At 39.7% G+C, this 144,179-nt stretch overlaps 3 protein-coding genes across 12 annotated transcripts; 2 read left to right on the top strand and 1 right to left on the bottom strand.

Annotated features, from left to right (window-relative positions):
* Window positions 1-48,080: 48,080 nt before the first annotated feature.
* LOC148042225 (mitochondrial inner membrane protease ATP23 homolog) lies at window positions 48,081-70,249 on the bottom strand. The gene is made up of 6 exons (XM_087703137.1): window positions 69,946-70,249; window positions 68,312-68,357; window positions 68,148-68,229; window positions 55,152-55,289; window positions 50,351-50,434; window positions 48,081-48,663 (listed from the first exon to the last, which is right to left on the bottom strand). The coding sequence occupies exons 1-6, from the start codon at window positions 70,136-70,138 to the stop codon at window positions 48,460-48,462; spliced, it is 747 nt and encodes a 248-aa protein (XP_087559263.1). The 5' UTR covers window positions 70,139-70,249; the 3' UTR covers window positions 48,081-48,459.
* A 33-nt stretch (window positions 70,250-70,282) lies between these two features.
* Window positions 70,283-112,303, top strand: LOC106543408 (RNA polymerase II-associated protein 3-like). Of its 10 annotated transcripts, none has more exons than XM_087703135.1 (17): window positions 70,283-70,303; window positions 71,598-71,750; window positions 78,592-78,729; window positions 79,679-79,792; window positions 81,771-81,898; window positions 84,219-84,340; window positions 86,268-86,338; window positions 86,426-86,557; window positions 87,035-87,162; window positions 88,325-88,446; window positions 90,411-90,481; window positions 90,615-90,731; window positions 92,258-92,481; window positions 92,979-93,177; window positions 104,916-105,013; window positions 111,294-111,394; window positions 111,937-112,303. In XM_087703135.1, exons 2-17 carry the CDS (start codon window positions 71,598-71,600, stop codon window positions 112,020-112,022), a joined length of 2,004 nt encoding a protein of 667 aa, XP_087559261.1. In that variant the 5' UTR covers window positions 70,283-70,303; the 3' UTR covers window positions 112,023-112,303. The 10 variants fall into 10 exon arrangements, with proteins under 10 accessions (XP_087559261.1, XP_087559257.1, XP_087559255.1 ...); XM_087703131.1 differs by having other exon boundaries at window positions 71,565-71,750; XM_087703129.1 differs by lacking the exon at window positions 70,283-70,303 and adding an exon at window positions 70,316-70,627.
* Window positions 112,304-136,802: 24,499 nt separating this feature from the next.
* LOC148042224 (uncharacterized) lies at window positions 136,803-137,514 on the top strand. The gene is given in 2 exon segments (XM_087703123.1): window positions 136,803-137,060; window positions 137,062-137,514. Coding segments are annotated over 2 exon segments (711 nt in total).
* Window positions 137,515-144,179: the final 6,665 nt, after the last annotated feature.

Genomic DNA, 144,179 nt, shown 5'->3' with positions numbered 1-144,179 from the left:
CTAATATATGTATGTTTTTCGAATCTGAGCTTTGGTTCAAAAGTAACACGTTCTGGTTGAATTGAGTTTTTCTGCAAATTCTAAGATATACTTTGGTGTAACTCCCCAGGGAAACATCAGATCACAAAATGGGTTGGTTTTTTAGCATTCCCGACTCAGGACACTACTAATATACGTATGTTTTTCGAATCTGAGCTTTGGTTCAAAAGTAACACGTTCTGGTTGAATTGAGTTTTTCTGCAAATTCTAAGATATACTTGGGTGTAACTCCCCAGGGAAACATCAGATCACAAAATGGGTTGGTTTTTTAGCATTCCCGACTCAGGACACTACTAATATACGTTTGTTTTTCGAATCTGAGCTTTGGTTCAAAAGTAACACGTTCTGGTTGAATTGAGTTTTTCTGCAAATTCTAAGATATACTTGGGTGTAACTCCCCTGGGAAACATCAGATCACAAATTGGGTTGGTTTTTTAGCATTCCCGACTCAGGACACTACTAATATACGTTTGTTTTTCGAATCTCAGCTTTGGTTCAAAAGTAACACGTTCTGGTTGAATTGAGTTTTTCTGCAAATTCTAAGATATACTTTGGTGTAACTCCCCAGGGAAACATCAGATCACAAAATGGGTTGGTTTTTTAGCATTCCCGACACAGGACACTACTAATATACGTTTGTTTTTCGAATCTGAGCTTTGGTTCAAAAGTAACACGTTCTGGTTGAATTGAGTTTTTCTGCAAATTCTAAGATATACTTGGGTGTAACTCCCCAGGGAAACCTCAGATCACAAAATGGGTTGGTTTTTTAGCATTCCCGACTCAGGACACTACTAATATACGTTTGTCTTTCGAATCTGAGCTTTGGTTCAAAAGTAACACGTTCTGGTTCAATTGAGTTTTTCTGCAAATTCTAAGGTATACTTGGGTGTAACTCCCCAGGGAAACCTCAGATCACAAAATGGGTTGGTTTTTTAGCATTCCCGACTCAGGACACTACTAATATACGTTTGTCTTTCGAATCTGAGCTTTGGTTCAAAAGTAACACGTTCTGGTTGAATTGAGTTTTTCTGCAAATTCTAAGGTATACTTGGGTGTAACTCCCCAGGGAAACATCAGATCACAAAATGGGTTGGTTTTTTAGCATTCCCGACTCAGGACACTACTAATATACGTTTGTTTTTCGAATCTGAGCTTTGGTTCAAAAGTAACACGTTCTGGTTGAATTGAGTTTTTCTGCAAATTCTAAGGTATACTTGGGTGTAACTCCCCAGGGAAACATCAGATCACAAAATGGAGTGGTTTTTTAGCATTCCCGACTCAGGACACTACTAATATGTGTTTGTTTTTCGAATCTGAGCTTTGGTTCAAAAGTAACACGTTCTGGTTGAATTGAGTTTTTCTGCAAATTCTAAGATATACTTGGGTGTAACTCCCCAGGGAAACCTCAGATCACAAAATGGGTTGGTTTTTTAGCATTCCCGACTCAGGACACTACTAATATACGTTTGTTTTTCGAATCTGAGCTTTGGTTCAAAAGTAACACGTTCTGGTTCAATTGAGTTTTTCTGCAAATTCTAAGATATACTTGGGTGTAACTCCCCAGGGAAACATCAGATCACAAAATGGGTTGGTTTTTTAGCATTCCCGACTCAGGACACTACTAATATACGTTTGTTTTTCGAATCTGAGCTTTGGTTCAAAAGTAACACGTTCTGGTTGAATTGAGTTTTTCTGCAAATTCTAAGGTATACTTGGGTGTAACTCCCCAGGGAAACATCAGATCACAAAATGGGTTGGTTTTTTAGCATTCCCGACTCAGGACACTACTAATATACGTTTGTTTTTCGAATCTGAGCTTTGGTTCAAAAGTAACACGTTCTGGTTGAATTGAGTTTTTCTGCAAATTCTAAGGTATACTTGGGTGTAACTCCCCAGGGAAACATCAGATCACAAAATGGAGTGGTTTTTTAGCATTCCCGACTCAGGACACTACTAATATGTGTTTGTTTTTCGAATCTGAGCTTTGGTTCAAAAGTAACACGTTGTGGTTGAATTGAGTTTTTCTGCAAATTCTAAGATATACTTGGGTGTAACTCCCCAGGGAAACATCAGATCACAAAATGGGTTGGTTTTTTAGCATTCCCGACTCAGGACACTACTAATATACGTTTGTTTTTCGAATCTGAGCTTTGGTTCAAAAGTAACACGTTCTGGTTCAATTGAGTTTTTCTGCAAATTCTAAGATATACTTGGGTGTAACTCCCCAGGGAAACATCAGATCACAAAATGGGTTGGTTTTTTAGCATTCCCGACTCAGGACACTACTAATATACGTTTGTTTTTCGAATCTGAGCTTTGGTTCAAAAGTAACACGTTCTGGTTCAATTGAGTTTTTCTGCAAATTCTAAGGTATACTTGGGTGTAACTCCCCAGGGAAACATCAGATCACAAAATGCGTTGGTTTTTTAGCATTCCCGACTCAGGACACTACTAATATGTGTTTGTTTTTCGAATCTGAGCTTTGGTTCAAAAGTAACACGTTCTGGTTGAATTGAGTTTTTCTGCAAATTCTAAGATTATACTTGGGTGTAACTCCCCAGGGAAACATCAGATCACAAAATGGGTTGGTTTTTTAGCATTCCCGACTCAGGACACTAATAATATACGTTTGTTTTTCGAATCTGAGCTTTGGTTCAAAAGTAACACGTTCTGGTTGAATTGAGTTTTTCTGCAAATTCTAAGATATACTTGGGTGTAACTCCCCAGGGAAACCTCAGATCACAAAATGGGTTGGTTTTTTAGCATTCCCGACTCAGGACACTACTAATATACGTTTGTTTTTCGAATCTGAGCTTTGGTTCAAAAGTAACACGTTCTGGTTCAATTGAGTTTTTCTGCAAATTCTAAGATATACTTGGGTGTAACTCCCCAGGGAAACATCAGATCACAAAATGGGTTGGTTTTTTAGCATTCCCGACTCAGGACACTACTAATATACGTTTGTTTTTCGAATCTGAGCTTTGGTTCAAAAGTAACACGTTCTGGTTGAATTGAGTTTTTCTGCAAATTCTAAGGTATACTTGGGTGTAACTCCCCAGGGAAACATCAGATCACAAAATGGGTTGGTTTTTTAGCATTCCCGACTCAGGACACTACTAATATACGTTTGTTTTTCGAATCTGAGCTTTGGTTCAAAAGTAACACGTTCTGGTTGAATTGAGTTTTTCTGCAAATTCTAAGGTATACTTGGGTGTAACTCCCCAGGGAAACATCAGATCACAAAATGGAGTGGTTTTTTAGCATTCCCGACTCAGGACACTACTAATATGTGTTTGTTTTTCGAATCTGAGCTTTGGTTCAAAAGTAACACGTTCTGGTTGAATTGAGTTTTTCTGCAAATTCTAAGATATACTTTGGTGTAACTCCCCAGGGAAACATCAGATCACAAAATGGGTTGGTTTTTTAGCATTCCCGACTCAGGACACTACTAATATACGTTTGTTTTTCGAATCTGAGCTTTGGTTCAAAAGTAACACGTTCTGGTTGAATTGAGTTTTTCTGCAAATTCTAAGATATACTTGGGTGTAACTCCCCAGGGAAACATCAGATCACAAAATGGGTTGGTTTTTTAGCATTCCCGACTCAGGACACTACTAATATACGTTTGTTTTTCGAATCTGAGCTTTGGTTCAAAAGTAACACGTTCTGGTTCAATTGAGTTTTTCTGCAAATTCTAAGATATACTTGGGTGTAACTCCCCAGGGAAACATCAGATCACAAAATGGGTTGGTTTTTTAGCATTCCCGACTCAGGACACTACTAATATACGTTTGTTTTTCGAATCTGAGCTTTGGTTCAAAAGTAACACGTTCTGGTTCAATTGAGTTTTTCTGCAAATTCTAAGGTATACTTGGGTGTAACTCCCCAGGGAAACATCAGATCACAAAATGCGTTGGTTTTTTAGCATTCCCGACTCAGGACACTACTAATATGTGTTTGTTTTTCGAATCTGAGCTTTGGTTCAAAAATAACACGTTCTGGTTGAATTGAGTTTTTCTGCAAATTCTAAGATTATACTTGGGTGTAACTCCCCAGGGAAACATCAGATCACAAAATGGGTTGGTTTTTTAGCATTCCCGACTCAGGACACTACTAATATACGTTTGTTTTTCGAATCTGAGCTTTGGTTCAAAAGTAACACGTTCTGGTTGAATTGAGTTTTTCTGCAAATTCTAAGGTATACTTGGGTGTAACTCCCCAGGGAAACATCAGATCACAAAATGGAGTGGTTTTTTAGCATTCCCGACTCAGGACACTACTAATATGTGTTTGTTTTTCGAATCTGAGCTTTGGTTCAAAAGTAACACGTTCTGGTTGAATTGAGTTTTTCTGCAAATTCTAAGATATACTTGGGTGTAACTCCCCAGGGAAACATCAGATCACAAAATGGGTTGGTTTTTTAGCATTCCCGACTCAGGACACTACTAATATACGTTTGTTTTTCGAATCTGAGCTTTGGTTCAAAAGTAACACGTTCTGGTTGAATTGAGTTTTTCTGCAAATTCTAAGATATACTTGGGTGTAACTCCCCTGGGAAACATCAGATCACAAATTGGGTTGGTTTTTTAGCATTCCCGACTCAGGACACTACTAATATACGTTTGTTTTTCGAATCTGAGCTTTGGTTCAAAAGTAACACGTTCTGGTTGAATTGAGTTTTTCTGCAAATTCTAAGATATACTTGGGTGTAACTCCCCAGGGAAACATCAGATCACAAAATGGGTTGGTTTTTTAGCATTCCCGACTCAGGACACTACTAATATACGTTTGTTTTTCGAATCTGAGCTTTGGTTCAAAAGTAACACGTTCTGGTTGAATTGAGTTTTTCTGCAAATTCTAAGATATACTTGGGTGTAACTCCCCAGGGAAACATCAGATCACAAAATGGGTTGGTTTTTTAGCATTCCCGACTCAGGACACTACTAATATATGTATGTTTTTCGAATCTGAGCTTTGGTTCAAAAGTAACACGTTCTGGTTGAATTGAGTTTTTCTGCAAATTCTAAGATATACTTTGGTGTAACTCCCCAGGGAAACATCAGATCACAAAATGGGTTGGTTTTTTAGCATTCCCGACTCAGGACACTACTAATATACGTATGTTTTTCGAATCTGAGCTTTGGTTCAAAAGTAACACGTTCTGGTTGAATTGAGTTTTTCTGCAAATTCTAAGATATACTTGGGTGTAACTCCCCAGGGAAACATCAGATCACAAAATGGGTTGGTTTTTTAGCATTCCCGACTCAGGACACTACTAATATACGTTTGTTTTTCGAATCTGAGCTTTGGTTCAAAAGTAACACGTTCTGGTTGAATTGAGTTTTTCTGCAAATTCTAAGATATACTTGGGTGTAACTCCCCTGGGAAACATCAGATCACAAATTGGGTTGGTTTTTTAGCATTCCCGACTCAGGACACTACTAATATACGTTTGTTTTTCGAATCTCAGCTTTGGTTCAAAAGTAACACGTTCTGGTTGAATTGAGTTTTTCTGCAAATTCTAAGATATACTTTGGTGTAACTCCCCAGGGAAACATCAGATCACAAAATGGGTTGGTTTTTTAGCATTCCCGACACAGGACACTACTAATATACGTTTGTTTTTCGAATCTGAGCTTTGGTTCAAAAGTAACACGTTCTGGTTGAATTGAGTTTTTCTGCAAATTCTAAGATATACTTGGGTGTAACTCCCCAGGGAAACCTCAGATCACAAAATGGGTTGGTTTTTTAGCATTCCCGACTCAGGACACTACTAATATACGTTTGTCTTTCGAATCTGAGCTTTGGTTCAAAAGTAACACGTTCTGGTTCAATTGAGTTTTTCTGCAAATTCTAAGGTATACTTGGGTGTAACTCCCCAGGGAAACCTCAGATCACAAAATGGGTTGGTTTTTTAGCATTCCCGACTCAGGACACTACTAATATACGTTTGTCTTTCGAATCTGAGCTTTGGTTCAAAAGTAACACGTTCTGGTTGAATTGAGTTTTTCTGCAAATTCTAAGGTATACTTGGGTGTAACTCCCCAGGGAAACATCAGATCACAAAATGGGTTGGTTTTTTAGCATTCCCGACTCAGGACACTACTAATATACGTTTGTTTTTCGAATCTGAGCTTTGGTTCAAAAGTAACACGTTCTGGTTGAATTGAGTTTTTCTGCAAATTCTAAGGTATACTTGGGTGTAACTCCCCAGGGAAACATCAGATCACAAAATGGAGTGGTTTTTTAGCATTCCCGACTCAGGACACTACTAATATGTGTTTGTTTTTCGAATCTGAGCTTTGGTTCAAAAGTAACACGTTCTGGTTGAATTGAGTTTTTCTGCAAATTCTAAGATATACTTGGGTGTAACTCCCCAGGGAAACCTCAGATCACAAAATGGGTTGGTTTTTTAGCATTCCCGACTCAGGACACTACTAATATACGTTTGTTTTTCGAATCTGAGCTTTGGTTCAAAAGTAACACGTTCTGGTTCAATTGAGTTTTTCTGCAAATTCTAAGATATACTTGGGTGTAACTCCCCAGGGAAACATCAGATCACAAAATGGGTTGGTTTTTTAGCATTCCCGACTCAGGACACTACTAATATACGTTTGTTTTTCGAATCTGAGCTTTGGTTCAAAAGTAACACGTTCTGGTTGAATTGAGTTTTTCTGCAAATTCTAAGGTATACTTGGGTGTAACTCCCCAGGGAAACATCAGATCACAAAATGGGTTGGTTTTTTAGCATTCCCGACTCAGGACACTACTAATATACGTTTGTTTTTCGAATCTGAGCTTTGGTTCAAAAGTAACACGTTCTGGTTGAATTGAGTTTTTCTGCAAATTCTAAGGTATACTTGGGTGTAACTCCCCAGGGAAACATCAGATCACAAAATGGAGTGGTTTTTTAGCATTCCCGACTCAGGACACTACTAATATGTGTTTGTTTTTCGAATCTGAGCTTTGGTTCAAAAGTAACACGTTGTGGTTGAATTGAGTTTTTCTGCAAATTCTAAGATATACTTGGGTGTAACTCCCCAGGGAAACATCAGATCACAAAATGGGTTGGTTTTTTAGCATTCCCGACTCAGGACACTACTAATATACGTTTGTTTTTCGAATCTGAGCTTTGGTTCAAAAGTAACACGTTCTGGTTCAATTGAGTTTTTCTGCAAATTCTAAGATATACTTGGGTGTAACTCCCCAGGGAAACATCAGATCACAAAATGGGTTGGTTTTTTAGCATTCCCGACTCAGGACACTACTAATATACGTTTGTTTTTCGAATCTGAGCTTTGGTTCAAAAGTAACACGTTCTGGTTCAATTGAGTTTTTCTGCAAATTCTAAGGTATACTTGGGTGTAACTCCCCAGGGAAACATCAGATCACAAAATGCGTTGGTTTTTTAGCATTCCCGACTCAGGACACTACTAATATGTGTTTGTTTTTCGAATCTGAGCTTTGGTTCAAAAGTAACACGTTCTGGTTGAATTGAGTTTTTCTGCAAATTCTAAGATTATACTTGGGTGTAACTCCCCAGGGAAACATCAGATCACAAAATGGGTTGGTTTTTTAGCATTCCCGACTCAGGACACTAATAATATACGTTTGTTTTTCGAATCTGAGCTTTGGTTCAAAAGTAACACGTTCTGGTTGAATTGAGTTTTTCTGCAAATTCTAAGATATACTTGGGTGTAACTCCCCAGGGAAACCTCAGATCACAAAATGGGTTGGTTTTTTAGCATTCCCGACTCAGGACACTACTAATATACGTTTGTTTTTCGAATCTGAGCTTTGGTTCAAAAGTAACACGTTCTGGTTCAATTGAGTTTTTCTGCAAATTCTAAGATATACTTGGGTGTAACTCCCCAGGGAAACATCAGATCACAAAATGGGTTGGTTTTTTAGCATTCCCGACTCAGGACACTACTAATATACGTTTGTTTTTCGAATCTGAGCTTTGGTTCAAAAGTAACACGTTCTGGTTGAATTGAGTTTTTCTGCAAATTCTAAGGTATACTTGGGTGTAACTCCCCAGGGAAACATCAGATCACAAAATGGGTTGGTTTTTTAGCATTCCCGACTCAGGACACTACTAATATACGTTTGTTTTTCGAATCTGAGCTTTGGTTCAAAAGTAACACGTTCTGGTTGAATTGAGTTTTTCTGCAAATTCTAAGGTATACTTGGGTGTAACTCCCCAGGGAAACATCAGATCACAAAATGGAGTGGTTTTTTAGCATTCCCGACTCAGGACACTACTAATATGTGTTTGTTTTTCGAATCTGAGCTTTGGTTCAAAAGTAACACGTTCTGGTTGAATTGAGTTTTTCTGCAAATTCTAAGATATACTTTGGTGTAACTCCCCAGGGAAACATCAGATCACAAAATGGGTTGGTTTTTTAGCATTCCCGACTCAGGACACTACTAATATACGTTTGTTTTTCGAATCTGAGCTTTGGTTCAAAAGTAACACGTTCTGGTTGAATTGAGTTTTTCTGCAAATTCTAAGATATACTTGGGTGTAACTCCCCAGGGAAACATCAGATCACAAAATGGGTTGGTTTTTTAGCATTCCCGACTCAGGACACTACTAATATACGTTTGTTTTTCGAATCTGAGCTTTGGTTCAAAAGTAACACGTTCTGGTTCAATTGAGTTTTTCTGCAAATTCTAAGATATACTTGGGTGTAACTCCCCAGGGAAACATCAGATCACAAAATGGGTTGGTTTTTTAGCATTCCCGACTCAGGACACTACTAATATACGTTTGTTTTTCGAATCTGAGCTTTGGTTCAAAAGTAACACGTTCTGGTTCAATTGAGTTTTTCTGCAAATTCTAAGGTATACTTGGGTGTAACTCCCCAGGGAAACATCAGATCACAAAATGCGTTGGTTTTTTAGCATTCCCGACTCAGGACACTACTAATATGTGTTTGTTTTTCGAATCTGAGCTTTGGTTCAAAAATAACACGTTCTGGTTGAATTGAGTTTTTCTGCAAATTCTAAGATTATACTTGGGTGTAACTCCCCAGGGAAACATCAGATCACAAAATGGGTTGGTTTTTTAGCATTCCCGACTCAGGACACTACTAATATACGTTTGTTTTTCGAATCTGAGCTTTGGTTCAAAAGTAACACGTTCTGGTTGAATTGAGTTTTTTCTGCAAATTCTAAGGTATACTTGGGTGTAACTCCCCAGGGAAACATCAGATCACAAAATGGAGTGGTTTTTTAGCATTCCCGACTCAGGACACTACTAATATGTGTTTGTTTTTCGAATCTGAGCTTTGGTTCAAAAGTAACACGTTCTGGTTGAATTGAGTTTTTCTGCAAATTCTAAGATATACTTGGGTGTAACTCCCCAGGGAAACATCAGATCACAAAATGGGTTGGTTTTTTAGCATTCCCGACTCAGGACACTACTAATATACGTTTGTTTTTCGAATCTGAGCTTTGGTTCAAAAGTAACACGTTCTGGTTGAATTGAGTTTTTCTGCAAATTCTAAGATATACTTGGGTGTAACTCCCCTGGGAAACATCAGATCACAAATTGGGTTGGTTTTTTAGCATTCCCGACTCAGGACACTACTAATATACGTTTGTTTTTCGAATCTGAGCTTTGGTTCAAAAGTAACACGTTCTGGTTGAATTGAGTTTTTCTGCAAATTCTAAGATATACTTGGGTGTAACTCCCCAGGGAAACATCAGATCACAAAATGGGTTGGTTTTTTAGCATTCCCGACTCAGGACACTACTAATATACGTTTGTTTTTCGAATCTGAGCTTTGGTTCAAAAGTAACACGTTCTGGTTGAATTGAGTTTTTCTGCAAATTCTAAGATATACTTGGGTGTAACTCCCCAGGGAAACATCAGATCACAAAATGGGTTGGTTTTTTAGCATTCCCGACTCAGGACACTACTAATATATGTATGTTTTTCGAATCTGAGCTTTGGTTCAAAAGTAACACGTTCTGGTTGAATTGAGTTTTTCTGCAAATTCTAAGATATACTTGGTGTAACTCCCCAGGGAAACATCAGATCACAAAATGGGTTGGTTTTTTAGCATTCCCGACTCAGGACACTACTAATATACGTATGTTTTTCGAATCTGAGCTTTGGTTCAAAAGTAACACGTTCTGGTTGAATTGAGTTTTTCTGCAAATTCTAAGATATACTTGGGTGTAACTCCCCAGGGAAACATCAGATCACAAATTGGGTTGGTTTTTTAGCATTCCCGACTCAGGACACTACTAATATACGTTTGTTTTTCGAATCTGAGCTTTGGTTCAAAAGTAACACGTTCTGGTTGAATTGAGTTTTTCTGCAAATTCTAAGATATACTTGGGTGTAACTCCCCAGGGAAACATCAGATCACAAAATGGGTTGGTTTTTTAGCATTCCCGACTCAGGACACTACTAATATACGTTTGTTTTTCGAATCTGAGCTTTGGTTCAAAAGTAACACGTTCTGGTTGAATTGAGTTTTTCTGCAAATTCTAAGATATACTTTGGTGTAACTCCCCAGGGAAACATCAGATCACAAAATGGGTTGGTTTTTTAGCATTCCCGACTCAGGACACTACTAATATATGTATGTTTTTCGAATCTGAGCTTTGGTTCAAAAGTAACACGTTCTGGTTGAATTGAGTTTTTCTGCAAATTCTAAGATATACTTTGGTGTAACTCCCCAGTGAAACATCAGATCACAAAATGGGTTGGTTTTTTAGCATTCCCGACTCAGGACACTACTAATATACGTATGTTTTTGGAATCTGAGCTTTGGTTCAAAAGTAACACGTTCTGGTTGAATTGAGTTTTTCTGCAAATTCTAAGATATACTTGGGTGTAACTCCCCAGGGAAACATCAGATCACAAAATGGGTTGGTTTTTTAGCATTCCCGACTCAGGACACTACTAATATACGTTTGTTTTTCGAATCTGAGCTTTGGTTCAAAAGTAACACGTTCTGGTTGAATTGAGTTTTTCTGCAAATTCTAAGATATACTTGGGTGTAACTCCCCTGGGAAACATCAGATCACAAATTGGGTTGGTTTTTTAGCATTCCCGACTCAGGACACTACTAATATACGTTTGTTTTTCGAATCTCAGCTTTGGTTCAAAAGTAACACGTTCTGGTTGAATTGAGTTTTTCTGCAAATTCTAAGATATACTTTGGTGTAACTCCCCAGGGAAACATCAGATCACAAAATGGGTTGGTTTTTTAGCATTCCCGACACAGGACACTACTAATATACGTTTGTTTTTCGAATCTGAGCTTTGGTTCAAAAGTAACACGTTCTGGTTGAATTGAGTTTTTCTGCAAATTCTAAGATATACTTGGGTGTAACTCCCCAGGGAAACCTCAGATCACAAAATGGGTTGGTTTTTTAGCATTCCCGACTCAGGACACTACTAATATACGTTTGTCTTTCGAATCTGAGCTTTGGTTCAAAAGTAACACGTTCTGGTTCAATTGAGTTTTTCTGCAAATTCTAAGATATACTTGGGTGTAACTCCCCAGGGAAACATCAGATCACAAAATGGGTTGGTTTTTTAGCATTCCCGACTCAGGACACTACTAATATACGTTTGTTTTTCGAATCTGAGCTTTGGTTCAAAAGTAACACGTTCTGGTTGAATTGAGTTTTTCTGCAAATTCTAAGGTATACTTGGGTGTAACTCCCCAGGGAAACATCAGATCACAAAATGGGTTGGTTTTTTAGCATTCCCGACTCAGGACACTACTAATATACGTTTGTTTTTCGAATCTGAGCTTTGGTTCAAAAGTAACACGTTCTGGTTGAATTGAGTTTTTCTGCAAATTCTAAGGTATACTTGGGTGTAACTCCCCAGGGAAACATCAGATCACAAAATGGAGTGGTTTTTTAGCATTCCCGACTCAGGACACTACTAATATGTGTTTGTTTTTCGAATCTGAGCTTTGGTTCAAAAGTAACACGTTCTGGTTGAATTGAGTTTTTCTGCAAATTCTAAGATATACTTGGGTGTAACTCCCCAGGGAAACCTCAGATCACAAAATGGGTTGGTTTTTTAGCATTCCCGACTCAGGACACTACTAATATACGTTTGTTTTTCGAATCTGAGCTTTGGTTCAAAAGTAACACGTTCTGGTTCAATTGAGTTTTTCTGCAAATTCTAAGATATACTTGGGTGTAACTCCCCAGGGAAACATCAGATCACAAAATGGGTTGGTTTTTTAGCATTCCCGACTCAGGACACTACTAATATACGTTTGTTTTTCGAATCTGAGCTTTGGTTCAAAAGTAACACGTTCTGGTTGAATTGAGTTTTTCTGCAAATTCTAAGGTATACTTGGGTGTAACTCCCCAGGGAAACATCAGATCACAAAATGGGTTGGTTTTTTAGCATTCCCGACTCAGGACACTACTAATATACGTTTGTTTTTCGAATCTGAGCTTTGGTTCAAAAGTAACACGTTCTGGTTGAATTGAGTTTTTCTGCAAATTCTAAGGTATACTTGGGTGTAACTCCCCAGGGAAACATCAGATCACAAAATGGAGTGGTTTTTTAGCATTCCCGACTCAGGACACTACTAATATGTGTTTGTTTTTCGAATCTGAGCTTTGGTTCAAAAGTAACACGTTGTGGTTGAATTGAGTTTTTCTGCAAATTCTAAGATATACTTGGGTGTAACTCCCCAGGGAAACATCAGATCACAAAATGGGTTGGTTTTTTAGCATTCCCGACTCAGGACACTACTAATATACGTTTGTTTTTCGAATCTGAGCTTTGGTTCAAAAGTAACACGTTCTGGTTCAATTGAGTTTTTCTGCAAATTCTAAGATATACTTGGGTGTAACTCCCCAGGGAAACATCAGATCACAAAATGGGTTGGTTTTTTAGCATTCCCGACTCAGGACACTACTAATATACGTTTGTTTTTCGAATCTGAGCTTTGGTTCAAAAGTAACACGTTCTGGTTCAATTGAGTTTTTCTGCAAATTCTAAGGTATACTTGGGTGTAACTCCCCAGGGAAACATCAGATCACAAAATGCGTTGGTTTTTTAGCATTCCCGACTCAGGACACTACTAATATGTGTTTGTTTTTCGAATCTGAGCTTTGGTTCAAAAGTAACACGTTCTGGTTGAATTGAGTTTTTCTGCAAATTCTAAGATTATACTTGGGTGTAACTCCCCAGGGAAACATCAGATCACAAAATGGGTTGGTTTTTTAGCATTCCCGACTCAGGACACTAATAATATACGTTTGTTTTTCGAATCTGAGCTTTGGTTCAAAAGTAACACGTTCTGGTTGAATTGAGTTTTTCTGCAAATTCTAAGGTATACTTGGGTGTAACTCCCCAGGGAAACATCAGATCACAAAATGGAGTGGTTTTTTAGCATTCCCGACTCAGGACACTACTAATATACGTATGTTTTTCGAATCTGAGCTTTGGTTCAAAAGTAACACGTTCTGGTTGAATTGAGTTTTTCTGCAAATTCTAAGATATACTTGGGTGTAACTCCCCAGGGAAACATCAGATCACAAAATGGGTTGGTTTTTTAGCATTCCCGACTCAGGACACTACTAATATACGTTTGTTTTTCGAATCTGAGCTTTGGTTCAAAAGTAACACGTTCTGGTTGAATTGAGTTTTTCTGCAAATTCTAAGATATACTTGGGTGTAACTCCCCTGGGAAACATCAGATCACAAATTGGGTTGGTTTTTTAGCATTCCCGACTCAGGACACTACTAATATACGTTTGTTTTTCGAATCTCAGCTTTGGTTCAAAAGTAACACGTTCTGGTTGAATTGAGTTTTTCTGCAAATTCTAAGATATACTTTGGTGTAACTCCCCAGGGAAACATCAGATCACAAAATGGGTTGGTTTTTTAGCATTCCCGACACAGGACACTACTAATATACGTTTGTTTTTCGAATCTGAGCTTTGGTTCAAAAGTAACACGTTCTGGTTGAATTGAGTTTTTCTGCAAATTCTAAGATATACTTGGGTGTAACTCCCCAGGGAAACCTCAGATCACAAAATGGGTTGGTTTTTTAGCATTCCCGACTCAGGACACTACTAATATACGTTTGTTTTTCGAATCTGAGCTTTGGTTCAAAAGTAACACGTTCTGGTTCAATTGAGTTTTTCTGCAAATTCTAAGATATACTTGGGTGTAACTCCCCAGGGAAACATCAGATCACAAAATGGGTTGGTTTTTTAGCATTCCCGACTCAGGACACTACTAATATACGTTTGTTTTTCGAATCTGAGCTTTGGTTCAAAAGTAACACGTTCTGGTTGAATTGAGTTTTTCTGCAAATTCTAAGGTATACTTGGGTGTAACTCCCCAGGGAAACATCAGATCACAAAATGGGTTGGTTTTTTAGCATTCCCGACTCAGGACACTACTAATATACGTTTGTTTTTCGAATCTGAGCTTTGGTTCAAAAGTAACACGTTCTGGTTGAATTGAGTTTTTCTGCAAATTCTAAGGTATACTTGGGTGTAACTCCCCAGGGAAACATCAGATCACAAAATGGAGTGGTTTTTTAGCATTCCCGACTCAGGACACTACTAATATGTGTTTGTTTTTCGAATCTGAGCTTTGGTTCAAAAGTAACACGTTCTGGTTGAATTGAGTTTTTCTGCAAATTCTAAGATATACTTGGGTGTAACTCCCCAGGGAAACCTCAGATCACAAAATGGGTTGGTTTTTTAGCATTCCCGACTCAGGACACTACTAATATACGTTTGTTTTTCGAATCTGAGCTTTGGTTCAAAAGTAACACGTTCTGGTTCAATTGAGTTTTTCTGCAAATTCTAAGATATACTTGGGTGTAACTCCCCAGGGAAACATCAGATCACAAAATGGGTTGGTTTTTTAGCATTCCCGACTCAGGACACTACTAATATACGTTTGTTTTTCGAATCTGAGCTTTGGTTCAAAAGTAACACGTTCTGGTTGAATTGAGTTTTTCTGCAAATTCTAAGGTATACTTGGGTGTAACTCCCCAGGGAAACATCAGATCACAAAATGGGTTGGTTTTTTAGCATTCCCGACTCAGGACACTACTAATATACGTTTGTTTTTCGAATCTGAGCTTTGGTTCAAAAGTAACACGTTCTGGTTGAATTGAGTTTTTCTGCAAATTCTAAGGTATACTTGGGTGTAACTCCCCAGGGAAACATCAGATCACAAAATGGAGTGGTTTTTTAGCATTCCCGACTCAGGACACTACTAATATGTGTTTGTTTTTCGAATCTGAGCTTTGGTTCAAAAGTAACACGTTGTGGTTGAATTGAGTTTTTCTGCAAATTCTAAGATATACTTGGGTGTAACTCCCCAGGGAAACATCAGATCACAAAATGGGTTGGTTTTTTAGCATTCCCGACTCAGGACACTACTAATATACGTTTGTTTTTCGAATCTGAGCTTTGGTTCAAAAGTAACACGTTCTGGTTCAATTGAGTTTTTCTGCAAATTCTAAGATATACTTGGGTGTAACTCCCCAGGGAAACATCAGATCACAAAATGGGTTGGTTTTTTAGCATTCCCGACTCAGGACACTACTAATATACGTTTGTTTTTCGAATCTGAGCTTTGGTTCAAAAGTAACACGTTCTGGTTCAATTGAGTTTTTCTGCAAATTCTAAGGTATACTTGGGTGTAACTCCCCAGGGAAACATCAGATCACAAAATGCGTTGGTTTTTTAGCATTCCCGACTCAGGACACTACTAATATGTGTTTGTTTTTCGAATCTGAGCTTTGGTTCAAAAGTAACACGTTCTGGTTGAATTGAGTTTTTCTGCAAATTCTAAGATTATACTTGGGTGTAACTCCCCAGGGAAACATCAGATCACAAAATGGGTTGGTTTTTTAGCATTCCCGACTCAGGACACTAATAATATACGTTTGTTTTTCGAATCTGAGCTTTGGTTCAAAAGTAACACGTTCTGGTTGAATTGAGTTTTTCTGCAAATTCTAAGGTATACTTGGGTGTAACTCCCCAGGGAAACATCAGATCACAAAATGGAGTGGTTTTTTAGCATTCCCGACTCAGGACACTACTAATATGTGTTTGTTTTTCGAATCTGAGCTTTGGTTCAAAAGTAACACGTTCTGGTTGAATTGAGTTTTTCTGCAAATTCTAAGATATACTTGGGTGTAACTCCCCAGGGAAACATCAGATCACAAAATGGGTTGGTTTTTTAGCATTCCCGACTCAGGACACTACTAATATACGTTTGTTTTTCGAATCTGAGCTTTGGTTCAAAAGTAACACGTTCTGGTTGAATTGAGTTTTTCTGCAAATTCTAAGATATACTTGGGTGTAACTCCCCTGGGAAACATCAGATCACAAATTGGGTTGGTTTTTTAGCATTCCCGACTCAGGACACTACTAATATACGTTTGTTTTTCGAATCTGAGCTTTGGTTCAAAAGTAACACGTTCTGGTTGAATTGAGTTTTTCTGCAAATTCTAAGATATACTTGGGTGTAACTCCCCAGGGAAACATCAGATCCCAAAATGGAGTGGTTTTTTAGCATTCCCGACTCAGGACACTACTAATATACGTTTGTTTTTCGAATCTGAGCTTTGGTTCAAAAGTAACACGTTCTGGTTCAATTGAGTTTTTCTGCAAATTCTAAGATATACTTGGGTGTAACTCCCCAGGGAAACATCAGATCACAAAATGGGTTGGTTTTTTAGCATTCCCGACTCAGGACACTACTAATATACGTTTGTTTTTCGAATCTGAGCTTTGGTTCAAAAGTAACACGTTCTGGTTCAATTGAGTTTTTCTGCAAATTCTAAGGTATACTTGGGTGTAACTCCCCAGGGAAACATCAGATCACAAAATGGGTTGGTTTTTTAGCATTCCCGACTCAGGACACTACTAATATGTGTTTGTTTTTCGAATCTGAGCTTTGGTTCAAAAGTAACACGTTCTGGTTGAATTGAGTTTTTCTACAAATTCTAAGATATACTTGGGTGTAACTCCCCAGGGAAACATCAGATCACAAAATGGGTTGGTTTTTTAGCATTCCCGACTCAGGACACTACTAATATACGTATGTTTTTCGAATCTGAGCTTTGGTTCAAAAGTAACACGTTCTGGTTGAATTGAGTTTTTCTGCAAATTCTAAGATATACTTGGGTGTAACTCCCCAGGGAAACATCAGATCACAAAATGGGTTGGTTTTTTAGCATTCCCGACTCAGGACACTACTAATATACGTTTGTTTTTCGAATCTGAGCTTTGGTTCAAAAGTAACACGTTCTGGTTGAATTGAGTTTTTCTGCAAATTCTAAGATATACTTGGGTGTAACTCCCCAGGGAAACATCAGATCACAAATTGGGTTGGTTTTTTAGCATTCCCGACTCAGGACACTACTAATATACGTTTGTTTTTCGAATCTGAGCTTTGGTTCAAAAGTAACACGTTCTGGTTGAATTGAGTTTTTCTGCAAATTCTAAGATATACTTTGGTGTAACTCCCCAGGGAAACATCAGATCACAAAATGGGTTGGTTTTTTAGCATTCCCGACACAGGACACTACTAATATACGTTTGTTTTTCGAATCTGAGCTTTGGTTCAAAAGTAACACGTTCTGGTTGAATTGAGTTTTTCTGCAAATTCTAAGATATACTTTGGTGTAACTCCCCAGGGAAACATCAGATCACAAAATGGGTTGGTTTTTTAGCATTCCCGACTCAGGACACTACTAATATACGTATGTTTTTCGAATCTGAGCTTTGGTTCAAAAGTAACACGTTCTGGTTGAATTGAGTTTTTCTGCAAATTCTAAGATATACTTTGGTGTAACTCCCCAGGGAAACATCAGATCACAAAATGGGTTCGTTTTTTAGCATTCCCGACTCAGGACACTACTAATATACGTATGTTTTTCGAATCTGAGCTTTGGTTCAAAAGTAACACGTTCTGGTTGAATTGAGTTTTTCTGCAAATTCTAAGGTATACTTGGGTGTAACTCCCCAGGGAAACATCAGATCACAAAATGGAGTGGTTTTTTAGCATTCCCGACTCAGGACACTACTAATATGTGTTTGTTTTTCGAATCTGAGCTTTGGTTCAAAAGTAACACGTTCTGGTTGAATTGAGTTTTTCTGCAAATTCTAAGATATACTTGGGTGTAACTCCCCAGGGAAACATCAGATCACAAAATGGGTTGGTTTTTTAGCATTCCCGACTCAGGACACTACTAATATACGTTTGTTTTTCGAATCTGAGCTTTGGTTCAAAAGTAACACGTTCTGGTTGAATTGAGTTTTTCTGCAAATTCTAAGATATACTTTGGTGTAACTCCCCTGGGAAACATCAGATCACAAATTGGGTTGGTTTTTTAGCATTCCCGACTCAGGACACTACTAATATACGTTTGTTTTTCGAATCTGAGCTTTGGTTCAAAAGTAACACGTTCTGGTTGAATTGAGTTTTTCTGCAAATTCTAAGATATACTTGGGTGTAACTCCCCAGGGAAACATCAGATCACAAAATGGGTTGGTTTTTTAGCATTCCCGACTCAGGACACTACTAATATACGTTTGTTTTTCGAATCTGAGCTTTGGTTCAAAAGTAACACGTTCTGGTTCAATTGAGTTTTTCTGCAAATTCTAAGGTATACTTGGGTGTAACTCCCCAGGGAAACATCAGATCACAAAATGGGTTGGTTTTTTAGCATTCCCGACTCAGGACACTACTAATATGTGTTTGTTTTTCGAATCTGAGCTTTGGTTCAAAAGTAACACGTTCTGGTTGAATTGAGTTTTTCTGCAAATTCTAAGATATACTTGGGTGTAACTCCCCAGGGAAACATCAGATCACAAAATGGGTTGGTTTTTTAGCATTCCCGACTCAGGACACTACTAATATACGTTTGTTTTTCGAATCTGAGCTTTGGTTCAAAAGTAACACGTTCTGGTTGAATTGAGTTTTTCTGCAAATTCTAAGATATACTTTGGTGTAACTCCCCAGGGAAACATCAGATCACAAAATGGGTTGGTTTTTTAGCATTCCTGACTCAGGACACTACTAATATACGTTTGTTTTTCGAATCTGAGCTTTGGTTCAAAAGTAACACGTTCTGGTTGAATTGAGTTTTTCTGCAAATTCTAAGATATACTTGGGTGTAACTCCCCAGGGAAACATCAGATCACAAAATGGGTTGGTTTTTTAGCATTCCCGACTCAGGACACTACTAATATACGTTTGTTTTTCGAATCTGAGCTTTGGTTCAAAAGTAACACGTTCTGGTGCAATTGAGTTTTTCTGCAAATTCTAAGATATACTTGGGTGTAACTCCCCAGGGAAACATCAGATCACAAAATGGGTTGGTTTTTTAGCATTCCCGACTCAGGACACTACTAATATACGTTTGTTTTTCGAATCTGAGCTTTGGTTCAAAAGTAACACGTTCTGGTTCAATTGAGTTTTTCTGCAAATTCTAAGGTATACTTGGGTGTAACTCCCCAGGGAAACATCAGATCACAAAATGGGTTGGTTTTTTAGCATTCCCGACTCAGGACACTACTAATATGTGTTTGTTTTTCGAATCTGAGCTTTGGTTCAAAAGTAACACGTTCTGGTTGAATTGAGTTTTTCTGCAAATTCTAAGATTATACTTGGGTGTAACTCCCCAGGGAAACATCAGATCACAAAATGGGTTGGTTTTTTAGCATTCCCGACTCAGGACACTAATAATATACGTTTGTTTTTCGAATCTGAGCTTTGGTTCAAAAGTAACACGTTCTGGTTGAATTGAGTTTTTCTGCAAATTCTAAGGTATACTTGGGTGTAACTCCCCAGGGAAACATCAGATCACAAAATGGAGTGGTTTTTTAGCATTCCCGACTCAGGACACTACTAATATGTGTTTGTTTTTCGAATCTGAGCTCTGGTTCAAAAGTAACACGTTCTGGTTGAATTGAGTTTTTCTGCAAATTCTAAGATATACTTGGGTGTAACTCCCCAGGGAAACATCAGATCACAAAATGGGTTGGTTTTTTAGCATTCCCGACTCAGGACACTACTAATATACGTTTGTTTTTCGAATCTGAGCTTTGGTTCAAAAGTAACACGTTCTGGTTGAATTGAGTTTTTCTGCAAATTCTAAGATATACTTGGGTGTAACTCCCCTGGGAAACATCAGATCACAAATTGGGTTGGTTTTTTAGCATTCCCGACTCAGGACACTACTAATATACGTTTGTTTTTCGAATCTGAGCTTTGGTTCAAAAGTAACACGTTCTGGTTGAATTGAGTTTTTCTGCAAATTCTAAGATATACTTGGGTGTAACTCCCCAGGGAAACATCAGATCACAAAATGGGTTGGTTTTTTAGCATTCCCGACTCAGGACACTACTAATATACGTTTGTTTTTCGAATCTGAGCTTTGGTTCAAAAGTAACACGTTCTGGTTGAATTGAGTTTTTCTGCAAATTCTAAGATATACTTGGGTGTAACTCCCCAGGGAAACATCAGATCACAAAATGGGTTGGTTTTTTAGCATTCCCGACACAGGACACTACTAATATACGTTTGTTTTTCGAATCTGAGCTTTGGTTCAAAAGTAACACGTTCTGGTTGAATTGAGTTTTTCTGCAAATTCTAAGATATACTTGGGTGTAACTCCCCAGGGAAACATCAGATCACAAAATGGGTTGGTTTTTTAGCATTCCCGACACAGGACACTACTAATATACGTTTGTTTTTCGAATCTGAGCTTTGGTTCAAAAGTAACACGTTCTGGTTGAATTGAGTTTTTCTGCAAATTCTAAGATATACTTGGGTGTAACTCCCCAGGGAAACCTCAGATCACAAAATGGGTTGGTTTTTTAGCATTCCCGACTCAGGACACTACTAATATACGTTTGTTTTTCGAATCTGAGCTTTGGTTCAAAAGTAACACATTCTGGTTGAATTGAGTTTTTCTGCAAATTCTAAGATATACTTGGGTGTAACTCCCCAGGGAAACATCAGATCACAAAATGGGTTGGTTTTTTAGCATTCCCGACTCAGGACACTACTAATATACGTTTGTTTTTCGAATCTGAGCTTTGGTTCAAAAGTAACACGTTCTGGTTGAATTGAGTTTTTCTGCAAATTCTAAGATATACTTTGGTGTAACTCCCCAGGGAAACATCAGATCACAAAATGGGTTGGTTTTTTAGCATTCCCGACTCAGGACACTACTAATATATGTATGTTTTTCGAATCTGAGCTTTGGTTCAAAAGTAACACGTTCTGGTTGAATTGAGTTTTTCTGCAAATTCTAAGATATACTTTGGTGTAACTCCCCAGGGAAACATCAGATCACAAAATGGGTTGGTTTTTTAGCATTCCCGACTCAGGACACTACTAATATACGTTTGTTTTTCGAATCTGAGCTTTGGTTCAAAAGTAACACGTTCTGGTTCAATTGAGTTTTTCTGCAAATTCTAAGATATACTTGGGTGTAACTCCCCAGGGAAACATCAGATCACAAAATGGGTTGGTTTTTTAGCATTCCCGACTCAGGACACTACTAATATACGTTTGTTTTTCGAATCTGAGCTTTGGTTCAAAAGTAACACGTTCTGGTTGAATTGAGTTTTTCTGCAAATTCTAAGGTATACTTGGGTGTAACTCCCCAGGGAAACATCAGATCACAAAATGGGTTGGTTTTTTAGCATTCCCGACTCAGGACACTACTAATATACGTTTGTTTTTCGAATCTGAGCTTTGGTTCAAAAGTAACACGTTCTGGTTGAATTGAGTTTTTCTGCAAATTCTAAGGTATACTTGGGTGTAACTCCCCAGGGAAACATCAGATCACAAAATGGAGTGGTTTTTTAGCATTCCCGACTCAGGACACTACTAATATGTGTTTGTTTTTCGAATCTGAGCTTTGGTTCAAAAGTAACACGTTGTGGTTGAATTGAGTTTTTCTGCAAATTCTAAGATATACTTGGGTGTAACTCCCCAGGGAAACATCAGATCACAAAATGGGTTGGTTTTTTAGCATTCCCGACTCAGGACACTACTAATATACGTTTGTTTTTCGAATCTGAGCTTTGGTTCAAAAGTAACACGTTCTGGTTCAATTGAGTTTTTCTGCAAATTCTAAGATATACTTGGGTGTAACTCCCCAGGGAAACATCAGATCACAAAATGGGTTGGTTTTTTAGCATTCCCGACTCAGGACACTACTAATATACGTTTGTTTTTCGAATCTGAGCTTTGGTTCAAAAGTAACACGTTCTGGTTCAATTGAGTTTTTCTGCAAATTCTAAGGTATACTTGGGTGTAACTCCCCAGGGAAACATCAGATCACAAAATGCGTTGGTTTTTTAGCATTCCCGACTCAGGACACTACTAATATGTGTTTGTTTTTCGAATCTGAGCTTTGGTTCAAAAGTAACACGTTCTGGTTGAATTGAGTTTTTCTGCAAATTCTAAGATTATACTTGGGTGTAACTCCCCAGGGAAACATCAGATCACAAAATGGGTTGGTTTTTTAGCATTCCCGACTCAGGACACTAATAATATACGTTTGTTTTTCGAATCTGAGCTTTGGTTCAAAAGTAACACGTTCTGGTTGAATTGAGTTTTTCTGCAAATTCTAAGGTATACTTGGGTGTAACTCCCCAGGGAAACATCAGATCACAAAATGGAGTGGTTTTTTAGCATTCCCGACTCAGGACACTACTAATATACGTATGTTTTTCGAATCTGAGCTTTGGTTCAAAAGTAACACGTTCTGGTTGAATTGAGTTTTTCTGCAAATTCTAAGATATACTTGGGTGTAACTCCCCAGGGAAACATCAGATCACAAAATGGGTTGGTTTTTTAGCATTCCCGACTCAGGACACTACTAATATACGTTTGTTTTTCGAATCTGAGCTTTGGTTCAAAAGTAACACGTTCTGGTTGAATTGAGTTTTTCTGCAAATTCTAAGATATACTTGGGTGTAACTCCCCTGGGAAACATCAGATCACAAATTGGGTTGGTTTTTTAGCATTCCCGACTCAGGACACTACTAATATACGTTTGTTTTTCGAATCTCAGCTTTGGTTCAAAAGTAACACGTTCTGGTTGAATTGAGTTTTTCTGCAAATTCTAAGATATACTTTGGTGTAACTCCCCAGGGAAACATCAGATCAGAAAATGGGTTGGTTTTTTAGCATTCCCGACACAGGACACTACTAATATACGTTTGTTTTTCGAATCTGAGCTTTGGTTCAAAAGTAACACGTTCTGGTTGAATTGAGTTTTTCTGCAAATTCTAAGATATACTTGGGTGTAACTCCCCAGGGAAACCTCAGATCACAAAATGGGTTGGTTTTTTAGCATTCCCGACTCAGGACACTACTAATATACGTTTGTTTTTCGAATCTGAGCTTTGGTTCAAAAGTAACACGTTCTGGTTGAATTGAGTTTTTCTGCAAATTCTAAGATATACTTGGGTGTAACTCCCCAGGGAAACATCAGATCACAAAATGGGTTGGTTTTTTAGCATTCCCGACTCAGGACACTACTAATATACGTTTGTTTTTCGAATCTGAGCTTTGGTTCAAAAGTAACACGTTCTGGTTGAATTGAGTTTTTCTGCAAATTCTAAGGTATACTTGGGTGTAACTCCCCAGGGAAACATCAGATCACAAAATGGGTTGGTTTTTTAGCATTCCCGACTCAGGACACTACTAATATACGTTTGTTTTTCGAATCTGAGCTTTGGTTCAAAAGTAACACGTTCTGGTTGAATTGAGTTTTTCTGCAAATTCTAAGGTATACTTGGGTGTAACTCCCCAGGGAAACATCAGATCACAAAATGGAGTGGTTTTTTAGCATTCCCGACTCAGGACACTACTAATATGTGTTTGTTTTTCGAATCTGAGCTTTGGTTCAAAAGTAACACGTTCTGGTTGAATTGAGTTTTTCTGCAAATTCTAAGATATACTTGGGTGTAACTCCCCAGGGAAACCTCAGATCACAAAATGGGTTGGTTTTTTAGCATTCCCGACTCAGGACACTACTAATATACGTTTGTTTTTCGAATCTGAGCTTTGGTTCAAAAGTAACACGTTCTGGTTCAATTGAGTTTTTCTGCAAATTCTAAGATATACTTGGGTGTAACTCCCCAGGGAAACATCAGATCACAAAATGGGTTGGTTTTTTAGCATTCCCGACTCAGGACACTACTAATATACGTTTGTTTTTCGAATCTGAGCTTTGGTTCAAAAGTAACACGTTCTGGTTGAATTGAGTTTTTCTGCAAATTCTAAGGTATACTTGGGTGTAACTCCCCAGGGAAACATCAGATCACAAAATGGGTTGGTTTTTTAGCATTCCCGACTCAGGACACTACTAATATACGTTTGTTTTTCGAATCTGAGCTTTGGTTCAAAAGTAACACGTTCTGGTTGAATTGAGTTTTTCTGCAAATTCTAAGGTATACTTGGGTGTAACTCCCCAGGGAAACATCAGATCACAAAATGGAGTGGTTTTTTAGCATTCCCGACTCAGGACACTACTAATATGTGTTTGTTTTTCGAATCTGAGCTTTGGTTCAAAAGTAACACGTTGTGGTTGAATTGAGTTTTTCTGCAAATTCTAAGATATACTTGGGTGTAACTCCCCAGGGAAACATCAGATCACAAAATGGGTTGGTTTTTTAGCATTCCCGACTCAGGACACTACTAATATACGTTTGTTTTTCGAATCTGAGCTTTGGTTCAAAAGTAACACGTTCTGGTTGAATTGAGTTTTTCTGCAAATTCTAAGATATACTTGGGTGTAACTCCCCAGGGAAACATCAGATCACAAAATGGGTTGGTTTTTTAGCATTCCCGACTCAGGACACTACTAATATACGTTTGTTTTTCGAATCTGAGCTTTGGTTCAAAAGTAACACGTTCTGGTTCAATTGAGTTTTTCTGCAAATTCTAAGGTATACTTGGGTGTAACTCCCCAGGGAAACATCAGATCACAAAATGCGTTGGTTTTTTAGCATTCCCGACTCAGGACACTACTAATATGTGTTTGTTTTTCGAATCTGAGCTTTGGTTCAAAAGTAACACGTTCTGGTTGAATTGAGTTTTTCTGCAAATTCTAAGATTATACTTGGGTGTAACTCCCCAGGGAAACATCAGATCACAAAATGGGTTGGTTTTTTAGCATTCCCGACTCAGGACACTAATAATATACGTTTGTTTTTCGAATCTGAGCTTTGGTTCAAAAGTAACACGTTCTGGTTGAATTGAGTTTTTCTGCAAATTCTAAGGTATACTTGGGTGTAACTCCCCAGGGAAACATCAGATCACAAAATGGAGTGGTTTTTTAGCATTCCCGACTCAGGACACTACTAATATGTGTTTGTTTTTCGAATCTGAGCTTTGGTTCAAAAGTAACACGTTCTGGTTGAATTGAGTTTTTCTGCAAATTCTAAGATATACTTGGGTGTAACTCCCCAGGGAAACATCAGATCACAAAATGGGTTGGTTTTTTAGCATTCCCGACTCAGGACACTACTAATATACGTTTGTTTTTCGAATCTGAGCTTTGGTTCAAAAGTAACACGTTCTGGTTGAATTGAGTTTTTCTGCAAATTCTAAGATATACTTGGGTGTAACTCCCCTGGGAAACATCAGATCACAAATTGGGTTGGTTTTTTAGCATTCCCGACTCAGGACACTACTAATATACGTTTGTTTTTCGAATCTGAGCTTTGGTTCAAAAGTAACACGTTCTGGTTGAATTGAGTTTTTCTGCAAATTCTAAGATATACTTGGGTGTAACTCCCCAGGGAAACATCAGATCCCAAAATGGAGTGGTTTTTTAGCATTCCCGACTCAGGACACTACTAATATACGTTTGTTTTTCGAATCTGAGCTTTGGTTCAAAAGTAACACGTTCTGGTTCAATTGAGTTTTTCTGCAAATTCTAAGATATACTTGGGTGTAACTCCCCAGGGAAACATCAGATCACAAAATGGGTTGGTTTTTTAGCATTCCCGACTCAGGACACTACTAATATACGTTTGTTTTTCGAATCTGAGCTTTGGTTCAAAAGTAACACGTTCTGGTTCAATTGAGTTTTTCTGCAAATTCTAAGGTATACTTGGGTGTAACTCCCCAGGGAAACATCAGATCACAAAATGGGTTGGTTTTTTAGCATTCCCGACTCAGGACACTACTAATATGTGTTTGTTTTTCGAATCTGAGCTTTGGTTCAAAAGTAACACGTTCTGGTTGAATTGAGTTTTTCTACAAATTCTAAGATATACTTGGGTGTAACTCCCCAGGGAAACATCAGATCACAAAATGGGTTGGTTTTTTAGCATTCCCGACTCAGGACACTACTAATATACGTATGTTTTTCGAATCTGAGCTTTGGTTCAAAAGTAACACGTTCTGGTTGAATTGAGTTTTTCTGCAAATTCTAAGATATACTTGGGTGTAACTCCCCAGGGAAACATCAGATCACAAAATGGGTTGGTTTTTTAGCATTCCCGACTCAGGACACTACTAATATACGTTTGTTTTTCGAATCTGAGCTTTGGTTCAAAAGTAACACGTTCTGGTTGAATTGAGTTTTTCTGCAAATTCTAAGATATACTTGGGTGTAACTCCCCAGGGAAACATCAGATCACAAATTGGGTTGGTTTTTTAGCATTCCCGACTCAGGACACTACTAATATACGTTTGTTTTTCGAATCTGAGCTTTGGTTCAAAAGTAACACGTTCTGGTTGAATTGAGTTTTTCTGCAAATTCTAAGATATACTTGGGTGTAACTCCCCAGGGAAACATCAGATCACAAAATGGGTTGGTTTTTTAGCATTCCCGACTCAGGACACTACTAATATACGTTTGTTTTTCGAATCTGAGCTTTGGTTCAAAAGTAACACGTTCTGGTTGAATTGAGTTTTTCTGCAAATTCTAAGATATACTTTGGTGTAACTCCCCAGGGAAACATCAGATCACAAAATGGGTTGGTTTTTTAGCATTCCTGACTCAGGACACTACTAATATACGTTTGTTTTTCGAATCTGAGCTTTGGTTCAAAAGTAACACGTTCTGGTTGAATTGAGTTTTTCTGCAAATTCTAAGATATACTTGGGTGTAACTCCCCAGGGAAACATCAGATCACAAAATGGGTTGGTTTTTTAGCATTCCCGACTCAGGACACTACTAATATACGTTTGTTTTTCGAATCTGAGCTTTGGTTCAAAAGTAACACGTTCTGGTGCAATTGAGTTTTTCTGCAAATTCTAAGATATACTTGGGTGTAACTCCCCAGGGAAACATCAGATCACAAAATGGGTTGGTTTTTTAGCATTCCCGACTCAGGACACTACTAATATATGTTTGTTTTTCGAATCTGAGCTTTGGTTCAAAAGTAACACGTTCTGGTTCAATTGAGTTTTTCTGCAAATTCTAAGGTATACTTGGGTGTAACTCCCCAGGGAAACATCAGATCACAAAATGGGTTGGTTTTTTAGCATTCCCGACTCAGGACACTACTAATATGTGTTTGTTTTTCGAATCTGAGCTTTGGTTCAAAAGTAACACGTTCTGGTTGAATTGAGTTTTTCTGCAAATTCTAAGATTATACTTGGGTGTAACTCCCCAGGGAAACATCAGATCACAAAATGGGTTGGTTTTTTAGCATTCCCGACTCAGGACACTAATAATATACGTTTGTTTTTCGAATCTGAGCTTTGGTTCAAAAGTAACACGTTCTGGTTGAATTGAGTTTTTCTGCAAATTCTAAGGTATACTTGGGTGTAACTCCCCAGGGAAACATCAGATCACAAAATGGAGTGGTTTTTTAGCATTCCCGACTCAGGACACTACTAATATGTGTTTGTTTTTCGAATCTGAGCTCTGGTTCAAAAGTAACACGTTCTGGTTGAATTGAGTTTTTCTGCAAATTCTAAGATATACTTGGGTGTAACTCCCCAGGGAAACATCAGATCACAAAATGGGTTGGTTTTTTAGCATTCCCGACTCAGGACACTACTAATATACGTTTGTTTTTCGAATCTGAGCTTTGGTTCAAAAGTAACACGTTCTGGTTGAATTGAGTTTTTCTGCAAATTCTAAGATATACTTGGGTGTAACTCCCCTGGGAAACATCAGATCACAAATTGGGTTGGTTTTTTAGCATTCCCGACTCAGGACACTACTAATATACGTTTGTTTTTCGAATCTGAGCTTTGGTTCAAAAGTAACACGTTCTGGTTGAATTGAGTTTTTCTGCAAATTCTAAGATATACTTGGGTGTAACTCCCCAGGGAAACATCAGATCACAAAATGGGTTGGTTTTTTAGCATTCCCGACTCAGGACACTACTAATATACGTTTGTTTTTCGAATCTGAGCTTTGGTTCAAAAGTAACACGTTCTGGTTGAATTGAGTTTTTCTGCAAATTCTAAGATATACTTGGGTGTAACTCCCCAGGGAAACATCAGATCACAAAATGGGTTGGTTTTTTAGCATTCCCGACACAGGACACTACTAATATACGTTTGTTTTTCGAATCTGAGCTTTGGTTCAAAAGTAACACGTTCTGGTTGAATTGAGTTTTTCTGCAAATTCTAAGATATACTTGGGTGTAACTCCCCAGGGAAACATCAGATCACAAAATGGGTTGGTTTTTTAGCATTCCCGACACAGGACACTACTAATATACGTTTGTTTTTCGAATCTGAGCTTTGGTTCAAAAGTAACACGTTCTGGTTGAATTGAGTTTTTCTGCAAATTCTAAGATATACTTGGGTGTAACTCCCCAGGGAAACCTCAGATCACAAAATGGGTTGGTTTTTTAGCATTCCCGACTCAGGACACTACTAATATACGTTTGTTTTTCGAATCTGAGCTTTGGTTCAAAAGTAACACATTCTGGTTGAATTGAGTTTTTCTGCAAATTCTAAGATATACTTGGGTGTAACTCCCCAGGGAAACATCAGATCACAAAATGGGTTGGTTTTTTAGCATTCCCGACTCAGGACACTACTAATATACGTTTGTTTTTCGAATCTGAGCTTTGGTTCAAAAGTAACACGTTCTGGTTGAATTGAGTTTTTCTGCAAATTCTAAGATATACTTTGGTGTAACTCCCCAGGGAAACATCAGATCACAAAATGGGTTGGTTTTTTAGCATTCCCGACTCAGGACACTACTAATATATGTATGTTTTTCGAATCTGAGCTTTGGTTCAAAAGTAACACGTTCTGGTTGAATTGAGTTTTTCTGCAAATTCTAAGATATACTTTGGTGTAACTCCCCAGGGAAACATCAGATCACAAAATGGGTTGGTTTTTTAGCATTCCCGACTCAGGACACTACTAATATACGTATGTTTTTCGAATCTGAGCTTTGGTTCAAAAGTAACACGTTCTGGTTGAATTGAGTTTTTCTGCAAATTCTAAGATATACTTGGGTGTAACTCCCCAGGGAAACATCAGATCACAAAATGGGTTGGTTTTTTAGCATTCCCGACTCAGGACACTACTAATATACGTTTGTTTTTCGAATCTGAGCTTTGGTTCAAAAGTAACACGTTCTGGTTGAATTGAGTTTTTCTGCAAATTCTAAGATATACTTGGGTGTAACTCCCCTGGGAAACATCAGATCACAAATTGGGTTGGTTTTTTAGCATTCCCGACTCAGGACACTACTAATATACGTTTGTTTTTCGAATCTGAGCTTTGGTTCAAAAGTAACACGTTCTGGTTGAATTTAGTTTTTCTGCAAATTCTAAGATATACTTGGGTGTAACTCCCCAGGGAAACATCAGATCACAAAATGGGTTGGTTTTTTAGCATTCCCGACACAGGACACTACTAATATACGTTTGTTTTTCGAATCTGAGCTTTGGTTCAAAAGTAACACGTTCTGGTTGAATTGAGTTTTTCTGCAAATTCTAAGATATACTTGGGTGTAACTCCCCAGGGAAACCTCAGATCACAAAATGGGTTGGTTTTTTAGCATTCCCGACTCAGGACACTACTAATATACGTTTGTTTTTCGAATCTGAGCTTTGGTTCAAAAGTAACACGTTCTGGTTGAATTGAGTTTTTCTGCAAATTCTAAGATATACTTGGGTGTAACTCCCCAGGGAAACATCAGATCACAAAATGGGTTGGTTTTTTAGCATTCCCGACTCAGGACACTACTAATATACGTTTGTTTTTCGAATCTGAGCTTTGGTTCAAAAGTAACACGTTCTGGTTGAATTGAGTTTTTCTGCAAATTCTAAGATATACTTTGGTGTAACTCCCCAGGGAAACCTCAGATCACAAAATGGGTTGGTTTTTTAGCATTCCCGACTCAGGACACTACTAATATACGTTTGTTTTTCGAATCTGAGCTTTGGTTCAAAAGTAACACATTCTGGTTGAATTGAGTTTTTCTGCAAATTCTAAGATATACTTGGGTGTAACTCCCCAGGGAAACATCAGATCACAAATTGGGTTGGTTTTTTAGCATTCCCGACTCAGGACACTACTAATATATGTTTGTTTTTCGAATCTGAGCTTTGGTTCAAAAGTAACACGTTCTGGTTGAATTGAGTTTTTCTGCAAATTCTAAGATATACTTGGGTGTAACTCCCCAGGGAAACATCAGATCACAAAATGGGTTGGTTTTTTAGCATTCCCGACTCAGGACACTACTAATATACGTTTGTTTTTCGAATCTGAGCTTTGGTTCAAAAGTAACACGTTCTGGTTGAATTGAGTTTTTCTGCAAATTCTAAGATATACTTTGGTGTAACTCCCCAGGGAAACATCAGATCACAAAATGGGTTGGTTTTTTAGCATTCCCGACTCAGGACACTACTAATATATGTATGTTTTTCGAATCTGAGCTTTGGTTCAAAAGTAACACGTTCTGGTTGAATTGAGTTTTTCTGCAAATTCTAAGATATACTTGGGTGTAACTCCCCAGGGAAACATCAGATCACAAAATGGGTTGGTTTTTTAGCATTCCCGACTCAGGACACTACTAATATACGTTTGTTTTTCGAATCTGAGCTTTGGTTCAAAAGTAACACGTTCTGGTTGAATTGAGTTTTTCTGCAAATTCTAAGATATACTTGGGTGTAACTCCCCTGGGAAACATCAGATCACAAATTGGGTTGGTTTTTTAGCATTCCCGACTCAGGACACTACTAATATACGTTTGTTTTTCGAATCTCAGCTTTGGTTCAAAAGTAACACGTTCTGGTTGAATTGAGTTTTTCTGCAAATTCTAAGATATACTTTGGTGTAACTCCCCAGGGAAACATCAGATCACAAAATGGGTTGGTTTTTTAGCATTCCCGACACAGGACACTACTAATATACGTTTGTTTTTCGAATCTGAGCTTTGGTTCAAAAGTAACACGTTCTGGTTGAATTGAGTTTTTCTGCAAATTCTAAGATATACTTGGGTGTAACTCCCCAGGGAAACCTCAGATCACAAAATGGGTTGGTTTTTTAGCATTCCCGACTCAGGACACTACTAATATACGTTTGTTTTTCGAATCTGAGCTTTGGTTCAAAAGTAACACGTTCTGGTTCAATTGAGTTTTTCTGCAAATTCTAAGATATACTTGGTTGTAACTCCCCAGGGAAACATCAGATCACAAAATGGGTTGGTTTTTTAGCATTCCCGACTCAGGACACTACTAATATACGTTTGTTTTTCGAATCTGAGCTTTGGTTCAAAAGTAACACGTTCTGGTTGAATTGAGTTTTTCTGCAAATTCTAAGGTATACTTGGGTGTAACTCCCCAGGGAAACATCAGATCACAAAATGGGTTGGTTTTTTAGCATTCCCGACTCAGGACACTACTAATATACGTTTGTTTTTCGAATCTGAGCTTTGGTTCAAAAGTAACACGTTCTGGTTGAATTGAGTTTTTCTGCAAATTCTAAGGTATACTTGGGTGTAACTCCCCAGGGAAACATCAGATCACAAAATGGAGTGGTTTTTTAGCATTCCCGACTCAGGACACTACTAATATGTGTTTGTTTTTCGAATCTGAGCTTTGGTTCAAAAGTAACACGTTCTGGTTGAATTGAGTTTTTCTACAAATTCTAAGATATACTTTGGTGTAACTCCCCAGGGAAACATCAGATCACAAAATGGGTTGGTTTTTTAGCATTCCCGACTCAGGACACTACTAATATACGTTTGTTTTTCGAATCTGAGCTTTGGTTCAAAAGTAACACGTTCTGGTTGAATTGAGTTTTTCTGCAAATTCTAAGATATACTTGGGTGTAACCCCAGGGAAACATCAGATCACAAAATGGGTTGGTTTTTTAGCATTCCCGACTCAGGACACTACTAATATACGTTTGTTTTTCGAATCTGAGCTTTGGTTCAAAAGTAACACGTTCTGGTTCAATTGAGTTTTTCTGCAAATTCTAAGATATACTTGGGTGTAACTCCCCAGGGAAACATCAGATCACAAAATGGGTTGGTTTTTTAGCATTCCCGACTCAGGACACTACTAATATACGTTTGTTTTTCGAATCTGAGCTTTGGTTCAAAAGTAACACGTTCTGGTTCAATTGAGTTTTTCTGCAAATTCTAAGGTATACTTGGGTGTAACTCCCCAGGGAAACATCAGATCACAAAATGCGTTGGTTTTTTAGCATTCCTGACTCAGGACACTACTAATATGTGTTTGTTTTTCGAATCTGAGCTTTGGTTCAAAAGTAACACGTTCTGGTTGAATTGAGTTTTTCTGCAAATTCTAAGATTATACTTGGGTGTAACTCCCCAGGGAAACATCAGATCACAAAATGGGTTGGTTTTTTAGCATTCCCGACTCAGGACACTACTAATATACGTTTGTTTTTCGAATCTGAGCTTTGGTTCAAAAGTAACACGTTCTGGTTCAATTGAGTTTTTCTGCAAATTCTAAGGTATACTTGGGTGTAACTCCCCAGGGAAACATCAGATCACAAAATGCGTTGGTTTTTTAGCATTCCTGACTCAGGACACTACTAATATGTGTTTGTTTTTCGAATCTGAGCTTTGGTTCAAAAGTAACACGTTCTGGTTGAATTGAGTTTTTCTGCAAATTCTAAGATTATACTTGGGTGTAACTCCCCAGGGAAACATCAGATCACAAAATGGGTTGGTTTTTTAGCATTCCCGACTCAGGACACTACTAATATACGTTTGTTTTTCGAATCTGAGCTTTGGTTCAAAAGTAACACGTTCTGGTTGAATTGAGTTTTTCTGCAAATTCTAAGGTATACTTGGGTGTAACTCCCCAGGGAAACATCAGATCACAAAATGGAGTGGTTTTTTAGCATTCCCGACTCAGGACACTACTAATATGTGTTTGTTTTTCGAATCTGAGCTTTGGTTCAAAAGTAACACGTTCTGGTTGAATTGAGTTTTTCTGCAAATTCTAAGATATACTTGGGTGTAACTCCCCAGGGAAACATCAGATCACAAAATGGGTTGGTTTTTTAGCATTCCCGACTCAGGACACTACTAATATGTGTTTGTTTTTCGAATCTGAGCTTTGGTTCAAAAGTAACACGTTCTGGTTGAATTGAGTTTTTCTGCAAATTCTAAGATATACTTGGGTGTAACTCCCCAGGGAAACATCAGATCACAAAATGGGTTGGTTTTTTAGCATTCCCGACTCAGGACACTACTAATATACGTTTGTTTTTCGAATCTGAGCTTTGGTTCAAAAGTAACACGTTCTGGTTGAATTGAGTTTTTCTGCAAATTCTAAGATATACTTGGGTGTAACTCCCCTGGGAACCATCAGATCACAAATTGGGTTGGTTTTTTAGCATTCCCGACTCAGGACACTACTAATATACGTTTGTTTTTCGAATCTGAGCTTTGGTTCAAAAGTAACACGTTCTGGTTGAATTGAGTTTTTCTGCAAATTCTAAGATATACTTGGGTGTAACTCCCCAGGGAAACATCAGATCACAAAATGGGTTGGTTTTTTAGCATTCCCGACTCAGGACACTACTAATATACGTTTGTTTTTCGAATCTGAGCTTTGGTTCAAAAGTAACACGTTCTGGTTCAATTGAGTTTTTCTGCAAATTCTAAGATATACTTGGGTGTAACTCCCCAGGGAAACATCAGATCACAAAATGGGTTGGTTTTTTAGCATTCCCGACTCAGGACACTACTAATATACGTTTGTTTTTCGAATCTGAGCTTTGGTTCAAAAGTAACACGTTCTGGTTCAATTGAGTTTTTCTGCAAATTCTAAGGTATACTTGGGTGTAACTCCCCAGGGAAACATCAGATCACAAAATGGGTTGGTTTTTTAGCATTCCCGACTCAGGACACTACTAATATGTGTTTGTTTTTCGAATCTGAGCTTTGGTTCAAAAGTAACACGTTCTGGTTGAATTGAGTTTTTCTACAAATTCTAAGATATACTTGGGTGTAACTCCCCAGGGAAACATCAGATCACAAAATGGGTTGGTTTTTTAGCATTCCCGACTCAGGACACTACTAATATACGTTTGTTTTTCGAATCTGAGCTTTGGTTCAAAAGTAACACGTTCTGGTTGAATTGACTTTTTCTGCAAATTCTAAGATATACTTGGGTGTAACTCCCCTGGGAAACATCAGATCACAAATTGGGTTGGTTTTTTAGCATTCCCGACTCAGGACACTACTAATATACGTTTGTTTTTGGAATCTGAGCTTTGGTTCAAAAGTAACACGTTCTGGTTGAATTGAGTTTTTCTGCAAATTCTAAGATATACTTGGGTGTAACTCCCCTGGGAAACATCAGATCACAAAATGGGTTGGTTTTTTAGCATTCCCGACTCAGGACACTACGAATATGTGTTTGTTTTTCGAATCTGAGCTTTGGTTCAAAAGTAACACGTTCTGGTTCAATTGAGTTTTTCTGCAAATTCTAAGATATACTTGGGTGTAACTCCCCAGGGAAACATCAGATCCCAAAATGGAGTGGTTTTTTAGCATTCCCGACTCAGGACACTACTAATATGTGTTTGTTTTTCGAATCTGAGCTTTGGTTCAAAAGTAACACGTTCTGGTTGAATTGAGTTTTTCTGCAAATTCTAAGATATACTTGGGTGTAACTCCCCTGGGAAACATCAGATCACAAAATGGGTTGGTTTTTTAGCATTCCCGACTCAGGACACTACTAATATGTGTTTGTTTTTCGAATCTGAGCTTTGGTTCAAAAGTAACACGTTCTGGTTCAATTGAGTTTTTCTGCAAATTCTAAGGTATACTTGGTTGTAACTCCCCAGGGAAACATCAGATCACAAAATGGGTTGGTTTTTTAGCATTCCCGACTCAGGACACTACTAATATGTGTTTGTTTTTCGAATCTGAGCTTTGGTTCAAAAGTAACACGTTCTGGTTGAATTGAGTTTTTCTGCAAATTCTAAGATATACTTGGGTGTAACTCCCCAGGGAAACATCAGATCACAAAATGGAGTGGTTTTTTTAGCATTCCCGACTCAGGACACTACTAATATACGTTTGTTTTTCGAATCTGAGCTTTGGTTCAAAAGTAACACGTTCTGGTTGAATTGAGCTTTTCTGCAAATTCTAAGATATACTTGGGTGTAACTCCCCAGGGAAACATCAGATCACAAAATGGGTTGGTTTTTTAGCATTCCCGACTCAGGACACTACTAATATACGTATGTTTTTCGAATCTGAGCTTTGGTTCAAAAGTAACACGTTCTGGTTGAATTGAGTTTTTCTGCAAATTCTAAGATATACTTGGGTGTAACTCCCCAGGGAAACATCAGATCACAAAATGGGTTGGTTTTTTAGCATTCCCGACACAGGACACTACTAATATACGTTTGTTTTTCGAATCTGAGCTTTGGTTCAAAAGTAACACGTTCTGGTTGAATTGAGTTTTTCTGCAAATTCTAAGATATACTTGGGTGTAACTCCCCAGGGAAACATCAGATCACAAAATGGGTTGGTTTTTTAGCATTCCCGACACAGGACACTACTAATATACGTTTGTTTTTCGAATCTGAGCTTTGGTTCAAAAGTAACACGTTCTGGTTGAATTGAGTTTTTCTGCAAATTCTAAGATATACTTGGGTGTAACTCCCCAGGGAAACACCCTAACCCTAACCCTAACCCTAACCCTAACCCTAACCCAAACCGTAATGTGAACCTGAACCTTGACCCCGATCCTGACCCTGGACCTTGATCCGGACATTGACTTGGACCAGGACCAGGACCAGGAACTTAACCATTACCTGAACCATGACCTTAAACCTATCCCTATCCCTATCCCTATCCCTAACCCTAACCCTAACCCTAACCCAAACCCAAACCCTAACCCTAACCCTAACCCTACCCCTACCCCTACCCCTACCCCTACCCCAATCCCTATCCCTAAAACAAACCCTAACCCTAACCCTAACCCTGACACTAACCCTACGCCTAACCCTAACCCTAACCCTACGCCTACGCCTAACCCTAACCCTAACCCTACCCCTAACCCTACCCCTACCCCTACCCCTAACCCTACGCCTAACGCTAAGCCTAAGCCTAAGCCTAAGCCTAAGCCTCAGCCTAAGCCTAAGCCTAAGCCTCAGCCTAAGCCTAAGCCTCAGCCTAACCCTAACCCTAACCCTAACCCTAACCCTAACCCTAACCCTAACCCTAACCCTAACCCTATCCCGGACCAGGACCAGGACCAGGACCAGGAACTTAACCCTTACCTGAACCTATCCCTATCCCTATCCCTATCCCTATCCCTATCCCTATCCCTATCCCTATCCCTAACCCTTTCCCTAACCCTAACCGTAACCCTAACCCTAAACCTAACCCTACCCTAACCCGAACTTGACCTTGACTCAAACCCGGACAAGGATCCTGTCCCCAACGCTAGGCCCGGACCGGACCCTGACACGGTCCAGGACCAGGACCCTGATACCAACCCGAACCATGAACCTAATCCTAACCCTAACCTGAACCCAAACCCTGACCCCGATCCTGATCCCGGAACTCGACCCGGACCCTGACGTGGACCAGGACTTGGACCAGGACCAGGACCCTGACCCTTACCTGAACCATGACCCTAACCCTAACCCTAACCCTAACCCTAACCCTAACCCTAACCCTAACCTGAACCCTAACCCTTCCCCTTCCCCTAACCTTAATCCAAACACTAACCCGAACCCTAACCGTAACCCGCATCCTAACCCTAACCCTATCCTAACCCGAACTGGACCCTCACATGGACCCGGACAAGGTCCCTGACCCCGACGCTGGACCCTGACCTAGACCCTGTTGCGGACCAGGACCATGAAGGGGACCCTGACCTTAACCCTAACCTGAACAGGAAACTGAACTTGACCCCTAACCTGAACCCGCAGATGCACATGAACCCTAATCTTAACCCTAACCCCAACCCTAACCCCAACCTTAACCATAAACTGCACCCTAGCCCTAACCCTAACTCTAACCCTAACCTTAACCTAACCCGAACTTGACCATGACTGAGACCCGGACAAGGATTGTGACCCTGATGATGGGGCCTGAATTGGACCCGGACAGGGTACAGATCCGGAACCCTGATACTAACCCTCAACCTAACCCTAACCCAAAAATGAAACTGAATCTTAACCCTAACATGAACCCACACATGCACACGGATCCTACCCCTACCCCTACCCCTACCCCTACCCCTACCCCTACCCCTACCCCTAACCCTACCCTAACCCTAACCCTAACCCAAACCATAATGTGAACCTGAACCTTGACCCCGATCCTGACCCTGGACCTTGATCCGGACCTTGACGTGGACCAGGACCAGGACCAGGAACTTAACCATTACCTGAACCATGACCTTAAACCTATCCCTATCCCTATCCCTATCCCTATCCCTATCCCTATCCCTATCCCTATCCCTATCCCTATCCCTATCCCTATCCCTATCCCTATCCCTATCCCTATCCCTAACCCAAACCCTAACCCCTAACCCTAACCATGACCCTAACCCAATCCCTATCCCTAACACAAACCCTAACCCTAACCCTAACCCTGACACTAACCCTAACCCTAACCCTAACCCTAACGCTAAGCCTAAGCCTAAGCCTAAGCCTAAGCCTAAGCCTAAACCTAAGCGTAACCCTAAGCCTAAGCCTACGCCTAAGCCTAAACCTAAACCTAACCCTAACCCTAACCCTAACCCGAACCTTAACGTTAATCCTAAACCTAACCTGAACCTGAACCCTGACCCCAATCCTGACCCCGGACCTTTACCTGGACCCTGATGTGGACCAGGGCCGGGAACCTAACCCTAACCTGAACCATGGCCCTAACCTTATCCCTATCCCTAACCCTAAACTTAACCCTAAGCATATCCTTAACCCTAACACTAACCCTTACCCTAACCTGAACCCTAACCATAACTGTAACCCTTACCCTAACCTTAACTTAAACCTAAACCTAAACCTAATCCTAACCCATACCCTAACCCTAAACCATCCCTAACCCAAACTTGACCCTGACTTGGACCCAGACAAGGACCCTGACCCCGATGCTGGACCCCAATCTGGACCCTGACATGTACCTGGACCACCACCAGAATCCTGACCCTAACTGGAACCATGAACCCTAACCCTAACCCTAACCCTAACCCTAACCCTAACCCTAACCCTAAACTGAACATGAACCTGAATCTGAACCCTAACCTGAACCCGCAAATGGAAATGGACCCTAATCCTAACCCTAAACCTAATCCTAATCCTAACCATAACACGAACCCTGACCCCAATATTGACCCCAGACCCTGGGTCCTGACCAAGACTCTGATGTGGACTAAGGCCGGGAACCTAACCCTAACCTGAACCATGACCCTATCCCTATCCCTATCCCTATCCCTATCCCTATCCCTATCCCTATCCCTATCCCTATCCCTATCCCTATCCCTAACCTTAACTATAACCCTAACCCTAACCTTAATCCAAATGGTAACCCTAACCCTATCCTAACCTGAACTTGACCCTCACACAGACCCGGACAAGGTCCCTGTCCCCGATGCTGGACCCCGACCTGGACCCTGTTGCGGACCAGGACTATGACCATGACTGGGACCCTGACCCTAACCCTAACCCTAACCTGAACAGGAACCTGAACTTGAATCCTAAACTGAACTGCACCCAAACACGGACCCTACCCTTAACCCTAACCCAACCCCTACCCCTACCCCTACCCCTAACCCCAACCCCAACCCCAACCCCAACCCTAACCCTAACCCTAACCCTAACCCTGAACGGACCCGGTCCAATCCGGAACCCTGATACTAACCCTAACCCTAACCTGAACATGAACCTGAATCTTAACTCTAACATGAACCCACACACGAACCCTAACACTAACCCTAACCTTAATGTTAATCCTAAACCTAACCTGAACCTGAACCCTGACCCCAATCCTGACCCTGGACCCGGCCCCGACCCTGATGTGGACCAGGGCCGGGAACCTAAGTCTAACCTGAACCATGACCCTACCTTATCCCTATCCCCAACCTTATCCCTAACCCTATCCCTAACCCTATCCCTATCCCTAACCCTAACCTTAACCCTAACCCTAACCCTATCCTTAACCCTAACCCTAACCCTAAGCCTTACACTAACCTAAAGCTAAAGCTAAAGCTAAAGCTAAAGCTAAAGCTAAAGCTAAAGCTAAACCTAAACCTAAACCCAAACCTAATCTTAACCCATACCCTAACCCTAACCCTTCCCTAACCCAAACTTGACCCTGACTTGGACCCGGACAAGGACCCTGACCCCAACACTGGACCCCAACCCGGACCCTGACATGGACCAGGACCACAACCGGGACCCTGACCCTAACCCAAACCACAACCCTAACCCTAACATGAAGATGAACCTGAATCTGAAGCCTAACCTGAACCCGCAAACAGACACGGACACACACACAAACCCTAACCCTAACCCTAGCATGAACCCTGACTCCGATATTGACCCCGGACTCTGACCAGGACCCGGACCCGGATGTGGATCAGGACTGGGACATGGACCCTAACCTGAACCATGACCCTAACCCTAACTCGAACCCGAAACCTAACCCGAACCTGAACCTGAACCCTGACCCTGATCCTGACCCCTGAAACTGACCTGAACCACGACCCTAACCCTAACCCTAACCCGAACATGAACCTGAATCTGAATCCTAACTTGAACCCGCACACGCACATGCACCCGAACCCTAACCCTTACCCTAACCTGACGCGGACCAGGACCATGATGGGGACCCTGACCCTAACTGGAACCACGACCCTAACCCTAACCCTAACCCTAACCCGAACATGAACCTGAATCTGAACCCTAACCTGAACCCGCACAAACACACGCATATGCGCACACCCTAACACTAACCCTAACCCTACCCTAAACTAGAACCCTGACCCTGATATTGACCCCGGACCCCGACCCGGAACCGGACCTTGACGTGGACCAGGACTGGGACACGGACCCTAACTTGAATCATGACCCTAACCGTAACCCTAACCTGAACCTGAACCCTGACCCCGATACTTACTCCAGACAGTGACCCAGATACTGACCCGGACCAGGACCAGGACCCTGACCCGAACCATGACCCTAATCATATCCCGAACATGAACTTGAATCTGAACCTTAACTTGAACCCCCACACGCAACTGAACCTTAACCCTAACCGTAACCATAACGTGAACCTGAACCCTGATCCCTATCCTGACCCCGGACCCCGATCCGGACCCTGACATGGACCAGGACCGGGAACCTAACCGAAACCAAAACCATGACCCTATCCCTATCCCTATCCCTATCCCTAACCCTAAACCTAACCCGCACCCTAACCCTAAACCTAACCCGCACCCTAACCCTAACCCGCACCGTAACCCGAACCGTAACCCGAACCCAAACCCGAACCCGAACCCTAACCCTAACCCTAACCCTAACCCTAACCCTAACCCTAACCCTAACCCTAACCCTAACCCTAACCCTAACCCTAACCCTAACCCTAACCCTAACCCTAACCCTAACCCTAACCCTAACCCTAACCTAACCCAAACTTGACCCTGACATGGATTCGGACAAGGACCCTGACCCCAATGCTGGACCCCGACCTGGACCCTGTTGCTGACCAGGACCACGACTGGGACCCTGAGCCTAACCCTAACCCTAACCCTAACCCTAGCCCTAGGCCTAACCCTACACCTACCCCTACCCCTACCACTAACCCCGACCCTAACCCTAACCCTACCCTAACCCAAACTTGACCCTGACATGGATTCGGACAAGGACCCTGACCCCAATGTGGACCCCGACCTGGACCCTGTTGCTGACCAGGACCACGACTGGGACCCTGAGCCTAACCCTAACCCTAACCCTAACTCTAACCCTAACCCTAACCCTAACCCTAGCCCTAGGCCTAACACAAACAGGAACCTGAACTTGAACCCTAACCTGAACCCGCACACGCACATGCACACGCACCCTAACCCTAACCCTAACCCTAACCCGCACCCGCACCCTACCCCTACCCCTACCCCTACCCCTACCCCTACCCCTACCACTAACTCCGACCTTAACCCTAACCCTAACCCTAACCCGCACCCTAACCCTAACCCTAACCCTGAATGGACCCGGTCCAATCCGGAACCCTGATACTAACCCTAACCCGAACATGAACCTGAATCTTAACTCTAACATGAACCCACACATGAACCCTAACCCTAACCCTAACCCTAACCTTAATGTTAATCCTAAGCCTAACCTGAACCCGAACCCTGACCCCAATCCTGATCCCGGACCCTGACCCGGACCCTGATGTGGACCAGGGCCGGGAACCTAAGTCTAACCTGAACCATGACTCTAAACTTATCCCTATCCCTAACCCTATCCCTAACCCTATCCCTATCCCTAACCCTAACCTTAACCCTAACCCTAACCCTATCCTTAACCCTAACCCTAAGCTTTACCCTAACCTGAACCCTAACCCTAACCCTTACACTAACCCTAACCTACACTAACCCTAACCCTTACACTAACCTAAAGCTAAAGCTAAAGCCACCACCACCACCAACCCAGACCCTCTCAACCCCAAAATGGCCCCTAATTTATGCAAATGACTAAAAGATCAAACCCTCAACCTTCAGAATACGAAGCACTTGTCTTCCCGAATGCACCACCCAGCCCCTCCTTAGTGGTTCACTCAATAATGGCACTAAAAGGAAGAACCAGAACCCCGTAATGTGGAAACATACAAATTTTAAGGTCTGTTGTTCCTTCTTTTGCCACGAGACAGTGATGTTGTGTCTAATCTCACCTGCAATAGCCAAACTGCTCTGGAATTGTCCAAATCGATAAACCTCTTCAGTTCCATTATGGCTTTTGGATTTTCTTGCTCTATTGGCAGAAATAGTACAGATGTGTTACGTATTGTATTTCTTGCACTTTTTAAATATCAAGCTTTTGGGGGCTTTGGAGACCAACGTTTTTTGCACCCCAAATTGAAAAACCCATCAGGGGACTCGATTGGGTGGGGGGACGGGGGGGGGGTTCATCCTGTTCTTAAAAATCAAGCTTTTTGCACCCAGAAGAGAGGAGGAAAAGTCATGATCCTGCGGTCAGAAAAATGGGTGCTTTAGAGGCAAATATTTTTGGAGCCCAAAAAATTATTCCCTATGTAGGATTGCGCTCCTTATCAGCTGTTTTGATCGTGGCACCTAAGGCAACAACCGGAATCATATAATGCTAATTTATGCAAATGAATCCTCCATACAGCTAAAGATGAAGTAATAAAAATAACGCTTCCTTGCTCTTGTTGAAAGATAAAATTTGTAAAGGCTGCTGTTCCTTCTTTCGCCACGAGAGGCACTGTTGTCTGTAAACTCACCTAGAATAGGCAAACTGCTCTGGAATTCTCCAAACCAAAAAAGTTCTTCTGTTGCATTGTGCCTTTTGCATTTTCTGGTTCTACGTGTGAAACTCGAAAAAGTTTCAGGAGCTGTAAGCCGTAATCATCACAATTATGACACATCACGGCTTGAACTGTCTTGCCTTGGGCGTAATGAGTCTATCTCATATATTAGTTTCACTTTTAAGTTGTATTACTAAAATAAATGAACTTTTGCATGATATTCTAATTTTTCGAGTTTCACCTGTACTAGCAGAAATCGTGTGGATGTGTTGCATACTGTATTTCTTGCTCTTTTTAAAAATCAAGCTTTTTGCACCCAGAGGAGGAAAACTCCTCACCCCACGGTCACAAAAAGGGATGCTTTGGAAGTGCTATTATGTGGAATTTAGCATCCACTTGAATAAACTCCCAATCTACAGTTTTAGGTTTAAAAGCACAAGAGATATACTATTAAACTTTTCAATGATTCATGCTGGCAGTCTTGAAAAACTATGATTTTTTTTTGGCAGTTAGGTATAGGTATGGATACATTCTCCATAAATAAATTAAAAACTATTGTCACTGACTACTGGAAGTGATTGAATGTCCATCTTTAATACTGGAAAAAATAATTTGAAAAAATGGATATTTCACTTAAAATTCTGACTAATCATAGTAGAAATCAATCATTTAAGTTACTTACATATTTAAGAACCCTTGCTGAATCATTCAATCAATATATTTATTGAAGATCATGCTGTTCTGCCCCAAAGATTTAAATGGAAAACTAAATGTTTATCTTGAAAAATCTGAAAGAAGTTTTCTTAGAAAAGGTTTACACTTGTTCTTCAATGATTAACTTCACAAGCTGACAATGTGATGTCAAACAGCCATTGTAATTATCTTTTAACAAATTGAAAACAGGTAAGATGCTTCCACAAAATTGAAGATTCTGCTATCAAAACGATGAAAATAGGATCATGCTATTGCATTGTCAGACATGTGTATACAAAATGCAGAGTTTGTGACACACTGGGATGATGCTACTTTTGTCATTCATCCTTTATCACTTCACCTCCACCTCCACCTCCATCCCCACAAATGTTTCTGCAAGAGGGTCTGAGAAAGATATATACCCATTACATTGGAGTTTATTCTAATATTGAACTCAGTTGATGTCAACATTCAGTCTCCATATCTTTCTTCAAGGGAGATCTTTTACGTTCCTATCCTAAATATCCTCATTATAAATGCATCAGGAGAACCAGAGCCTGCCAAATATATTCTACTTATAATCTCTGATCATTATTATGAGGAAGTAAATATTTCATTTTTGAACTCTCTAGTGCTGAACAATGCAGCAGAATTGTTTAATTTCTAATCTGTTTTAACATTAGTTATATAAATTGGATTAAAATGTAGATTTAAATAAAATGGAAATGCATGCTGAAATAATTCAAGGTTTGCTTTTCACTGTAGTTTAATTTTGGTGATACTCTAGCTTCCTCTGCTGTGCTGATAACTATCCCCAAATGCAAGGGCAAGGATTACCAATCTGGTTCTCCCACTCCCGTCCCCTCCCTTCAGTAAAATCATTAGCAAATAGCACATTCATATTATAGAGAAAAACAGTGGTTTCTAAGAATTATAAATAGTACAGAAACTGTTTATTATCTCCCTGTATTTTAAGATTACAGTACATGCTGACTGCTTGTCATTTCTGCAACTATACAAACAACATTATTCTTTGTTTAAAGTCTTTGCACCTTTCACAGATGATCATTGGTGGAAGCATATATTCTCAAAAAAGATAAGCAGTGTCAGGACTGCTTAATGTTGGAATGACAGACCACCAACACCCTTCCCCCGATCTATAAACTAGATTGGGAATCTGAGCAAAGTGTTATGGAAGACTATGTCAGACCAATTCCATAGTATTACCCAGAAACTATGTGGATATTCCAATATAGTATAGATATTTTCCGACAAGTAGATTGCTGATTTGATACTCAGGAGCAGCTTTTGAACACATGCTAAGTCAACCTCAACCTATCATTAGGCAGACACCTCAGATGTTTTTTTTTGGTGGAGGGGAGATAACATCCCCAACTGTTTCCTGCACCTCCTGACACATTTTTCCCCATTTAATTAGTCTTTATGTTTTTCCTCAGAGCTAGCCTCCTATGGTCAGATATGATTAGGAAATTACCCTATTCCCCAGACATAACATTCAGCTCTTAAAGCCAGTCAATTTTTTGAATAGAGCCATTTTTTTTTACTTCAGGCAATATGTTTTAGGGCATTTTGACAATGTAGGTTGCAAATAAAGGAAAGCTGATGTATCTGACAGCACCAGACTAGAGGTATAGACTTGTCTAGGTATCTTGGGAACTTTTGTGTATAGGAATATTTCTACTGCAAACCACAGCAGCTAAATGGCCTCAAAATATCTAGGGGAGAAAATCAAGGTACAGTTTTTTTTAAGGCTGCATTTAAAATCATAAATCTTTGCAACATGTTGCAACAAGGTGACAGTGAACAAGTTTATGTGCATGATTTTTTGATGCCTTCTGAAAATGCTGCCACACTGGAAAGTGTTAAAGAGGAAACTGGAAAATAACTAAAGGTCATAGGCATATTAACAGGCATGATTACGCTATTGCTAAGCTAAGATGTTTTATATCAAGAGGGATCTGTGAAGAATTTAGTGCACAATTTTCTTCATAGGTGCATAAAATATTTTCTACCACTTTACTTCTAATATTGAGTCATTTACAGTCAGGAACTATGACGTAGTGGGTCACTGATAAAATTACTGCTTGAAATGAAGATTTAAAAAACCTTGATGACATGAAGAGTGAGAGCGAGGGTTAGTTGTCTATGGATTAGATAATTATGGATAGAATTGCAGAATGCTCCACAATGTGCAGGCATATGGATTGTGATATAAAATATTTGCAATTTTCCCCAACCAGATCCCTGGTTACTCCATCAGTCTCATCAGATGTGACAAAAACCTACCACAGATGCCCCTACCAGCCCTTTTGACCTTTAGGAAGGGGCTAAAGAGATGAGCCTGTCAACTCTGAAGCAAACCTGGCTGAAGCCATCTTGTGCTGCCTCATAGTTGCCACGAAGCCAGAAAGGGGGAAGGGGTGGGAGGAGTAGATGGCCAGGCTCCAGTCAAAACAAAATGCTTTCTTGTGGGAACCAAGATCATCAAAACAGATGGAAGTTGAAAGTGGAGAAGAGTCTTCCTTCCATCTTCGATGGACAATGTGACCGTGACACTTGGGAGGGGGGAGTTTGATCCTTTTAATTAGGTGAAAACTGCAGAAATTGTCAGAGTTGGTTTTCACAGGCTGTGCTGATATGATGTATCTAATAAACATATCCTTTGAGGAATCTACTTGCCTTGGAGTTATACATTCAATGGGTGCATTACTCAGAATGTTGACAGAACTACTGCATTTAGCAGTTTAATTGGAGGGAGCCTCTTCAATGGTTACTGTATTTTTCAGAGTATAAGACACACCTTCATTTTTGAGTAGGAAAATAATAATCTGCCCACCAGGTATTCATTTTTATTCCCATAGCACCAGAAAAGCAAGCAAACACAATAGTGTAATAAAATGGCTTTTTGCCACTTTTTTTCTTTCCCCAGTGGGGGGGGGGGATCTTAATTAGATCTGGGCATTCAGCCAAAAGCACTTAAAAGCTGGTAAATGTAACAAAGCTGAATCAACAAACCAGCCCAGTGCTTGCCTGAAGGAAACCATTGAGAAAACTCAAGATAGCCATAGGAAAAAATCCCAGCCTTGCCCCTAAAGGGGTTATCCTCAAAAGAATAGAAATCACATAGCCACAGGAGCTTTCTGCCTTGCCCTTGAGAGGATTATCTCCCCAAAATAGAAACTGGATGAAAGAAGTACCTCTTAAGGCAGTCTTCAAATCTTACTTCCTTGGCCTCTCCCAGCTGGAAGGAAAAATATTCAAGTTTTTTTTTCAACCCTAAGGAGGTGCTAAATGTGAAGAGGTTTCACTCGTTAGCACCTCATTAAGGCTGAAAAAAACCTTCCAAAAAGCTACATAGGGAGTATAAGATGCACCCAAATTTCCACCCTCTTTTAGGGAGGAAGAAGGTACGTGAAAAATAGGGTATACTAAACTGGATGTAGATTGTATTTATATCCTGATCATGATAATGCTTTTGTGCTTGAGGTTTTTAACAGTGGTTTTGATATAGTTGTATGTTAGCTATTTTTACTTTTTAAATTCTTCTTGCTGGGTTTTTTTTATGGGGGGGGGAGCCACTGTAATGTCCCATTTCAAAGATAGGTGCTGCATTTTCAAAAGGCAGAAGCCAGTCTAACTTAACAAGTTCTTGGATTTTTAATGCAAAAATTAATATCTGTCAGGCATATAGATTTGAACACTTCTTCTTTAGTACATAATTATTTACTGGAATAAAGAATTATTTTAATATGAGCACGCACACATATAGATGCAGGAATGGATAAAACTTGGTGTGAATCCCAAATCCAGAATGGATCAGAACAATTTACTGAAAGAGAAATGAAGCAATTCCAATTTGTCCACAAACCAAACAAAGAAAAAACTATCCCTCCCCCAAACAATTCAAAGAAAAAAGGATGGAGAAATCACTGAATTTACTGAGTATATTTTCTGACTTAAAGTCTTTTTTTAAATTAAAGGACTATTATTTAAAACCCATTCACCAGTCTTTGACTTCCTCTATTTCTTTGTGGTGTCCTAAATTTCCTGAAATTTTTATCCAATTCTAGTGAAAAAGAAAAATATTATTGGAGGGTTCAGATTGGCTACAATTCAGTTTGGGATGTTGCTTCAATTTGGACAAAGAGATCAGTGTTTTTTAAAAAAATCAAATAAATGTTACATTGATGTTTGAGTGAAACATCAATCAAACTAGGGCAGAATGAATAAAAATTCATGGCATTAGTCGTGGCACACTCTATTTGGGATGCGTGCTGCAAAACAAGAATGTTATGATTTGGTTTAAGAGTTTGTTTATATGTTGACTTACTATACAGCTCTGAGTTTGATGATATGTTAAATGACAAAATCACACTGTCCAACCACTTGGAATAAAGTGCGTACAATTAAATATGACCTTTATTCAAACAAGGATGAAAAAAATTGCAATACTAATTAAAAGATACATAGACATCTGAAAGCCAAAGTGAACAAAGCTCAATTCTGTGACAAGCTTCTTCCCTTTTATTCCTCTCAATGCAAAAGCAAATAAATAAAAGTTACTGATCTTGCAGTGATATGCTACTTTCTTAATTTGTCCTCCCTTGATGCCTATGTTCACAAACATCAATTTTGCTTGTTGAAAAAAATATAATAACTCAATTGGGTAAATGAAACACAGAATGGAAATTAAACAAATTGGATATAGTCTCTCCAAGGACTTCAATTATCCTCTAATGTGGTAGATAGTCTGGATACAAACAGTTTTCATTTATAAATTTTGATAGTAACGGTGACGGTTTTGAAAACCTCTGTATGCATATTTTGCATCCAATTTGCTGTGAGGTACTCTGTCAAATGGCTCATGATCATTGAAGCAGGATTCAAAGACTTCATCTACTGTTTTCTCTGCCGTCTCTTTAGTGATATTTCTAACAGCCAACATGGAGCGAACAGCTTTCATCTTTACACAAGTCTGAAACAGGTGATAAAAAAGGCCAAGGTACATCTAATCAACTAAAGCTTTCATTAAACAAACAATTAGATTTATATAATATTAGGTAATATAACTATTATTACCTAAATAAATAAATAATAATTATAAGTTCTATGGATATCTTTCAATGTATTGCTATCTAACTCAAAAATCCCCCCCCACATTAAATGTATCAGTTGGAAGATATCATAGTGTACAATTCAACAGTTAATAAATAATTCATGAGGATACTTTATCAGCTGTGTCATTAAACAAACACCATAAGTATTTTTAATGTTTTTGCAGTAATTTTAGACCAATGAATAAATTCAGACTTTCATTATATCTAGGACTTCCATTACTTGAAATACAGATTACCTGATTATATGATTTTAAGAATAACAGTAAGTTTCAAAGGAATAGCCAGAAATAACTTAATATATTTATTACCTCATAAATGTTTATTACCTCATAAATGTATATAAAATAGTCCTGAATTATAGATTACTACCAAACAACTATGAACAATTATTTTATCCAATAAAATAAACAAGTAATTTTAAGTGTCTATGGAGATTCTCAGTCATTCAGGTTATGGTTGGCCCAAAAGTGCTTTTTCGAGAGGCAACTGGACTTTCTGTTTTTTCTTTGAAGATGTTTTGCTTCTTGGATGAGATGAGAAGTGAAACGTCTTCAAAAAAAACCCAGAAAGTCCAGTTGTCTCTTGAAAAAGCACCTTTGGGACAAGTAATCTTAGCCTTTCTAACCACAAAAATAATGTTCCATAATTTGGAATGTACATATCAACACTGAAAAATATAATTCAAGATTGGCTAAATTATGAAAGAATTGATCTGGCCACTAAACAGTAGATTTCTCATCCTTAATCCCTCTTCTTTAAAATAAAGGATGCATGAAAAGTATTGCTCTCACTTCCATAATGTTAAACAGGAATATATTAATAAATAAAACCCAAAATCATTGAAAGCTATCTTTTAATTGTATTATTGTATTTACATTTCCATATAATCACCATCATTCATTGCTTTATTAAATGCTTCACTAAATGCTGTCACAAAAATGCTTCACATTTTGTCTCTTCAACCAGGCCTTGATAATCCTTTCCATTTCCTCTACCTGTGCCACTTAAAAAAAAACAATTGAGCAAAATATGGAAGCATAAGAAGGAACTTCGGACTCAACGAGACAATGCTAAGCTTCACATCACATAAGTCACCCTAGACACAATTGTGAAGGTGAATTCACTATCTTATCCCAACTGTGGGGACCTGATGGAAGACCAAAATGTGAAGTTCTTTCATTCTTTAAGAAGCTTGTTCATCACTGAGAAATGTATTCAGAGAATGTGATTTTATGGGGAAATAAATTCAGGTAACAAAACAACTTATTTTTAGGATTATTTTTCTGTTCCATCTATTTTAACATCCCTATTTCAGTTAAAATTATGGAAATTGAGGCATTATTTTTAATTCCCCCCCTTCACATACATGCATACACACATAGCATAATGAGAAAAAACCCTGATCGTATCTTTTTCGTGTCTATTGACACTATATTCCTTTGTAATAAATTGTTGAAGTTTGCTAAGTCTCAAATTAGAGAAGAAACTACCTCAAATAAAGACATCAATCAAAATGTCTTCTTTTACAGATTATTATTAACTTACCTGCTGATGCTGCTTCAGCCCAAACCTAAATCTCATCATCTCATTTATGAGAGAACAATCTCCACTGAGATTAGATGCCCGAATCTATAAAAGGTGCACAAATTGAGTAGAATATTTACAGAAAAGTTAGCATAGTATCCCATTTTAAAGCTTTTTGTCCAAATGGCTGCAAAACTGTCCTTCATTTCCAATTTGTTGTGTAATTGCTAAAAAGAGCTTCAACAATCAAATGGTTAAGAATAAGTGAATTCTCTTGGTTGTTCATATAGCCATTCTCCAGGGATGCTATTAAAACATAATTGCTGGAAGACTATCACCTTGATCTCATTTTAGAAATATAGAACATGACCTTACTCATTCAACCAGGCAGTAGTTTTCAGAAGATGTGGCAGAAGGCAGAAGATGTGTGGACTTCAATGTCAAGAATTCCCCAGTTGAGAAATACTGAGCTAGGTAGCAGCTAAGTCTCAAATTACAGAAGAAACTACCTCAAATAAGACATGAACCCTAGCTGAACTTGGTTGATGCCAGAAAACTAAAAAAGAGATGATTTTATTAATACTTGGTTGGGATAGACCAGGAAAACTCCAAGACTGTAGGCTAGGCAAAATGTGTTTATAAGAAGCACCCCAAAACTGTACCAAACTATTCCCATACTACTGCCAATAAACGAGATGAACATATCCATGGAGACGATAGGAGTTGATATTCCGATTCAACAATGACTTTATTTTCTCCAACCTCTAAATAATACTACCCAAACTAGCTTAAATAGTACCTCTTAAGATCTGATGGACATCTATCTATCAGTAAACTCTGATTATCTCAGTAGGTGGCAGTACCTAATCTATTCTTTCTGAGTTTTGAAGCTATATAAGTGGGCTCTGCTTAGTTCTTGAATGAGACAACACTAGTACAAGAATTATATTAGAAAGAAAAGTTTTTAAAAATCTGAGGAGGCAATTGCAAATTATGACAGTGCTGGCTACATCCATGAAGTCATAAGGTACCAAGTTCAACCCAAAGGAGATATCAGTGGGAAAAGATAATATAACTGCCATAGATCAGGATTATTTTCCTTGTGTTTACAAACTGTAAAGCTCTTTCTAAATTGTGTGAGGCAGGATGCTTATTCCCTGGAACCAAGAAAAAAGGGGAAAGAACAATTGTTCTTCACCTTAAAGATAAATCGCTGGTTAAGATGTTTTCGATTGTTTGCAAAATCATTTATTGTTATACTACTGTATTTTTCAGAGTATAAGACGCACCAAGGTTTTGAAGAAGCAAATTTTAAAAAAAGTAGGTAGGTAGATAGAGGGATAGAGAGGGAGAGAGAGAGAAATACAGTAGGTAGGTAGGGAGAGAGTGAGTAGTTAGGTAGATAGGTAGATAAAGGGATAGAGAGAGAGAGAGAGAAATAGAGAGAGATCAAGTGTGTGTGTGTGTGTGTGTGTGTGTGTAGGTAGGTAGGTAGGTAGGTAGAGGGATAAAGAGAGAGAAATAGAAAGTGATAAAGAGAAAGAAATACAGTAGATAGGTAGGGCGAGAGAGAGTAGGTAGGTTGGTAGGTAGAGGGATAGAGAGAAATAGAGAGAGAGAGAGAGAGAAAGAAATAGAGTAGATAGATAGGTGTTTCTGCTGGCACAGCACTTGATCAATGTAATTCTCATCAATCAGTTAAAGAGCTTTCCAAATGGGAAAAAAGTTTTTGCACTCTGCAAACCTCCCAAAAACGGCCCGTTTTTCACGAAAACGGGCCTGTTTTTTGTCAAAAACATTGTGTGCCTAGCCTTATGGAGGCTTATAGTGTGCTGCTGGGAGCAGGGGGACAAAAAACAGCCCATTTTTCGTTCATTTCTGCCCTCTCCAGCCCCAGGAGCTCTGTGAAAGCCTCCATAAGGCTATGCACGGCCATTTTGGTGAAGGGGCGGGGCTTCGGGAGGCAAAAAATGCTGTATTCGGTGTATAAGACGCACCCAGATTTTCAGCCTTTTATATTCTGAAAAATACGGTTAATTTAAATAACTTAGTGGAGATATTATAGATTGTTTTATGTGTTTGGTTTTAAACGCTTGCTTGCAGTGAGAGTTAGAGGAATACTGCTGTGGTCAAACAACGGCTTAAATCATTGTTTGAAAAATGCAAAACATGCTGCAGTTTCACAAGCTATTTCCCCGTGACATTTCTAGGCTGCTCTAGATGAAAGGATGGAGGGAATATGTTGCTATATCCACTGAAGATAAGAACACACTACTCATTTAAAAAACTATTCACATTACTATATTCCTCTCTTAACTCTCTCTATCCCACCCTCTTTACAAAGCCCTGGATCTGCTATAAGAGTACATAGACACAAACACATACTCACACATATATAGACTAAAAATTTGCTGCAAACAATCTTTCCCAGAAGTTCCCTGGGTATTAAGACCTGGCCCTCTTATCTCCTGCTTTAGAATAGCAGCTACTGCTATTATCTAATTTCCAGGATGTGCTTCCCTTATTATCGTCTTCCAGAATCCCAGCATACAAGAGAAATACGGTCCTCACAAGATCCATGTACTATTTTTCTATCAATAATCAAAAGGAACGAAAAATAAAATAATGTTTGTGATTTGTGATTTTGTGATTTTTTGTGATTTTATTAATATTTGTAGGCCGCCCTTTTCCCTGAGGGGACTCAGGGCGGCTCACATAAAATCGGGGAGGGGGAATACAGACGTTAAGATAGAGACATATAATAAAATAGTAAACAACATACATTCATCATTCGGGAGGGGTAACTATCATTGTCCCCAGGCCTGACGGGCGAGCCAGTTCTTAAGGGCTATGCGGAAGGCCTGGACGGTGGAGAGGGTGCGAATCTCCACGGGGAGCTCGTTCCAAAGGGTCGGGGCTACTACTGAGAAGGCCCTCCTCCTTGTAGTTGCCAGCCGACACTGGCTGGCTGATGGAATACGGAGGAGGCCTAATCTATGTGATCTTATTGGTCGCAGGGATGTAATTGGCAGAAGGCGGTCTCTCAAGTATCCAGATCCACTGCCATGTAGGGCTTTATGGGTGACTAATAGCACCTTGAAGCGCATCCGGAGATCGACAGGTAGCCAGCGCAGCTCGCGGAGGATAGGTGTTATGCGGGTGTACCGAGGTGCACCCACAATCACTCGCGCGGCCGCGTTCTGCACTAGCTGAAGTCGCCGGATGCTCTTCAAGGGCAGCCCCATGTAGAGCACATTGCAGTATTCCAGCCTAGAGGTCACAAGGGCCCGGGTGACTGTTGTGAGAGCCTCCCGATTCAGGTAGGGTCGCAACTGGCGCAGCCATTAAGTGGTGGTCAAACGATAGCTGTGGATCCAGGAGGACTCCCAAGTTGCGAACCCTCTCTGAGGGGTATAGAATTTGACCCCCCAGCCTGAGAGATGGAATATTGGTGGAATCTTTGGGAGGGAAACACAACAGCCACTCGGTCTTTTCTGGGTTGAGCACAAGCTTGTTAACCCTCATCCAGTCCATAACGGCTTCAAGGCCTCGGCTCATCACGTCTACCGCTTCATTGAGTTGGCACGGGGCGGACAGATACAGTTGAGTATCGTCCGCATATTGATGGTATCTAATCCCGTGCCTGCGAATGATCTCTCCCAGCGGTTTCATGTAGATGTTGAATAGTAGGGGGGATAAGACCGAGCCCTGAGGCACCCCATAAGTTAGGGGCCTAGGGGACGATCTCTGCCCCCCCACTAACACCGACTGCGACCTGTCCGAGAGGTAGGAGGAGAACCACCGCAACACGGTGCCTCCCACTCCCACCTCCCGCAGTCGTCGCAGAAGGATACCATGGTCGATGGTATCGAAAGCCGCTGAGAGGTCAAGGAGGACCAGGATGGAGGAGTGTCCTCCATCTCTGGCTCTCCAGAGATCATCGATCAATGCGACCAAAGCGGTTTCTGTGCTGTAACCGGGTCTGAAGCCTGACTGGAAGGGGTCTAGATAGTTTGCTTCCTCCAAGGACCGTTGGAGCTGGAAGGCCACCACCTTCTCAACAACCTTCCCTAGGAAGGGAAGGTTGGAGACTGGACGATAGTTATTAAGAACAGCTGGATCCAAAGATGGTTTCTTCAGGAGGTGTCTCACCACCGCCGCTTTCAGTGCAGCGGGGAAGTTCCCCTCCCGAAGAGAGGCGGTTACAACCGCCTGGATCCAGCCTCGTGTCACCTCACTGCAGTTAGTAACCAGCCATGAGGGACACGGATCCAGTACACAGGTGGAGGTACTTACAGCCCTCATGGCCTTGTCCACATCCCCGGGGGTAACGTCCTGAAACTCAACCCAGAGCTGTTCTACTTGATCCTCCTGTGCCTCGGCTGGAACTGCGGGGGTTTGAATAACGTTACAATCTATACATTACATTACAAAGTAATGTAACTAACATTTAATTAAATTCTCTTTCTCCAGATTAGAGGGAGGGACTGGAAAATCTCCATGGGCAAATGGACAACAACCACATCTCACGTGGGTACAGACTGAGATACCTACAGTTTATGAATGTTTTTACACCTATCTACAAAACAGACTAATATTCACAACAGGAATTAAGCAAAGAAACATAAAATATGATAGTAGGATCACTTAATTCTACTAATTCATTCAGAAATATGTTTCACTTAAACCATCAGGATTTACTTTCTGGGTAAATAAGCATAAGACTTTACTGTAAGTGAAACTGTTGATATGAGGTTTATGCTATGTGTGTTTCTGACATCCTTATTAAAATATATTTATAAAATTAAGTTTTTCAACTTACCTCTGAACAGGCTAAGTGCTTTATATTGTTAAACCAATCCACATGAGCACGGCAGTGATCAAATGCATGGATAAGTTCATGTGAAACCACTCTGTTCATTTGAGATTGACTATGTATGTTGTTTTGGCAAAGTACAATCTGCAAACAAAGTTAACCCAAAATTTTAACAATGCATTTTATTTTTAGAGCTTTCACAGCTACTGTTACATACTGTTCTATACACATCATTATTCAACCATTCATTAGATGCCAGAGAACTTGAGGGAACTAGTTATCTGGTTTCCCCCTCTCTTTCCTTTTCTGGGCATGAGGAACCTCCCAGAGACTAAATATACATATTAAAATACAAACTAAAATTAAAAATCAGCTGATAGCATTACAATATCAGGAGGAAATCACCAGGCTGAGCCTGATGTATTATCAGTTTTGAGTCCCTTTGTGCCCATAAGAGATCTGAGTCCAACCCACCATGAATTCCATTTTTACCGCCAAATTGCTTTGACCACTAATGAAAAATAGTTGCTTTGTTACTGAGCTCTGGGGCTGTTCCTAATTTATTTGATTTCCTGCTATAGTTATTTCGAAATAGCACCATCTATTTCAATATAATGAAGCTAGCTTACAAAAAACTGAGGAAAAAAATGTATTGAGTATTTTAATCCAATAGAAAAAAAAAGTAGAGGGTTTAATACATGAATGAAATTCGACTGGTTCGGACTGGTTCACGCGAACCGGTAGAGATGATTTAAATCAGTTTGCCAAACCAGTAAAAATCACCCCTGGTTGCCCCGCCCATATCCGCCCAGTCGTCTCTCACCCCTTCCGGCCACTCGCTCACCCCTTCCAGCTGCTCACTCCACCCATCCATCCCTGCCCTATTTTTGTTGCCTTCACCATGCAGCCCAGCCAATCACCTTGCTCACTCAGCTCACCAAAGGTAAGGAATGCATGCCCCACACTCATCTTTTGCCTTGAGTCAGGCCCAGGGCTCAGAGACGTGCCATTCCCTGAGCCCCAGAGCCGGCTCCCGCTTTGACCAGGTCAGGAAATGTACCATTCCTGGGCTCTGGCCTTGCCCCAGAGGGCACCTGCTCGCCACCCGCCTCAACCAGGTCACAGAATGTGCCATTTCTCAGCTCTGGCCATGCTCTGGAGCCGCCACCCGCCCGCTCTCTCTTCGCCAGATGATATGTCCCTCCCGCAGCTGTATGCCAGGGAAAGCAAGCCAGGGCTGAGCTGTCACCGCTGGGCTCCCTGCCAGCCTCCATCTCACCCCCCTTGTCGGGAGATGCTTGCAGCCGCCTCCTCTTTTTTTTTGGGTGCAGCTGGACGCTTCTTGTGCCGAAAAAGAGACGGCGCCTGGGCAAGCTTCTTGCAGTGAATATTACTGGAGTCACTCTGCTTCTTGAACACGTTGCACCACCAACCTGTTCCATGCGCCAGCTGCACATGTGCACACCGTTGCCTGCTGCTGCTTCTGCACCGGAGGGACTCCTCTGGGCAAGTCTGAGCGGAGCAGCACAGCAGGCAACAGGGTCCGTGTGTGTGACTGGCGCATTGAAAAGGGTGGTGGCAGTGCGTTCAAGAAGCTACTCTGGTAATTTTCACTGAAGAAGCCTGCCCAACGGCCATCTCTTTTTCGGCACAAGATGCGTCCAGTCGCACTGAAAAAAAGAGGCTGCTGCTGCAAGCACCTTGTGACAAGTGGGGCGAGATAAGGGCTGGCGGGGAGCCCAGTGGTGACGGTTCAGCCCTGGTTGCCTTCCCTTGCAGCCAGCCATGGCAAGAAAGTAAGTATGCATCGTGTGACGAAGAGAGAGAGGGATGCCTTTAACAGATTAGGCCAGGATTAGGCAGAATAGAAATGAAAATAATTTCTGGAGAGGAAGAGCCAACATTGCGACGAGACGACATGCAATCTCAATGTTCTGAGATCGCCACTGATACTTTTGCCGCTGGGTGGTCCAAACGGACCTAAACCATCCTGCAGAGATTGTGAATGGGAAGAATACGTCCTGCTGATCTCAGGGACATCGCAAAGTCCCTGATCGATCTAGGAGAAGTTCTTCTAGCTGGCTTAGGCTGATGAAGTTTGGGCGGCTCCGAAACGGAAGGATATGGAAAGAGAAAGTGTTTTCAGCTGGTAAGGAATTTTTACCGTTTTAAAAAGAGACTGCTTACAAAACTTTAAATTTGAGAACAGAAGAAATAAGCAGCGGAATTAAGCTTTGAATGGTTTTGGACAGTGTGTTATCTTACCTTTTAAATGCTATTTTCATGGATGGAATTTATGTAAGCCTTTTGAAACGAATGGATTAAGTTTTCTTCTTCTATCTTTTTTTAAAATTATTTTTTGCAACCTATGGACTAAAATAATCCTTCTTCATTACTGTGTGTGTTTTTCCCTTTTTCTTCTCTATTTCATTCAAGAATTTGACCTTTTTTAAACTTGGAATATTAAAAAAATACAAAAGAAAACAAAGAAGATTGTAACAGAGGGAAAGACAACACTGCTACTTGGAAGCTGGAGGTTTGTGTATTGGAAACAAAACACTTTTACTTTCATCACTGATTATTCTGGCTTGGCACTTCAAGGTCTCACTGTTTGTTTATAGAGAGTGATAAGAAGAAAAGCATACAGATGTTACTTTGAAGTATATATTTTACCAGAGAAAAGTGAAAATGAGACCTTATTGTGAATTTATGCTTAATCTTGTAAAAACCTTCCAAGCCAGAGCTGCAGTGTTTGTCAGCTGAAGATAATGGCACAATTTCAACAGCAGAAAGAAATTTTAAGTTTGCAAATGATATTGTTAAAAATTCAGAAATTATCAAACACATTTGAGAGGACAGAGAAGAAGTTGGAAAATCTCGAGCATCTAACAGCAAAATATGACGAAGTTGGAGATGTTTATCAAGTGGAAAAAGTGGAGGTTAGAGTCCTAAAAACCGAAGAGAAAAATGACCATAAAGAAATCAAATCCGCTGGGAAGAAGGCGGGGCTTAGCAGTGAGAAGATGGAGTTTCAGGCTATTCCTGAAATTCCCCTATTCCGAAGGAATTTTGGACGGGTTGTCGGACCCTAGCTGTCCTGAAGAGACAGTGAAAGGTGAGGGGAGATCCAGTGACCTCGGAGACGTTCGCAAGTCTCTGGGGGGGCTTGGAATTAACCCCTCCTGCCAACTCCTTCTGGATTAGCTGTATGCTAACCGAAACTGCAGGTTGCCCCTAAAAATGGTGGAAGTGGATTCAACTGGTAAGCTGATTTTATTACTCAAAGAGAGACGGTCCGCACTAAAATTTAAACTAATTGAAACCAAAGAACAGAAGAATCTAGCGGCGAATTGGTTTTTCTTTAATGGATTTATGGCCGGTGGTTACCCTATTTCTTAAATGCTTCAAAGAATTCTTCAACATTCCCCCCTGACTCTTTCTAAGTGGGTTGTAAAACTAATCTACTACAAATTGGCTTTTTACGATCTGACACTTTTATTGTTTGGCTGTGTTGGTCTAAGATCAGATAAGATCGCACAGCTCCCAGCGTGTTTTTACTTGCAAATATTTTAGAGCCTCTAACTGCGTCACAACATGGCGTCGATTTATACTTCCAAAGGCTCGTTTCAAATATTTTTTTCTGCATTTCAAAAGTTGTTTGATTCATATGAAAGATTTTTTTAAAAAATGGATTATTTGACATTAAAATATGAAGAAAAAAGTGAGAATGTTGAATGTTTGAATGTTCCTGAAATACAAATGAAGAATGTGAGAAATGACATCTGGTTTATCTCGGAGGAAGAAAGAAATGCAATGCTGGAAAGGGGGGCAGCTATACAGAAGATTCATCTTAAGAGACAGAGCGCAGGAGGAATGAGAAGTATTAAAGAATCTACACTTTATGAAATATCATTGGCAGATTTTTTAATTCCACCCTTGAGAATTAAAGTCAATCTGAAAAGTTTAACAAGCCTGGGACAACATTATTATCTCATCAGAGACATCCTGAGCAAAAAGGTGCAAAGATATCCCTGTTTGGACTTGCTTATAAAAACATTTGGTAAATCTATTCAACGAATGGCAATAGGATTGAGAAGGTTTTGTTATTGGAGAGACATAGGCTGATAGATGGAAGAATACAATTTAAAATTAGCTAAATCTAATTACTTTTATTTGTAATAGATATAGCTGAATAATAATTGATATTGATAGTAATGTATATAATGTGGAGTTGATATGATGAATAATAATTGGATATGAGAAGGGAAGGTTAGAAATATTTTTGGACCATATACAAAGGTTATTAATCACAATAATTGTCACTATTAAAAAATAAAATAAAGTATATATAGTTAAATGTTAACTAATAGGGGGAAAATGTTACGATATACTATATAATTACTTAAAGAAGGAAGAATGATAATACACTACATTGCATGGAAGATGGAATTCTTGGTATTAAATATTATGGATGTTCAGCTAATACAGGATATGAGGATTTGATGTTAATAGAGGATTTTACAAATAAGTAAATGAAATGTCAGCATGTGGTTATGGATTAAATCCTTGGCATAGTTAAGGTTGAAGGATGTTTAAATAACTGTAGTCAACTAAAAGTGGAGGTATAATGATGTCAATATGGTAAACATTTGAGTTAAGATATTTGAATTAATATGAATTAATGGAAGAGATGCACCAAAACATGTTGTAACCAGCTGATATACTTTTTTTATAATATATACCTGTGTTCTTTTTTTTTTTTTTGGTTTTTTTTTTCTTCCCTGCCTTGCCTTTTGTTCTTTTTGTCTTTTTTGTCTTTTTTGTTTTTTTCCCTTTTCCCACTGGTGTGGGCATGTATTGTTTAAGATTATTATTATTATTAATATTTTTAAATAATAATTACAGTCCTAATATATGCTTGAAAACAGAATGGCTGCCGAATCCCGCCGCTCTGAATGCCTGAGGACAAGAAAATACTAACCGCGGCGCCCAGGACCCCTAATATGGTAACTGAGGGGTTCCTTTTGGGCGCCAGCCTTCAGCCCTTCCAGGGAGGTGGTTGTTTAAGGAGGGGGCCGCCTCTGAGCGGCTCCGGGAACAGCTTCGGAACGACGTTATCCTCCCTGGCGTGGTCTTTCGCATCGGCCCTTTTGAACAGCTGGGAAGCGGCGGCGACGGCTCTGTGCGAGAGGCGGAGGCTTCGGCCCCGCTGTTTGGAAAGGTGCCGAACCTTCTCTTTGACTAAGCAACATCGTGGGGTTGGTTTATGCCCCGAAGAGGGGTTGGGAGGCCCAGAAGAAATGCTTAGACCGGACTGGGACTGGGACTGGGAGGCAGAGGAGCTGGTTTCCTGTCTCCACCATAGCTTTGCTGATATCCTCCCCCCCCCCTGCATTTTGAAGTGGCGTTTCTCTTCGACCTCGCCGCTGTTTCTGCGGGGCTTTAAACGGCTTGACCATCTGCCTGCTGGGACTAGAAGTAAAGCTTCAGGAACTCAATTATGGGCTCCCTGTGGCAGCCAGTACCACCAGCTGTTACCACTACCACTGCCACTACCACCGCCTTAGGAGTGCTGTGTCGACCAGCACTACTGCTATCTTTCTGAGCTGCCTATATTAGGCACCATTATTACCATCAGGCACTATTACGCCAGAGAGGCAGTGTGCTGGGAACTTGGACCCCCTCTAGTGGCCATTATTGGTATTTTTCTTCTGGACCATCAAGTACCATTATTATCACCTGGCACTATTACGTCAGAGAGGCAGTGTGTTGAGAACTTGGACTCCCTCCAGTGGCCATTATTGGTATTTCTTTCTGGACCATATACATTTCTGGACCATATACATTTTCTTACTGGACTCCCATTAGACTTTGTAAACGAGAAGGCCAAGATTTTAAGATCCTTCATATAAGCCTTCACCAACTCGCACATCCGCGCAATTTTTACATGGTATGATGAGTGTATGAGGTTTGCCTGTGTTGAATGAATGAGCCCACTTTTTATTACTCTATTACCATTGTATTTTTATGTGTTTTTAAATATTACGTGGGGACTGCTTGAGTGGATAAATGAGTATGTTTGATTCGGAGGGCCTGTCGGGGGATGTGGGAGCCACAGGGATGGTTGAGGGAGCCACGGTCACGGGAGTGGGCCAGAGCATCACGGTCGTAACAGGGAGGGGCAGATATGGCGGGGACTTTAGGGCTGGCCATTACTGGGGAAGGAGGGATCGCTACGTCATAGAGATCCCTCCTTCCGGCCCTATGAGTCCCACTCCAAGGCCAGATGGCGTGAGGAATCAGGACCCTGGTCTCAGGCTGCTGTCGCTAAATGCCAGGTCTGTAGTTCACAAGGCTCCCCTCGTCCGGGACTTAATTTTAGACGAGAGGGCAGACCTGGCATGTATTACTGAAACCTGGCTGGGCCCGCAGGGAGGAGTCCCCCTCGTAGAGATGTGCCCAGAAGGATTTCAGGTGCTTCATCAGCCGAGAGCCCAGGGAAGGGGTGGGGGTGTGGCTATTGTTATCCGGGAGTCGTTAGCACCTCGTAGGATCCCTGCTCCGGAGCTTGTCGGGTGTGAGTCCCTGCTGGTGAAGTTGGACCTCATGGGTCAAGTGGGTTTGCTGTTAACGAACCTGCCTCCCAACAGCGTTGCAGCAGCCCTCCCCTCGCTCCTCGAGTCGGTAGCCGAGCTGGCAATTGAGTTCCCCAGGCTTATGGTGCTGGGGGATTTCAATTTGCCTTCGCTCGGTGAACACTCTGACGGGGCACAGGAGTTCATGGCTTCCATGACAGCCATGGGCTTGACCCAGGTAATTCGGGGCCCAACCCACTCAGCGGGTCACATGCTTGACCTCGTATTCCTCTCGGAGCAGTGGACTTGTGATCTTGGTCTGAGGGGTAATGAGATCATACCCCTGTCGTGGTCAGACCACTGCCTACTGAGGCTTGACTTCCGGAGACCAAACCCCCACTGTAGGGAGGAGGAACCGACCAGGTGGTTCCGCCCCAGGCGACTTATGGACCCCTTGAGGTTCCAGACGGAGCTTGGGGTTATTCCTGATACTCTCGCCCACAGTCCGGTGGAGACTCTGGTTGCTGCCTGGCACTCAGCAGCATCAGAGTCCCTTGACCGGATTGCGCCACTACGGCCGCTCCGAGGTGGCGGATCCCGGAGGCCCCCTTGGTTTACCGAGGAGCTCCGGGAGAGGAAGCGCCGGAGGAGACGCCTAGAGCACCTATGGAGGTCCGATAAATCCGAATCGAGCCGAGCACTCTTAACAACTTGCACCAAGGAGTACATCAGGGCACTTAGGACAGCAAAAAGATCGTATATTGCCACCTTGGTTGCGTCTGCTGAGTCTCGCCCAGCCGCCCTGTTTAGGATAACCCGTTCCCTCCTAAATAGGAGGGATACGGGGGACCCCTTGCAGGGTAGGGCTGAAGACTATGTCCAGTTCTTAGCGGACAAAGTTGCTCGGTTTCGGTCGGATTTGGACCCCACCTTTGCAGATCCAGCCGAGGCACAGGAGGACAATTTGGCAGACCATCGCTGGGTTGAGTTTCAGGATGTTGCCCCCGGGGACGTGGACAAGGCCATGAGAGCTGTGAGTGCCTCCACCTGTGTACTGGACCCGTGTCCCTCCTGGCTGGTTGCCAACAGCGGAGAGGTGACACGGGGCTGGATCCAGGCGGTTGTTACCGCCTCCCTTCGGGAGGGGATCTTCCCCTCCGCACTTAAAACGGCGGTGGTGAGACCCCTCCTGAAGAAACCATCCTTGGATCCAGACGTTCTTAACAATTATCGTCCAGTCTCCAACCTCCCCTTTGTTGCGAAGGTTGTTGAGAAGGTGGTGGCCTCCCAGCTCCAGCAGTCCTTGGAGGAAGCCAGTTACCTTGACCCATTCCAGTCCGGCTTCAGGCCTGGTTACAGCACAGAAACCGCTTCGGTCGCATTGACCGATGATCTCTGGAGAGCCAGGGATGGAGGCCATGCCTCCATCTTGGTTCTCCTTGACCTCTCGGCGGCTTTCGATACCATCGACCATGGTATCCTTCTGCGACGACTGCGGGAGGTGGGGGTGGGAGGCACTGTTTTGCAGTGGTTCTCCTCCTACCTCTCGGACAGGTCGCAGTCGGTGTTGATTGGGGGGCAGAGATCGACACCTAGGCCCCTAACATATGGGGTGCCGCAGGGGTCGGTCCTGTCCCCCCTACTATTTAACATCTACATGAAACCGCTGGGCGAGATCATTCGGAGGCACGGGATAAGATATCACCAATACGCGGACGATACCCAGTTGTATCTGTCCGCCCCGTGCCAACTCAATGAAGCGGTGGACGTGATGAGCCGTGGCCTTGAAGCCGTTAGGGACTGGATGAGGGCTAACAAGCTTGTACTCAACCCGGAAAAGACCGAGTGGCTGTTGTGTTTCCCTCCCAATAATTTGGCTAGTGTTCCATCACTCAGGCTGGGGGGCCAAATATTATACCCCTCAGACAGTGTTCGCAACTTGGGAGTCCTCCTGGATCCGCAGCTGACCTTCGATCATCATCTGTCGGCTGTGACCAGGGGGGCATTTGCCCAGGTTCGCCTGGTACGCCAGTTGCGACCCTACCTGAACCGGGAGGCTCTCACAACAGTCACTCGTGCCCTTGTGACCTCTAGGCTGGAATACTGCAACGTGCTCTATATGGGGCTGCCCTTGAAGAGCATCCGGCGACTTCAGCTAGTACAGAATGCGGCCGCGCGAGTGATTGTGGGTGCACCTCGGTTCGCCCACATAACACCTATCCTCCGCGAGCTGCGCTGGCTACCTGTTGATCTCCGGGTGCGCTTCAAGGTGCTACTTACCACCCATAAAGCCCTCCATGGTAGTGGATCTGGGTACTTGAGAGACCGCCTCCTGCCAATTACCTCCTTACGACCTATTAGATCACACAGATCAGGCCTCCTCCGAATTCCATCTGCCAGTCAGTGTCGACTGGCAACTACGCGGAGGAGAGCCTTTTCAGTAGTAGCTCCGACCCTTTGGAACGATCTCCCCGTGGAGATTCGTACCCTCACCACCCTTCAGACCTTCCGCACAGCCCTCAAGATCTGGCTATCCCGCCAGGCCTGGGGTTAAAGATTATAATCCGTCCCCTCCCGAATGATGAATGAATGTTGCTTCTATTTTTAATTATGTACTGTCTTCATATGTCATTGTGTGTATTCCCCTCCCTATACGTTGTAAGCCGCCCTGAGTCCCCTCAGGGAAAAGGGCGGCCTATAAATAAATTTATCTACAATCTACAATCTACAGTCAAATGAAAATGGATATATGATGATGGTGATATGTATGAATATTTGAGTTAAAATGCTCGAGTTAACATGAGTTATGTTTGTTGATTGTGGAGGAGATGCATGAAAGTTTATTTGTGATCGACTGATACACTTTCTATAGCATGTAAAGAAAGATGTTGTACTTGTTTTAAATTAAAAATTAAAAAAACTTTTAATAAAAAAAGAAAAGAAATCAAATCCGCTGATATCTATGGTGATTGGTTTGTGTCCGGAAATGGAAAGAGTGGAATGGAAAGAAGAATTAAATGGAGGGGAACTCTACCCCAGATAGCAAGATACAGAAGAACAAAAAACAAAAGAATTTATGGATTTAAAGAGAGAAATTTTATTAGTAACATGGTTGATAACACCACTGACAATTAAAGATAAGCTGATCAAGGAAACAGAAGAAGGGCATCGAAATTACAATTTATAAGCAATGAGTTGCAAAGAGGAGTCCATACAAATCTGATTAAGGAGATGATTAGAGGACTGATACCACAAATGGCAGAAGACATGAGATTGTTTTGCTACTGGAAAGATACAAGTTGATACATGAAAATGTATAATGTAAAACTAGTTAAACTTAGTGAAATTTAGTGACAATAGATATAGTTAAAATAAATAATTGATAATGATAATAATGTATACACATGTATTGCTATGATAAGTAATAATTGGATATGAATATTGAATGGTACCTATGAAAAGAAGATTATAATTTTTTTGGTTATATATAAAGGTTAATAAAAAAGAATTAAATTAAATTTAGTTCAGTTTTGATTATTAGGGGGAAAATGTTATGATAAAGGATACAGTCAAATAAAGAAGGGATAATGACAACATATATGTATGACATAAGGAAATTGGATGTAAATTGTGATTTGGGAAGGAGGATTAGAAATTTTTGTTACTAAATATTATGGATGTTTAGCCAGAATAGGCCATAAGGATTCAGTGTTATTGGAGGATATTAGAAATAGCAAATGAAATGCCAGTATGTGGTTATGTTTTAAATCTTGGTATATTTTATGATGAAGGACGTTTAAACAATTATAGTCAAATTAAAATGGAGATATGATGATGGTGATATGTATAAATATCTGAGTTAAAATACTTGAGTTAATATGAATTATGGTTGATGACTGTGGAAGAGATGCACAGAAAGTCTTTTGTAACCAACTGATACACTTTCTACAGTATGTAAAGAAGGAGGATTTTTTGTGCTTTGTTTTGAAAATTAAAAATAAATAAAAAATTAATTAAAAAAAGAACTGAAAAAAAATTCCTACCAAGTTCTGTGGGCATGGCTTGATGGAAGGATCCATATGACTGAGTGGGTGTGGGCATGAGTGATGTCGAGTTGGTCACACCCACTCAGTCACAGAACCCCTCCACCAAGCCACACCCACAGAACCAGCAGGGAAAAATTTTGAATTTCACCACTGGGTTAATAGAGGTAGGATTCAAAATATTTTACTACTGGTTCTATGGGCATGGCTTGCTTGGTGGGCGTGGCTTGGTGGGCATGGCCAACTCAATGTCCCTCATGTCAAGGGCTCTTCCCCTCCCAGCCATTCCTTGTCACACCCAGCCTCAATATATATATAGTTCTGTAAAAATGTTGTTCATCTTTTTTCAACTTAATTACGTACATAATATGAAAGTAGATGTACTTTCATGGACCACTGAAAGAAGAAAATGGCTCGCATGCTTTGCCCAAGAGTGTGATAGGCAATAGGCTTTTATGGGGCTGTCAGAAAGAGGGGGGAAGCAATGTATTTTCCAAAGCACCACAAGGCAAAACAAGAAGCAATGGATGGAAACTGAACAAAGAGAGAAGCAACCTAAAATTAAGGAGAAACTTCCTAACAGTGAGAACAATAAACCAGTGGAATTGCTTGTCTCCAGAAGTTTTGGGTGCTCAATCACTGGAAGTTTTTAAGAAAAAACTGGACGGGCCTTTTCTCTGAAATAGTATAGGATTCTCCTCACCCACCCAAGGTCTCTTCTAAGTGTTATTCTGTTATTCTGACACCTTTTCCAGAACCTCTACTCAGATTTTGGCATCCTCAATTTTCCTGCCTGAGCAGGGGGTTGGACTAGAACTCCAAAGTCCCTTTCAACTCTGTTATTCCTGAGCTAAATAGCTAAGGATTAAAGAACTGCCTCTAGCCATTCATTTTAATAAGATTTTTAGAAACCTGCAGTTGAAAGTTCTTCATGTCTCTTTACCCTGAAGATCCAATTTCATTTGGAATTTAATCCCAAACTGATTGCGCTTTTAGCATTTCTCTTGATACTTCTCCAAAATGCACACCCAAGAAGCCACATCTCCATATCTCTCTCTCTCTCTCTCTCTCTCTCACACACACACACACACACAGACTCTCTCTCTGTCTCTTACATGCACACACATCTGGTCTGGGCATATAGCTCTTCATGACGGAGTCCTTCCCAGGGAGCAAAGCATGGCTTGGATGAACTGATCTGGCGAGCTCCAGAGCAGCAGCGGCGGCGGCATAAGGAAGAAAGTAAGCAGCGACGGCAGTGCTCTGGGAGGGTGGGAGGATGTTCTGGAGCTGCCCATGCACACCGCAGCGGAGCAGCAGTTTGGACCCAGTGGCAGGGAAAGAAGAAAGAAAGCAAGTGGCAGTGGTAGAAGTGCTCCAGGAGGGCGGGCAGATGTCCCTGGGCTGCTGCACACACACCGCAGCAGAGCAGCAGTCACAGCCCAAGAGGTGGCAGCAGAAGGAAGAAAGTGAGCGGTGGCAGCCATCTCCAGGAGGGTGGGCGGATATTCCCCTGGCCCAGAGATGGAGCATCTCCCTTCATGGGCTGAATGCGTGACCTGACCTTGAAAGGCAAGCAAGCATGGGGGACTGCTGGGAAGGTCGTGTGGAAGGCAGGCAAGCATGGCAGGGCCGCAGGGAAGGGAGTAGGCTGCTAGCTTCTTTCCCCATGGCTGGACGGCCCCAACATGCTTGCCTGCCTTCTATGTTGACTTTCTGGCGGTCCCTGTGGCCAGGCCTGCTTGCCTGCCTTCGCAAGCTACTCGTGGGGATGCCAGGAAAGTCACGTGGAAGGCAGGCAAGCATATCAGGGCCAGCCATAGGGAAGGGAGTAGGGAAGGCCTTCGCAAGCGGGCCTGGTGACAGGGACTGCTGGGAAGACCATGTGGAAGGCAGGGAAGTATGGCAGGGCCACGGGGAAGGGAGTAGGGGAGGAAGGCTGGGATGATGGGGATGGAAGGAGCAGTTAGCTAGGCTGTGACTCACAGGCTTACCTGGCAGACAGCTCAGGGCCACTCAGTTGAGGCGCAGCGCTTCAGGCAAACAAGCTGCAGAGAGGAGCCAAACAAGTGGGGTGAGCGAGCATCGGGTGGATGGGGCGAGCGGTGAGTGGGCAGGGCGAGCGAGTGATGACTGGATGGGGGGACAGCCAGAAGTTGCTATAGGTTCAGCGACCCAGGCCAAATTTCCCCTAACAGTTCGCATGAACCAGTATGAACCAGCTGAATACCACCTCTGGTTTAATAGCAAAATATTAAGTTGAGATTGACAAAAATTCTAAACTTTGCTATTTAACACTGACTACATAACTATTTTTTAAAGTTATTTTGTTAGCAGAGCATAAAAAGGTGCAAACATTAGGCAGAAAAATAGTAGTAGTTTACCTGTGATACTGAAGAATCAAATCCTCCACCAACGTGTTTATCACAATTTTCACATGAAATGTGTCGAGTATTGGTAACAGCACTAAAACAATTGAAGAGTCACACATATAACAAATATAATACAGAACATTTATATAATAATAATTGGAAATAAATTATCTCACCAGCCAGAATTCTTCATAGCTTCAAGTAGCAATTTAGCTTGTGGACCTAGAATAAACATTGGCAAAAAAAACCTCATTTCTAAACAAATCTGTTGTTCAGGGAAAAAAATGCAGAACTCATCTCTAAATTACCACAGAAAGTGTTTACAATATCATTAAACTTATGAAACATCATACATCCAAAAACCATTTATAGATATCATAATCAAAACACAAAGATGATTGATTGCAAGAAATACTACTGGCAAAATCTTAAGTGTTTACTTAAATATCAAATCTCATTAATTAAAGGGAGTTTAATAATGTTCAAGTGTGCATATGACTTCCACAGCCAAAGAGCATAGGAACTAATGCTCTTGCAAATTGCAAATGAATATTCTGCTTTGATAAAAACTTTGAAAAAAATAATCTTTTAATATAGGACGGCAAGATAGATGGTCCAACACCTAGATTCTACTATAATACCACGATACCAGAGCATCCACTTTTCTGATTGTGACATCCTCCATGCAGGGAAAGAAGGAGAACAACACATTCCAAAGGTGCTCTTTCAAAAGTCAGCTGGATTTTCTTGGGTTTTTCCCCTCCCTTTGAACATGTTTCGTTTCTCATCCAAGAAGCTTCTTCAGAATGTATTGTATTTTATTTTTCTTTATGTGTACTGAGAGCATATGCACCAAAGAGAAATTCCCTGTGTGTCCAATCATACTTGGCCAATAAAGAATTCAATTCTAACTGAAGTCCAGTTGCATTTTGAAGAAGTACCTTTGGGACAATCATGACCTGGATGATTGAGAATCTCTATAGTCAAGGAAATCAATAGGTCTTTTTTTTGTTTTTTTGTTGGCACGTTTCATTTAATGAGCATGACAATTCAGTTAATGACTGAAAGAGAAGTGAAGATGTAAGCTCATCACAGTCATATGATTTTCCATTTAGTGACCATGACGCTTATTGACTGAGTTGCAGATCCCAATAGTGGTTACTAATCAAGAATTAAATACTCCAATGATATTTTATTTTTGCTCTCTCCTGGGCCAGATCTCCTCTGCATTAACAATGACCACAGTTGGAGAGGAACAAGCATTCTCTTTGTTGTTAGTTGGTAGGTTTAACCTTCTAAGTCACTTCGGGAAGATTTACAATGTGGAAATACAAATACAAATAATATTATACAACTATAATAAATAATATCAAAACCACATACTACAATTCTGCATTATCAACTTCCATTTTTGAACTCTGCAAGATCTCATGGTTGAATTACATACTCTAAAATTTTGGATCTTTCCACCTTTTCCCATTTTTTTTCCGCCCCCATTTTGCCTTTTGAAGAATTCTGTCAAATGAGAAAATGTGTGTAGGTGCATACATATTTCTATAACTGTACAGATATAGTTTCATAGCATTTGGGTGGATCACTATACTGGAGTTACTTTAGATGGGGCAATATATTTTCAAGGTCAGAATTACAATTTACCACGCAGTAAACTTTAAGGAAATATGCTAAGGCTCATTTGTTTGAGGAGAGCGCACACTAAATACCTAGAGCTATTTCTCTGAGGCAGAAGTCGGTACCTCATCCTTTCTCATTAGAAAAATACATTCTCACAGGGAGCAGAGGGAGGACTTACTGTCTAAGGCAACCTTCAGCATCGACTGACACCTATACTGGGAACCAAACAAGGTGGAGATTATTTTTCCCTTCAACGCGGGCTTCTTCCCCTGGCCAAGAGTTCGCTCGGGAAACCGATTGTAGCCGAAGTCCTCCTCCTGCTCTTCGCCACAGCCGCGACTCTCCGGTTGCGAAGTCTGTTCAGATGTCATCGTTCATACAAGCACGGGCAACGGAGCAAACGGAGACGTCTGTTCACATGGCCTCCCAGGCCACCGTAACCGTCCCTCGAATCCAGGCAAAGGCCATCTTCCGCTGAAACCATAGAGGTCCGCTATGCGTGTTTCCTGCTGCCTGTCTGGGGCGATTCATCGCAGGTAAGCTAAAGTGAGATGGGGTCCATATGAAGCGGGGTACTGGAAGCGTGGCAGTGATGCGCATTCTGCCTAGGGAGAAGTAAACCACACGACACTCGTGCACCAAAACGCGCGTGCGGAGAGGTGGGCGAGGAGAGCTGTCGACGCTCTTTCTCATTTTCTCTTTCTACCTAACTTGGACTATAGAAGTTGGAAGTCTTTTCTGCTAGAGCGGCTTTCACGGCGACGCACCTCCCTTCGCTTGGCGCACTGGGTGTTGTGTAAAAGGAGAGCGAGACGGGCTTCGGAGCAGCAGAAGAGCGAGAGGAGTTTGCAGTCGCAGAGGTTGGGGCCGCTCCGCTACTGTTGCCAGGCAGGGCTGGGAGGAGAAAAGTAAAGAAAGCTCATAGAGGTTGGGTTAATGGCTTGTTTCTTGGGTGCTTATGAAAAACTGGGAACATGGAGCTTTGTTTGCCTTTCCGGCGCAGTTGGAGAAATTAACTCCTTCCTTCTTTTTGGAGTGTGACGTTTAGCATTCACAGGCCGCACACAGGAGGATTCTTTTGCACTGTGGGAATACTGTAATGCATCAGGGTTGCTTCCCCACTTCGTTCGCTCCCCCTCCCCCGCGGCCCTTCATACCCACCATACATAGATCTCTTTTTTTAACGTGTCCTTTAAACAATGGGAAGTCCCGCCAAAATGATGGGCTTTTATGAGGCTACAAAATATGAATATGTACAGAAATAAGGCATGCTTATATCAATGTGACTTGTATATAAAAGTAAGTTGCACCCATGATTTGTTCTAATGATTTCTCATTTGAGTGAAAAATTAAAAAGATTAGTTCTATATCAGTTTTTTAAAAAGTTCAAGAGTGCTTACATGGGCAGAATTCGTGCTTCTGGTTTGATTCCCTTAAGTGGCTGAACTGGAAACCTGATTAGCTATGGTAGTACAGTTGTCAGAGGAACTTTGACTAGGCCCAGTTGGTTGGCAGGACATCACTTTCTAGTACCAGGGTTCTTCATAAGATGCTAAGATATTCGCTTAGAGCAGATTTAATTTATCCAAAAGGGAAATGCAATGTGGTGGCTGTCCTTCAAAGAGGCTTTGAACCTGGATGATTTCAGTGCTTGTGTTATTTTACACCTAGTATTGTAATAATCACAGGTAAGCTGATTTTTCCACAGCAAGTACATGTAATTTGCATAATGCTATGCCAAAAAAGATGTTTATTTTTCTATTTCTTTAAGGTAAAATTTGTTTGTGATTCTTACAGATCTTTCTGTTTTCCAATGCATTCTTTCATCAGATGAGTTCACCAAATAAAGCAATTGAGTTACAGTTGCAAATACGACAAAATGCTGAGGAACTTCAAGATTTTGTGAAAGATTTGGAATCATGGGAGAAGGATATTAAAGAAAAAGATCATGATCTAAGGCATCAGAGTGGCACTGCCGAAAAAGTAAGATTGGTGATTTGATAATGGAATGAATAAAGACACCTTGAAATACAGTCTGTTAACTAGATCATCTAATTACAAATAGAATTACAAATAAATCACCTATATAGTTAACTTAAGGTCAATTATATTGCTTCTGTGCCAGAGACCTAGGAGTAATGGACAGATGGACTTTCTTGCTATAGGTCTAAGTAGAACATCAAAATAAAAATGTATTCCTTTTAAAATGCTTTAGAAATTGCTACAATTCTTCCTCACTGTTCTACAGTGAAGAAAATCAAACAATACTTGGGAGGGTGGAATGGGATATCTTAAATTCAAATGTTTGTCTCCACAAATCTTTTAGCTAGTGTAAACTATTTCAATCTGTCACTGTTAAAATCATGTGAGAAGCAAAACCTTTTCTGTTAGGACAGATTGTTAGTGTTCAACTCGAGGAAGTGGAATTGCCCTTGTTGGAAGAAATATTTAGGTGCAGTTCCAAGCCGGGAATAAAATGGAGGCTAATTGGAAAGAAAAGTTCTCCTTATTGATGAAGCAGAACCACCAACTCTGTGTGATTCTGGGACTGCTGACAAAATGGAGTTTAGAGTGTGGGTTTTATACCTTCTGGATTCCTATGGGGTCATTTAGAGGTGATGGCTGGCTCTATAGGCAAATGGAGAAATGCAAATTATTGTGTTGCTTATCTGAAGTTTCTGCCTGACCCAGTCTTTCTGAATTGATTACCAAATCTGCATTTCTATAAGCTGGCCTCTTCAATTTCTGCTTGGGGCAGGGAAACCAGCTGGTTTCTTCTTCCCTTAAGATATTTTTCCATTTCTCCTTTAGGGGAAATATTCTATTCTGCCTTTTTAATATCCCCCCAAATATTTCATTCTTCCAAGGGCTGTGTGTGTGTGTTCCCAACCCTGTTAGTTAGAATTAAAATGAATGAGCTGGAAGAGAACTTCGAGGTTTTCTGCTCAAGCAGGAGAACCTATATTTCAGATAAGTGACTGTCTAGACTCTTCTTAAAAACATCCAGTGATGGGACTTCTGGGGTGGAGTCACGCCCGCGCGGAGCAGAAGAACAGGGCTCTGTTCTTTCTGCCAGATTTTCCGTGCCAGGAGGCTTGCAAAGGCAGAGCTGAGTCTCGGAGGGACCAGTGACAGAGAGGAGAAGCTCGGAGGAAAATAGGGAGAGGTGTGATCCCCTGTTATAGTAGGAGAAACCTCTCAAATCTGGCACGGGAGAGACTGGCCTTTATGGCCAGATCTGGAGGTGTGACAGCCCTTTAAATGGAGAAGGAAGTGAGAAGAAGGAAACAGCTGAAAGTATTGGTGGAGTTCGAGGAATTGGAATGAAGTTCTGGTGTGACTCTCAGGAAGCATGAACCTATAGCTTGGAGGGTGAATGAGTCTCCAAGGCGGGGAAAAAAGGTGGCACTTTAGCGGTGGGAGCAGAGCCTTGAGAAGACAGAATTAACATTCAGAGAAGGAATGGAGGAAATGTACTGTGGCTTGAGCTTGCTGGAGAATTACCATAGGCAGAAGGAACCCGAGCTGAGATTGTGATTAGACTGGGACTAAACATTGCGAATTGCAGAAAAGGAAAGAACCAACTATAAGAAGCTTCTGCTTGGGAAGAAGACAATGGAGATTTAATCTGGCAGGGGAAGTGAGAGAACTGTGATAATGACTGCTAAATAGATGGAAGGCAATATCCTTGACATTAAGGGAAGAGAAGCTGATGCAACAGTAAGAACAAGGAAAAAGAACTTCTAAGTGTCTGGAAATCTGTGCAATCTAAGTAACCTGATACAATTATATAAAATTCTGTATAAATATTATTTACTGTATAGCTGTTCATTTAAAACTAGACTTGGAACTTTATATAGAATACCTTAAAGACCTTTATATTTTATACTGTCTGACATATATATTCTCATAGATACTTATAGATGATACCCAGTGGACATATGTGTATGTGAAGGCAAACTTATATAGACCTATATAGTATATTTATATATATTTATATAGTACATTTATATATCATAAATATTTTTATAATGTAATCAATTTAATAATCAAGTAAAAAAACATTGTATATATTTATTTATATTTATATTTTTACAAGTAGACTTAAGGTATTAAACCTGTGATATAAGTATTATCTTATAAGAATTACTCATGGTAAATGCAATATCTATAACTTTTATATTCCTTATAATTAACAATGTTAAAATTAGTATCACAGTTTATGAGTAGTCAGAACTGTTAGACCATCATTAGATTATTATTAGATTATTAATTGTATTGATCAATTGTATAAATAGGGTATTGATTGTATTATATAGGGTGTTCTATATTGTGGTCACTAATAATAGTTAGTGAAGCAGGTAGAAGGATTTTGAAGAAGTGAGGTAGAGGCAAAAAAAAAGATAGATAAAGGGGAAAAAACGGGGATATATGGTACTGTGGAAAAACTTTTTAAAAAATATTAAAATGACAAGTACAACCACCACAGTTACCAAAATTGGGGGGGGACATCCCCATCAGGACCACATTCAGTGGAAAGCATGCTAGGAGGTGAGAAATCAGGCTCCACTATAAATCTACAGACTGTGCAATGAACCCTAATATCAATTCAGGAGACAATGATGAAGATGCAGGAGGTAATGACAAAAAGTCTTGAAGAACTTAAGAGTGATGTGGGGAGGTAAAAGGAGAGATATGCAAACTAGATGATAAAATTGGTACAATGCAGGAAAAGATAACACAAAATAAACAAAAAATAAAATAGTGGAAACTAGAATGAGACAAACTGAAAAGAAATTAGATAAAACAGAAAGTAAAATAATGGTGGTAAACAAAGAAATGGAAGATGCCATTATAAGTTTAGAGATGGAGAGATCAATGTTTTATCTTAGATTCCAAAATATAGTGGAAACTAAGGAGGAAGATCTTCCAGAATTAATGGCCGAACTCCTGGCTGAACGTCTGCAAAAAAAGCAAGCAGGAAGTGGAAAACGACTTGGACGAAGTGTATAGGGTCTACACAAACTATGCACGCAGACACAAACTTCCAAAAGAGATACATGCAAGATTTACAAGAAAAAAGATAAGAGATGAAGTCTACAGCAAAACAAGAGAAGAACCTCTGGTCTATAATGAAAAAGAAATCATAATACTAAAGCAGATACCAAAATGGCTAAGGGAACAGAGAAGAAACTACCATTTCCTATCGACCCAACTGCTCAAATACAGAGTGATGTTTAGATGGCTTATCTGTGAAGGGATGCTAATAACCTGGCAGCGGAAAAAAAAATCAGTATTGACTTGCTGGAAAAGGCAAAGGAATTTTATGATCACTACAAATAAGACAAATAATAAGACAAATAAGATAGCATAGAGGAAGCAGAAAATAAGAGACAGGAAGAACAGACGTCAGAGGAAAAACTTACAGAGCAGGATATAAGGGACCGAAGGGAAACAACGACAGGACAAGAACAGAAACCAAGACAAGAACAAGGAAAGGACCAAAACCAACATACAAATAAGATGGAAGACGAAATAAAGATGATATCCTTGAATATCAATGGGATCAACTCACCGGCCGAGCAAAAACAAACATTAACAAGACTCAAAAGTCAGAATATGGATATTATCTGCCTACAGGAGGTTCATATCAAAGAAAAATATGGTAATATTCTAGAATGCCCCAAATTAGAAAAGCTGCATCTGGCATTAGCACAAAATAAGAAAAGAGGGATTGCTGTATACATAAAAGATTGGTTAAATTCGAGAAAAATATTTAATGATAAAGAAGGTAGATTTTCAATGACGGAAATAAATAAAAAAAATTCTGCTGGTGACAATTTATGCTCCAAATATAAACCCCCCAAAAATTCTATAATAAATTACACAAAATAATTGAATCAGATTGAGAAAATGTCTGTATAATAGGAGATTTCAATGCGGCGACAGACCACAAAATAGATTATAGGAATACAAAGAAGAATAAAAAGAAAAGATGACAACTACCAAGTACCTTCTTTGAAATGGTGCAAGAATTAAATTTAAGGGATGCATGGAGACAGATAAATCCAAAGAAAAGACAGTACACCTTCTTTTCCCATCAGCACAATTCGTGGTTGCAAATAGCTATGGCATGGATGAACCCAGAATTGATCAATAACATAGAAGATATGGAGATTTCGCCAAATACATGGGCAGACTACAATCCACTAATGGTAAAATGGAAATGTCAGAAGTAAAAATTAAGATATACACTAAATCAGAAAATTGTAGAAGAAAAATCATATATACAAATGATGGATAAGAAATTAGATATTTTCTTCAAGGAAAACAATAAAGGCCAAGCACCACTACAAAACCTATGGGATACCACAAAAGCCTATGTGCGGGGTATAACAATAGCATATGCAGCAAGGAGAAATAAGGAAAAAAGGAAACAGCAAACATTATTACAGGAGAAGCTTAAAGAGTTAGAGACTGTGTTGCAGAAAGAACCACAAAATACTAAAATCAAAGAAGAGAGAGATTTGGTGAAACAAAATTAATCTAACATTTCAAGAATAAATGATACGTAATATAAAAATGGCGAAACAAAACTATTTCAAAACAGCAAATAAACCTGGTAGATGGCTGGCTCACAAATTGAAGAAAGAAAAAACCAAAAAGCTAATACAGTAACTACAAGACAAACATCTGAATTTGTTCCATAAAACAGAAGAAAAAAAAAGTATAACCCAAAGCTTTTTTCAAACTCTATATAATCAGGAAAACATCTCAGAAAAAGAACTCCAAAATTATTTGCAAGAGAGAAACCTACCAAGTATTTCAGAGGAGGCAAGAGAAATGCTAAATGAGAAAATAACTAACAGAGATGGAGGCAATAAAAAAAACAAAAACAATAAATCACCAGGACCAGATGGGATTCCTGCAGAGATATATAAAAAATTTCAAGAAACTTTTGAGGAAATCATGAAGTATTAGAACAAGCAAAAATGCCAAGTTCATGGACTGAGGCATTTATAACCTTAATTCCAAAAGAAGAAACAGACAATCAATTGATCCAAAACTATAGGCCAAACTCACTGCTAAATGTTGACTATAAAATATTTATGATGATTATTGTGGAAAGACTTAAAAAATATTAAATAAAATTATTCATTCGGGTCAAAACAGATTCCTACCCAAAAGACAATTAAGAAATAATACAAGAATTGTAATGAACGTATTAGAATACTATGAAGCACATCCAGAGAAACAATTAGCATTAGTATTGGTAGACGCGCAAAAAGCTTTTGATAATTTAAATTGGGAGTTTCTTATTACACAATTAGCTATTATGAAATTTGGAGAAAAATTTATTAGAATGATTAAGGCAATATATTCAAACCGGATAGCTAAAATAATGGTGAATGGAGATCTAACAGAAAAAGTCACTATAAATAAAGAGGTCAGACAAGGATGCCCACTATCTCCTCTTCTATTTATCCTCTCATTGGAGGTTTTACTAACATGGATTAGGAAAAAAGAGGAAATAAAAGAGTTAAAAATTTAAAAGAAAGAATACAAAACACAGTCATTCGCGAATGATGTAGTTTTTATAATAGAAGACCCCCTTGAAACAGGGAAAATATTAATTCAAAAAGTAGAGGAATTTGGTAAAGTTGCAGGCTTAAAAATAAATAAAAATAAAACAAAGATAATTACTAAAAATCTTACACAAAGGCAAAATGAGGAATTAAAGAGAGTATTGGAAATGCAAATAGTTAAAAAGGTAAAATATCTTGGAATCTGGCTAACGGCTATATGTTCTACTATAAAATAAGATAATTATTCAAAATTACTACAACAAATACAAAAGGACTTGGAAAATTGGGCTAAATTACAATTATCATTGATTGAAAGAATTGCAACCATAAAAATGAATATCCTACCAAAAAAAATTCTATTCCAAACTACCAGTAAAATTAGGGAAAAACTTTTTTGTGGAATTAAATAACATAATTTTAAAATTTATTTGGCTGGGGGAAAAAGCTAGGATAAAATTAAAATTACTGCAAGACTCTAGAATCAAAGGAGGATTTGGCCTCCCAGATTGGGAACTTTACTACCAGGCAGCAGTGGTAACATGGCTCAAAGAATGGATAGTACTCCAAAATAAAAGAATATTGACAATAGATGGCCATGATTTACAGCTGAGCTGGCATACTTTTATCTGGGAGGGAAAGAGTAAAGTCCATAAATATTTCCAGAGGCATCTGGTAAGAAGTAACTTCTACACAAAAAATCCAAGATGGATATCAACCATGGAAGCAATTATCTACCCCAATGTAATAGATTTGAACACAATAGTGACATATAAGGAGTTATTGTATGGGCAAGGAAAACTTAAAACAAATCAGGAGTTAAAATTACAGGGAATTGAATTAGTCATGCCGGCCACATGACCACGGAGACATCTTCAGACAGCGCTGGCTCTTCAGCTTTGAAACGGAGATGAGCATTGCCCCCCCTAGAGTCGGGAACAACTAGCACATATGTGTGAGGGGAACCTTTACCTTAATACTTCACGTGATCTTGATGCTATACCAGTTTATTCAAGTTCTACTATTTTGTATTAAATAATTGGTTTCGGATTTTCTGTTGAAATGTTTTTATGGTTTTCCCCTTAGACAACCATTTTCTAGTGGCTAATGTTTTGGATCCTTGTCTTATAGATAAAGCTAACATTGATTTTACACTGCTGCATTCCTGTCTTATAAATGGATGTCATATATTAATTGTCAAAAGCTTTCTGAAAGTATACTGCTATATTTTCTGTTATTAGGATTTACCCCCAATTCGGAATGAAGCTTACAAAAAAAAAAAGAGCAAAGTTAAAACAGTCTCAAAACAAACAAGTGAGGAAAACAAAAAGAACAAGATAAAATCTTATGATTATGAGGCTTGGGCAAAGCTGGATGTGGTATGAGAATATTTTTTATTAAATATGTTTATCAAAATGCTAGGCAAGAGTTTGTGACATTTATATACACAACTATAAATTACCGTACTAGTTTTTATGTTGTAAATAATGTTGGTAACAGTACTAACGATACCAGTCTTGTGTTGTAGTACTCGCTTAAAACTGGTATCCAAAATTTTAAAAAATGCTTATTTTATAAAAAAAAGTATAGTTGACAATGTTGTGTAGCATGCATTAATTTTGTTGTAATGCTTAAACACTTTAAAGTTGGGGGGTTGATTTTATTTATTTATCTATTGCACATAACCTTAATGCTTTCATGAAAAGACATTATATAAATATGATAATAATATTACATACACATACACTCTTACACTTTTAATGTAAAAAATGCCAGACGTAGGAAGAAGATGATTATTTACACTTCTAGAAATTATGAAGAAATTTGTTTCCTTTATTAGATAGGAGTTTGATGGAATAGTTGGAAATAGTTGGAAAGGCTATGATTCTGCCATTGATAAAAATATTTCTATATAGTATTGGTATTATTATTAAATTTATATGCTGCCCTTCCCACTATCAAGCGACTTTATAGACCAGTGGTAGTCAACCTGGTCCCTACCACCCATAGTGGGCATTCCAGCTTTCATGGTGGGCGGTAGGGGTTTGCTGTAACCCTGCTTTATAAATTTAATAAAGTAAAGTTACTTTCCTACTTTATAAATCACCATTACTGTGGAACTGGTGGGCGGTTAGAAAATTTTACTACTAACAAGTTACAAAAGTGGTCGGTAGGTATAAAAAGGTTGACTACCCCTGTTATAGACTTTATATATCTGCAGGGTTCTCTTTATGTATCGTATATTTACTCAGATTGCTTCCTTGCTGCATTATATACTCATTCTTTAAATTTGTTTTGCCTTCATAAGATTTACATTTGTCTTTTCAGGATAAGATACTTGAAGAATTTGATAAGGAAGATACCACTCATGACTCAGTGTCAGATTGTGAGGAAGATGGAATTCGCATTGATACAGAAAAAGCTCTTACTGAGAAAGAAAAGGTTATTTGTCATGTTTTAGTAGACCCACATTTTTTCTTCTAATGCCTCACTTAAGGAACAGGATAAATTAACCTATATAAAAACTTGTATTCTCAAACTCTAGTTGAGAAGGATTTCTTTTCTTTATATTATGCCTTTATTATTTGTACAAATAATTCAAGGCATACTCAACTTATCTTCCTATTTTTCAACAACCATGTGAGGTGGATTGGGATAGAGAGAGAATGACTGGCCACTTACTTGGCTTTCATGGCTAAGGTGGAACTTGAACTCATAGTCTCCTGCTTTCTAGCCTGGTGCCTTAACCACTAGACCAAACTAAGTTTCAAATTTAGTTATATGAATTTTGAAACCAAGTCTGGATTTTAGTAAAACCAAAAATATGTCTTGCTGTTCTTCAGTTTTTCATAAGATTTTTGTTCACATAGTAATTTGATTGCCTATGCATCTTATGATTTTTTCCATAAGATTTAAAAATTGTCAATATGTAGTGTTCTAAATCAAATTACAGAACGCTTTGAAGAAAATTTGTCTTTAGAATATATTACAATGCAATTGTGACCATGATTTAATCTATATATATAAATGCAAAAATACTCACGCAGGAATCACGAAATCTCCAGAACCATAAAGCCTACAAACTTGAAATTTGGCACGTATATTCCTCTTGGCTTCTAGGTATTCAGTAACAAAGGATTTTTCAAAATGATCATCACAGCATTAGTATTTCGTATATTATTATTAACATGCTCTGATGCTAAGGAGTTAGACTTTCTACTCCCCCTCACAACTTGAAAACTTGGATGTGGGCATGGCCAGCGCGTGACTCATCCAGCCTGCTGGCTGGGAGTTTGGAGAAGAGCCTGAGGGAGAGAAGGGGATAAGATAGGTGGGGCTTCTATGGGGCAAGCCTGAGGGAGAGAAGGGGAGAGGATAGATTAATGGTAACTACTCAATAATTTTCAAGCTCTGGCAAATCCCCGGGGGAGGGCCTTCTCTGTGGCTGCTCCGGCCCTCTGGAAAGATCTCCCTGTGGAGATCCGGACCCTCACCACCCTCCAGGCTTTCCGCAAGGAGTGATTGGGAGACGAAGGGGAGGGACGGCGCCAGCCAGTGGTGGGAATCACCTGACAGGGAGCCACAGCATAGGGCCCAAAGAGCCGTATGCGGCTCTGGAGCCACAGGTTGCAGACACCCGGGTTAAAGACAAGCCCCTCGTCCCTGTCATCCACTCCTCCCTCCTTGCTGACTAATCTGCCTGAATATTGTGATACATACAGCTGTGGAAGATTGAATTTGTGCATTACCATCTCCCTCCTTTCTTTTCTTCCTTCCTTCCTGGGTAGGGGGAGAGATTGACAGTGCTGGAGGCAGCCATGCTGCCTGGACCTGTGGCTTTCCCATGCAGTGGCAGGGGTAGTTTTTTTAAAAAGTAAGAATTGGGAGTTGATAGATTGTGAAATAGATTGGCCTTCTTTCTTTTTCAATTTTGTTATCTAGCTCTCTTTATTTTATCTCTACAACAGTCCCAAGAGTTAGGCTACAGTGAGAAAGTAATAGACCAATTTTTTTGAGTGTTATTCTCTCTTTTATAAAATATTGTTTTGTTTTTTATTCATTTATTTCAGTCATTCAATTTACACTATTTGGATACTACTAATTAAAGATAAGAATTCTTAAAGAGGTTCAGATGAAATGTCATAAAATTAGATTTATAAGTACAAATTGCCATTTCAATGGCTAAGATGATATGGGAAATATAGCATTTATTTAACAGGAAGATTTCGAAAAGCCCAGAGTATTGTGTTTGAATAGGACTTCCCTATTATATCAAATTTAAGGATTTCATTTATCTAGCACTTGAATATAATTTTGTTGGTTTCTAAAACTGGGCAAGTATTGTTTCAAAGACATGAGAAAAAGAGAATAAAGGTTTGTACTATATTCATCTTAGTGTTTATCACATTTGTTTTAACAGGGCAATACTTACTTTAAACAAAGAAACTATGATGCTGCAATAGAATGCTACACAAAAGGAATGAATGCAGATCCTTACAATCCAGCATTGCCTACAAACAGGGCATCAGCCTTTTTTCGTTTAAAGAAGTAAGAGTTTGTTTACTTCCATCATATTTCAGTTCAAATATAATTAATTGCAGAGGATACTGAATTTTTTTATATATATTTTATTGGGGTATGTTTACCACATCATTACCCGGCAAAAAAAAATCTTGCTAGTTTTAACCTTGTAATTATATATATAGATAATAAACCAAAACGAGCTTTTGAGCACATGCGCTAAAATAAACCCTCCCCTGAAAATAAGCCCTCCCTGAAAATATTGCAACACAGCAGCAGCCATGAGATGACCACACTCACCGCCACCTGCACCTCAAAAATAAGACCTCCCCAAAAATAAGGCCAAGTGCTTATTTTGGGGGTCAAAAGAAAATAATACATATACACATACATACACAAATATTATAACAAAAAGCAACACTATTCCTTTTGGAGGGCAGTGCAAAATAAAGCTATCTGAAGATTGCAGAATGTACTACAAGCAAAGAAAACAAAACTAATACATTTTTTAAAAAATGTGCTTCAAGAAGAATTACCTCATTTCTAATTCCTTTTTTATTGCACATCAAATTTCACCTTAACAATGCTCAGGAAAATGCATTTTAAAACTCTCATTTTAGTAGTAAAACAATTGTGTGAAGTGAGGAAGACCAAGTGATAATGATAGGCCCCATGCATTTAATTCTTGCATACATTTTGAACAATTTGTGCTTGCTTTTTGTTGTCATTTAATGTGGGTGCTGGGCAAGAAAACCTTTCTATCAAACAGACAAAATCTGGAGAGTTAGCTCTAGGAAAGCATTCTTCACTCGTGGTTACTTTTGTGACATTGTTACTTGGAACATTGCTAGATAAAAGAAGGGAACCAAATTTCAGACAACTTCTTTGTTTTCTGCTATTTTCTAGGTTTTCCCCCATGCTATTTAGGTTTTGAAAAACAAGGATCTTTTGCTAATCCTGTGTTAATTTTGTCTGTTAATTGATCTTTTTAAATACTTCACAATCTTTAGTATATTACAGGTAGTCCTCAATTTAGGATGTCATTAAATGGCAAAAAAATATGCTCATTTGGGAAAATGGATTCAGATTTAGAACTACAAGGTTTGCTTAACAATTGCCATAAAAATGTTCAAAAAAGTTGGGCCTTGACTTACAATGGCAATGGCTTAGAACCAGAATTCTGGTCCCAGTTGTTGTTGTAAGTTGATGACTACTTATACACTGAAATATTGTCCATAAGAATAGTGTCACTTCTGTAACTGGCATTGCTTTTTGGTAAAGTATTTTTCAAACTAACTTTGAGATTTAGAATTCCACGGGTTATGTAATGATCAGTATGAGATTGAAATGAAAAGTAGTAATAAATTGGAAATTGGAGCTACAGTTTACCTTTGGGCCACAGACAGCGCTTCAAGCCAATTGAGTCAATTCATCTTGCTGCTAGTCATCTTTCTTTACTTTCACTTGTCCCAGCATTACAGCCTGCCTAGAATATCACTATTTCCAATTTGTAATTCCAATTTTTAAAGTTCAGGGAAGTTTAAATTGGTTATTCATAAATACAGACCATGTGAAATTCACCAAATTTGCTTAGATATACATAGTGGTAAAGAATATGGCCAGAGCAAGACTATAGGGAAAATTAGCCTTTATAGAGCCATAGAGTCACTGATTCTAAATTAATATTTTTGGAACCTTAAAAAGGGTTAATATTTACGGGTTTTTTTTCCTAGCAGGGTATTTTTCCTGGACACACTTAGATATTATGTTACAAATTTAGTCTAAATTTGTTCATGTAAGCATCCTGTTTTCTATTTAATTACTTAGGAACCTTGTTTTATTTCAAATTGTGTCTATAACCTAGTTCACTATTAAAGGAATTGATTACAAATTAAATTGAAACACCAGTACCATAACGGTGGTTGGCTGGTGTTCTCCTTCTCAAAATTGGACTGCCAATGTGAGAATTTCCCCCCCACAGTCCTTCCAATGTACAGTAGTAGACTGTGTCTTCAACAGACTTGATAGCTTATGAAGTTAAGAATGGAAGCTTTTTTACACTTTTCTCCAATTGTTCATTGATGACTTTGAGAAATAATATGATGAAATAGTTAGATCATGGATCTAAAAGGCCCAGGTCCAAATTCTTCCCTATGGTAACTTGCTAGATAACTTTGTACGAGATTTCTCAGCCCTCGGTATTCAGAAAAATTAGAGGAAGATATCTTATTGAACTATTGAAAGAAATGTAAGATAAATAGTAGATCAGAATCTATATCTGGGCTTTTCCTTTTATTAATATGTTTTAATGAATAAGTATTTTAATAGCCATACAATATCATTTCAGGTTTTCTGTGGCTGAATCTGATTGCAATTTAGCCCTTGCCTTAAACAAAAATTACATAAAGGCTTATAACAGAAGAGGGGCAGCTCGTTTTGTCTTGGGAAAGTTTAAGGGTGCCAAAGAAGGTACACGTCATGTATTGTATAATGCATTCCTTTTTTTTGTTGTGTTATGCAAAACCTTTGATTTATATAGTATATTTTTCAAATGATCACTATTACTTTCCATACACTGCTGTTTCTCCAGTCTCAGCATAGAAGAATTTGGCCAATTATTCTTATAGGTTGCTTAAGAGTTTTTCTTGTGTTATGGGAAATTTCTGATTTAAAAATTTTAAACACTGACATAATATGATTTATCTGACCTTTGTAGGAGATGATATGGGAAATATCTGGTTTAAAAAAATTAAATATAGCATAAAATGATTTATTTGACATTTGTAGAAGATCTTAAGATTTCTATATACGTTATTTTTTAGTTTTATCCCATCTTTAGGTAGACGATAGGTTATGTTAATAAATGGATAACATAAAATGAACTGTGGCCATGTTCAATCAAAATGAAATGAAATGAAAACAAGTACATGCAAGTTTCTAATATTGTAGAATATAACTATAACACTCTAGACAAATAGTGTGTATTTCAGGAATGATCTAGTTCAGTGGTCCCCAACCTTTTTATCGCCGCGGACCAGTCAGCCTTTGATAATTTTACCGTGGCCCGCTGAGCACACGGAGGGGTGGGGGGGCGAAAATGGGGGAATACAAACATACTTTTTAAATCCACCTTCCCAATTCAACACCTGAATCATATCCCACCTTCCATTTTGTATGTAGATTTTAAGGAATAAACAGCTGAATTAATCAAGGTCAAAGATAAAAAGAGCAAGGGCAAAATTAAATAAGCCAGAGGATAGCAATGTAAAAAGAATACAGTATTAAGCCCATTCACTCTATCTAAGCCCCCCCACCTCACAAGGTTGTCGTGGGGGAAATAGGGGGTGGGAGTATTAGGTATCTTCACTACCATATATAAAAGGAGAAACGTGACCCGGGAGCGCAGCCTCCAAGAGTCCATATCGCCAATAACTACGCGTGGGGGGAAAGGAAATGTGTTTTGTGAGGAAGAGAAAGAGCGCACTTCACCGATGCCCGTTGGCGAAATTTTGGAAGAGAGGCAAGAGACTTCAGGCACCGAGCCCTCACCCCTGGCTGCGGCAACTGGAGCGGGCGGGAGGCAGGGAAGGGGTGGGCAAGACCGCCGCTTTTCCACCGTGCGCTGCAATAGCGGCAGTGGCGGCCTGAATCTGGCGACTGCCCCTCACCACCTCAGGCAGCGCTCATACCCTCCCCTTTCCTGCGCTACCGTTAGACTCCTCTCAGCCCCCCACCCACGCCCGCGGAGGGCGCACGCGCGCCAAAATCGCGCACCCCCCATCTCCCCTCAAAAGACCCCCCCCGCCCTCGGCTGCCCGACGTTCTCTCTCTCTCTCTCTCTCTACCTCTCCCGCCGTTCCTTCTCACAAGCCAAGGCCGGGCGGGAAAAAGAAGAGAGCGGCCTCCAAGGGCTCCGCTTCCAGCGCATGGTCCGCCCCCTCCTCGCCTCGCTTCCAGGCGAGCCGACTGAGGCGAGAAAGGAGAAAGAGGCGGAGGCGTTCACTGAGGGGACGGCTGACTCGGGGAGGGGGCGGAGGTGGTGTAGTAGCGGGGGATTCTTCCTCCTCGCCTCACTTGCTCCTGTGCTTCCGCGCAGCTCCCCCCCCTCCGGCGACGGCGCTGCATGAGTGAAGAGTCGGCCGTTGCATGGCCCCCGGCTGCTGCAGCGATCATGGCCCCCGGCCGCTGCGCGGCCCGGTGCCAGGTACTCAGCGGCCCGGCACCGGTCCGCGGACCGGTGGTTGGGGACCACTGATCTAGTTTATCTAGCTCACAGTTTTTGCAAAGCTTCCATGAACCATGTCATTTTATAGCAGAACCTTATATTTTTCTTTCTTTAAAGAATTGCTTATAAAATTATAGTTTTTGAAAACTCTACCTTTATTTCTTCATACAGATTATGAAAAGGTTTTGGAATTAGATCCAAACAACTTTGAAGCGAAGAATGAACTTTGGAAAATTGAACAGGTGAAGAACATCAATTTAATCAATTTGCTAATGACCATGATTTTGTGTAGCTAAATATTTGAAATATTGTTTATGTTTTTATATTAGGCTCTCTTGTCAAAAGAAAACTGTCAGGCTGAAGAAACAGATACTTTTAGGAAAGTGGAAATTGCAGAAGATGAACTGAAACAATTGGAGGAGGAACAATTAAAGCAAAAAGCTATGGCAGAAAAAGATTTGGTAAGCAGCAATGCAAGAAAATTTTTTATATATTTAAATTGGAATGTTTTTGGTCTAACGAATCATTTCTTGGCCAGTGACAGAATGACCATACTATTCATGGATTACATTCTCATAATTGATTACTACATTAGCCCAGTATTGTTAAACTGATTTTTTTCTGTGCTTGCTTTGCACATCAGTAATTTCAGATGACACATTGCTTACAATTAGCTTATGACATCTCAGTTAAACTTATAATTTCAACAGTAATGCTAATTGTGGTATAAGGCAATGTAGTCCAAAACAGCTGGAGACATTATGTTGCGTACTGCCTGATACCAAGCATACAGAATTCTATATAGTTGTTTAAAAATTTTCCCCATGGTCAACTCTTCCTGCTCTACTCTTGCAAATAAAATTATTGAGAAAAGTGTTATTTTCAGTACATGAATGCATATATTTAGATTACCACATTTCTTTTTCCAAATATGATAGGGTAACAGATATTTCAAAGAAGGTAAATATGAACTAGCAATAGATTGTTACACACGTGGAATAGCAGCAGATGGCACCAATGCACTTCTTCCAGCAAATAGAGCTATGGCCTATCTAAAAGTTCAAAAGTGAGTTGCGTTAATTTACCATTTTTATAAAATTCACTTTAAAATGCATAATGATTTTTATTAAACCAACTGTTCATTTTATTGGTTGTTGGGAATGGCTTACGAGGAGTCCTTGGTGCTCTCTGAGCTTGTTTTTTTTTCTTGCAGACGTTTCATTACCCTAATTAGGTAACATCATCAGTGCTAGTAAGGAGATTTCTCAGACTGCCAGGCTTCTAGAAATTCCCTGGCATTTTTGAACTTGACCTGGTCTAAGATTGTCACATTTTTCCAGTTGATTTTCTCTGACAATCAGCCATCATTAGATACATAAACATTAACATCTATACTTTATACTAAAGCCCAAAAGAGTAAAAAAAGACTCCAGCACTTCTCCACCAGTAATCGGCACTCAGATCAGCATAGAATAACTTCAAGGTTAACTTTAGACCAACAATCAAGTAAGCAGTACCCCAGTCAAGAAACTGCCAAACAGTCCAATCAAGGAATCTCTAAGACCACCCTGACCTACACAGACAGGCAAGTCTCCAGAATATAAACTGACATCAAATAGTACTCCTTACTAGCACTAATGATGTTACTTAGGGCAATGAAACGTCTGCAAGAAAACAAGTAAGTTCAGAGCAACAAGGATCCCCCATTTCAACCCTGAGCTACAAATATTCTTTATTGGTAGAATGGCTTACATTAGTAGTTTTAATCTAGACTAATATTTCTCACATGTATTTTAGCTGTATATAACTCATCAAATTTACGTTTTCTTGGTGGAGTTAATTCAGTCGCAATTATATATTTATTTGCCTTTTACCTTTATTTTTTATTAATATTTACAAACTACAGTTAGTGAAAATTGAGGTTCTTTGGATCCAAGCAAGATCCTGCAAGGAATTATTGCTGTTAGCTTTAAATAGAGTATCTTACCATTCTAGTTTCTACAAGATTTTTGTTTCTAAATAATAAAAACATATTAGTCCTGCCCTAATTAATTTGTTGAAGTGATTTTACATGCATTCTAATATATATTTCTCTTTCATACCTCACATAAAATATGAAAACCTTCATTGGAATAGGTGAGAATTACTATATGCTTTAAGAGCCCAAAACTGTATTAAATTATGCTATAATAACTATTTTTTTAAACAAACAACTCTTTATCAATAAGATATGAAGAAGCAGAGGAAGATTGCACTCGAGCTGTGTTATTTGATTCTTCATATTCTAAAGCATTTGCCAGAAGAGGCACAGCTAGAGCTGCCCTTGGAAAACTAAAAGAAGCTATGCAAGGTACGATTGTGTCCCTGTTTAATGTTGTCCTTTTCTCTATCCACTCTTTGAAGGAAGCAGCTCCAATCCAACAATAGCTTTCAGGAATTCAAAATGCTGTGATGTACAGTAGCATAATATTTTAGCTTTTATGAACCAAATTTTCTCTAGTTGCTTTTTAGTAACTTAAGAATTAAAGAACAGATAATGTTACTATTACAAAAATCCTATTGGTTTTAATCAGAGAAATGTTTTGGAAGTCCTGTTGAAGTTAGTGAAACTGCCAATTGCTTACCCTTTAGAGATGTAACTGTACCATTGTAAATAAATGTGTATATTGGAAGAAACACACTTACTTGTGTCTTTCATAAAAATGTATTGAAAGCTAAATTATTATTATTACACAATTGTATCACAGCGGCCAGTTGTTTCGCCGGATTTGGCATTGGTTACTAGTCGGGCCCCACCCAGGGGCCTAGGACGTCGTAACGTATTTTCGTAATATGCGTGCAGATCCAAGCAGTGCGGCTTGTGCATTTGACTGATGGTGATTTTGTCAATTTTTAACTGTTTCAAATGTAATTCCAGTGCTTTTGGAATAGCACCCAGTGTGCCAATTACCACTGGAATTACCACTGCTGGTTTGTGCCATAGTCGTTGAATTTCGATTTTTAAGTCCTGATATTTTGCGATTTTTTCATGTTCCTTCTCGGCGACCCTGCTATCACCTGGTATTGCGATGTCTATGATTGTGACCTTATTTTTCTCAACCAGTGTGATGTCTGGTGTATTATGCGCCAGTATTTTGTCCGTTTGTATACGGAAAACCCACAAGATCTTGACCATCTGATTTTCGGTGACTTTTTCAGGCTGATGTTCCCACCAGTTTGTTGCTGTTTTAATATTATAATTTTTGCACAAATTCCAATGGATCATTTGTGCTACTGAATTGTGCCACAATTTATAATCAGTCTGCACGATTTTTTTACAGCAGCTGAGTATGTGATCAACAGTTTCATCAGCTTCTTTGCAAAGTCTGCATTTGGCATCATCAGAGGATTTTTCGATTTTGGCCTTAATGGCATTTGTGCGGATAGCTTGTTCTTGCGCAGCCAAGATTAGTGACTCTGTTTCTTTCTTTAATGTACCTGTGGTTAACCATAACCAAGTTTGTTCACTGTCCACTTTATCTTTTATTTTTTCCAGAAATTGGCCATGCAGTGCTTTGTTCTGCCAACTTTCCATTCTTGATTTTATCACATGTTTTCTGTATTCTTGTTTTGTCTGTTGGACCTTCAGTAGTTTTTTGTTCTTTACTTCGATTAATAGATGTTCTTGACTTTCTTTTAAATAATCAGCCAGTGCATGTTTTTCTTCTTCAACTGTTTGCTTCACTTGTAATAATCCTCTGCCACCTGATTTTCGGGGCAGATATAATCTATCAGTATCACCACGTGGATGTAAACTGTAGTGCCTTGTCATTAGTTTCCTGGTTTTTCGGTCCAAAATGTCCAAATCAGCTTGTGTCCAGTTAACTATAGCAGCTGTGTATCTTATAACTGGTATTGCCCAGGTATTTATGGCCTTGATTGTATTTCCACCTTTCAATTTAGATTTCAAAATTTTCCTAACACTGTTGGTGTACTCTTGCCTGACAATAGTTTTTACTTCTCCATGCTTGATGTTATCCAACTGCAGAATGCCTAAGTATTTGTAGGCTTCATTTTCGTTGCATTTAATTAGTTGGCCATTGGGCATTTCAAATGTTTTGGAAGTCCTGTTGAAGTTAGTGAAACTGCCAAGTGCTTACCCTTTAGAGATGTAACTGTACCATTGTAAATAAATATGTATTTTGGAAGAAACACACTTACTTGTGTCTTTCATAAAAATGTATTGAAAGCTAAATTATTATTGTTGTTGTTGTTGTTGTTGTTGTTGTTGTTATTATTATTATTATTATTATTATTATTATTTGCCTTTCCTAGATTTCAAAAGTGTCCTGAAGCTGGAACCTGGAAATAAGCAAGCAATGAATGAAATAACAAAGCTTAAAAATGTATGTGTGCTTATGCTTGTGTATTTTAATACCATCTTGCAACAGCAATTAATTGCTTTTAATCTGGATATTTTGTGGGTATTAACTTCTTTAGATTTCCATGGATATTTATTTTACTAATCTTTCCTTTAAGGAGTTAATCGCAAAAGGCTTTTTGTCAGACACTGAATATTTTGGACTACCACAGAATGAATCAGAAATACAAAATCTGGTAAAACCGATTGATAAACCCTTGCATCTGAGATCAGCTGTAAGTAGTATTGGTTTATTTGTTTAAATATAAATATTTTAAATAGAACAAAAATAGTTTAAAATGTGACGTTAAAAGGTGGGAGGAGGGGCTTAAGTATTAATGAGGAAGGATGCAAGAAAGGATAAATTGTGAGGATGGTTTTTTTGTGTGTAGTATTTCTGTAAGGCTAAGCAATTTGGCATAATAGTTGAAGTTACTCGTTTCTGACTCCAATCCTGTCTCTCTTATGCATTTACCAGTAATCAAATACTTGTATATAATAATGAGGGAATGGTGGGTTTAGTAGATAACAACAGAATTGATAATAAAACTGAATAAATTATCCAGGATTCAGGTTCACTTATCCAGTTCAAAGCACCCTGTTTGTTTGTTTGATTTATATGCCGCCCTTCTCCCAAGGACGTACAACATTAAAAAAAAAACATATCACAAAAGTTAAAAAAAAATTAGATAGAGTATCCAAAAAATAAACCCAATTAAGGTTAACAATAACATTTAAAATTCGATTAAAATTAACAATAATCAATCATTTATTTTATTTTGTTCAGGCCAGGCCGGCTTGCTGGAAAAGCCAACCAATGCTATTGAATCTAACCCAGAATTTATTTAAGTTAATTGCAAATCCTGGCCAGTTATAATTATAATCAGTTATAATTCTCTTGAGTTTGAAATGAGGATGGCATCATTAAAATCCATAGGTGGGCAAAACATGTATTAGAACTAAACAAAGTTAGTCAAAAGAGCATGAACATTTTTGAATTACCTAGAAGCTCTTCATCAGGTAAGATATTACACAAATGTGTAGAAAGTGAAAAGAAAAATTAAAAATGCACCACAGTATTAAGTCATAAAGTCCACAGTAAAAATACCAATATCAAGTTCTTGGACTCAGTATATTGGGTATTGTTGGTAACAGATTACACTTGGCTGTCAGGAACAAAGCAAATGGGTTGTAGCTGATTTTAAAACCATAGTTGCTAGTCTTCAAATGTTGATAAGTCAGGAATTAATAAAGAATATTTGTTAGGATTGAAATGAGGGGTCCTTGGTGCTCTCTGAGCTTGGTTGTTTTCTTGCAGACATTTAATTACCCAAAATGAAACAGCTGCAAGAACATAACCAAGCTCAGAGTGCATCAAGCACCCCTCAATTCAGGAATTGGCCAACACAAAAATGTGGAATTCTAGTTTATTCTCTCCTGCTGTTCTTTATCTCATTCTCCCTTTTCACATTCAAATAATGATAAACTTTCATTTTAATATTATATTCAAGTCACTGAAAAATCAGGCATAAAAAGTATAATTATTTAAAGGAGTGAAATTTCAGTTATTTTCTTCTTTCTACCTTTGTGATAAGATTGATAGATAGGATGCAACATTTCCCTTAGATTATTTCTGTGGAGGAGACAGACAAAATATTCTGTGTTTTCATTAAGATATAGTTATTCTTTAGAAATGTTGCTCATTATATGTAAATGTGTGTTTCTATGTTAATTCATTGCTGGGTTGTTTTTATTTATTTAGAAACCTTTAAGAAGAATAAACATTGAGGAAATCAATAATGATGTGTTATGTGCACATTTGATGCCCACCAGAGAATCTGAACCTATTCAATCTGTTTTTGATAACCCAAGTGAAACACAGGAATTAATATCTATTAAGAATCAAAATGAAGATTTCTCTTCATCTGGGACTCCCAAAACAAAGCTGCTGAAAATAGAAGAAATTGGTGATGCTTTGTTGACCGAGTAGGTTTATATTTTTTAGAACAGAATATTATCAATTTTTTTGTTGAAAGGCTTTCTAAAAGAAATATCCTATGCATGAATTTGTGCCAAAAGCACTACTTTTTGTAACCCTTTAAAATTAAACATCAGCTTAAGAATCTAGTTCAGCGTTTCAACTGCTTATTTACATATCTACAGTTTTAGCAATAGCACTCAGACTTATATACCGCTTCACAGTGCTTTTACAGCCCTCTAAGCAGTTTACAGAGTTAGCCTATTGCCCCCAACGATCTGGGTCCTCAGAAGGATGGAAGGCTGAGTCAACCACATTTAAGCTTAATTACATAAGAAAATTTGCATAATTTAATACACAAATGACAATTTAACGTTTTCATTCTTTCAGAGGTTCTAATGCTACTTTTGACATGGTACCATGTACTCTAAACAGGTAATTGTATATATTTCCTAAGGCAAAATATTTAACCATTAACAAAAATTCTCTGCCTTAATATTTTTAGATCCATTACCACAAATACGGTGAAGGAAAAACCATCACTTCAGCCTTGTGCTTTAAAAAAGCAAGCTAAGACAAAAAAATACATTATTTCTTCTGTGTCTGAATTTTCTGTGCCTCCAGTCCCTATGAATTCTTTCCAACTTGAATCAGATTTCCGAAAATTAAAAAGTTACCCCGATCAATTGTATACATATTTGAAGGTAAGATGACTCATTCTTTCTGTGGTCACTAGTTTATTCCAAATTTTTGGCATTTAACAAATTTGATTTCAAAAACCAGTTTGGTTTGGTGGTTAAGGCATCAACTAGAAACTGGGAGTCTGAATCCTGCCTTAGTGACAAAGCCAGCTGGATGACCTTGGGCCAATCACACTCTCTCAGCCACAGGATATAAGGAATGGCAAACCACTTCTGAAATCTTGCCAGGAAAGTTGCAGGGATTTGTCAGAGCAGTTTGCAGAAGTCAAAACTGACTTGAAGGGGTTCAGAAAATGATATTATTAAGTATAGCTTAATAGTGCAAGTATACTGGCATCTTTCTTTGAAAAAAAATACATATTCTATTTGATTTATCTTATATTTTTGTATTCTTGAATTACAAAATTACTGGGATTCTACTTTTAGAAAGTAGAATGTTTCATATTGAATGATTTATAACAGAGCAAGTTTATTATACCAGTAAGTAAATGCCAAATTTTAGCTCAGAGGTGGCAGAGATAGTTACAGTGTCAGGGTTCCAAAAAACACACCCAATGAAAGAAAGGCTTGTGTTTCCTCAAAGTTCCACTTTATTAAAAATGTCATGTTGGCACATTTGGGAAAACTTCCAGGTTTTCCCACCCAATTGAAAGTTCAAGACCCTGCCCCAACACCCACAAGTCTATCACATGGTCCAATCCTTCATTGCCACAAAGACAGATTCCTCCCATCCACATCCGTCCAGGTGCACGGACAAAAGCGATCTTGACTTTCTGAGAAAGAATAATGTTATGGCTACATATCACCCAACTCTGTATAATCCCCCCTCCCATTTTCCACAGTAGAAAGTGTGGCAGGCCTGAAATCCAAAAAGGAAAAGATGGCTTCCAGATGTGATAGGCAGCCTCCCTTCAGAAGACACATGTGTCCTGTAAAGAGAATAATGCAGGGGGTTAACATTACCTAACTAACCACCTCTTCCACTCCCCAGGGGGGGACCCTTTGGCTCATATGGAAATTTTTCATGAAACTGCTTCACTAATCTGTCAGCTTTCACATTCCAACTTTTTACTCACGTAGCTTCTGACAAAGGGTACCCCTTCCAATATACTAAATATTGTAATCGACCTCTATATCATGTATAGAGTCTAATATTTTTTTCACTTCGTAATGCGTTACTCCTTGCATTATTACAAACTAGACCCAATCACAGGTTTCACAATGGAAAACGGTGTATCTTCCCTAGAATTCTAGGCAGGCTGAGCTGAACTGTAACTGGGTTAATTATTTTGACTACTGGGGAGGAACCTAAAAATTTCAATTCTAATTTCTTGCTAGGCATCCTCAACCGTATTTATTTGGTCGATAGAAAAACTTTATCCCCCAGATGCAAGGGGGGGTTGGAGCAAGCAGTGCTTGTCTGCTTGTTTCTTATATTCTTCCAACGCATCTGCCAGGACTTTTTTGGTATTTTCCCACCCCTTTTTGAGAGAGTCCATCCATTCAATCAATGACATTGAGGAGGGAAGCTCTCTGGGCAGCTCAGGCATACGAACAAATTCCATGCCGCTGGTAACTTGGAAAGGGATTAATCCAGTCCTGCTATGGACAGCGTTGTTGTACGCTACTTTGACAAATGGTAGCAAATCGGACCAGTTGTCCTATTGGTAATCCACATAACAACCGATGTATTGTTCGACCATTGCGTTTGTACATTCTGCTGCCCTGCTCGTGCTCAGATCGAAAGCTGAGCTAAGTCCTTGCATAGACCCAATGGACCTCAGGAACTCCCTCCAGAACTTGGCGGTAAACTGGACTCCTCAGTCAGAGATGATTCTCCGGGGTATATCATGCAGGCGATAGATGTGCTTGACAAACATCTTTGCTAGCTTGTTAGCTGAGCAAGCGAAGAAAACAAATCAATGACTGTCCAAATTACTGTGTTCCCACCACTTTCTGGAGCTCAACGATGAAATCCATTGCAATCTCTTCCCAAGGTCGGCTGGGGTTGGCTATCTGTTGCAGTAGCCCAGTGGGCTTGCCCGGTCTTATTTTCATGGCTGCACATGTGGCACAACTCTTTACATAGTCCTCCACTTCTGCCTTCATTTTTGGCCACCAGAATTGATGCCTGGCAAGGTGGAGAGTCTTTAGGAATCCAAAGTAGCCTCCTAACTTCACATCATGACTGCGCTGTAACACTTCTAGTGTTAGAGGAACGTATATTGTGGATTCTTTTCAGGCAAGTCCATTTCTCATAGTTAAGACGTCTTTGTAGTCGGTGAGTGTGGCTGTCAGTTTGTCCTGGTTGGGACCACGTGGCTGTTTGTTCTGGCCTCTGGTGCTGACTTGTGCTGCTAGTTGTTTAGGAGGAATGATGGTGTGAATCACCTCTTCCCTCCGGCTGTCAAACTGTGGCTTTCTTGACAAGGCATCTAGTAGGTTCTTTCCTGCAGGGATATACCTCAGTTCGAATTTAAATCTCCTGAACTACAACGCCCAGCGGACTTGTTTTGGAGATTGTTTTCTGGGGATTTTCAGGGCTGACAATAATACCTCAGTTAAATTGATTTTATCAACCTACAAAGTTGTTGTGTTCACATTTGAAACTGAAACTTGAAAATTTTAGAATGAAAATCAGAATAGAGCTGGAATGGACTTTGAAAGTCTTCTAGTCCAGTTCCCTGCTTAAGCATGAAATCCTGTACCATTTCAGACAAGTGGCTGTCCAGTCTCTTCTTAAAAACATCCAGTGATGAAGCACTTACAACTTCTGACGGCAAGCTTTTCCACTTTGTCCTCACTATTAGGAAATTTCTCTTTATTTCCAGGTTGCTTTTCTCCTTTATAAGTTTTCACCCATTGTTTCTTGTCCTGCCCTCTGGTGCTTTCAATAATAAATTGACCTCTTCCTCTTTGTGGCAGCCTCTCAAATTCTGGAGTACTGCTATCATGTCCCCCCAGTCCTTCTTTTCTCTAGACTAGCCAAACCCAAATTCTGCAACCATTCTTCATGTTTTAGTCTCAAGCCTTTAATCATCTTGGTTGCTCTTTTTTGCACTTTTTCCAAAGTCTCAACATCTTTTTTATAATGTGGTGACCAAAACTGGATGCTGTATTCTAGGTGTGGTCTTGTTAAAGCTTTATAAAGTGGTACTAATACTTCATGTGATTTTGATTATATGCCTCTTTATACAACCAAGATGTGAAGTTTCCAAAAGATTACCTAATTAATTTACGAGCCTTGAGGCAAAGTTCAAAAGAAATCCAGTCATTTATTAGGATCAACATTTTGACATATTCTTCTCCGTGACCGAAACTGATATCTGGTTAATGGTCTTTGCACTTTACCCCAGTGTCTCCCCTCCCCTCCCCTCAGTCTGTGTCATAAATCATATCCACCAACGAGGTGCTGCAGCAGGCTGTGAATTTTGCACCCCACAGGCCGGCTGTAGAAATATGAGATCCAACTCTGGCCGAAGGTATGCGTGGAATTCTCCCTCTAATGTTAACTTGATTATTAACTGTTTTATTTCATTTTCATTTTCATTTTATACAATCACTTATATACTGTGCAATTAAAAAAATAATAAACACAACTCATCTTCTATTCCACTATAGAAAACCAACATAACACTTCATCCTCCACACACCCTTTCTTCTCCCCCTCCAGCTTTCATTTCTCCCCTCCAGCATCCCCCTCTTCTACTTCCCCTCCCCCTCAGACATTCCTTTCTCCCCTTCCCTCCATCTCACCCTCCTTACATTCCCCTCTCACTCCCTCTCTACTCCTCCCTCTTCTTTCCCTCTACTCCTCGCTTCGGTGTATTTCTACTATTCATTAATCTATTTGATTTGTATTTTATACTAAAATTGAAAGAAAAGAAAAAAAAGGAAAATAAAAGGAAAAGAGAAAAAAAAGAAAAAAGAGCAGCAGTATACAAGTGCATTCTTATTGTTTTGGAAATTGAAACTATATTTCCCCCCTCCCCCCTCCCCCCAGTAAACCCCCCTCCCAAGCCCCCTTCCGACTTCCCAGATCCCATGCCCGGCATAGTTTTTTATCAAACACAGTCTAGAGTATATTGAAACCAAATAGATTAAAAATTAAAAGATAAAAGATAAAGGGGAAAAAAAAGGAATAAAAAAAGAAAAAAGAAAAAAAGGAAAAAATCAATAAACTCTCTACATTGAACTCAGCTTCCCATCATTATTAAAACTTAAACAATGTACATCATTCCTAATCTTAATTAATTTATTACTTGCAGGATTTCAAACTATATTGAAACCAAATAAGTTAATCAAATAGAATTCTACTCTAGCTAGGGACCTTATCTCTTTGTCTAAATATCTGTCTATTTCCAAACCTTTAATTTGTCCCTTTTACCTCCTTCTCTAAAAAGCAGTTTAAACAAATCTCAAATACTTCTCTCGGTTTCCTTTTCCAACTCTTCTCATCCTACCTCACCCGTGTCCATATATGTATTTTATTTTCATCCGTACTCCTCTCATATTTGCTCCGCCTTCCTGCACACTCCCTGGGTATATCCTTCCAGACATTATATTCCAATAACAGTTTATATAAAAATCAACTTACTTTCTGGCTCAAAATAAGCTCTAATTGAACCTTCACTACCCTCCCATCTACACCAGGCGTCCCAACTCTATTCAACCTAAACCACAACTTCACCCTCCTCACCCTAGAAAATAAATCATAAACAATTTATATAAAAGTTCAGAGTTATCCATCAAGTCTTTTTTTAAGTCTCATACAATATATTTTCCGAGGAAATCAGCGTCATTTCTTTCAGCCTTAATGTCTCTTCATCGGTATACCACTATACCATTTTATACAAGACAGAAGTCACAAAGTATTATTCAAATTAAAATTAAGCAAATGTTTTGGAAGCATAACTAAATCCTTGTTCTCTGCTCTTCTGCCCTTCCGGAGGGGGAAAACGATACCTCCCGCCTTGTAGTTGTGTGTTTTGTTGTTTCTCTTCTACTTCTCCTTGTCTTTGTCCAAGTCCGGGTAATTCAGGAAGTCCCGCCTTTAGGATCTTATAGTAAAAGTCTCGGGCTTCCCAAACAGAATTGAGGCGATGTTTTTGGTCATCAAGTGTAACTGTAATACCAAATGGCACCTCCCATCTGTACTGTATCTGATTATTTCTGAGTTCTTTAGTTAGAAAAGCATAGTCTCTCCTGGCTCTTAACATTTGGGGTGGTATTTCTTTGAAAACGATCAAGTCCTGTCCATCAATTCGCAGCCTGTTATTGTAAAACTCTTGTAGTATCGCGTTTCTGGATTCTCTTGTAGCAAAATATATAATTATATCTCTCGGAAGCTGTCTCTGTTTTGCTGCCCACGAATTATGGCGGTAAATTTTTTGGATCTGCCAATCAAAGTTGAGTCCCGGACTTCCCACCAAACGACTGAAAGCCTCAAAAAAGGTCTGTTTCAAATTCTCCTGTTCATTTTCACGCAATCCCCTAACTCTTATTGCAAACGCAGTCTTTTTATAATTTGTCATAACAAGTTGTCTTTCTGCGTTTTCAACTTCCTGTTGCAACATTTCAATTTTAGATGTCAGATTAGAATTAGCTTCTTCCAAAAGCTCCAGTTTATCTTCCATTCCTGCAATATAATCTGTCATTACAGTTATGACCCCGATCATATCCTCCTTTGTTTGAGCAATCTGGCATCAAGCTTATCACAAAATTCCGAGATAAGTTGCTTCATTTCCTCTCTAAATTCTTTAAGAGTTTCAAAAAGAAATTCTTTCGTTAACAAATCTCCAGTAGAGGGCGTAGAAGGCAAAAGCTGCGGCTTTGTAGCAATTGCTTGGGATGTATTGTTAAAAATACGTTTAGACTGCTTTGATTTGGGAGCCATTATAAAAAGGAAACAAACAAAGTCTCTGCTCACCTTGATTTAAGATAAAATACTTTCAATAAACTTTTGGCAATTAGTAAAGAGAAGTCTTCAGGAAAACAGGGCTAATTAAATATATCATATATCAAATGCGGAAGCTATAAAATCGCCATTTTGAAAAGCAGTTAGACAAGAGTTTTTTATAAAATTGAAGCTGGTATTTTGAATAATAATAATAAAAAAGGGTTCTCAGGAATGGTCGCTGCTCGGATTGATTTTAAATAGCTTAGTTTTGTCCTGGGGGGGGGGGGGCGACCTGCCTTGAGCTGAAAAAAAACAGCTGAGAAGATCTGGCTGGAGTAAAAAAAAAACAGCTTTTGTTGAACCTCTTCTCCGTTCACAGCGAAAAACAAAAAGCTGTGAACTACAAAGAGGATTCTAACGACTGAGTTCCTCCCTGCTCCTTTCTTGCCTGAAAGGAGAGATATCTATAGATCTTGTAGATATACAGACCAGAACTCTGAGGGCAGCTCCGTTGAGCCACCGGCGATGGCAGGCCCCTCCCCCGGAAGCCCCCTCTAATGTTAACTTGATAATAGTCATGGTAATGCTTTACAAGTTGACATTCGGCTCCCTTCACTTCGTTCCTCCGCCAGGCTTACCTGGATTTTCTGCATGGAATTTTGCTACAAGGCGATCAGCCTGGATATTCCTACTTTTTATCCAAGATGCCGCTGATAAGGGGGAGCCCTTCCACTTGATTAAGTATTGGAGTTGTCTCCTGTGCCACCTCAAATCAAGGACTCATTGAACCTCATAATGGGTTTGGCCCCCTTTGACCACAGGGCCCCGGAGCTCCCAGGTGTCAGAGTGTGTCCAATCACGGGTTTTAAGAGGGTACTATGGAATGCTGGGTGTATCTTCCCCAGCAATCGAGGCAGTTTCAATTGCACTGTAACTGGGTTGATGATCTTTACTATGGGTAATGGTCCCATAAACTTTGGTCCCAGTTTCTTGCTAGGGAGTTTTAATCTCAAATATTTTGTGGAGAGGTAAACTTTCTCTCCCACCTGGAATGTCCGTTGCGGAGCCCGGTGTTTATCTGCCTCTTTCTTATAGGTTTGTGCTGCTTTAGCCAGCATTTTTTTGACATTTTCCCATGTTGCGTTCTCATGTCATTGGCGCGCAGCCCATTGTTGCTACTCGGAACCACTCAGAGAGTCGATTTGGGATGTCGTGATATGCGTTACCTGAGCAATTTACTTGTCCTGGCTTGTTCTGAAAAAATGCACCAGCAGCCGCTCTGGTAAAGGGGTAGCCTTCCAATGACCCTCCTAAATTCACAGATGTGCTCTTTGATGGGGTGGCCCCACTGCTTTAGGTTGCTGAGTTCCTCTTCCGCTTATGGGTCCTCCTCCGCCGCCTCAAATCTGGCCTCTAGCAGTTGCAGGAAGTCATCTATGTCTTGCAGTTGGGGGGCTCTCCTCTTGTGGAGGACTGCTAAGCATTCCCTTGCTTCTCCCTCTAGCCCCTCTGCGATGGTATTCACCATGGCTCTGGGGGATGGGTAGAGGTGCCCATAGCGTTCTAGGTGGGTATCAGCTGAATCAAGGAATAGAGCTAGCTGATCTGAGTCCTTGTCAAACTTTTCCCTGAATTGGGGCGGGTCATTCAGCACTACTCCTCCAACCTCTTGTTGGCATCTGTATGCTTGTGCCTGATGTGGCTGGCCATCTTCCTCACTTCTAATTCGGAGAGAGGGAGGGGGTTGCCTGCCCTGGGCAACCTGCTTGCTGAGTGGGAGAGGCACTGGTTGCAGTTTCGGGCTCCTTCTCCTTCTATTGGGTGGAGGAGGGGGGCTGCACTCCAGTCTGCGTCTCCTCCGTTCAACAGGATCAGATGTCCCTCCCCTCTCTTTTGGGTTGCATGATGGCCCCTCATATGAAGGGTGGTCCAGTTAAAATCCTCCCTCAGTTGCTCTATTGCACTCCCCAGTGATTCCATCTGGGGCTTTGGGAGCCTGGCTTGTGCCCAGTCCCACATCCAGTCCATCCTTGCCAGCTTGCTCGAGACCCTTCCCTTTATCTGGGAATTGGGGTAAGGGAACTCAACTACAGCTGCCTTAGGGGCTAATTTCCAGCAGTACTCATCCTTTCTTGCTTCTGCCGCTGGGAAAGGCATCGCAGCTTGGATGTCTGGAACTTTGATGTTTGATGTTCTCCTCCAGCTGAAATCAGGCTTTCTTCCGATAATCCGCCTTCTCTCATGGTTGCCTGATTTTTCCTCCAAGCACCCCAAATATCAGGAAGTGATTGGAGAGCCCGGGATTCAGGAAACCCGGAAATCTTGATAGATTTTAAAAGTCAGTTTCAGCTCTCTGTGAAGTTTCCAAAAGATGACTTAATTAATTTACGAGCCTCGAGACAAAGTTCAGAAGAAATCCATTTATTTATTAGGATCAACATTTTGGCATGTTCTTCTGCAGAGCCAAAACTGATATCTGGTTAATGGACTTTGCACTTTACCCCTGTGTCTCCCCTCAATCTGTGTCATAAATCATATCCACCAACAAGATGCTGCAGCAGGCTGTGAACTTTGCACCCCACATGCTGGCTGTAGAAATATGGGATCTGACTCTAGCCGAAGGTATGCATGGAATTCTCCCTCCAATGTCAACTTGATAATAGTCATGGTAACACTTTACAAGTTGACACACGGATTGCATTAGCTTTTTTGGCTGCTGCCATACATTACTGCAGACTCATGTTTAAGTGATCGTCCACAAGGACTCCGTGTTCCCTCTCAGACTTACAGTTTTTGAGCCAGGTTTCACCTACTCTGTACTTTTGTCTTTGGTCCTGCCCATGTGTAAAACGTTGCTTTTCTCAACATTAAATTTCATTTTGTTGGATAGGGCGCATTGTTCAAGTTTGTCAAGATCATCCTGAACTTGTCTTCTGGGGTGTTGGCTATTCCTGCCAGCTTAGTGTCTTCTGCAAATTTGATGAGTTCCCCTTCTACTCCCTCATCTAAGTCATTTATGAAGCTATTGCGGAGTACTGGGCCTAAGAGTGAACGTTGTAGTACCCCATGCTTACTTCCCTCCATGTAGATGTAGTACCATTAAGGACTACTCATTGAGTACAATTTGTCAGCCAGTTACAAATCCATCTGGTGGTGATGTTGTTTATTCCACATTTTTCTAGTTTACCAAGAAGTAGCTTGTGGTCTACTTTGTCAAATGCCTTGCTGAAGTCTAAATATATTATGTCCACAGCATTTTGCTAGTCTATTAATTTAATCACTTTATCAAAGAATGAAATAAGATTGCTTTGGCATGATCTGTTTTTTTAAAAACCTGTGCTGGCTAGTTGTTACAACTTTATTTGTTTCTAGATGTTCACATATCTGTTAATTGGTTTTTTTTCCCCCCAGTATCTTTCTTGGTATTGATGTTAGGTTGGTGTGTAGTATCCTGTGCCTGTTTTATTTTCCTCTTTTTTGAAGATGGGAACCACATCAATAATTATTTTCCAATCCTCTGGTAGTTTCCTGGTGCTCCAAGATTTTTTAAAAATATAACAGTGGTTCTGAGATAACATCTGCCATCTCCTTCATATTTCTGGGATGTAATCCATCAGGTCCTAGTGATTTATATTTCATTAAGATCAGATGGGTGTTCTCTAACTATTTTCTTGTTTATTTTAATTTTTATTTCTAGTCTGTCTTTTACAGTTATGTTTTTGGTAGGTTGGACTATAGTTTCTTTTTGTGTGAAGACTGATGCAAAGAATGAGTTAAGCAGCTCTGCTTTCTTTCTACTGCCTGTTACTTCCTTGCCATCTTCTCTCTTTAATGGACCAACTGTTTCCTTGACTTTTTTCCTTGTTATTTATATGTTGAAAGAAACTTTTTTTATTATTATCTTTGACTTTTGTTGCAAGTCTTTGTTCATTCCAAGCCTTTGCTTTCCTAACTTCATCTTTTCAGATTTAGACTGTCTGCTGATATTCTGCCTTATTTCCTCTTTCCAGTTTTTTGTACTTACCCTTTTTTGTTTTTCTGTTTATCAGAGAGATCTTTGTGCAACAATGCTGGTTTCTTCTTGGATCTCTTGTTTTTCTTTTTCAGTGGTATTGTTGTAGACTGGGCTTTAATGAACATATATTTCAGTGTTTTCCATGCTCCTTGAGTTGTTTTCCCTTTTAGGATTTTTATCCATGACGTTTTGCTTAGGCTGTCTCTGAGTTTGTGAAAATCAGTTTTTTTAAAGTTTAAGACACTGGTTGGATTATTTTCTATTGCTTGTATTTGCATTTAATTGAATTCCAGTATGATGTGATCACTCGCCCAAATTTCTGACAACTTCAACTCCCTCTATCATTTGTTCTGTGCTAGTAAGAATTAGGTCTAGTATAGTTTTTCCTCTAGTTTCTTCCTCTACCTTTTAGATCACAAAGATGTCAGCTAAGTTGGTTAGGAATCTGTTCGATCTCCCAGTTGATATCAGGGTGGTTAAAGTCTCCCACATGCTACTGTGGTATGTTTCCTTCATACATTTGTTAATTGATTAGCAAAGAGTTCATCTATTTCTTTGGCTTGGCTGGGTGGTCTGTATTAAAATTACTTCAATGGATCTAAGAGATAATTAAGTTTCACACATATATACTCAAAGCAAGCTTCATTTGTTAATGAACTCGGGCTGAGGGAAAGCAAAAAATAAAGCTGAATATTTCAGCTTTAACTAAACTTTAGTTAACTTTAACTTTTTCTTCAAGTAAACCTGGCTGTAATAGAATCTTGAAAACCTATTTGATTTTGATTTGATTTGATTTGATTGCATTTCTATGCCGCCCTATTCCCAGAGGGACTCAGGGCGGCTCACAAACCAAGTAAAGGGGGGGGGGGATACAAACAGGGAAAAAAGACAACGGACAAACAACACAACAATTTTAAAAAAATCAACAGCCACACAATTCGAGCGGGGACGGGAACTCATCAGCCCCAGGCCTGTCGGAACAGCCAGGTTTTAAGGGCTTTGCGGAAAGCCTGGAGGGTGGTGAGGGTCCGAATCTCCACGGGGAGCTCGTTCCAGAGGGCCGGAGCAGCCACAGAGAAGGCCCTCCTCCGGGTGGTAGCCAATCGGCATTGGCCAGTAGATGGAATTCGGAGGAGGCCTAATCTGTGGGATCTAATCGGTCTGGAGGTAATTGGCAGCAGGCGGTCTCTCAAGTACCCAGGTCCAATACCATGAAGGGCTTTATAAGTAATGACTAGCACCTTGAAGCGTATACGAAGACCTATTCAAATTGTTTTCTGTTCTATCTTACACTAAAGAAAATAAAGGTTGTTTTGAATTTATTTCTAACAGTTTTTTTCAATTTATGAACTGTGTAATCTTTACTTCAAGTCCATCTTCAATGACTTTTGGTATCTTCTTCAAGATTGAAATTAATTCCTTTACATTGAGTATGAATTTGAATCCAGGTATCACATATCCAGTTTATGGACAGATCTTTATTTCACCACCATGTGAACTATGAAATGTGCTTCAGAAAATGGTCAGCATTTTTGTCTGTTAATTGTAGGAGTGAGGTGGGGATAACACTTGTCATTCAAAGGCATTCATTGTGTTTTACTGTGAAAGGTGATTGCCATTATTAATCTTATTGAGAAACAGAGAAGCTCCCAAGATAATTAATAGTAACGTGCTATGATTTGAATACTAATTGTTGCAATAAATTATGTTTGAATTTTATTTTAATAAGCTTTATGTAAGAATAAGAAATCTATTAATAGTAAATATAGGGTCTGATTTATAAATATATTCCTATTATTAGTCTGTTTTTTCTTTGTTCTTCCAAAGCAAATAGATCCTTGCCTTTATCCTAACCTCTTCCAAAAATCATTGGATCCAGAGGTTTTTTGCCAAATCTTGAAAATTCTACAGGATTTTCATACTAAGTAAGTTTAAAGCTATTTTCTCAGATTAATTTACTATTGTATTTTTATTGGATTGTGCCTTTAGCTCGATTACTAGTTTTAATATTTTCTGCTGCATATTTCTTTAGATAAATTTGTTTAATCTGATACTAATAATATGTTAATATTAAAATTCATACTATTTGGATAAGAAGCAGGTACAATAAATTATTATATAATTTAAGATGTTTTAAAAACCAGGAGTAAGAACACCAAAAGTAGTTCTCATGGTTGAAACATTTCAGTGTTACTTACCATTTTTGAATAGAAATTCAGAGGTGATCCATAAGTACAGTTGCCATGGCAATTTTCATACATATCTGACAAAATTGTATCCTAGAAATACTCTGAGCTTCTGAATAAAATGTTAAATTAAAAAATGAAAGCATTCTTTTTTCCCAGATTTTCAATATTTTTGTGCTACGTTTTAGAATATTCTGAATTTATAGAAAGCTCAAAATTCTACCCAAATATTGTTCTGGAAGGGATCAGTGACTACCTCTTGAAAGATGTTGTAAAGGTCTTCCATCAAATTCTCTGTGCATATTGGAAAATTCAGCAGATACACCCTATGACCTTGATTAATAATTAATAATTTAGTCTGCGACTAAAAAGCTGTTTGATTATTTTCATCTAATTTGCATGTATTTTGGTGTGCTGAAAACAAATAAAATATTGAAAAAACTCCTAGACGTCATGATTTGCCACAACATGCAAAATTGTCTTCAAATTTATCAACTTTTTTTTAATTTTTGGTATTTTTTTTATAGTATGGGTTTTTAACCAAATTTAAAGTCCAAATTACTATTAATTAATTCACATAAGTGCACTTAAGATATAAAATGCCAAAAAACCTTAAAGGGTTTGTCCGAGTTATGTAAAAAAAATATAGCACTGTAAATCTGATGGTCAGCAAGATATACATAAGCTAAGCAAGTTTTAAGTCTGTGCTTCTAATGGTAGAAGAGGTTAATCTTTCCTGAAGAATCCAGTGGGAGGGAGACACAGGGCAGATAGCAGCATCTCCGGACAGTGCAGGGGATGTGGCCAGCACTGTGACGTCTCGTGTACAGACACAGAGCTGCTCTCTCCTGCTTGTGCCACACTTGTGCACGAATCATCATCAGGTTCTTGGTTCTAGGCTGTTCACACTTTTTCATCGCAATTCATGTTAGCTCGTCATTCTTCAACTGTTATGTTATGGCTCTGCGAAAGTGTATTAATTTGCCAGACAGTTCCTGTTTCATCTGTGGTGAATATACAGTGTTGAAGCAACAGTAGAATATTACACACTTTGTGAAAAAAGTATACTTTGCATACTTTGGACTAAAAATTGGAGATCAAGATAATTCGCAATTCGCAATTCGCAATTTAATGGGTTTATATGCCGCCCAATCCCGGAGGACTCCGGGCGGCTTACAAATACGAAATGAAGTAAAATAACACACAGGGGGAGAATACAAACAATACAAACAATTTAAAAAACACAACATACATTCGGTTAACTGGGAGTTGCACCTGATTTGGAAATCAGCAACCCCAGGCCTGTCGAAACAGCCAGGTCTTAGTGGCTTTTTGGAAGGCCATGAGGGTGGGAAGGGTCCGGATCTCTGCTGGTAGCTCGTTCCACAGAGCCGTAGCAGCTACAGAAAAGGCTCTCCCCCGAGTAGTCGCCAGTCGGCATTATCCAGCCGATGGTACCCGGAAGAGGCCTAGCCTGTGGGTTCTTATTGGACGTTGGAAGGTGTGTAGCAGGAGACGGTCTCTCAGATATCCAGGTCTAGTGCCATGTAGGGCTTTAAAGGTAATCACCAGCACTTTGTACCGCGTCCGGAGATTAATAGGGAGCCAGTGCAGCTCGCGGAGGATAGGTATAACGATATCGCTCGCACGGCTGCATTCTGGACAAACTGCAGTCTCCGAACACTCTTCAAGGGCAGCCCCATGTAGAGTGTGTTGCAGTAATCAAGCCTTGAGGTGACAAGGGCATGAGTGACCATTTGAAGTGCCTCCCGGTCCAGATAGGGTCGCAACTGGTGCACCAGGCGAACTTGGGCAAAGGCCCCCCTGGTCATAGCAGACAAATGATGTTCTAAAGTCAGCTGCGGATCCAGGAGGACACCCAAGTTGCGAGCCCTCATTGAGGGGTGTAAGCTTTCACCCCCCAGGCTGATAGATGGAAAATCCAGACTATCCTTGGGAGGAAACATCAAAAGCCACTCGGTCTTGTCTGGATTGAGTGCCAGCTTGTTTACTCCCATCCAGACCCTAACAGCCTCCAGGCACTGGCACATCACTTCCACTGCTTCACTGAGTTGGCACGGGGTGGACAGATACAATTGAGTATTGTCCGCGTATTGGTGGTACTTAATCCTGTGCCGGCGAATGATCTGACCCAGCGGCTTCATGTAGATGTTAAATAGGAGGGGGGACAGGACCGAGTCCTGCAGCACCCCATATTTGAGGGGCCTAGGGGTTGACCTCTGCCCTCCCACCAACACCGACTGCGACCTGTCAGAGAGGTAAGAGGAGAACCACCGTAAAACGGTGCCTCTCACTCCCACCTCCCCCAGTCTTCGCAGAGGATACCATGGTCGATGGTATCGAAGGCCGCTGAGAGGTCAAGAAGCACTAGGATAGAGGAAAATCCTCTATCCCTGGCCCGCCAGAGATCATCGGTCAACGCGACCAAAGCAGTTTTGGTGGAATAACCAGGCCTGAAACCCGATTGGAAGGGCTCAAGATAGTCAGCTTCATCCAAGGACCGTCGGAGTTGAAAGGCCACCACCTTCTCAACAACCTTCGCAATAGAGGGTAGGTTGGAGACTGGACGATAGTTATTAAGAATAGCTGGATCCAGAGAAGGTTTCTTAAGAAGGGGTCTCACCACCGCATCCTTTAGGGGCTGCGGGAAAGATCCCTCCTGTAGAGAGGTGTTAATAATTCTCTGGAACCAGCCTCGTGTAACCTCCTTGTTGGCAGAAACCAGCCAAGAGGGACACGGGTCCAGTAATCAGGTGGAGGCACTTACAGCTCCCATGGCCTTGTCCACTTCCTCAGGAGTAACAGGTTGGAACTCAATCCAAGAAATCCGATCAAGGCCCACCCCCGGCACCTCGGCAGGAACTGCCCAAGTGGAGTCCAGGTCCGTCCGTATCTGAGTGACTTTGTCCGACAGAAACTGAACAAATTCCTCAGCTGTTCCCTGCAAAGGTTCCTCCGCATCCCTCCCCTTCAGAAGGGAGCAGGTAATCCTAAACAGGGCAGCCGGGTGAGATTCTGCGGATGCAATAAGAGCGGGAAAATGTGCACATTTTGCCGCCCGTATTGCCACGAGATAAGTCCTAATATAGGCTCTTAGCAGTGCTCGGTCAGATTCGGAGTTACTAGCCCTCCAGCATCTCTCTAGGCGTCTCTTTTGGTGCTTCATCTCCCGGAGTTCCTCGGTAAACCAAGGAGCCCTCCTGGATCCACTTCCATGGAGAGGCCACAAAGGCGCAATCCGGTCAAGAGCCCCAGCCGCCGCTATATTCCAGGCAGCGACCAAGGACTCTGTCGGACTGCGGGCAAGGGAGTCAGGTATATCCCCAAGCTCCGTTTGAAAACCCAAAGGGTCCATCAGGCGCCTGGGGCGGAACCACTTAATCGGCTCCGCCTCCCTGCAGTGGGGGAGTGGTTTCCGAAAGTCCAGCCTCAGTAAGAAGTGATCTGACCATGACAGGGGCGAGATCTCAATGCCCTCTAATTTCAGATCACGTCTCCACTGCCCCGAGAGAAACACGAGGTCGAGCGTGTGTCCCGCTGTATCAGTTGGGCCCAGAATTACCTGGGTCAAGTCCATGGTTGTCATGGAAGCCATGAACTCCTGCGCCCCATCAGAGCGTTCGCCAAGAGATGGCAGGTTGAAATCCCCCAATACTATAAGTTTGGGGAATTCAACTGCCAGTCTGGCTACTGACTCCAGGAGCGCAGGCAGTCTGTTGCAACGCAGCTGGGAGGTAGGGAAGATAAAGTTTGGGCGCCTCATAAAGTGTGCAAACGGTGTGTTGAGGACCTCCGAAACTGGTTCAAGAGTAAGAAAAAATCTTTCCGTTATGGGATTCCTATGGTATGGCGAGAGCAAAAGAATCACTGTTACTTTTGTTCATGCGATGTGAAAAATTTTAATTCCAAATGGAAGCATTTCATTTCATACCCCAATCTTCACTCAGCAATTTGTCCCATCCCCCAGGGCACAGATATATCAGTACCCAAGCCCCCTTCTACCTTGGAAGAGATACCTAGCTCCGATGAAGGTGAAGTCATACCTAAACCAGATGACGAATCAAGTTCTGACTTTGAAGATGATACAAAATTGTTTTTTTTCAGGAGGAGATGAATGATTTGGTAAGAGACTTGAATCTTCCCAAAGATGCCGCTGAGTTACTTGGATCAAGGCTGAAAAGCAGGCATTTATTGTTGCCAGGAGTGTCATCTTCATGGTTCAGACATTGTGAAAAGGAGTTCGTTCCTTACTTCGCCCAGGAAGACAAGTTGGTTTATTGCATCGATGTCGAAGGTCTGATGGGTCAATTTAAAATCCAATATGATTCAGAGCAATGGCGTCTTTTTATAGATTCTTCAAAAAGAAGTCTCAAAGCAGTTTTACTCCACAACGGTTTTTACGCTTCCATACCTGTAGGTCATTCCGTACACTTGAAGGAAACCTACAAGAACTTGGAATTGGTTCTTTGTTAACTTAAATATGAAGACCATGGTTGGCAAGTGTGTGGGGACTTGAAGGTCTTGTGCATGCTGCTCGGGCAAAAAGCTGGGTATACCAAATACCCTTGTTTTCTGTGTCTATGGGACAGTCGAGACCGACAAAATCACTGGACCAAGAAGAGTTGGCAGCCGAGGGTGCTAACAGTCGGTGAAAAAAATGTCCTCCGAGAAACTTTGGTACCTTCCCATAAAGTTCTTCTACCACCTCTCCACATAAAATTGGGATTGATGAAGCAATTTGTAAAATCACTTCCAAGAGATGGAGAATGCTTCAAATACTTGGTCACCCAAGTTTCCATGCCTGTCAGAGGCAAAATTGAAGAAAGGTGTGTTCGTGAGACCAGACATTAGAAGGCTTATAGTTGATCAAGAGTTTGTCAATACCATGATGGATCCTCAAAAAGAAGGATGGATTGCATTTAAAGAAGTCGTACAGAATTTTTAAGGCAATAGCAAAGATCCTCACTACAAAAAGATTGTCGGAAGAATGCTGAAAGCATTTCAAGCTTTAGATTGCCTGATGAGTTTGAAAGTGCATTTCCTCCAGTCCCACCTTGATTACTTTCCTGAAAATTTGGGAGCTGTGAATGAGGAACAAGGTGAACGTTTCCACCAAGACATTAAAGAGATGGAAAGGAGATGCCAGGGAAAATGTAGCATTACAATGATGGCAGACTACTGTTGGATGCTTCAGAGAGACATTCCAGATGCTACCCACAAGCCTAAATGCACCAAGAGGAGCCTCACAAGGAAGAAGAATCGAGTTTAGTGTGTGTAGCTGAGCTCATTTCAGTTCAAAAAAGGATTTTCATGAAAATATTGTAATAAAACTTTAATTTTATAAGTCTATTTCCATTTATTTTGAGGTATTGCCTTATTTAACATAGTTACCTAAATTGTCAGGAAACGTGATGTCCTATGACAAAATGGAGGTCATTTTCAGATTCAGTGCACCAAAAAAACATAAAGTTTATGTGGAATAACCAAAACAGCTCTCGAAATTTTTTTTTTTGCAGACCTGTGAATAGTTTACCAAGGCCAACCAAACCTAAATATTCTTTTTAATACATGATGCCAAAAATTTAAACCAAGAAAATATTTCTTCTTGAATTTTTACCAGTATCTTTGGGAGAGGGGTGGTTACTTTTTAAGAGGAAATTTTAATTTATTTAGTGTTGTTTAGTGACCACTTGAACCAGATAGTAGTTACAAATACAACAGAATGCCATATTTGCGGTTTGAAGACAAAATCAGGACATTCTCTAATTTAAACAATTGCAATTTGGGAAATCCATCAGCTAATAGAAAAGTACAGAAGGTTCATTTGGTTTTCAGGGCGTGACTTTATTTTCAGTTTAGCAACGATTATATATTTGATATATATGCAGCTCTATGTATTATTTTCATATATGCATTTTTCATATTAGTCAATGTTGTGCTTTTTTAATGGCATGAATGAAAATAATGAAAGGTATGAATTAATGTCTTATCTTACAAGGAAAGAAGAGCCTTTACTTATCCTTGAAATTCTGCACAAATTATCAGAATCCAAAAGATTTGATATGGCAGTTATGTTTATGTCAGAGTCAGAGAAAAAAAGTAAGTAAAACACATTACTGGGTCATTATTAAAATCAACTGGCTTGATAGTTTATAGATTAGTATAAATATTGCCAATATGTCACTATTCCAGATATATTAAAAACATGTATTATAATCTTTTTCCACAGAAACCTTTCTGTCCCTGAAAATATTTGAAAGTATTTTTTTCAGAACAAACTATAAAAAGATTTGTTGGGTCTGTGCAATTCTTCTCTAGATCCCTTTGAGTATCTTTTCTTTCTGTTTAAATTGGAAGATAATAAAGAAACAAAGAACCAAAAACGAAGAATGGCCAAGCCATCTTCTGCCTCTTTTTTGTACAATTATATCTGTATAGCAGTGGATTGTATTGTTCATAAAGTCAAGTTTATGGAAATATTACAATTCATTCCAAGTTTAATATGACTCTTAATTCAGACTCTTTGCAACTTATTTATTGTTTTTTAAAATATATAAATTGAAGGACGATATCATTTACTAAATGCTAAATCTATTTTTAATTTAAACATAATGTAATAACGGATTTCTCTTTTGTTATAGCTGTACGTTTTTTATTTGATCATTTGGAACAATCTCATTTGGAAGATTCTCCTATTAAACAACTCAAGATAAAGTACAGCATTTAATTTAAATACTTTTTATATCTCTATAGCAGATTATATACTGCTTTGGAAGGACAGTTCCATATAGATGATTATGACAGAGAATTTCAAGTTCATTCATCTTTTTTGTTATGAATTGATTCACCATGTTTTGCTCGATTTTTATTTATTCTTTTCATTTTGAACATTCTGTAGAAACAAGATTGATAGTTGCTACAATATTTATCAAATTCCATTCTTTATTAGTTGTGTGTTAAAAATTATATATTTTTATTCGTATAAATAAATTCACAAATGTTACATTATTTCAATCTTTTTTTTTATTTGCAATACTTGCAGTATTTCTTGGCAGAATTTCAAGCTTAGACAAGTGAAAAATCACTTTTAAAAAACTCTGACATGTAATGTTTCTCTTATTTTTATTATTTAGTCTTGATATCTTTTAAGAACATTTGCTTGCTGTTAAAATTTCACTAATTATGATTTTGACTAGGTCAGCTTCTTCTTTGGAGACAGAACCACTATCTATACTTGATTGTAATGCTTTAGGTGTATATTCTTTAAACAAGGAATAAGATTTTACTTCTGAGTGCCATGATAGGATGAATTACAATAGAGGGAATTACTTTTTAAACGTTATAGCTAAATGTGATGTTTATATAGTAAACCAACTTGTGACACATTGGGTAATCCTTTCAGGCATATTTCCTCATTATTTATCCCACCTTTGTATACCTCAAGATATCAAACATATCGAACATACCTAATATTCCTTCCTCCTCCTTCACAACAACAACACTGTTCCTACACAATAACAGCCCTTTGTCTACAACAACAACCCTGGGGAGCAAGTTGGCATGAAAGAGAGTGACTGACCCAAAGTCACCCAGCTGTTTTTCATGCTAAGGAATGATTAAAACTCAGTCTCCCTGTCAGACCTGTTCCAATATGATCCCTTAGCAAAGAAAGACTCCATTTGGTTGAAGCGAAAGGTTCTTTTACTAAAAAATGTTGACTGCAGTAAAGTCAGGCTAGATCTGGGTTTCCCACACAAAATATAAGAAAGGTTTCCCAGTTCATTTTTAGCCAATCGGAACTTGCCGAAGAGTTTTGAGAATGCTGAGATGTTTTGGGATAATCCACACTTTTTCTCAGGGTGCCTGGCTTTGTATACAAACTGGTTCCGAGCTTGACTGATTTTTATCACCTGTCATTCCCCCATCCCTATTTCCCTTCAGGTACACAAACAGCATTATTGTCCATCTATCTTCCCTCCCTCCTTCTAGTCTTTGATGACAGGATGCTTGTGAGATGCCAAACTGAATTTGGCAGACCTGACATTCTGCCCCCCTTGGCAGAGACATTGGTCCTGTAAAGAAAAAAGGGGGAGGGAGAGAAACAGAAATTTTCAAATGAGCAGATATTCAGTAAGGTTTATCTGGCTAATGTTCATGGATTTTTTTAAGCACTCTGGAGGCTTTCATATGTTTAATAATATCAACCCATTCAGTCTCTGAGAGTGGGAAGGCTTTCCATATTATCAAGTACTGGATTCCCCTCCCCGATGCATATGGGAGTCTAAAATGTATTTGACTTCCAAGTGTTGCTCTCCCTCAATCATAATGGGGCCGAGAGGTGGTTGTGTGTGACTCAGGACATAGGGAAGAGCCAAGGTGGCGCAGTGGTTAAATGCAGCACTGCAGGCTACTGCTAGATCAGCAGGTCAGCGGTTCAAATCTCACCGGCTCAGGGTTGACTCAGCCTTCCATCCTTCCGAGGTGGGTAAAATGAGGACCCAGATTGTTGGGGGCAATATGCTGACTCTCTGTAAACCGCTTAGAGAGGCCTGGAAGGCCTATGAAGCGGTATATAAGTCTACTGCTATTGCTATTGCTATTGCTATGTAATCTCTGGTTTCAGTAGGCTGCAATGAAATACCGGGTGTACACGCGTTTTTGGCAAAATTCTATAGTCACTGGATTAACTGGCTCAAGGTCTATAGTCACTGGGTTAATAATCCTTTTTATGGGGAAAGATCCAATGTATTTCAGCCCCAATTTTTTTTTGGACAGTTGTCTAGATTGTAAGAATTTGACTGGATGGATGGATGATATAGTCAACCTTTCTTATATTCGGTTGAGATGATCTCTCCAGTTGGATGAATGTGTGGGATAGAATGAGTAGCTAGAAAAGTCCTGGAAGGACCTGGGCCAAGTCACACAAGACTAAAAATAAAAAGCAGCCAATGCTCTCCACTGAAACCACACTATTTCTCAACAGTATTCCTTAAAAGAACTGCATTCATGGAAGTTTTCTTCAAGTAAATGCATACCAGCACATCCTTAAAGGCACCAGGAAAAATCCCTTCCCTCTCGCCATACATGCCCAAGAAAGCATTCATTACTTCCCAGAACCAGCTACTGTTTGGGGAGTTAGTACTTATGATTATTAATAACATCTATGTGTATATCCATTCCTGAAATATTCATGTTCCTTATAGGAATGACTCGGGTGCACAAAATCCTTTTTTTAATTACAAGAGTTTTGTTCTCAGGTTGTGGGGGAGGCAGAATGATGTTTAATTAAATAGTTTAGTAAACTCAGAATTTTCTAAATCAATTAAAATGATGGCTTAGACTTTCTACACATTGTGATGTTACTCAGTGTTAACTTTACAGAAAGTTGCTGTGCTGCTACCTGTAACGTAAGAAAAATAACTGAAATTTTTATAGAACTGAATGTATATGTGTGTGTGTGTGTGTAGGGAGACTAGTATAGATCTATTTCAAGCTATTTAGCTCTCATCAGCTAGCCATACCCTTACTGGGATTTGAACCTGGGCTATATTACATACTAGGCAGACTTCTTAGCCATTAGGCCACAGGCTCTTATCCATTATCAGCGAAGCCAGGGTGAAAGGTATCTATTAGATTTCTTTTACAACCCCTGGTATGCCCAAATATGGGAGGAAGATCACTACATCCATTCTCTGTCCTTCGGCTCGTCACAAGAGACCAGCCAGGCAGAAACCCAATATTTTTACTGTTGCCTTTTTGTTACATTTTGTTGTATTTGTGCTGATAAATAAATAAATTATTTATCAGCAGTGAGCTAAATAGCTTGAAATAGATCTATACTAGTCTCCCTTTATTTATTTATCAGCATACCCTTTATTTATTTATATATATATCCTGTTCTGCCGTACTGTCTTCTACTGTACAATGCAGTGGAGTTGCCATGGTAACAGCTTCACGGTACTACACAAGGGGGCTCCCTCTGCTAAGAGGGAAAATCCAACATTAGAATTTATGTTTGGTCCAGAGCAGGGGTGAAATGCTCTGTACTTGTTTGCTTCGCTACTGGTTTGCTTCACGCATACAGTACATGTGCACCAAACGCGCACTTCATGCACATGCACACTGCAGGAATTAAGGAGCCTTTTCTGAGTCTGCAAAGGTAAGTAGAACAGCAAGGGGGGGAACAGCTTTGCCGCACGATTTAGATTCTCTAGAAAGCAGGATTTCCTACTTTCTAGCGAATATAAATCGTGCGGCACAGCTGATTGTTGCATAGCTGATCATCGGAACTACCGGTTCACCCGAACCGATAGCATTTTTTACTACTGGTTCGGGCAAACAGGCCCAAACCAGTAGCATTTCACCCCTGGTCCGGACATTTTCCCCCTATAAATAAATGCCCAGGCAATGCTAAGTTATAGGTTACTCTTCAATAAAATGCTTTGTATAATCAAAAACATTATTTAATGGACCCTCTATTAGGATCCCTGTTTGTTTAAAATCTTTTTATTTATGCCTTAGTTGACTGGATAATTCTGGAAATCTACAAATCTTAAAAATTGTCAAGGTTGAGAAACCCTGTCTTAGACTTTCATTTTCAAAGTAACTGCATATTTTCTATTTTCTCATTAGTCAACTATCCAATTAATTTCTATTTCTCAGCAAAATTCAAGCTAGATATGCTAAAAGAAATGACACTGTCTACCATATTTTTTCTGAGAGTTGATAATAAAATGTAAGCAATAAAAGTACTTTATTAGAATAATATATACTCTATGTGTATGTATTATATATAACAAAAAAATATAAAAATCTTCAAAGAACAACCTCAGTAACAAGATCCTAAGAAGGTAATCATGCCATCCAATTCAGAAGAAAATATTTGTGGTTCCTCTGAAGAGAAGACAGGTTCCAGAAACAGGAAGCATGTAAGATACTGTCTTTTTTCTGTATAATTTTTCTTTAAGACATTCTTTTAACTAAGAACTATTGTTTTTTTTGTCTAAGATTATGCAATTAATTGTTTTTGGTTTTACCTTGCCTGTCTGTTCATGCTTCCAAATTCCACAACTGTTGCCTAGAATTTACTGAGTCAAAGCACCATATTAACTTTTCAGTTCCATTACAGAAGTATAGAATTGACAGATGAGACTCAGCTCTTCTAGCAGATAGTTTTGTATGTTTTTTAGCTCAGTGTTTCCCATTTTCAGTATATATTTTTCTAAAATTATGTTTTATATTTTATTTCACCTCCTGATTCTGAATCTATAAAATAAATTGAAATGTATGAGGCTTACTGATGTGAATTAATTAAACTTAAGAATAGTAATATGTTTGCAAATGAGCAAAGGAACCATCTATTTTTCTTAATCAGGCTCAATTATCCTGAAGTTCCTAAAGAGTTGAATAGCTAGGGAAGTGACTAAAATATTCTGGTTTGATTGTAGTTGTAAAACCTTCTTGGTAGGAGTTAACGTAACATTCTTTAATAGTGTGATCCTATTTTTGAATTATGCCCACTGTATTGGAATAGATTCATCTCCCAATTATGCCTGCCAAAGAACATAATGTTAAGCCAGAGAAACATTGCTATGGCCACAGAATAATATGTATTTCCCCGCATTCTGTCAGCTTTGACCTTTAAAAAGTTCACTTCCTAAATATTTCAGAAAGAGAAAATGAAATTGTGATTTATTAACTGAAAGCAGGAGAGGCAGCATATAATTTTTATGAGCAAATAGGAAATTTAGCTGGACAAGATCAGTAAACGTAACTAGAAATTTTACATTTGATTTCTGGAAAATGTTTAACTATGGTACTGTACATATATTTGAAGGATCATTTTGCTTCAATAAAAGACTTGAGCACAGTAGCTTTTCGTAATATCATTTCAAAGAATTGCAGAGCACAGTAGCTTCAGTACTCTTCTTTATCGAAGCAAAATAGACAATGTAAACAGACTTGGTAGGCTTAGAATCGTCTCTTCTTCTCCATCTTCCTTCCCACTTTCTTTCAAGCAGCAAGTCACAGGTGTAATCTGGAAAGGAAACACTGCTGAACCATTGAAAAGTGCAGGTGGTGGCTATTCACCCTCTTTCTGCTTCTCCCGGGTCTTTGATTGGGTGTTTCTTCTAGAGCAGAAGCAAAGAGCCTCTTCCACTCAAGATTTCTCTCTGTCTTCTAATATTTTTCCAGAGCAGAAGAAAAAAGACTTTTCCTGTGAAGACTTATCCATGGCTTTATTCTAATTTTCCCTTGAAATAAAAGAAAACCCTTTCTAGTGAAGTCTTATCTGTGTTTATTTTGATTTTCCTCTGGACTGGAGCAAAATCATCTGTTGGCAGGCCTTATGTAACAATCCCACACTTATTTTATTCCATGCATAGCCCACCCACTATTTAATTTACTACTTCTGCCTGTGTCTCTTTCCCAAACTTCCCACTTGTCTCTGTCTCTCTGTGTCTCTCCATCTGTCTCTCTGTCTCTGTCTGTCTGTCTCTCTCTCTCTCACACACACACACACACACCAATCCATGGAAAAATTGTCTTCCATGAAACCAGTCCCTGGTGCCAAAAAGGTTGGGGACCTCTGAATTAGATCATGCAGGGTCCCTATAGGAGAGCCCTTTTAAGGATTATGTATTTATAGAAAAGCAACTAACTTATCTCTGTTCATAAATGCTAAAGCAATTGTACATAAAAAGTAGAGGAGCTTTGATCAAACTATCACAACCACCATTTTGATAGTTTTGCTGTAGTGTTGTCTGTGGATGCCCCTACTAAATGCAAGCATGGGATAAACAGAGCCTGGTTTGTTTTCAGTCTTTTAAGTGGCTACAAACTACTAGCAGAAGTCACATTTGATCACAAGGCGAAGAGGCAATAGAAACATTTTCCCTTTTATATTTGAGCATCCAAGAATCAACAGGAAAGAGGAAAGAAAAATAAAAAGAAGGAAAGAGGGGAAGAGAGCAAGGAAGGAAAAAGGGGAAGTAAGAAGAAAGAAAGGAGATGGAAGAGGGAGGAAAAAGGAAGAAAGGAAGGAAAGTCATTGTGCCCCCCCCCCCAGGCCCGCCTAGGCTACTACAGGCATGTTGCAACATCGCAACGTGAATGATGTTGAACTGGCCATTTCCACCATTGCCCACTCCACTATGGCCCCATCCACCATAGCCTTGCCCTTTCTGCCCCCCCCCTCGAGTTCCACAACAACCCTGATGTGGCCCTCAATGAAATTGAGTTTGACACCCTGGCCTAGAAATAACATCAAGAATCTTTGTGCAAAGATTGATGGCACAATAGAAGACACAGTTGCAGGTCAATGGTAAGAGACTGGGAAAGGTTAATATCAAGAGATGAATATTTCAAGGAAATTCACTATCACCACCTTTTCTTTTTTTATACAATTTATACAATTTTTTAATTTAAACAAATCATACATCATTAATCAAACAGTGTATCATCTGAGTACAGTTTTGTGTCATCATATTTCAATTCAGCTTCTCCCCTATAAATCTGCTTCCCTTCCCAGTTTGTTTACTTCTATATCTCTTTGTCTATATTTATTTTCTATCCAGTGATAAAAACTCCCCCAAATATTGTAATACTCCGACTCCAAGGTGGCGCAGTGGTTAAATGCAGCACTGTAGGCTACTGCTAGATCAGCAGGTCAGCGGTTCAAATCTCACCGGCTCAGGGTTGACTCAGCCTTCCATCCTTCCGAGGTGGGTAAAATGAGGACCCAGATTGTTGGGGGCAATATGCTGACTCTCTGTAAACCGCTTAGAGAGGCCTGAAGGCCTATGAAGCGGTATATAAGTCTACTGCTACTGCTATATTCTTCCTTCCCCTTAATTGCCAATGTTAATCTATTCATTTCCGCACAGTCTAATATTTTTTTGATTACCTCTCCCTCTGAAGAGATTTTTTCCATCTTCCAGTTTTATGCAAATACAATTCTAGCTGCAGTTATTACATAATATGCATTCTCTTTACTATATTTCTCTGGTAAAATAGCCAAGAAGAAAAAGGCCAATTCCTTTTCCATATGTTGTTGAAACTCTTTTTCATTAAATATTGTTTGATTTAATGTCCATCTTGGTCTTTTATTCCGTCTCTTCCAAACCATTGTAATTGGGTTATGGTCAGCCCTTGTATTTGCTTCGATTTTTTTATCTTGGATATTTGCTAATATATCTGTTGTCATCCGCATCATATCTATTCTGGACCATGACATATGTCTGTCTGAGTAAAATGTGTATCTGTTTTCCTTCGAATATCTTCCTCTCCAAGCATCTTGAAGGCTTAATTCCTCAACCATTATAAAAATAAAAATAAAAACCTTTTGGAAGGGTTTTCCTAGGTTTCTTATTTTTCTTTGTGGTTTTATAGTCCAGATCTGCATCTGTTATTGCATTGAAATCACCAATCATATATATAGTCCATACACAAACTCTATTATTTTCCTGTGTAATCTTCTATAAAAGTTTTCCTGGTTGTTATTTGGTGCATATATTGCCACCAAAAGGATTTGTTTATTGTTCAATATTACTTCCACCATTCAGATCCTTCATCATCAGCAAAAATTTGTTTAGATTCTATTGTGTTTTTGATATATAATGCTAAGCCTTTTTTACTATTGTGTGTCAACGCAGTATGTAATTCTCCCAATTTTGAATGTTCCAACAATTTTTTGTGTTGTTTTTGAATGTGCACTTCTTGTAGACATATTATGTCTATTTTTACTTTGTCCAATATAGAAAATGTTCTTTTTCTTTTTATTGCTGAATTTAATCCATTTATATTTATCTATATGACTTTTATTTCTACTTCCATGGTTTATTTAATAGGTTTTGCTGACCTGGTCATTCTTGGGTCTCTTTAATCTTTAGCCTCCTTTGCTCTTGCCCAATCTATTATTGCTCTTTCCTCTTGTTCTTTTAGCTTTTCTCTTGTTTGTTTATCTTCCATAGATTCCTCTTGATTTCTAATCTCTCTTTCCTCCCTCGATCTCTCCTCCTCTTGCAATCCCAAGTATTGGTCATAGAATAATTGCGCTTTCTCTACTGAATCCAGTCTATGTCTTTGTTCTTGCCAGTTCACCAATATTCCTTCCAGTATTAACCATCCAAAGTCCACTCCTTTTTTAATCAGGCATTTTGTCAAGAATTGATACTATTTATTCAAATCTCTGACTCTTCTTGGAAACTGTTTTAATACCATTCTTTCTCCCTTTGTATTTTATTGGATTATTTCTTATTCTCTGCAGAATCTCTGTTCTTATTGCTTTCTTGGTAAATCTTACATGTACCTCTCTGGGTAAATTATTTCTCATTGTATATCTGGTGTGTACGCTAAATATTTTATCAAGCTCACGTAAAATCTTTTCTCTAGGTTCTTCCATTGCTTCCGCTAACCACTCTGCTATTATCTCAGCTAAGTTTTCCCCTTTCTCTTCTATATTTTGAAATCTAAGATAATAATTTGCTCTATCTCAATAATTGTTTTTTCCTGTGTTTCCTGATTTCTACCTGTTGTCTTTATTCTAAAATCTAACTCTTCCGCTCTTTTCTTTGTTGACTCTGCCTTTCCTTCCACCTTTTGTATTCTTTGTTCACTTTTTTCCATCATCCCTTTAACATCTTTTAGCTCCTCTTCCACTTTCCCCATTCTCTCGCCCAGATTGCCTATCTTTTCTTTCAAATCTTCATGTAACGCTTGTATCATCTTTTAAAACTCTTGTTGCATAGTATTAATTTTCTCTTGGAGTGCCATGTTATCCAATGTTCTCTGTGTCACTGGGCTAGCTGTCACAGCAGATACAATACAATAGCAGAATTGGAAGGGACCTTAGGGGTCTTATAGTCCAACCCCCTGCCTAGGCAGGAAACCCTATACCGTTCCAGACAAATGTCTATCCAACATCTTAAAGACTTCCAGTGTTGGGGCATTCACAACTTCTGGAGGCAAGCTGTTCCACTGATTAATTTTTTTAACTGTCAGGAAATTTCTCCTCAATTCTAAGTTGCTTCTCTCCTTGATTAGTTTCCACCCATTGCTTCTTGTTCTACCCTCAGGTGCCTTGGAGAATAGTTTTACTCGCTCTTCTTTGTGGTAACCCCTGAGATATTTGAACACTGCTATCATGTCTCCCCTAATACTTCTTTTCATTAAACTAGACATACCCAGTTCCTGCAACCGTTCTTCATATGTTTTAGCTTCCAGTCCCTTAATCATCTTTGTTGCTCTTCTCTGCACTCTTTCTAGAGTCTCCACATCTTTTCTACATTGTGGCGACCAAAACTGAATGCAGTATTCCAAGTGTGGCATTACCAAGGCATTATAAAGTGGTATTAACACTTCACGTGATCTTGATTCTATCCCTCTGTTTATGTAGCCTAGAACTGTGTTGGCTTTTTTGGCAGCTGCTGCACACTGCTGGCTCATATTTAAATGGTTGTCCACTAGGATTCCAAGATCCCTCCCACAGTTACTACTATTGAGGAAGATATCACCTATACTGCACCTGTGCATTTTGTTTTTCTTGCCTAAATGTAGAACCTTACTCTTGTCAAAAGATGTGTGTGTTGCTTTTTTCTTTATCTTGTGTTGTCCTGATATTATATTGCACTTTATAATCCACTCAATTTATATTTGTAATCCAAATATTTAATCTTCCCCATTGGGAGGACAATATCAAAAATCAAACAACAAGAAAAAGAGAATCCCTGCAAAAAGGAAAAATAAAAAAATAGAAAAATAAAAATGTAACAAAAAAAAATCCAAATGCAATATTCATCTTCTTCAGGTTCTTCTCACCTTCATCCATTACTAATTACATGACAAAAATGTAGAGAGAAAAAGGAGAACACACCCCTCAAATAATCCAAGAGGAACAGACAAAAAAAATTCAAAAAGAAGAAACTTCTATCTCAGAAAAGAGAGTGGAGAAGAAGGGGAAAAAAAACCAAAAATCCAAGAATCATACACTTTATAAATCCAGTCTGTCTCCATTTTACCCCAGTACAAAGGAGACAACAAAAAAAGAACAGGTGATAGAAGGGGAAATATCCCCACCACCTTAAAACAAGTAGAAATCAAAAAATATCTCTGATCTTTCTTGTTATTTCTTCTTTTATGAGCTTCAAAGAGTTCATTGTTCCAGCTGGTCATAAAAACAAGTCTCTCAGTATGTTAGACCAAACACCTTTACCAGTTCAGCCAGCATTGTCAAGGTCAATTACTTTTATTTATTTAATTCAGATTATTCATTAAATTCATTGTCAATCTCACTTGCTCCTCTAAATGGCACTGTAATTAGCTCTCAAATGGGAAAGAAAAACCACATTATAAAAATAGTTCATTTAATCACCTTATCTTCTTAATTGCATTTAATTTAATTTTGCAGAAATAGTAATTTAAAAATAATAATCAGGCTTCCAGTCTTGTCCTTTTATTTCCAAATCAAATTTTCTTTTAACTTTTTTCTTCTTCTGCAGGGCCCACCCGCTTTTTTTGCCACTGTACTACCGGAGGTGGGGTGGCATACACCCACCCACTCCCACCTCCTCTCTTTATGCAGTTTTCTCTTCTTTAATTTAATCCAAGGAGATTAGAAAAGAAATGTATTTTTTTCCGTTTTAAAATAATGCAAAGCTCTCACCCAGATGATTCACACTTTCTTTGTTTCAGCTCTTCCATTGTGGGCGCCCCAGCTTCTTAATGGCTCACAATGGCCATTCTCCCAGTTGTCGAGTTGGGAGACTTCTTCCAGTTACACCAGGGATTTTGCAATTTCCCGAGCTCACCATTCTGTGCCTCACTCCTTCACCATCCCTACAGAATGGTTCCGGTCAAAAGAAACCCCCTGACAGCTGTGATATCAACGATCCCTCAGGAGCCCCTAAGGAAAGTGTTGTCCCGCCGCTATGCTGGCCACGCCCCCCATCATTCAACCTTTTTCTGTGTCAGCAATACATAATAACTGAGGCCATGGCTATCAAACATAAAAAGACATCTGCCAGACAATCCCACCTCCTTTATATGGACTATCTGAGGCCATATGGAAAAACTCCATCTGAAATAGAACTGTTGTTCAACATTGTCCATATATGTAGCCAAGATATTGCAATGGAGTTTGGATTGGATAAATGTACTACACTATCAAACAAGGAAAAATAATTAAAAAGTGAAGACATCAAGATGCCCCATGAAAATAACATTAAGAATCTGGATATAAATGACTACTACAAATACCTGGGTACCTTCAAGCTGACAACCTCAAGCACACTGAAGTCAAGACATTGAGTCTTCATTGAGTAGCTCTTGGGCCATATCAAAGTGCAAAGTTCCAGAAACAAATTATTACTAAAATTTGATAAAAGCAATATAAAATGGAATTTGATAAAATACAATTTAAAATGGAATTGGAATAAAATACAGTCCAAAATAAAATTGGAATAGAATGCAATAATTTAAGATATAGATAAAATGTGATATAATTATATTTCTGTGTGATCCCTGTAATTTACCCCAATCAGTCCCACATATGCAGATCTCGACCGAACCATTTTGTTTAAGTACTGTGCTGTGTTAAATGTTAAAGGTAAGTTGTTTTTATATGGGGATTCCAATGGGTCATTCTTTTGATATATAGACCAAGGTAAATTTAAAGTTTTTGAAATTTAATAAAATTTGTATGCCGCCCACTCCCTTGGGACTCTGGGTGGCTTACAGACAAGATAAAAAGCAAATTAGACGTAAAAATACAGTTGTTAAAATTGCACACCATCCATTCTGTCTAAGTGGGGCTGGACATTGATCAACAGCCCCAGGCCTGCCGGAACAAATCTTGGTGGCTTTTCGGAAGGCCGGGAGAGTGGTAAGGGATCTCTATGGTAGATCGTTCCACAGGGCCGGCGCAGCTACAGAGAAGGCCCTCCCCGGGGGGCCGCCAGCCGGCATTGTCCGGTCGACGGCACCCAGAAGAGGCCCAACCTGTGAGATCTTGTTGGTCGTTGGGAGATATGTGGCAGGAGGCAGTCTCTCAGGTAGCCAGGTCCTAAACCATGTAGGGCTTTAAAAGTAATGACTAGCACTTTGAAGCACGTTCGGAGACCAATAGGGAGCCAGTGCAGCTCGCGAAGGATGGGTGTAACATGGGTGTAATCTAGGTACACCCAGTATCGCTCGTGCGGTTGCATTCTGGACCAACTGCAGTCTTCAAACACTCTTCAGGGGCAGCCCCATGTAGAGCACATTACAGTAATCCAGCCTTGAGGTGACGAGGGCATGAGTGACCATTCGAAGAGCCTCCCAGTTCAGGTAGGGCCGCAACTGGTGCACCAGGCGAACCTGGGCAAAAGCCCCCCTGGTCACAGCTGACAGATGGTGTTCTAATGTCAACTGCGGGTCCAGGAGGACACCCAAATTGCGGGCCCTCTCTGAGGGGTGTATGATTTCACCCCCCAGGCTAAGAGGTGGGATGTCTGGACTATCCTTGGAGGTAACATCAATAGCCACTCAGTCTTGTCTGGATTGAGTGCAAGCTTGTTCGCTCCCATCCAGACCCTGACAGCCTCCAGACACTGGGACATCATTTCCACTGCTTCGCTGAGTTGGCACGGGGCAGACAGATACAGTTGAGTATCGTCCGCATATTGATGATATTTGATCCTGTGCCAGCATATGATCTCACCCAGCGGCTTCATGTAGATATTAGATAGGAGGGGGGACAGGACTGAACCCTGCGGCACCCCATATTTGAGCGGCCTAGGGGTCGATCTCTGTCCTCCAACCAACACTGACTGCGACCTGTCCGAGAGGTAGGAGGAGAACCACCATAAGACAGTGCCTCCCACTCCCACCTCCCGTAACCGTCACAGAAAGATACCATGGTCGATGGTATCGAAGGCCGCTGAGAGGTCAAGAAGCACTAGGATAGAGGAATGTCCTCTATCCCTGGCCCGCCAGAGATCATTGATCAGCGCGACCAAAGCAGTTTCGGTGCCGTAACCAGGCCTGAAACCCAACTGAAAGGGATCCAGATAATCTGCTTCATCCAAGGTCCGTCGAAGTTGAAAGGCCACCACTTTCTCAACAACCTTCCCTACGAATGGGAGGTTGGAGACTGGGCGATAGTTGTTTAAGATGGCTGGATCCAGGGAAGGTTTCTTAAGGAGATGTCTCACAACCGCATCCTTTAGAGGGTGCGGGAAGGATCCCTCCCAGAGAGAGGTGTTAACAATCCTCTGGAGCCAGCCACGTGTCACCACCCTGCTGGTCGAGACCAGCCAGGAGGGACACTGATCCAGTAAACAGGTGGAGGCACTCACTGCTCCCATGGCCTTGTCCACTTCCTCAGGAGTGATAAGTTGAAACTCGCTCCACGAAATCCGATCAAGACCCTCCCCCGGCATCTTGGCTGGTACTGTCCAAGTGGAGTCTAGGTCCGTCCGAATCCGAGTGATTTTATCCGACAGAAACTGAACAAATTCCTCCGCTCTACCCTGTAAGGGCTCACCCGCATCCCTCCCTTTCAAGAGGGAGTTGGTTATCCTAAACAGAGCGGCTGGGCGAGATTCTGTGGATGCAATAAGAGCGGAAAAATGAGCACATTTTGCCACCCGTATCGCCACTAGCTAAGTCCTAATAAAGGCTCTTAATTGTGTTCAGTCGGATTCGGAGTTACTAGCCCTCCAGCGTCGCTCCAGGTGTCTCTTGGCGCTTCATCTCCCGGAGTTCCTAGGTAAACCAAGGAGCCCTCCTGGATCCACTGCTGCAGAGAGGCCGTAAAGGCGCAATCCGGTTTAGAGCCTCAGCCGCCGCTGTATTCCAAGCAGCGACCAAGGACTCTGCCGGACTGTGGGCCAGGGAGTCAGGTATCTCACCAAGCGCCGTCTGAAATCCCATAGGGTCCATCAGGCACCTGGGGCGGAACACCTAATCGATTCCCCCTCCCTACAGTGGTACCTCTCTGTTACTCCCTTATACAAGCAACAATCAAATAGGATGTGAGCCAGGTGTCTATCTGTCACTCCTCAAATGCAGAGATGCTTATTGTAGGGTATAGAATGGAATCCCCCATATCTGACCATTGTGTCAAGCTGTTAGAATCTCACTTGTGTAAGTATCGGCAGTTGTAACTTCAAATAGCTGCCTACTTGAAAAGTATGTTTGTATTTATTCAGCCATTTCAAGTTACCCATCTTACTAAGGATAAGCTCTATCATTTTGTGCTTCTATAGCCTTAATTCTTTGGGCAGCTCTTTTTTTGAGTTGTTCTCCTGTTATGCAAGAGATAGGAAGGCCACAGCTTCTTACAAAAATGCTTAGTTTGGTGATCCAGAAGATTTTGATTGTAATTTTATTTGCTCTGGTAGACATAATTAGAGAGTCTATCAGTCTCAACTTCATTGATTTTGCACCAGTAGTTATATGCTCTAATTTTGGATAGTGCATGAATTGTATGAATTCCCAATTCAGCTCTAACTGCTGCAGCAAATGTTCTTGGATCTACACACAAAATACATCTCAAGTGCTGGGACTGTGTTTGTTCTAGGACTATGGTTGAGTATAGACTCCAAACGTCTTCTCCATATAAGCATAGGGGTAACCTTAGCTTTATAAACCTTAATTAATGGTGTTAGGGAGCCTGGGTAACTATGTTTCTTTAGTTTAAGCAGCAAATTCAAATGGCCTTTTGCTCTAAATGTACTTCGTTGATGATGGCAAGCCCAAAATTCAATCTTGGAAAAAGTTACCCCTAAATATACAAAGGTGTTGACCTGTTCAATTGGTTCACCATCTAATTGCCATCTATGTCTCTGATGGAGTTTTCCAAACACCATTATTTTTTATTTCAATTTACTGATGATTAGGGAGTTATCCTGGCAGTAAGAGATGAATCTTCTCAATAGGTTACTTAACTCTTCTAGTGTATATGATAGTAAAATCATATCATCAGCATAAAGCAAGCTGTTGCAGTATTTAGGGTCATCGGCATGTGTACCATGGAGCTTTCATTAACCCTGGCAAGTCATTGATATATAAACTAAATAATAATGGGGCCAGGATAAACCCTTGCCTTACCCCTTTATTTGTGTAAATCCTGTTAGTCAGAGCCCCATTAACCCCATACCACACCCTCAAATAGGTACTTGTGTAAAGGGCTTTAATCAAAGCCAGGAGTTAATTAGGAGTGGAATCTTTGAGAGACCAAGAGAAAATGGTAAAAGAGGAGGAAGGGAAATAAGGTACATATTCCTAGATTAAAGGGAAATGTGTTAATATTATTAATGGTGGATAGTTAATTACAATGTAAGGGAATTATACCAAAATAATTAATTGTGGATAATTAATTAAGTTAAATGTTTTAAAAATTAATTTTGATGGTGTATGTTGCTTACAGCAAAACAGACCAACAGATGAAATGTGAAATGGCAATTTGGTTTAATTTTGAAGTTTAAATTAAGAGGCAAAGATGAAATGTTAAAGAGTGGGATAGGGAATTTGCGAAACATATTTAGTGATGGAGTTGATGTTATTGTAAGACATTAGAAATTAAGGGTAATTAGTGATATTGTTTATGTACTAAGAAGAAAATAAGTTTAAGATAAAAAAATATAGAAAGAGAATAATATGGCTGAAATTGGAAACAGATATGATGTAAAATGGATGAAGTATATGAGAGGATGTAAATGAAAAGATCCGAACAACACTGTTCATAAAATATGTAAATATTTGCAATAAAAAAAATAAAAACCTTGGGGAAAAAATCAAAGGCAGAAGTCTAGGTTCTATTTTAAGAGATGTACATTTACTCCATAGTACTTCTCTGTTTACCATATCAAATGCTGCTGTAAGGTCTATGAAAGCAGCAAACAGGTCTCCTCTTATGCATATTTGGCAATTAGATGGATCAAGACAAGGCAGTTATCAATAGTAGTTTGGCTTTATCTAAAACCTGCTTGTTCTTCTGTGAGGATATTGTTTTCCTCTACCCAGATTTCAATTCTGTTCAAAAGGTACCTACCATATATGTCGCTGCAATGTCAATCGGGCTAATGGGCCTATAATTACTAGGAACCTTTCTATTCGCTTTTTTATGTATGGGAACAACTATTGCCATCTTCCACCCATCTGGTATATGACAGGTGTTATTTATGTGTGTAAAAAGACCTGCCAATACCGGACCCCACCAATTGGGAAATTTCTTGAATAATTCTGTGGGTAAAAAATCCTCACCTGGGGATTAAACAGGCCATGCAGGAAGCTCTAAAAATGCTTCAGCCAACCAAAGATGACAAACTAAGATTTTAACATGGAATGTCAATGGATTGAATTCCCCACAGAAGAGAAAGAAAATATTTCACTATCTCAAACAGTTTAAGAATGACATAATTTGTTTGCAAGAAACTCATATTAAATCAACTGATCAAAAATATTTGATTAACTCGAAACTTGGTCAACATTTTGTAGCTTCTGCTATGGAAAAGAAGAATGGTATAGTTGTATACTTAAGAAAAGACATGAAAGCTGAATTAATTGAAGCAGATCCGTTCGGAAGATATATCGCTTTAGACCTAATCCTAGAAGGGAAAAAGATATTACTTTTGGGAATTTATGCCCCTAATCAACAGCAAGATGGATTCTATAGAAATCTTCATGCTAAATTAGTACAGTGGGACTATAGTTCCTGTATACTATTGGGTGATTGGAATGGTGTGATAGACACTAAGAGAGATAAGAAGACTTCTCGCCCAAATACTAAGATGCGAGCAAAGTTACCCAAACCTTTTTTTGACATCATGGAGGACTTTGAATTGAGAGATATTTGGCGAGAAAGAAATGCAGAGGGACATGATTTCACTTTCTTCTCTGATAGGCATCAATCCCTTTCAAGGATTGATTTTATACTAACCACTAATTATTTACTTTCTAGGGTCAAGAAGACAAAGATTGCGGCTAGGGCCCTTTCGGACCATAACCCAGTTTGGATGGAGTTGGGAAGGGTAGTGCAGGCAAGAAGGTCTTGGAGATTGAATGAAAACTTATTTAGATATGAAAAGTATATTAATGATTGTAAAAAATTGTTATCTGAATATTTCGTTTTGAATATGAATAAGGGTACATCTATGGAATTCGTATGGGATGCAAGCAAAGCGTATATGAGAGGAGTGCTGATGAATATAAATAAAACACATAGATATAAACAAGGGTTAAAACGAACAGAATTAGAAGAGGAAATTAAGAGAAAAGAGTTGGAGTTAACAATGAACCCAGGTGATACAAAGTTTAAGGAAGCTATTACCATATTAAAATCTCAATTTGACATGTTGATCTCTGACCAGGTAGCCACTAATTTATCATATGCAAAACACAATACTTTTTGTAATGCAAACAAACCTGGCAGATGGTTAGCTTATCAGATTAGGAAAAAAAAGGAAAACTCGAAATATATCTAAACTGATTTACAGAGGGAAGGAGGTGTTTCAACAGGAAGAGATTCAAAAGGCATTTCGGGAATTTTTTACTGAACTGTATAAAGGGGATAAAATTAATGGTCTAGATATAGACAAATATTTAGATAAAGAGAAAATACCTTCAGTTAGAGAAGAGCACAGGCAAAAATTGAATCAACCAATAACCTCGGGGGAAATCTTGCAGGTAATTAACCAATTAAAGTTAGGAAAAGCACCAGGTACAGACGGTTTGACAGCGGTTTACTACAAAAATTTACAGTTAGAAATGGTAGAACCTCTTAGAGAACTATTTAATAAAATTCAAACGGAAGGTAAAGTGCCTCCATCTTGGAAGACAGCGTTTATATCTTTGATACCCAAAGAAGATCAAGATACTACCCAACCCAAAAATTATAGACCTATTTCATTACTTAATGTAGATTATAAAATCTTTACTAAAATACTAGCAAATAGGTTAATGCTGGTTATTCAACAATTGATACACACTGACCAAACAGGTTTTATACAGGGGAGACAGATGAAAAGTAATGTCAGATTAATTATTAATGCATTAGAATATTTGGGAAAGAACAACCAGATCCCTGCTGCGTTTATATTCTTGGATGCTGAGAAGGCCTTTGATTGAGTTAATTGGCAATTTCTGTTGAAGATATTGAAAAAAATGCAGATAGGAGATAATTTTTTACAGTCAATTAAAGCAATATACCAACAGCAAACAGCACAAATCATAGTCAATGGAAGTTTAACAGACTCTTTTCAAATTGGAAAAGGTACAAGACAGGGCTGTCCTTTGTCCCCATTATTGTTTATTATAACTTTGGAAGTATTGTTGAATAAAATACGGGGCTTGGACGGTCTAAAAGGGATCAAGATTAGGCAGCAAGAATACAGAGTGCGCGCTTTTGCGGATGATTTGGTCATAATATTGGAACAACTGCAGGAATCCAGTATGGTCTTAATGAATACGATTAATCAATATGGTCAAGTGTCTGGTTTTAAAATAAATTTAGGAAAAACAAAAATATTAGCTATAAATATGAATACTAAACAAAAGGAAGAACTAGGAGTGATGCTAAGATGTGAGGTAGTTAAAAAAGTTAAATATCTTGGAGTTAACATTTTAACTTCAAATGGGAAACTATATAAGCATAATTATGAACCACTTTGGCATAGTATACAGACAGAGATGAAAAAATGAGAGAAATTGCACTTATCTTTGTTGGGTAGGATAGCGGCAGTGAAAATGAACATCTTAGCAAAATTTTTATTTCTTTTCCAAATGTTACCTATACTTAAAAAAGATGCGAATCTTTTAGAATGGCAGAAGGGTATCAACAAATTTGTATGGGCAGGAAAGAAGCCGAGGGTAAAGATGAAAATAATGCAAGATGTACGTGAGAGAGGAGGCTTGAAACTACCTAAAACTATATTATGATGCAGTGGCGCTATCTGTAATTAGTGATTGGACTCATTTAACTAATGATAGAATATTGAATATTTAGGGACACGATCTGGTATATGGTTGGCATGCTTACCTGTTATTCAACAAAAAATTGGACAAGAATTTTAAAAGTCATATTTTAAGAAATGCTTAAAAATACCAATATAAATTAAATGACAAGATACCCATGTGGGCAATTCCTAGACATGCAATTGAAAATATGAATATAGCACAAAAACAGGATAGAATAACCTACAGACAGCTTCTTATCTCCGAAAGGGGGGTACTACAATTAAAATCTTTAGAGGTATTAAAAGAGGAGAAGGTAGTTCAAACATGGTTCCAGTATGGGCAATTACAGGCTTTATAGCAATAGCAGTAGACTTATATACCGCTTCATAGGCCTTTCAGGCCTCTCTAAGCGGTTTACAGAGAGTCAGCATATTGCCCCCAACAATCTGGGTCCTCATTTTACCCACCTCGGAAGGATGGAAGGCTGAGTCAACCCTGAGCCGGTGAGATTTGAACCGCTGACCTGCTGATCTAGCAGTAGCCTGCAGTGCTGCTTTTTAACCACTGCGCCACCTTGGCTAGGTGGAAAATAGATCAAAAAATTGGTTTTATTCAAGTTGAGGATAATCTGTTTAAACAAATAAGAGATCAAAGCTTAATGCATATAAAGAGGATATATAATGTATTAATACAGATGGATTTGGAAACAGAATTAGTTAAAGATTGTATGATAAAGTGGGCTCAAAACATTGAAGAACCAATAATGCTGGATACATGGGAAAGAATCTGGGTAAGAAATGTGAAATTTACACAAGCTCAAAACCTGAGAGAAAATTTTTATAAGATGTTCTATAGATGGCATTTAGATCCTAAAAAGCTGGCTTCTATGTATCCGAACTTACAGCCTAAATGTTGGAGATGTGGCTCTCTCGATGCTACATATTTTCATACATGGTGGACCTGCCAAAAGGTTAAGGCATTTTGGATAAAAATATGGTGGATTATGCAAAATATCTTTAAAAGAAGGATAAAGTTTACTCCTCAGTTATTCTTACTAGGTATATGTACTGACTTTACAGTGGTAGAGACTAACTTGATTCTGCATCTAATAACGGCAACAAGACTGCTGGTGGCGCAATACTGGAAGAAGGAAGACTTGCCTACAACTCAAGAATGGACATTGAAAGTTACAAACTTAGCCGACATGGCTAAAATATCGGCATATCTTAAAGATCACTCAAATGAGAGATATAAACGAGACTGGAAAAAATGGATTGACTATATACAAGATAAATACGGGACCAAGAAATTCCTGTTAGCCTATGCTTAAGATCAAAAATGATTTAAATTGTTTAAAGTTAGTTCAGCAAGAAGAAGCTAAGGTCAATGTAGAATGTTATTAATTTCTTTATTTCTTTTTTTTTCAATAGATTTTAGACTGTGTTTGTTAGAAATCCATACCGTGTACGGGTTCTGGGAAGTCGGGGGGGGGTGGAGGAGGAGGGGGGTTGGGGGGGAGGGTGGAGGGAGGGAGGGGTATATATTAGGCTAGACAAGAATTTGGTGGTTAACTAGAATTATTTTGACATACAAAAAATTGTACTTCGATGTCTTACTGATTGAGGAATGATGAAATGTTTGTTTTAAAAGAAATAAAACTTTTGAACCAAAAAAAAAATATCCTCACCTGGGGGTTTATTGCTTTTTAAGCTTTTAACGATGGATTGTATCTCCTTTTCCGAGACTGATGGCCAGTGTGTGTGTGTATGTGTGTGTGTGTGTGTGTCTGTCTGTCTGTCTGTCTGTCTTAGGGCAGTGTCTCTACAGGCTCTGTGGAAGCAAACACTAATAATAAGTCTCCCAGTCCTCAGCAAACATTGATATGTCAAACGCAAATCTCCGTTCCTTCAGGACACCTGATACAGAGTTATGATTGCTGGCAGCCAACACAAATTCTGACCAGATTGAAATGGCAAAACATTTTTTCTTTAATGTTATATATTTTTTATATTCCCTTCTTGTATGGCAATGGGGGTACTGAAGTCAAGAAAAGATTAGAGGTGAATAAATCAAGAGAATGAAGAAGATCTTGAGTCCAAACTCAATGGAGGAAATACCATCAAGGCAATCAGCATCTAGGAAATTCTGGTCATTAGATACACAGCAGGAATATGATATGATATGTTTGTTAAAAAAAAACTTTTTAAAAAGATACACAGCAGGAATAGTGGACTGGACTCAAGCAGAACTAAAAGCAATGGACAGGGAGACCAGAAAAATAATGACAATGACTCATGCCCTTCATCTTCACAGCGACATTGACAGACTCTACCTCCCAAGGCAAATAGGTGGACATGAATGTTGCAAGTACATCACATGATTGAAGAAGAAAAAAATGGCTTTGGAAAAATATTTGAAGGACAATGAAGATGCACTGAAGTTAGTATGCCAGGAAGACATATTGACTACTAGAGAGACCTACACAAAAAGACCAAATGAACAACAGAATGGAAGTATGGGAAGACAAAGCACTACATGGCCAATACATGAAAAAAAATAGCAGGGAAAGTAGATAATAACAAGACTTGGCAATGGCTAAGAGAAGGAAAGAAAGAGACTGAAGAACTAATTCTGGCTGCACAAGACCAAGCTTTAACGACAAAGGTATGCAAAGCCAGAATTAAGAAGACAGCAACAGACAATAAGTGCTGCCTATGCAAAGAAGCTGAGGAAACAGTGCCACCCAGTAAACTTCTGCAAGAAGAATGCACAGACCAATTACAAGCAGCAGCATGACAAAGTTGTAGCAAGGGTGCACTGGAAGATCTGCAAGAGAGATCCCACAAGCAAGAACTGGTGGGACCATAAAATAGAGAAAGTCATAGAAAATGAAGAAGTTAAATTGCTCTGGGACTTTAGAATTCTAACAGATAGGCACCTGCAACATAACATCCCAGACTTAACAATTGTTGATAAGAAAGACAAAAATGTCTCTATAGTGACAGTGCCTGGAGATGGCAGAATAGAAGAGAAACAACTGGAGAAGATAACAAAATACAAAGATCTACAAATAGAAATAGAAGAACTGTGGCAAAGGCAAACAAGGATAGTACCAGAGGTGGGATTCTACCGGTTCAGCCCAGTTTGGGTGTACTGGTAACTCTGCAGATCAGCTGAGAGCGAACTGGTTCACTCTGACCTTTAGATGAGCCCGCCCGCCTCCAAGCTATACTCATCTATATTTCCTTGTTTTTTTAATCCAGCTGATAGTGGATAGCTGTGCCTCAGCTGTTTTCCTGTGAACTGTGCATAGGTGCTCAGCATGTGCTCAGTGAACCAGTTGCCAAACTGGTATGATCACACCCCTGGATAGTACCAATAATAATAGGCACCTTTGACGCAATCCCAAAACAACTGGAGCACTACTTGAACACCATAGGCATTGACATTCGTCAATTGCAGAAAGCAGCTTTACTTGGAACAGCTTCCATTCTGTGATGACATCTGTGACACCAAACATGTATAACAAATATCCAGATCTGCCTATCCCAGATCCTTGGTAAAGACTCAATAGGTAGACAAAATGCCAAACCCAGTCTGAACATCTGGCTAACTGTGCGATGAATACTACTAATACTAATACTGGAACTGGAAAAAATCATGAAATAACATGGCCTGGCCATTGAAACAATGTGATTATGGATGAAACATGTAACAGTGATACCCATTGTCATCAGGGCATTTGGTACCATGTCCAAGAATTTTACAAAACACATCAAGAAATTACAGCTTCCTGCAATAACACCAGCTGAACTGCAAAAAACTGCACTGCTCCGAACATATATTTTAAGAAGAGAGTTGATTGATACCTAGAATGCTGGCAGCAACCCGTATCAACAATTAGTATCAGTCAATGGTATTTGTAACACATTTTTAAATGTGTGTTTCAATTGACTGAGTTTCATGTTTAATGAATAAAAGAGATAATAATGATGATGATGGGATAGAAAAGTCACAGAGTCAACACAAAAGGAATACATCAGGAGGTCCGCAAAATATTAAAATCAAAACTGAATGCTGGAAACATAATTAAAACCATTAATACATGGGCAGTTCCAGTGATACACTACCCAGCTGGAATCATCAACTGGACTGCATAAACTTTGCATAAACTTTTGAATATATACCATGCTTTACATCCACAAAGTGACACCAACTGGTTGTACTTGCCAAGAAAAATAGGGGGCAGAGGGCTATTGCAAATCCATTGAACTGTAGAAGAAGAAAAACAAAGATTATGTGAACCAAAGTACAGAAAGATTGCTGCAGGCTGTGAAAAGGGAGAACATTATAAAAACAACAGGAACAAAAGGCAGAATATAAGGAAAAATAGCTGGGTGATAGATTAAATGGACGGAAAACCAAAGCTTTGCATGGACAGCTCTTGAAAAACATTGAAGGAAAATGTGATGACAACTTGACATGGGCATGGCTTAAGAAAGGAACCATCAAGAAAGGAATGGAAGGTTTAATACTTGTTGCTCAAGAACTTGCAAATTAATTACAAAGTTAGACATGATTGAGTTGCTAAATTAGTCCACTAGTCATTGTGTAAAAAATATAACATAGTTGGATCATAAAATGCTTAGAAACAACTGGCATTAGCAAAAATATTACATCCTTTACTGAAAAGGTGATGAAACAATGGAGAACTGAGTTGGCAGTAGGGAATGAGATCTACGGAATGGTTAATATCAAGCGAGGAATTTTCCAGGGTGATTCACTTTCACCTCTTCTCTTTATCATCGCAATGATCCCACTATCAGTAATCTTTAAAAAAATGAAATTAGGCTACCAAACAGCCAAAGAAGCTGAAAAAATTTCGCATTTACTATATATGGATGATTTGAAACTCTATGGAAAGTCAGAAATAGAAATCCAATCATTGACAAACACAGTCCGAGTATTCAGCACCGATATTTCAATGCAGTTCGGCATGGAAAAATGTGCCACTGTATCCATAAAAAGGGGCAAAATCACTGCATGTGAGGGAATTGAAATGCCCAATGGCCAACTAATTAAATGCAATGAAAATGAAGCCTACAAATACTTAGGCATTCTGCAGTTGGATAACATCAAGCATGGAGAAGTGAAAACTATTGTCAGGCGCGAGTACACCAACAGAGTTAGGAAAATTTTGAAATCTAAATTGAATGGTGGAAAAACAATCAAGGCCATAAATACCTGGGCAATACCAGTTATAAGATACACAGCTGGTATAGTTAACTGGACACAAGGTGATTTGGACATTTTGGATCGAAAAACCAGGAAACTAATGACAATGCACTACAGTTTACATCCACATGGTGATACTGATAGATTATATCTGCCCCGAAAATCAGGTGGCAGAGGATTATTACAAGTGAAGCAAACAGTTGAAGAAGAAAAACATGCACTGGCTGATTATTTAAAAGACAGTCAAGAACATCTATTAATCGAAGTAAAGAACAAAAATCTACTGAAGGCCCAACAGACGAAACAAGAATACAGAAAACATGTGATAAAATCAAGAATGGAGAGTTGGCAGAACAAAGCACTGCATGGCCAATTTCTGGAAAAAATAAAAGATAAAGTGGACAGTGAACAAACTTGGTTATGGTTAACCACAGGTACATTAAAGAAAGAAACAGAGTCACTAATCCTGGCTGCGCAAGAACAAGCTATCCGCACAAATGCCATTAAGGCCAAAATTGAAAAATCCTCTGATGATGCCAAATGCAGACTTTGCAAAGAAGCTGATGAAACTGTTGATCACATACTCAGCTGCTGTAAAAAAAATCATGCAGACTGATTATAAATTGTGGCACAATTCAGTAGCACAAATGATCCATTGGAATTTGTGCAAAAATTATATTAAAACAGCAATAAACTGGTGGGAACATCAGCCTGAAAAAGTCACCGAAAATCAGATGGTCAAGATCTTGTGGGATTTCCGTATACAAACGGACAAAATACTGGCGCATAATACACCAGACATCACACTGGTTGAGAAAAATAAGGTCACAATCATAGACATCACAATACCAGGTGATAGCAGGGTCGCCGAGAAGGAACATGAAAAAATCACAAAATACCAGGACTTAAAAATCGAAATTCAACGACTATGGCACAAACCAGCAGTGGTAATTCCAGTGGTAATTGGCACACTGGGTGCTATTCCAAAAGCACTGGAATTACATCTAAAACAGTTAAAAACTGACAAAATCACCATCAGTCAAATATAAAAAGCCGCACTGCTTGGATCTGCACGCATATTACGAAAATATGTTATGATGTCCTAGGCCCCTGGGTGGGGCCCAACTAGTAACCAATGCCAAATCCGGCAAAACAACTGGCCGCTGTGATACAATTGTATAATAATTCAGTACAAACAATTCAAATAACAAGAAGTCATATTCTAATTTGGAGAATGGTCCCAGACCTACAATGTGGCATCAGATAAAGAAAGTTGAGAGTGAAGATTAGTATGTGTCTTCAATAGAAGAAGAGGGATGTGGTGGCTCAGTGGCTAAGATGCTGAGCTTGTCGATCAGAAAGGTCAGCAGTTCGAATCCCTAGCAACACGTAACAGAGTGATCTCTTGTTACTTGTCCCAGCCTCTGCCAAAGCATGTAAAAATGCAAGTAGAAAAAATAGGAACCACTTTTGGTGGAAAGGTAACAGCGTTTTGTGTGCCTTCGATGTTTAATCATGCTGTCCACGTGACCACGGAGAAGTCTTCAGACAGTGCTGGCTCTTCAGCTTTGAAACAGAGATGAGCACCACCCCCTAGAGTTGGGAATGACAAGCACATATGTCCGAGGGAACCTTTACCTTTATCAATAGAAGAAGTTAACTGATATCTAAGTAGGTAATTTCTGCTGTACAAGAGTATTTCTTGGACCTTTCCTCTTGTTGAAAATGATGGGCTATTTTTTGATTTATGTTCCTTTGGCTTCCTTTTTCTCATTTGTTCTGCAAGCAGATCTTTTTGGACCTTCAACTGAATACTGTAGGTGTCAACCCTGAAGTGATATAGCCGAGATTTCTATGGGGGGATTACTTAGAATGCTGACATGGCTTCAACAATTCTGGACTAATGGACTGAAGCTGAACAGCCTGGCTCTTTGTTATTATTTTCAATCAACAGCCACAAGTTACAGACTTTGTCTACCTAATTTACAGTTCCCCATTCTCAGTAATATCAGTTGTGTTAATTGATTTATCATCAAGCTAATAAAACGTTGAAAACATGCTAATTTCCTCTTTTAGTGTACTATTAAGACTAGTGGAGAATACTAGACTTGAAAACTATTGGAATCTGTGACAAAACCTCAAACTTACAATACAGGCAAGGAGACTTCACATTTGGAGTACTTATAGCAAGTATACCTTCAGATATACCTTCTGATTTGGAGAAAGTTGTGTTTACCATAAAATGGAAAGGTTGTGCCAGCTTCTTTTTACTTGGGGATTCACTAAAATGTTTATTTTAACCTAGGGTTCCTACACATTTACTGTTTTTGTATTTATTAGTTTGTCAAACATGTACAAGATAGCAGGTATAAATATAAACATGGATATAAATGAAAGAAATGAATTCAAATAGATGGGGACAGTAGGACAGGGACGTTAGGCATGCTCATGCGCTCCCAACATGATTCTCTTTGTAAGGACACAAATTGAGACAAAAGTCAATCATTCTGTGGTCACTGTTTGTTAATGCTGTTTGTCATGCTGTGGTCACTGTATGTCAGAGGGAAGCTGCTCCAGAACATGAATTATTTCAGTTCCTTCTCTACTGATCTAAATGTTAAATGCATGTTGTCAACAAAGATGAAAAAATAATAAAGATGTTTCTCATCAATGTAAAGCAAACTCTTTAAAAAATTTCTACATCTGTCAGCTGCATCATCTTTGCCTCGGAGACTCAGTGGTGTCCCGCCATCAAAGGACTAGAGGGGAGGGGAGGACCAATGGGCAACCTATATGCATGTTGTATGTGAATTCAGGAGGGGAAATTACAGCTGAGGAAAAGCAGAGCAATGTGACACCAGTTCATGACAGGCATATTCATGACTGTTTGCCCTGAATATGGAAATTTACCAGTCAAACACCTCAGCGTTCCCAAAACATCTCAGTGGCATCATATTTGCTGGATTTGGACTGAACATGGTGGATGGACAGGAATGAAGGAAATAGTTTTGTATTGCATGGGAAACTCAGGTTCCGCCTAAATTTACTACAGCCAGCATCTCTTAATAAAAGTAACTTTCACTTCAACCAAATGGAGTTGAGGGTTTTTCTTCCCTAAGGGATCAGACTGGGGCAGGTCTGACATTAGGTGTTTGTTTGTTTGTTTATTGGATTTATATGCTGCCCTTCTCCCAAAGGACTCAGGGCAGCATACAACATTTAAAAAAAAACATATTACAAAAGTTAAAAAAAATAGTTAAGAGTATCCAAAAAACAAACCCAATTAAGATTAACAATAAAATTTTAAAAATTCGATTAAAATTAACAATAATCAATCATTTATTTTATTTTGTTCAGGCCAGGCCGGCTTGCTAGAAAAGCCAACTTTTTAGGGCGCGTCGGAAGGACCAGAGGTCGGAGATTATATGAAGCTCTGGGGGCAGCTCATTCCAGAGGGAAGGTGCTCCCACAGAGAAGGCTCTCCCCCTGGGGGTCGCTAGCCGACACTGGCCGACGGCACCCTGAGGAGGCCAACTCTGTGGGATCTCACTGGACGGTGGGAGGCTACCAGTGGCAGTAGGTGGTCTCGCAGGTATCCTGGGCTTAAGCCATGGAGCGCTTTAAAGGTCATAATTAGTACCTTGAATCACACCCAGAAGACAACTGGCAACCAGTGCAGGCCGCCTAAAAGGGGCGCAACATGGGAGCACCTAGATACCCCCATGATAACCCGTGCAGCCGCATTCTGGACCAGTTGAAGCCTCTGGGTGCTCTTCAAGGCAGCCCCATGTAGAGAGCGTTACAGTAGTCCAGGCGAGAAAGGATGAGGACATGAGTGACTGTGCACAGAGCATCCCGATCCAGGAATGGGCGCAACTGATGTACCAGGCGAACCTGGTAAAAGGCTCCCCTGGTCACAGCCGTCAAGTGTTCTTCTAAACTAAGCCGCATATCCAGGAGGACTCCCAGATTGTGGGCCCTCTCTGAGGGGGCTAAAATTTCTCCCCCTATCATCAAAGATGGAACAAGATGCACAAATCGGGATGACGGAAACCACAGCCACTCAGTCTTGGAGGGATTGAGCTTGAGCCTGTTCCTCCCCATCCAGATCCGCACAGCTTCCAGGCATCGGGACATCATGTCAAGGGCATCGTTTGGGTGGTTTGGGGTAGAGATGAAAAGTTGGGTATCATCAGCATATTGATGATACTGTACCCCAAACCCACGGATGATCTCACCCAGCGGTTTCATATATATGTTGAACAGGAGGGGTGTGAGAACCGACTCATGGGGCACCCCACAAGTGATGCACCTCGGGGTCAATCCCTGCCCTCCAATCAACACAAACTGCGACCAATCCAACAGGTAGGAGGAGAACCACCGTAAAAAGGTTCCCCCACTCCTAACCCCCCGAGTTGTCGCAGTAGGATACCATGGTCAATGGTATCGAAAGCCACCAAGAGGTCTAATAGGACCAGGACAGAGGAGCACCCCCTGTCCTGGGCCTGCCAGAGATCATCGACCAATGCGACCAATGCCGTCTCCGTGCTGTATCCGGGCCTGAAACCCAACTGAAATGGATCCATGTAGACAGCTTCATCCAGGTACTGGGGAAGCTGACATGCTACCACACTCTCGACAACCTTTGCTACAAAGCGAAAATTGGAGACCGGACGATAGTTGGCTAAAGAAGCTGGGTCCAGGGAAGGCTTCTTAAGGAGGGGCCTCACCACTGTCTCTTTCAAGGCGATGGGAAAGAACCCCTCTCTCAATGAAGCGTTGGTAATCGCCTGGAGCCAGCCTCGTGTCACCTCCCGGGAAGCCAAGACTAAACAAGAGGGACACGGGTCCAGCACACAAGTGGCAGCACTTAGTCTCCCCATAATCCTGTCCATGACCTCGGGGTCACAGGGTGAAACTCATCCCAGATAGTCTCCACAAAATTCATCCCCGTTGACTCGCCCGAATCTACGCAGTCAGAGTCCAAGCCTGTCCGGATCTGAGCGATTTTATCCTCCAGATACTGAACAAATTCTTCAGCCCTACCCTGCAAGTGGTCTTTCCCAGTTCTTTGGTTAAGTAAGGAGGGGGTCACCCTAAACAGGGCAGCTGGGCAGTTATCTGCGGATGCGATAAGAGCGGAAAAATGTTGCCGTTTTGCCGCTTTTATCGTCACTAAGTAGGATTTAATATGAATTCTTACTAGTGTTCGATCAGATTCGGACCGGCTGGCCCTCCAACCACTCTCTAGGCGTCTTTTCCGGCATTTCATCTCCCGGAGCTCCTTGGTAAACCAGGGAGCTACCTGGGATCCACATAGGGTCAGAGGCCGCAAAGGCACAACATGATCCAAGGCCCCAGTGGCTGCCCTATCCCAGGCTTCCACTAGGGCTTTGGTCAAGTTGTGAGCAAGGGATTGAGGAAAAGTCCCAAGCTCCATCAGGAACCTTTCAGGGTCCATCAGGTGCCTGGGGCAGAACCATCTAGTCGGTTCCGTCTCCCTGTGGTGAGGGGTAGCAGTATGGAAGTCAAGTCTGATGAGGAAATGAACTGACCATGACAAGAGTTGGATAGAAATATCCCCTAAATCTAGATCATTCATCCACTTCCCAGAGACAAAAATCAGATCGAGCGTGTGTCCCCCATTATGGGTGGGGTCTTGAATTAACTGAGTTAGGTCCATAGCCATCATGGAAGCCATGAACTCCCAAGCTGACTCGGATGTCTCGTCAATGGAAGGCAGATTGAAATCCCCCAGGATCATAAGCCTGGGGAAATCAACCGCCAATCCAGCTAAGACATCCAGTAGCTCCAGCAGGGCCGATGAAATGTAGCAGGGAGACAGGTACATAACAAAAAGGCCCATCTGAACTCCAAGGCCCCATTTCACGAAAAGGGACTCACACCTGCCTATCTGAGGCACAGTGACCTCCTGAGGTCTGAGACTGTCCCTAATAACCCCCCCCCCCGGGCTCTCGGCTGGTGAAACGCCCGGAAGCCTGGTGGGCATAATTTACTAAGGGGAACACCCCTATCATGGTCCAACCAGGTCTCCGTAATGCACACCAGGTCCGCTCTACCCTCTTGTATGAGGTCGTAAATGAGGAGAGCCTTTTTTTTAATAAAGTAATCTTTATTGGTTATATGTTTTTTTAAAGAGTAAAACATACAAATACAATTTTAAACATACAACCCCCCTCCCCCCCCCCCCCGCGCGGTGACAGTCATTCACAGCCCAACTTTTTTTCCCCTTCCTCATTGTTTGGTCTCTAAGCCGCATCTTCTCGTTACAAAATTCAGGGATCTATTACAATACCCATGTTCACTTTTAGTTCCCATTGTTAACAACTGCTATTTAACTTTCCCCGTTTTAAGTCCCTGCTGTTCTCCTTGTCACCCACATATACCATAAGTTCCAGCTAAGATAATGTTCTGTTTCTCCTTTGTCCCTCAGCCAACCTGTCATTCTGTCCATTTCTGCACATTCATAGATCTTTTTAATAATGGCATCTTCCGACGGTATGGTAGTAGATTTCCAAAATTGTGCATAAGTTATTCTTGCGGCCACAATTATATGTAGGCTCAAATGCCATATTGATTTACTCATGTTTTCTGGTTTTATGCTTAGTAAAAAATTCTCGGGTTTCCGTTCCATGCTTGCCCCAGTAACCATTTTTGAATCCTTCTCCAGTATTTCGTGGCCTCAGTACAGGACAACCAAATATGGTAGAATGTGCCATCCCTTCTTCCGCATTTCCAACACAGTGGAGATAACCCAGGAAACATTTTGGCTAACCTCGCTGGGGAGAAGTGCCATCTATAAACCATCTTGTATATGTTTTCTTTAAATGCCGTAGATATTGTAAGTTTAATAGTTTTACTCCATAGATCCCACCATTTGCCCATTTCAATCTCATAGCCAAAGTTTCTCTCCCATGCTATTAGAAGGCTTTTATCCATCTCTTCATTAGCATCTTGACAGGTCAAAAATTGATAAATCTTCGATAACATTTTCTTATCTCCACCAAACAAAATCTTATCTAACCCCTGAGGGTTTGGGTAGATCCCAAACCGTACCTTATCGCTTTTAAACCTGTTTCTAACCTGTAAATATTCCCACCATTCCAGATTCCTGCCCTGCTGCTCTAATTCTATCTTTGTTTTCATGTTGCCATCTTCTGTCATAATGTCTTTATATGTTATGTTTCTTGTCCAATTAAATACACTGGGATGTGCTAAGGCCTCTAACGGTGCCAACCAGCATGGAACCCTAAGATAGTATTTTTTCCTCATCTTTTCCCAGACCCCCATCAAAATCTTCCAAATATAATGTCCCATGAAGTACCTATGGGGGGTGTCTCTTTCTTACCAGAGGGAGGCATGCCATCCCTGGGGGAGGTCGTGTCCCTCTATAGCCAATAGGCGCCTTCTACTCAACGTCACCCAATCCTTCACCCATGTCGTAATTGCTGCATTATAATATGCTTCCCAGTTGGGTACTCCAAAGCCTCCCAGTTCTTTACGTTTTTCCAACATTTGGGCTTTAATTCATGCTTTCTTGCCTTGCCATATAAATTGAGCCACTATTTTCTCCAAAGATTTTTAAAAAAATTTGTCCAATTTAGTTGGTGCCGTTTGAAACAGAAACAAAAATTTCAGTAATACATGTGTCTTAACTGTCGCAATCCTGCCCATCAAAGACAGTTGTTTACCA

The sequence above is a fragment of the Thamnophis sirtalis genome, unplaced genomic scaffold (genome assembly GCF_051295495.1).
Source record: "Thamnophis sirtalis isolate CommonGarterSnake01/CBP01778 unplaced genomic scaffold, rThaSir2_p1.2 scaffold_24, whole genome shotgun sequence".
NCBI lineage: Eukaryota > Metazoa > Chordata > Lepidosauria > Squamata > Natricidae > Thamnophis > Thamnophis sirtalis.
Note: the sequence above shows the minus strand (reverse complement) of the source record. Positions and strands in the feature narration are given on the sequence as shown.

Excerpts from the sequence above, each read along its gene's own strand:
- LOC106543408 (XM_087703126.1), top strand. The coding sequence starts at position 70,998 with ATGAGGCTACAAAATATGAATATGTACAGAAATAAGGCATGCTTATAT. Across the intron at positions 88,447-90,410 it reads ACTAAAAGAAGCTATGCAAG|ATTTCAAAAGTGTCCTGAAG; the intron begins GTACGATTGTGT and ends TGCCTTTCCTAG. Across the intron at positions 111,395-111,936 it reads GTCAGAGTCAGAGAAAAAAA|CTGTACGTTTTTTATTTGAT; the intron begins GTAAGTAAAACA and ends CTTTTGTTATAG.
- LOC148042225 (XM_087703137.1), bottom strand. The coding sequence starts at position 70,138 with ATGACATCTGAACAGACTTCGCAACCGGAGAGTCGCGGCTGTGGCGAA. Across the intron at positions 55,290-68,147 it reads TTGATTCTTCAGTATCACAG|ATTGTACTTTGCCAAAACAA; the intron begins GTAAACTACTAC and ends CTTTGTTTGCAG. Across the intron at positions 48,664-50,350 it reads GGCTGAAGCAGCATCAGCAG|ACTTGTGTAAAGATGAAAGC; the intron begins GTAAGTTAATAA and ends CACCTGTTTCAG.